Source organism: Poeciliopsis prolifica, unplaced genomic scaffold, assembly GCF_027474105.1.
Source record: "Poeciliopsis prolifica strain line A6 unplaced genomic scaffold, Auburn_PproV2 SCAFFOLD035, whole genome shotgun sequence".
In the NCBI taxonomy this organism is placed as follows: Eukaryota; Metazoa; Chordata; class Actinopteri; order Cyprinodontiformes; family Poeciliidae; genus Poeciliopsis; species Poeciliopsis prolifica.
Genome location: NW_026562410.1, coordinates 2,160,026 through 2,304,204, shown reverse-complemented (window position 1 = coordinate 2,304,204; position 144,179 = coordinate 2,160,026). Strand labels below are relative to the sequence as shown.

General features: G+C 37.7%; 1 protein-coding gene across 1 annotated transcript; it reads left to right on the top strand.

The window, feature by feature from the left end:
* Positions 1-23,997: 23,997 nt before the first annotated feature.
* lamc3 (laminin, gamma 3) lies at positions 23,998-139,515 on the top strand. The gene is made up of 28 exons (XM_055052666.1): positions 23,998-24,524; positions 32,041-32,345; positions 47,649-47,779; positions 52,790-52,956; positions 68,725-68,913; positions 70,278-70,395; positions 75,375-75,473; positions 76,245-76,381; positions 77,595-77,714; positions 90,835-91,033; positions 99,985-100,094; positions 103,783-104,010; positions 118,418-118,606; positions 118,906-119,151; positions 121,529-121,682; positions 121,773-121,915; positions 122,065-122,243; positions 124,369-124,549; positions 125,614-125,870; positions 128,687-128,763; positions 129,120-129,254; positions 132,102-132,321; positions 133,433-133,579; positions 134,549-134,651; positions 135,014-135,216; positions 135,555-135,695; positions 136,005-136,104; positions 137,624-139,515. Exons 1-28 carry the CDS (start codon positions 24,137-24,139, stop codon positions 137,884-137,886), a joined length of 4,929 nt encoding a protein of 1,642 aa, XP_054908641.1. The 5' UTR covers positions 23,998-24,136; the 3' UTR covers positions 137,887-139,515.
* The last annotated feature ends 4,664 nt before the right edge of the window (positions 139,516-144,179 follow it).

Here is a 144,179-nt window from a genome sequence, read left to right as displayed (position 1 = left end):
TTTGGTAGATGCAATAAATAACATAATGTTTAGTGTGTCTGCTGACAGTAATAGAACAAGTTGTTGTCTTGTGTGATAGTAATTGACACAACATGTGTGCCCAGTTAGACCTTTTCAACTCCAAATATGCAATGATATAAAAGATCCATAATTTTCATCAAACAATCTCAGCTTTCATTACATGTTCAGCTTGATGACGCATTTCTGTTGACTCCTCTTAACATGCAACAGCGTCTACTTACTAATTCCTGGTGCCGTGGATAATCTACTCATTATCAGCGTTGACAAAAACATGCCATGTTCAAAACATCGACGGCATCCTGTGACACAGCAGGACGCTCGAGACCAGCTAACTCTCCATGCGTGAAATCTTTCCAAACGTAATCATTCGTCAAAGTCATTTGAAGCAAAAAGACACAACCACCAAAAGGGCCTTTCTGTATGGATTTTGCACTGTTGTGGAAGGAAGCTGGCAAATGAATCTCAATGACATGCAATTACAGAGGCTGCATTCACATGCCAGAGACTGCCAGGCAGGAGCCTTGCTGCTACTGCAGTGAGGCTCCTTCCGCACCCTCTCTACTCTTCCGTCTGCCTTTGTGGCGGTTGTTAGAAATTTCTGTGGACACGTTTTTATTATTAAAACCATCAGCCATCTGGAAAAAAATAACCCCCCCCAAAAAATCCTAGCGGTATCCAAAACAAACGTCATAAAAATTTAAGTAGTGGGAAGCTGTCCATGGCGATGGCACTTTCCCTTTTTGAAAGCAACATGTATTATGTATTCACAATGCACAACTATCTTTTTGACCTTTCAATTACGGCTCCCATGATATCACTCAGGCACATATAAAAATCTCCCATTATACTGGTGACTTTAAAGTCAGCAGTTTTATTTGAAGAGAACGTTTTCAACAACAGTGCAATTAAAATTACTTCACATGGCTGAAACAATAAGCAAAAATAAATAAATGAAAAAATAAATAAACATTACATTGAACCAAAGTAAGATTGTACAACACTGTAAATATAAAAATTATTACCAAGGGCATTTACTTCCAGCAAAAATATAAATGCAGTGATGTAATTTTTCTGATTTTTCTCCATTTGCTATATGTTGTTGCATTGTACAAGACATTGTCACACTTTATACTGCTGTAGTTCTGATTTTCTTATGTTGAAAATGACAATTTCAAAATGGGTGCCGATTCATCAGTCGTTATACTGATGGATCTGTATCTGAAACAATCTTTTCATAAAGAAGGAGACTGAACATTAATAGATTCAGTACACACTACTTTAACTAGGCGAACATCCTTTGATCTAAACCATTGTAGCCCTGGAAGCTGAACTATTCCAGTCCCCAAAACTTTTTGAAGTTTCAGTCAGATTTTCTTCTGTTTCTAGCTCTCTCCACATTTCCATCGACAGAGCATCTCTATCTCTGGTGATATGTTGAGGATAATGTTCACTTTTAGTTTCTAGCACAAATAGAGTGAAAGTTGGATTTGTTCTCACTTTTCCACCACATCTTTGCTGTGTACCTCAAATGTCTTGGTGCAAACTTTAAAGCCAGGGTTGTCTGCAGGATATCATAAAATACATAGAAAGCACCACCTTTTTATCCAAGGCTTCATATTGGAGCCTGTTGGCTGTAGATCACTCCTCTGTTACTTTTCTGATTCTCTCCTTAGTCCAGCAGTTTACGTCAGTACCCCATTTGTATTTTTAGGTATTTGATTTTACAGTGTTTCAAAATGGTCAAAGCATGGGATGCTGTCCAGTGACCTCACCATACTCTTCCACAAATTTATCCCAGACCCTTCTGGTGTTTCTTTATCTTAATGCTTGTTGGCAAATGTTTTGGAACATGCCTCTGCATTGTAAAAAAAACACTGTCATGATTCTGGGGTGTTTGAGTTTTATTCTTTGTGTTTTGATCAATTTCTACTTTTATTTTACCGTTCATGAGGTTGTCGTTAGTGTTCGTGTTGCCATAGTTCATTTCTGTTGGATTTGGTTTTTTAGTTTGTTCTCCTGCTCCTATTTTCTCCATTTGAATAAAGCACCCTTAGAGATCTTCAGTGTTATCTCCTCTCTCTGATTTAGAGTTTCTTTGAGTTTCAGTGGAGCTCCCTCGTGTTAATTAGTGTCTCACCCTCAGTTTACCTGCTTGCATTCTGCTGCCTGTTCCTCATTGCCCCTGATTAGTGCATGTGGCTCTTGCCTCAGCACATAAGCTCACTGGTTTCCTTTGTTCTTTGCTGGATTTTTCATCCAATATCCACCAGTCTCCTAATAAAAAAATAGTTTCTTTGTATTTGTTTTATTGTTGTTGTTTTTTTCTGATAACATGGCACAACCATGCAAGACATATATTAAGAAGTGTAACATCAAATGATGTGAGTACAAAAGCTAAAACCATAGCTTTTGAAAATGTTTTATTTCAAAGTCAGAGAAAAAAGGAAATGACTTTAGATTTTTCCCTCTGACAATTTGATTGTCTTAATAGAAACCTTTCCAGACGCAAACTGTGGGGCGCTGCATCTTTATGTGAATGTGTACCATGAATTAAACGATAATGACATTTCTGTCAGAGCTACTTTGAGCTAGTCAAGCCTGGTAAAGAGAAAAGAGGACAACTAAGGCACACAGTGGCTTAGTGGATTGAAAATGCAGAGAAAGTGAGTGAAATGAATGGAATAAAATGCCAGAAGGGGAAGCAAAGGGAATTAAAACAAAAATGAAAGCAGAAGGAGTAAAACAGGAGCGAGAGTAAAAAGACTAGCCGGGATTTGCTGTGGCTCAGCAGTAGCTGTCACTAGACTTGCGCCACTCCCAACAGTAGCACAACTGAGCCCAATGAGGGATAATGAGCCTTAGAAATCCACAAAGGTCACTCACTGCAAAGATCTCCCCTCTCACTCCAACCCAAACAGAAATGCCACCATCGCAACTCAAAAAGAAAATTCTATAGTTAGAAGATGGGGTAGAGGGAAAAATAAATAAAAAACGGAAGGGGAAAGAAAAAAAAATCCCCCAAAAGGGAGAAAGGCAGAGCCAAGAACTCTAAAGAAGATCTTCACCTTTATCTGACAACCTGAGAGCACTGCAGCAGTGGGGGACCACAGTGGGAGATGAGAGTAAAGAAACGAAGGGGAAGGCAAAAAAAGGAATTAACTAAAAGACGGCAGAGGAAAGGAAAACTTTTGGGACAACGAGGGAGGCTCTGCAAAGGGGAAAGCAGAGATTGCTGAACCAAGACAGCGTAGACCTTGGTGGAGCAAGAGCTATGATGGGAATGAAATCATTAGAGAGTGTTGAAAGAATGGAAAAAAAATAATAATAAGTACAAAGCATTAGTGTGTGAAAGGGAGCAACATCAGCTTCGACACACGGAGCTTCTTTAATATGGGATATTTCCTCCCTTGAAGTGAAGGCAGACTTTGGAAAGGCAAAGAAGGAAAGGAAAGATGATCTTTACCTTCCGATTTATCACTTAGGAGCATATGGCACCTTATTGTCCCGGCTGAACTTCTGAACAGCTGAACTATGGCAACATAAAAACCCACTTCATTTTAAAGACCCAATTTGCAATTAATGTTCAGCAACATTTCCCCACATCTTTTAAAAGTCTGCGTGACTTGCATTCCAGTTACAGATAATGCGGCGCATAACAAGCTTTGCATCTAAACACGGAACACCTGGACCGGATTTCAGGCCACATTTACGTTCATCGTCATGATCTGAATATTAAGAGATTTCTAAGGCTTTTCGAGCAAGGTGCAATAAACTATTTGAAAACCCTGTCATAAAAGGGGGGCAATATACATTTCAAATAATGCGCCTGAGATTATCTACTTACTGCCAGTTTAGGTTGGGCAAAGAATTAAATCCACTCAGGCAGACAGGAACCTGAAGTCTACCAGAGTTTAAATAAGTCAAAACAAAACACAAGGCTGCAAAAATTTTTTGAAAACTTGGCAGGATAGCACAAAGTGGTGCTCCAAAAACCTTGGTCCTCAGAGCCTACAACACTGCATGTTTTAAATATATTACTGCTGCAGAAAAACAGATTAAAATTTCATAATCTCCTCAGCATGCCAATCAGACATTATGTTATTCTGCAAATTCTTCTAAAAAATAATAATAATTATAAAAACAAGTGAAAACATTTATTCATATGGGGATTATATTTGCATTGCAAGCTAAAGGTACATGTCTCTATTACTGAATAAAATAGATCCTTCGCCCATTAGTAATGTTTGAAGTATTCCCCTTGAAATTGAAAATGCATCTCCAACTTACACTTTTTGGAGATATAGTTTGGAATCGATTAAACTCTTCTTGATTAGGATATGTGCACATTGAAAAAGAATCTTTCACCAACAAGAACATTTTTAGCGACGCAGAAAGCTGACAGTGTTCATGAGGTGGTGATGGAAGCCAGATTGTGTAAAAAAAATATAAAAGGTGAGATGTCGCATCGCATTTCACTTTGCATCACACATATCCAGCAGACACACCATCATGAACGTGTAAAATCCACAGGGTTCTTTAAGCGTGCGTCGGTGAGTTTCAGATAGTTCAAAAATAGCCACTATCTCCAAGGTTTTGACCCGTGGGCCAAAATTTGTCAAGTTGAAAGTACACGTCAGTCCACAGTTGGTGTACGACAGGCCAACTTTAACCCAAACGAAAGAGTTGCAGTCATTGGTGAAAGTAAACCATGCTGCAGAAGGTTTATTATGTTGGCTTTTATTTCCTTCCCGTGCTAAACTTCTACTTTTAATACTGATTGACGCATGAATACATTAATTAATGGATCAGTATATAGAACAAAAATGTTAGAAATGATTGAACTCAGTGTGTGCAGTTAGTGAGTAAGATTCAGATAAAACGCTGCATAGTTATTTCACCTCCAGCTCATGATATTTTATAGAGTATGTGTTAAACCCCAACCCCGCTCAAATGCAGCCGACATAAAAACTAAAACAAGATCAAATCAGATGTAGTTGTCCTAAACAGAACAGCCTTTCTCCTGTAAACGCCTACCATAATTTTTTAGATATGTGATCATAACCTGCACCCACACGACACATTTTTCTGTTAAAATATTGCAAGCTGTTCCATAGACAACACCCAACTCGTTTTCTTGCGCTCTTAAACACGTGTTGAAACAAGTTAGGTTTGAATAGGCTTGTGTTAAGAGCTTTTGCTCCTCTGCCTCCCCCAGAAACAATTGTAACTGGATCTCTGAATCATCGTTCATCACTGTCACATTGTTCACCATGTATTTGTTCTTGTTTTTTTCATCACACACGCAGCTACTTTTTAAACTAACGTGGTCATCTTTTTCATGTAAAGAAGACAAAGGAAAACTCAGAATTTTGCATTATTGTTGAAAAATAGTGTAATGCTTATAGACTACTTAAAACAGGAAACTCATCTCAGCTACAGCTTGATGTACAGTATCTGCTGCACATTCTGCTGTGTGGTTGAGTAAATGTAAGAACAAAAAAAAAAAAAAAAAAGAAGACTGGAGGACATACCTGAACGTGATTTATTATTTTTGAGGGAATTAAGATTTCATGTTCCCGATACCAAGTTCCAATCTAATCTTATTTGAGAGATATAATAAAATCAGGGCCAAGTACTGTGAAGTGAAAGCTTTTTCCCCCTTACCAATTTCCTTTATTTCATTTATTTTTTTGTCACATTTAATGATTCAGATCATCAAACAAGGTTTAATATCAGAAGAAATTACTTGAATAAATTCAAAAAGGCAGTTTTCAAAGGATGATTTATTTCATTATGGGAAAAAGTTATCCAACCCCATCTGGCCATCTGCAAAAAACTCATTTCTCGTCTAAACCGAAAAACTGGTTGTGCCAACACTAGCAAAACCTGACGTCAGCGATTTGTGATAACTGAGGAATTTTGGCCAATTCTTTATTAAATGTTTTGAATAGAGAATGAACAATGTGTTCAAGGTTACATATCATCTGAAATGGATTCAAAGGTTTGTTTCTAGTTTTTTGGGAAGATTTAGAGGCAGGTTTAGATCTTGTCCTCCTGCACAGCTAAAGTGTGTTTAGGTTGAAGTCCCGTACCGGCGACTGGACATTCACCTGCAAGATTTTCTGGTCGAGGATAAAATGTATAGTTTCATCAGATATGGTCTTGAGGAAACAAAAGAGCCCCAAAACCTCACATTTTGAAAAGTTTGTTGTTCCTTTTTTGAAATGAGAACAGTAACAGATATTTTGCATTTTGTGTAGAACACTATGATGTGGCAGATCCCACACAATATTAAACATTTTCATTTAACAACAATAAGATATATTATTTATAGGACAATATATTTTAAAAGATACCTGGCGACACACATAGAGGCACAGTCTTATATTATATAAAATTATCTGCTGATGTTGTTTTCATGTGAAGAAGTTTGCTGAAGTGGCAGACTACTGATACATTTTTGTCTTGTGTTTCGGCTTGTCACAAGACAACTTTTATTCCACATGAACAAAAGTTCCTGGAAAAGTTTTACTATCCCACATGGACAGCTTTCAAGGGATATTCAAGCATAGCGTGCAGAGCAGATGACATAACAGATGACATGCTGCAGCCACTACAGTCTTTCACTGTGAATGCTGCAAACAAGAGCAGAAAACAGTTCACTTCCTAGGAAAAAACAATATTTATTTTCACTCTAAAATAATGCATTTGACATTTATTACTGCTTTCCAAGGTTTGCACACACAAAAAAGACCATGACCACCTAGCTAACACTATGGATGTAGCTAAAATAAAATCAAACATACAACTGGAAGTTGAACTTAATCAGATATTCAGATTATTTAAGTGACTATATTTGTCACCTTTGTCACCCTTTGCTGTGGTGACAAAAGGGCTAAGCAAAATCCAGATGGAGGCCTTAGACCTCAACATGGTTGTCATATGTTCGATTTCCGACCTGGTGACCATTGCCTCATGTATTCCCCCTTCTGTCATTATCCACCTTCCTGTCAATTCACTATTAAATGAAGGCCACTAGATCAAAAAAAAACCTTTTAAAAACAATTAAGTGAGAAATCTCTGAATTGCTTAGTGGATGAGTGACATTCACATTAGTTCAAGGTCAAATTGTGACATAGATGTGCTTTTTTAAATTATTTTGTTTGCCTATTGGTATTTTCTGATATTTCTGCCAGCAAGTCCAGAAGCATCTAATATTAAGAGAATATTGGGGTCATATAAATGTATAAAAAGTTTTAATAACATCTTTTAAAAGATTTTTGTGTCCATATTTGCACTATTTAGACAGGATGTTGGTAAAGAAAGAAGGGGAAAAGATATCCACCAAAGGTCTAAAGGACGGGACACTGTGGACCATTTGACCATGAGGTTTAAAATTGAACATTCTTAGTCAAGGTTACATAGATATTTAATTTATGATACTAAATGATATTTGGTAAACTATATTAAAATTAAGTCCAGACTTAATTAAAATCAGTCATTACGATGCCTATGTTGAGCACAACACAAGTGGGTCATTCCTCTCCCATTGACACACAAATAAGCAACAGAAAACTCACTGTGGTCTCTTCACAGTTGAGCTCTGGGTAAATAACTACATCACTTTTGTAAAAATAAATAAATCAATAAAATTATTGAACATGCACAGACAAAATATTTTAAATTGTAAATAAAAGACTCTTGAAGATATAAAATACTCCTAACATGGCTTGAACAGACACACTTAAAGTCTCCACTCACTGTAGGCTTGTCCCTAAGTCTTATTATTGCCCCTTGAACTTTTCATACACTGAAGCCTGGCACCAAAGTTTATCCTCTTATCTTCACTCAGCACAGCTGGCTTACTGGGGCTGTTTTGGTGTTTGTTGTTGGCGCAGGCACATGCTCACTGCAGAAGTGTTTACAAGGTTCAAAATATAAAACGTAACACCATTTTGGCATCACTTCAGCCCCAATAGGGAACCTATCATTTCAGTGTCAAAAATTCCCAAAAAATATCAAAACAAAACTGATAATCTTCTTACTACAACTCCGTTGCTCCATGTGGAGGCTGCCGTTGTCCTGGCATAACCCTTGTCACTGATCACATCCACAACACAGATTTTTCCCCATTCATACTTTCAAAGCATATGTTCAAGGATACAGCCACATATTCTTTGCTCTGCTTTGTGTTTGCAGAATGCGAACTATCTGTAAATGCTTTGCAACTCTATAATTTAGCCTCATATTGGTCTTACTTGGTCACTTAGATATGCCACCTTATCTCACCCCTGCATTTGAAGGTCACTATAACTGTCAAGCCTAATTCATCGACGCATTTTTTCTTTTTTTTTTTTCTTTTAATGCAATCTATCAATCGAATCAGCCATTTTATTGGCTGTCGGTATCAAGTATTCAAACCCAGTTGCTCGGCAACAGCAGTACTGGGACCCAAAGGCTGAAGCATAATTGCATCGTTTCCCATAGGGATGCAAATCCTAATTCTTCTGTTTTGTATCACATGGGCTCTCCTTGGTTGAAAAGATAATAAAGAGGCTTTGTTTTTGTTGTTTTGTTTTTTATAAAAGTGAACAAGTGAGATACAAGTAGTTTAATTTAAGACCTGTAAAAATTATGCCCTAAAGGTCCAATTTTCAATTGATGCAGTGTGAATGCCAAGTCTATAAATCTAAATAAATCAATTTAATTTTGTATATTACTTCATTGGAATTTTCTTATTTTATGTGTATATAAATTGCATGCATCGTGTGTGTGTTCCACATGGGGCTACTTCATCTGGGTGCAGAAGGCTGCCTGAGACTGGCTTTAGCATTGAAATAGTGTAATTCTGGTTAAATGCAGAGCTTGTTAATTTATCTGAAAAATCAATCATAACAAACAAGTACTTTCCTGCACTCAGCTGCACATCTCTATAAATATCCACATTGGGTCATCTGCAAAAAAAAAAAAAGTGCAGCCTTGTGATGTGCAATTACACTGAAAAACATGCAGAAAAAGCTACTCGTATTAACACATCAAAGCTATTCACAGCAAATACAGCACCTAATTTTTAACAGAATACTTACAAAACACTGTAAAGATGTACATTTATATTGTTTATACAAAATGAAATGAGAAAAGATAAGAGATTACACGTAAGAACAGAGCAAATCCTGACGGATCATGGCTCTTCGAGAGCAAAAATCAAAGAGGAAAGAAAAAGGAAAAATGAGGTTGATAACTGAGGAAAAGAAGTCAGTATCAGAGCTTTTAGCCTCAGTAGTGATCACAGCTACTACACTGAGATGTCAATAAAAAAGCTATTAGCTGATAAACAATTTCCACTAAAAAGTTCATATTACTATGCATTAAGGAACCAGAGAATGTATATTGGCACATAAAAGGAATGGGAGCGGCCAGAAGATCAAAACCCAAGTTACTATGAACATGTAATGATTACTTTTTTGTCTTTTATACCAGAGCCCATACTGACACATGAAATAAACAAGTGTACTCCTCATTCAGTTGTACTGTCAAATTTAAGACATGATGAGTTGTAGTGACGTCTATCCCACTTTGACATGTCATCTGCAAAAGGGATCCAAAGCATATCTGCTCTGTTTCCTTGTCAAATAGGAAATAGATTACACAATCCTCCATTGGTCTGATTTTAGTCATGTTTTCTTCAGCGCTTAAATAAAACAAAATAAAAAATCTTCTTAATTAAGAATGCACTCCATGTCAGATACTGAGAAATGTGAATCATTTTCACCTACATATCAAATGTGAACAATGAAGTAAATGTAGGATTCAGACTGTGAGCTGAATGAAAAGTTAAAACCAAAACCCAGCACAGCACAATACTGTCAGGAAAAATTCTTTGATACCCACCAACAACTTATGAGGGTTCATGTTGGAGGTCCAGCATACTTTACATCACCGAGTATTGGGCTATGCAACACAATAAAATGGCTTTTTGGCAACATCTCTACACACAATAACTGTGAAATAATAGACGGCTTAAATGGCATTTACATTTCAAACCCGATGTCGTGAAATATGTTAAATATATACACCTAATTTAGATAATGTGGGCCAAGACATTAAAACCCACAGTGATGAGAACATTGTGTTAACAGAAAAAAACATAAGAGTGAGAAAAATGAAAGTTTATTGCCATTAGTCATTATTGCAATGTTGATTTAGAATATGGTTATCATATCTTTGGATAAAAAAAAAATCAAGACGCTATAAATTTATGATTTATCTGATTGTACAGTTTCATTCATTCCTTCTCTTAAATAAAACTGTGGTTCCTAAGTCTAGCCTTTGTACATTTGAGATTGAAAGCTTTTGTTGTTAATCTTAACCCTGCAATGTTGAGATTGTAAGATAGTTAATATAGATAAAATGCCAAAAAAAAGAACCCCAAAAAAAAAGAACTGTGTCCTGGATAGTCTCAGAGAACTCTGTATTATTCAAGGCACCTGCTTGGCCTTGTTTGCACGTACACATCCCCCCCCCTCTGTGATAGCCCTGATGTAAGATTAATGTTGTTATTTGCACCTATTTGTCACACTCTCCCCACCTTTTCTGTTTCACCCATATGTCCTGTCCCTTTGTGGTGTTTTTCTTTTTTTTTTGGCTCTTGCCTTTCAGTATTCTCACGTCCTTCTCACGTCCTGCTTCCTGTCTGCTCCTCACTGACTTTCAAATGAGCAGAACGCCCAACGGATGTATCACCTACTCCATTAACCAGAACCTGTTCTGTCCTCAAGGTACCAGCCTGGCCTGTGATAGTGTACCTTTTGTTTGTATCCGGATGCATGTGTGCGAGCCTGTGTGGAGTGACGTGTAGTTGGAGTGAAAGGCAACGACAGAAGGAGGAAAAGAGGAAAGAATGGAAGGAAGTTGATCCACAGTTGCGTGTTTAAGGGATGTTTTTAAAGGATTTGGTCACGTCCCAGTGAGGTCAAATTTACGAAGACTGAACACAAGCACCCGCATTTCCCAGTTCATCTGAGGAGGATTAGCCGTTAAATTAATGACCAGGTCCTGCTGGCAGCGTGAGTTGCTGTAAGTGTTTGTGTCTAAACAATGCATACATGCAGTTTTAGATCAAACCATCCTGTGCAGTTTTGATGTAATCGAGGAAACACATAAAAGAGCTCCAGATCTGGCTAATAGAGAGATCGGTTCCCTCAGACTCACACTGACGACAAAACAGTCCTACAAATCAAGTAGTTTTTGTCTTACAGGAAGTCTCAATAAATAACTTTCATGGACATTTAAGCAGAGAGATGAATGCTCTTTAAAACAATATGACAGAAAATGTAGCTTTTTTATCTTTGTTATTTACACCTCACATCATTAGTCAGTTTAAAATGCATTGTTTGCTTGAAAAAAAAGTTTAACCATCACATACATCATGTTCTCCAATCATCCATGAAGAGGATAAGGAATAGACCTGTGTCATAGATAGATAGATAGATAGATAGATAGATAGATAGATAGATAGATAGATAGATAGATAGATAGATAGATAGATAGATAGATAGATAGATAGATAGATAGATAGATAGATAGATAGATAGATAGATAGATAGATAGATAGATAGATAGATAGATAGATAGATAGATAGATAGATAGATAGATAGATAGATGTTCACCAACCAATTGAACTAATTTTTAGTAAATACTTTCTGACTTATAAAGACCAACACACAAGCTCTTTGTTCTCTATTTTCCAAAAGTGCCTTAAGGAAATGGCACAGGATCAACGCCACTACATTTTTACATCTAATTTAAAATGAAATGTCCAAATCTGTGGCATTCTGGCATTTTGTTGTTTCCTTGTAGTTTTTGAACAGCTTGGTGTAATCAAAAACTTTTGTCATTTGTTTGCAGACAGTATTGGTTTGGTCTGAGGGTGACTTGTTGTTGTCTGTTTTTTTAATTGTTCATCTTAATTATTTCAAGAGCTGATATAATTTTATTTAATCTCGCCTTGGTTTTAAAATTCCCACCTTTGTCAACTCTCCACTCATTCTGTGTCTGCATTTTTGTCTTTTGTAGATGCTGCTCTTATTGTAATTCTGAAAGAGCTGCCATGTTTTCAAGATCCCTTCTAAAACAATTTAAAAATTTGACATTGATATTTGCCTAAGGAAAATTATTCTATGTATTTATGTATTTTATTAATGTATTCAAAAACCACAAAAGACCCTCAGGATCTTTCACACATCAATGGTTTATTTGAAAAATTTGTTTTAAAATGTGGTTGAAATTAATCTCACAAGTACAAAACATAGCCACAGAATAACCTTCGTGGAGGTTAAGGAGGCACTGAAGTTGTCACACCGATTTAAAGATCTATGTTGGATCCATGAAGAAGAATGCAGCACAAACAAGGAGACAGATGGCACCATCACAAGCCCAGACACCAGCATCACCCTAAGCTCTCACCTAATAAAGTGAACAACAGCTAATTAGTGGGGCACTGTCAAACCAAAACACCTCGAGGTGTCAGACCTATGACAGGAGATCAACTGCTATGAGCAAAAAGCCTCCCATCAGCAGAACAACACAAATGACAAATTACAAAATATTGATGGCAACTACAAAAAGTTGGATATTAAAAGAGTTGTCTCAATGTCCTCGCATCAGATAAACTCAGCAGAATGCCACAGGGCAATTAAACTTAAATAAGCACAAGAAGCAGTGATGGAGAAAAAGAACACAGAGCAAAACAGAGCAATTCTTGCAACTTGGACTGGAAAAGACTTTTGGTTGTTACACGTATTGTGCAATAATAGCTTTGGTGTGGCTCCAAATATCTGTAACTGAATGTCAAAGGCAATTTTAACAAAAATTAATCATTTATATCAGAATTATTTAACCAGGGCTCCACCTGATCATCAGGAAACAATATCCAAAAAGTTTTCAGTCTCCATTACTGCTTATGAATATTTAAGTTAAAACTTTATTTGACGGGTTGCGAATAAGACTGTCATGACACCGTCATAAACATGACATAACACTGTTGTTATAAAGTGTCATTCAGTAAATCATAACGCTTTTAATACAAAGTTGACAAAATGACTTTGTTATGACAACTTGACATTAACCAAGAAATCATGATCTGACATAAATTTATTAGACAAGTATTACTAATTAAACTTTTAAAATTATGTAGCTTTATGTTATTAAAGCTAAAGTTTAATTAGTGATACTTTCATAGCAAATTTATGTCAGATTATGATTTCATGATAACAAAAACATTTTGAATAATGTCAACTTTGTATTAAAAGCATCATGATTTACTGAATGACACTTTATGACAACAGTCATAAATATTTATGAAGACTTATGTTCATGAAAGACCGTCATGTTTGTGACGGTGTCATGACAGTTTTATTCACAACACACCAAATAAAGTGTTACCATACCTACTTATCAAAGCATCAGTATAAACTACAGCAAATGAAAGATTAAATACAGGACATACTTATTGGTAGTTTACTGAGAAGACAGAAAAGAAAAAATACCTTTAGAACTGAATGTTTGTTTATCTTCGCCCAGACTCACCTCTTACTTTAGTTGTTCTGAAAAACAAGACACCGTGGAGATAAACAGCTGTGAGAGCCACTTGGCTAAGGGATAACATCCTACACTTAAGCCAGGACAGTGGCAGCAGTGGTGATTGGAGGAATAGCAGCGGCAGCGAGGCAGTGTGTGTGAAGCCGGCCTCCCTCGCTCAGAACGGTGGAGCCGTGTTGGTTCAGTGACAGACTCGGAGACAGCGTGCCGTTTTGGGGAATCTATTATTCAAAGACTCTGTCTGCAGAATTTCACATAAGCCAGGTCAAAGCTTATTCTTTGGCCAGAATACAGTCAGCGATTACCCAGGTGGTAGACTGAATATTTACTTTGGATCCAGGGGTTCCTTTGAAGACATAGTACCTCACTTCTCTGCCAGTGCAGAAGGGGTCTCACACGCTTGTCTCCACTATGTAGCCCTTGCGGGACACGGGATGGAAAAGGAGTTTTTGTTCGAGTATGATGTAACATATTCACTCGGTGAAACTCACCCTGTTCTCCTAGAAACTGAAAGTGGGTTGACGAAGTGGATTCTGCAATTAATAGTTTTTATACAAGACTCTCTGCTCCTAGCATGTAGTGCAGTCTGTCATGGCTGGTTCCCAACAGGGTAAATGGCCAGTTACTCAGAAAAATGTTCAATTAACTATTATGCAATAGAGCAGACAGAATAACAACTATGCAGTTTCCAATGATTTATCGTCCCTTCTATGTGAGGGCACAGACAATGTGACAAAGGACTTCTTTAATCCACACAGAATCAAAATTATGCATGCTCAAACACTGTTAATTTAATTGACTTATTCTACTGACACTAACCTGACTTTGATAGAGTCGACATACAAAAGAATATTACACAAGCTAGCAAATATTTTATTGTTGGCATAATTCTTTGTTTTGTCACTGTCAGTGGTACAGCTGCATTGCAAGCACATGAAATAAGACATATGATGTCCTCCAGGTCGTTTAATTTCACTTCAAATTAACATGTCGATTGTTAAAATTTGGAAACAATTAGGTTTTCCAACAACATAATTGCCCTGAATTCAAATCAGATTTTCAAATAGATTAGGGAGGCTAACATTAAGATTCAATAATAACAGCGTCTATAAGGCTTCCAAAACTATAAAAAAGTTTAGTCTCTGCTTTAAAACCCAAAATTCTGAAAATCCACTTATTTCATTCTTCCATTATTTGAACATACTTATCCTTGCCGGGAAAAAAAAATGACTCCATATGACGTTTTAGCTCCATATGTCATATGGACTGGCCTGAAAACATCAAAGCACACTGAGTTCTGACAGTGTAGAGAATATCTGTTATGTCTGTCATTGTGTTTCCATATTGCACAATGTTTTCTAAAAGCTGTATCACAAAGTCATACAGCTACAATGAAAAGAAGTCTTTGATCCTTTCTTAAAACATCTAAAGATGCTCTGCACTTTTGCAAGGTGCTTCTGCAATATCCACACTTCAAAATATCAGAAGCAAGGTTACATAACATAACAACAACTATTATAAATAGACGTTCTTGCAACTTTTCAATATTTTGTCACATAAACAAACTTTAATAGTTGGTAAAACATGCATTATGCTGCCACCGCTGTTTTATGGTGGGATAATGTGTTATGGATTATTTATCCCTGAACAAGTAGTTCCCATGTAGGCAAAAAGATTTAGTTTTGTTTTTATTTGCAACCCTTTTTTCCACGTTTCCTATATACACCTCACTTGTGGTACTTGCGACAAATCTTAAACAGAACTTCTTTTGGGATTGATTCGTGGAGAGCAGGATTATCAGTTGTCCTGTCAAATCTCCAGCCTCGATTATCGATCTCTGTAGCACATCCAGCATCCATGGGTTTCTTATTTGTTTTTCTGATTGATGCTCTTTTCCCATGTCTGTCATTCATCTATTTCTATGTTCAAGTAAATGAACATTCTCCATGATATGATTTGTGGTGTTGCTTTGGAGAACTGATAAGTTACGAAACAATATAATGGACAGACAGGAGCGCAGTGTAGAGGCAAAAAGTTATGACAATTTTAAGGGCTCCTGACCAACAATTTAATTTTTTGTCAGTGCCCCAAGGTTCCTGGCACCACCCCAGTGGACAGGTGGACTATTATGCTCTTTTTTGTGTTGGTGCAAAACATGCAATGAAATATTATCAAGCTTGTGATTACATATTAAAAAGCTCAAGAAGTGTTTATAAATTTAGAACATATTGTGCCCATTTGTTCCTATTCTGTTTTTGGCTTCATTATTTTATGATATTTGTTCCTTAACATTTGTGGATTCCCATGTAAAAAAATGAATTAATAAGTAAAATATTTTTCTCTTGTATTGGACCCTTTCAAGCTCTCTACTCAGTGTCCTAAATGGGAGGGCAGAACATTGGCTCCACTTGCAAACCAGCTCAAACACAAAGCAGCTATGTCCAATTATGGGAGGAGCAATTTAAAAGTGCAAATTGGAGTGTAAAAATTTCAGAGTCAAATTTAAATGTAAAAATTGAAGGCAGCATGCTTGGAGCATTCTAATGAAGCTATTGAAGGGGATTAATATGTTGGGTAATTGCTGCCTCTCTTCTTTCCCTCTAAAGCCCTTTTTAATCAACAGTCAACTAATTACTAAACGTAGGGATGTTATGAATAAAAAGCTGTCGGATGGAAGAAGATGGGTGGAATGAGAGATATGAAAAAGTGGTCTTCCTTGCCGCACACACTTCAAGTGGATAATTTTTAATACACCAAAAATATAATTGATCTCTAAAATATTTAAAAGCAAGAAGGACGAAGCTGCATACTCATTTCTGACAGCTAAACAACAACTCAAACAGTGTTCCTCAGCGTAAAATCCCTGGTTTCCCACAAGTTCTCTGTCCACTTTTGGGTGTCCTGAATCAGTAAAAAGACTCAGAAAAAGTTAGAATTTATTTTTACTAACTGTGTCTTTTTCTTCAAAGGGCTGCCATGTGGACATTGACACAATTTGCATCAAAACTCTGTAAAGTAGTCATACATTAGAGCTTTCCTTCCTAATGACAATGTATAAAGTGGTGCAACTTCCATACATTTTCTAAACATTTTAATTTGGGTAATCACTTACAATATAAAAACATTAATCCCACAATAGTTTTTCTCATATCATAAAATTACTGCTACAAGCAATACACATGCTGCTTCCCTATATACTTTTTGGCTACGACTGATTTTTATCCAGTAAGAATAGTGTTACATGTTAAAATTTGTTGTTTCCCCAATGTTTTTTTTTTTTTTTTTTTTTTTTTTTTTTTATTTTGTTGTTTGTAATTTTTGGCAAAAATATGAAAAGGCCTCTCGAATTGGAACTTTCACCTCAGAACAAAATGTATTCTTTTATAGCTACCATCAGCATCAGAATTAGTGGAACCAGTAACAATAGTGATATCTTTTTCATAATGACATTATTCTAATATTTTTATTTTTTTGATTCTTGATTCTAGGACATCTTAAAAAGTAACAAAAAGGTTTATTAGTAATATTTACTTACTTATTGCTCTGATCCTCACAATGTCCCACCGCCACAAGCCGAGCTCAAAACCCAATACCTGCTTCAGCCTCCATTTGAACTGAAACCAATGAGTCAAGTATAAAACATGCAAACCCTAAAAAAGAAAAAAAAAATAATCCACTGAAAGTGTTGTTTCTTTTTCATTTAGACCGAATTTACACTAAAACGAAAAAGCAAATTGTGCTTGCCACATATTTTTGGTGTCCCGATTACTGCACAGTGAAATGCATCAAAATGGTGTAAACTCAAAAACTTCAGTGGAAAAAGAAAAAGAATAAATAAATAAAAATCCCACTGAGCACTGAGGGACATCCAGCAACCAAATTGGAAATTCTGCCTCATGCTCCGGTAATAGTAGATTTACAGTGAAAAGGTTTAGAGCTTGTTAAATACAGCCAGTCGCAGACAAGAACCGCTGGAGGAAAATAAAGATTTTGTTGTAGAGAAACAGAATAAAAAGCAGAGAACCAGAAAAAAATGAGACCGTTATCGTTATTTTAACATTTTAAGTTTGTGACAATATTTTCCAATGTTATCACTCTATCTTTTCACTTTTTTTTTTTGTTGTCAGTTTGACATCTTCCAATGCGACCGCTCCCGCTAATAGCACAACAAAACAAATCCCTTTGTGTGCTTGTACCGAGAAAATCCTGGTCGTCAAAGTTGAGGTCACTTTAAGTCTTTCCAACCGAACCTGTTGTGTCGAAGCATTTCTGCGTAGCGTTAGCTGGATTCTTTGGGCAGTAGTCTTGCTGCAGTTGCATTTGGAAATAAATTGTACTCCAGGATATCTCTATACTTTGTTGCATTCGTTTTATCTTCTACCTTTACCTTCCACATGTCAAGTGGTAATCTCTAGACTGGCCTTGTTTTCAGTTTTCTTCAGCTTTCTATTTGCCATTCCACCATGAATCTGAACCATGAATCTGAACCGGCTGGTGAAGAGCCAGGCAACCATAGTTGTATGCTCAGTCTTTCCCATCTCAGGTGCTGAATCTCATAAGTCCTTCATAGATGTACTTTCTCAATATTCTTTTTGTTTCAAAGTTAATCAATTTATCATGGCCAGATAGGGACATGTCAGGAGTACTGATAAAAAAATAAAACCAATTCCTCAGTATTATGAATAGATTTTCCCATAATGTATACATACTCAATGTGTGTGTGTATATATTACATATTGCATTTATTCCAATTCAACAATGGAAATGATATACTTACACTGCTACAAGCATTTGATCCGATGCAATTCTCTACACTCTTGTGCTGTGACCAAAACGCGTCCTTGAGCATACAGAGCTCATACACATAAATGCAAAAGAGTAACATCAAGCTCGAAAGGCCTTTTATAAAGGTGTGCAGCGCCCTGGAATTTTGGGGAAGATAGGGCCGTTGTGCATCGCTCATTAGTTTGTCAGATACCGCATTCCCTGCAGGGCTGTGGCAGCCGCCGCCTGCATTGCTAAGTGAAGCCCTGACAGCTGTGACATCAAATCACTATTTGAAAGCGTAGCTTATCGCTGCGACACTGTGTCATCATAAAAAGGGGACCGAACCTGCTAGTGTCTGTGCAACAAGCCTCATATCATGACAGCCAGTTGCACCAATCTGAAGCATAAAAGGAGTAGGTGGCAGGTGGGGGCTAAAGGATCAGTGGCAGTGTGAGAAGGGAAAGGAGAATGAGAAGGGTGATGCACTGGGGAGAAAGGACTAGAGTATGTGAGAAATGAAAGGGGAGTTTGAAATGCGTCATGTAAACGAAGAATAAAAATGCATGAGATGAAATCTAAATGAATGGACTGATAATGATCTTATTTTTAACAGGCTCCAGTTGAAATGAATAGGTGGCTGACATACAGTTTTGATTTTTGAGAAGAATGGGACCAACATGCTATGACAGTCAGACATTTTGTTTGATTAGCCGCATAGGCAGCCTTTCAAAAAAGAGCTGGCTGTGCTCTGGTAAACACAGAACAAACTGAGGTCTGAACTCGCCAGGAACAGCCAGATGGCTGCAAATGATAGCTGTTTTGTTAAATGCCCTAAACAGAGACGTATCACTTCACATCATGACACTGTGATGTGTATCATTTTTCTGCTAAAAGAAAAGTGACAAGAATGGGTATTTCCAAATGAAAAGGCGCAGACTCCACAGAGTAAAACTGTCATCCTTATCCAGACAGACAAAAGCAAAACACATGTAAACAATGTATATTTATGTCCTACTGTTTGTATTTGACATTTTAACTTTTAAACAGAGTCAGCTTGAACAAAACTGACAAACAGAGCTTCATGCATTAGATCTCTGGTCTTTCTTCTACTTATTCCTGTATCACAGCAAAGCACGAGGAGGACTTGTCTGACTGGTTACAAAAACAGTAGGCGGTCCCCGCAATGGTATACCCTAGAGCCTTTTGCAGACTTTACACTAAGTTCCAGCAGGCCACATGCTGACTTTATTCACCCAATCCAAACGCTCCCTACAGTTTTGAAAGAGAGGATAAGACTTCCTCAGTTGACAGGATTTTCTTTTTGTGTGTGTCAGACTTTGATTCTCCAGAAAATTGTATGTGTCAGGTAAAGTCAGAAACCTAGTTCTCGACAAATAAATTTGAAACCTCATCCTGATTCAAAAGACCGACATAGTCTAATTCATACATTTTTCCATTTTGTTCTGTATCATACTTCTATCTGATCTGTTTTGACAAAGTCTAAATGACATGTTATGTTAACTTGTTCTTTTGCCATTGCACGAGAAGTCTTTTTACCTTTTATAGCTTTTTTTCACATTTTGTCATTCTACACTCACAACCATTGTCCTATTTTAGTAGAATTACATATCGTAAACCAACACAAAGTGCATAACTCAGTGAAAATACTTTATTTTCAACATACAATACAACTATTTTATTTTGAGCCTAGCAGGGTCTACAATTTGCATAAATGTATATTTCTGCAAATTACATCTGCTGGCTTTTTGTGCTAAATGTGTTTGCAAACTAGCTCAATCTCAGACTGAACGAAGAATGTCTGTGAACATCAGTTTTCAAGTATTGCTGCAGAATTTCAGGTGGACTCAGGCTATGACTGGGATATTCTGAGATGTGAATGTGCTTTGATCTAAAGCACGGCTGTCCAGCTCTAGTTCTCAAGTGCTGGGGTCCCACCAGCTTTGGATGTGCATGTGCTTTTACTCACCTCATTCACATGGTCCAACTACCTCCTAAGCATCCCTATGTTCTGCAGAGGCCTGCAAATGAACAGTAATTTGCTTCATGTGTTGAAACATGAAATTAACAACAACATTCAGGTCAAAGACTAACTTTGGAAACTATGTATCTATATTATCTTATTGTGTTTCTCAAACTCTGTGGTAAACCTCAACACCACTCGATCCAGATTTTAAGATGAGCTCTTGGTAGAAATGCAAGGTTTTATTTATTTATTTATTTTATTAATTTTGCACAGCCTGAAATATCCAAGTTTCTGGAATGAGTGTGTAAAGCAATTTTTTCCAACAAGTACAACTTTGTGAGGACCAACAGCTCCTTATGTGGCCCAAAGCCTGGACCCCAAACAAACTTGTGCTATTTTTGGGTTTAGGACCACAGTGCAAATTGTGTTTAGTTTAGGTGTAGAATCAGGGTTAGGCTGTAGAGATTAATAATAAATTGAGAATCCTAGTGAAGATGGAAAGACATGCTGAGTGTTTTTATGACTTTCCACTGAGCAACAGGTTTCCACCAGTAGGTGTGGTCAGGGTGGTTACATGTCAAGAATGAGCTGCTGTGGATAGTTATACGTTTTTAAGCCTACCCCTGTTTTTAAACCTTATTCCTGTCATTTTTTTTGTTTTCATTGGTCTTCATGATGCTATTTGTTCATCAGTGTTCTCCAATAAACAGAGCTTACAGAGTTGGACTTTATTTACAAATTGGGAAGCTTGTATTGGAAATTAATTACACTGTGTTATATTTCCAGGTATCAGTCTACATGGGTGGATACAAATACTCTCTACACTTCATAATTTATCAGTGGCAACCATTTGAAAAATGTATTATATTGCATCTTTGCTATTATGTTTCACTGTTTACTGTATCAAATAAAACCCTAAAGAATATTCTGCTGTGGTTGTAACATGGGAAATTGGAGAATTTAAATGTAAAGGGGATGTTATGCAAAACTGACTTTTTTTAAGCTTTATAAAATGTTATAATGTCATTCTCTCATGAAGTATTGCTTTGAACCTTGAATCTCTTGTCAGCCATTACGGGGTGCCGTATTCTTGCTTATACAATTTATACTTACCCAGAGCTACTCCATGGAGCGCCAATTGCCAGCTGAGCTTTTATCTACGCTTGTGGAAACTGCTAGTGGAAATTAGCTGTACCAATTAGCAAAAACCTTGAAGAACTGTGTGTTTGCTGAGCTCCTGAGAATGGTTTCTGAAGAGGGTAAGTTGGAATTAGTAAGAGATTCTTAAAAAAATCAGAGGCCAATTTCAGGGCATTAGATGTGATGTTAAGTCATATTTATTTTATTTATAATGTATAAAGCATTTTTTTTACAACTGAAAGTAACGTAATCACTTGATTTTGCTATAACACTGTTCCTAGAAAATGCATAATACCTCCTTATAGCATTATGAATGCCATTGACTCAGTTGATGAAATGGTGAACCCACACTTCCAGAGGAAAGAAAAAATCGCTTAGATTGTTCATCATGATGGTTGATCCACTTACAGCTGAACAGATTTGAAGCCCAGCATGCTCTTACCGAAATCCAGAAGAGGATTTCATTGCAAATTGATGTCGTCCTCTTTACAATGTCCCTGTCTGAGCGCTGACAGAGCCGCAATAACTCAAAGCAATCACAGGGAGATATGGGAAAGACTTTGCAGTAAATCCCACTGGGATCATAAATGTACGGCATCTAAATGCATTTGCGCACTCTACCTGTCCTTCTTTCTTCCACCTGCGGTACTCAAGAGAGCTCTACTTACCGCAGCTTAAATACATGCAAACAGATGGAACATCTTAATCAATTTACCAGCAGAGCAGTGTCAATACACGCAGCATGTGCAAAGGGAGAAAAAATCCTCAACGTTTGAAGGTGTACAAATGTGCTGTAATCAAGCTTAATGTCACCTATTGTATCTGACACTGTTTTAAACCAAAATTTGCAAAGCAAAAAGCGAAATAGCCTACGACATGCAAATGGTTAAAGAACTACAATAATCTACAACAACAAAATAAATTAACCACAAGGGAAAAATTTGTTGGGTAGATTACCATTCAATACAAACTCAACTAAGTCATAAAAAAAATCTGCTCGGTATGCAAATGAAAGATTTCCATTTGTTTGTTTGTTTGTGACTCTTTTCGGCCTCTCCCCGTATATAACCATATCAAAACTCATCTATAACCATTTTGCTCATATAATTACTGTAGTGAAAATGTGTAATACTTTTGCTAAGGACAATCCCTCATCCATCTATTTTCTAACACCCTTGCCGCTCATAGGGTCAGGAGGTGCCGGTGCCTATCTCCAGCTAATGTTTTGGACGAGAGGCGGGGTACACCATGGACAGGTCGCGAGTTTGTCAGAGCAAACACAGAGACAGACATAACAAACAACCATGCACACACACGCTCTCACACCTTGGGAGAATTGAGAGAGACCAATTAACCTGACAGACATCCTGTGCCACTCTGCAGCCCCACCATCCTTCATTATTTATGATTTTTAAATAACATTGTAAATGTATTTCCAACAATGATGCCTCTAGCTTTCATTAAATGTGAAAAAAAAAAAAAAAAAAACTAGTGACTAAAAATTTTGTGCAATGCCAAGTTCTTACTGCCATGGTTAATTCTGCTAATTGTTTTAGCAAAATCTGCCCACAGCATCACCTTGAATTATCTCTCTGGCTGCCAAAATACATGCAATTTATACCATGGCTGCAACTGGTATAATCCAGTTGAATATAACATGAAGGCTTCGGACAGCAGCAGAGCAGATAATCTGAAGGCTAACCTTTCCATGCTCTGGAGATTTAGCTCTCTAATATCAAATGTGAGTATAGGCAACTCCCAGCCCATGTAAATGAACCTTATGCAATACTCTGAAAAAAACATGAAACACAAGCATCATGTTTTGGATTTGGGGTTCTTTTCTTCCAGGGGCAGGAAGTTCATCAGAGGTGATGGGGGGAAGCCAAACACAGGATTATTCTGAAATTGAATCAAAAAGTTAATGTGTTGGAAATTCAGAAGCATTCAAAACATTTTGTTAGTCTGTCAAATAACATCCATTAAAAAATGTGAGGTTTATGGTGAGTAAACATCTGTTTTTTGCAAGGCTATAGCTCTTTTCCTGGATCAGAGATGATTTGTGTCTGGTGAAATATTTCCAACAGTGTCAGAACTGTTAATTTTCCACTTCTGAATTGTTATAATTACATTTGCCAGTATGTCCTGCTGCTTGGCCAAGTGTCAAGTATTATTCTCCAATCACTAAGGTGTGTGTCTCTATAAGAGTCAAGCAGCAATGCTTTATTATGCAATACTTCAAAGCCCAGAGGTGACAAAGTCTCTTTTCAAGATGTAAATCCGCTTGGCTCAGTTGAATCTCGAGGTGGTGTAGTTTTCAAATTATCCAGCAGGGGGAGAAGTTTCAAAGGTCTTTTTGAATCAATCAGCCCCCACCCCTGTCCCTCCTCTCTCTCCAGCTTGCTCCTAAAGTAAGGAGGTCTTTGCATAAACTTCATTCCATTCAACAGAAGGAAAACACATGTTTCAGACCCGGCAGAGGAAAAACACAGAAAGCAGACAAAGAGGACTTTGGACTGGACTCGTTCTCTTGATGTTGGACTACTCTTTCCACATGAAGTTTGGATCTTTATGTTTTCAACTTCAAAACTGAAGTGTGAGTGCGAAAGTTCAAAGCAGTCATAGACATGTCTGCAACTTTTGCTTTGAGTTTTCCTATATTGGCTCTAGTCTTTTTTCATTTCCTGCACCATTACTGTCCGGTTTGGGCCGCAATGGACACTTGCTATGATGAGAAGGGGGCCTCAAGCCTTTGCATGCCCAAGTTTGAGAACGTTGCCTTCAATCGCACTGTGGTGGTGTCAAACGTGTGTGGTTCTCCACCTGAGGACTACTGCATGCAGACCGGCTCAACGCGCTCGTGTCACTACTGTGATGCATCAGACCCTGAGCTGAACCACAATGCCAGCCTCCTGACAGACTTTAACAGGAATGAGGAGCCCACATGGTGGCAAAGCCAGTCCATGTACTATGGCATCCAGTACCCCAATTCTGTCAACCTAACCCTTCACCTTGGTAAGAGCAATTACACAATCTGCTTTCAGCCTGACATCTAATTTTTATTGGTCATACTTTCCTCAGCTTATGGTGTTTGTGGTCAGATTCAGCAGAATGACTACCTACAGTATATAATGTCTTTTATTATCAAAAGTGCCTAACAGACTATTTTTAGATATTTTTTTTTCCAGTGAAGAGAATCTTGCCTGATTTTTTTTTTTTTTTTTTTTTTTTTTTTTTCATATATTCTCAACTTGACATGCCATTAACTTTTCACTTTTCCTTTCTTTGAAAGTAGTTTCAGGCATTGTTTTGTGTTCTGCAAGCCCAAAGGGGGAAGGGAGGAAGGCTGACAATTTAAAACAGATGTTCTGAACAACAGACAATTTGCATTATTTAGTCTAGACTCATCTCCATAAAACAATCTCGCGTCCAGACATTGGTTAGACTTGAAATTCTTCTTAACAAACCAGAATTCTGTTGGATTCATGGCAGATTATCAAAGACAGGACTGCTGCAATATAGATAATAAAACATGAGCAGTGACGTGCCCTTTGGGTCTGGCCCTTCATTTACACCACATTTCAAACTGAGCAGTGGTGCTGGTCCCAAAGAGATGATTAGAACTTTGGGGACAAATCTGATCAGATGTAAAGCCTTAAGCATGTCTGCTGTATGATTTGCTTGTCACCACAATACCACAATCTAACAGTTACAACTTTCTGCGCTTTTACAATATACATTATTATTACTTTTTTTTTTTTTTTTTTTACCCTTGAAGTCCTTCAAAAGTGGTTTAAACAGGTCTTGATAACTGGAAGGGAACAAATTAATACTAGCCATCCCATTTCATAAAATGCATGTGGAATTCATGAGCTACATGTTTGAGGGACAGAAATGTCATTACCTCCCGTCAGAAAGTCATTTTTTTCATAGCCTGGGACATCCAAGGCAAGTCCACTGTCATTTCAAATTATGCAAATTTTTTTCCATCACTTTCAGAAAAGTTTCCTTATACTCTATAAAAACTGCAAGATTAAAAACAACCTAATTTGGGTCAAGCACTGATCCACTTCATTGATTTCAGAGCGCTTTGCACAATTATTCCAATCTCTTGAGCTTTTTTATATAATAATTTTCTAACTTTTTAAGTCAAGATTTGACATTATTGATTAACACAAGTGAAAATTATTGAGCAGTGGGAGAAAAATTATGATTATTATCATTTTGTGTGAGGAATTATTCTGAATAATATAACATGCATTTGCAGTGAAGCACTTATTTTCTCACAACCCCAAATAAACACCAAAGCAACTAATTGCTGTTATAAATAACTTTAATATAGTAGTTAAGCCCACCTGTTTGCAATTCAGTCTCAGCGTTCTTGCTGTCAGAATGATTCATGCTAATAGTTAACTTCCACCTTATTTAAGAAACAATGACCAGTTTCCAGTGAACCAAGAGCTCATTGAACGTATTTCTTATCAGACGTTAAACTGAACAGTTTATGTAGCACATGCATAAGAAAACCCCAGACGTCTTTGCATCTGATGGTTTTCCCCAAAAATGGCACTCTTAGACCTGGTTTCAAAATGTTCTGGTGTGAGACACTCCGATGAACGTACAGCTGAATCTCATTAAAAACATTTCTGTTTTACTGAATAGCCACTGTGTGTAAACGGGGCTTAATTGTCTTAGGATTTTGTTCACAGATGTAGGAGAAATGGAGGGGTAGATCGATAGTCATTCACATTGCTTTGGCAAAATTGAAAGTATGAAACTACATACCACTTTACTGCTCAATTAATTCTGACAGTAATATTATAATCTTGTGCAATGTGTCCATTTGCATTGCAAGTCTCTTTGTCCTTTTTGATATTAATTATGTTCGATCCACTGACATTCCAGTCACAATACCATGCTGTGAAAAACTGCTTAAATTGTGACCTAACTGTAATGGTCTGTGATGCCCAAAAATTTTTTTTGCAAACCTTCTGTAAATCAATTTTATTTTCTCATTTCCATGGGTTTGTGTGATTACAGTAATCTCTTATCAGCAAGAGAAATCTGGCGCTCTAAGCTTACCTTCCCAAATGTAATTACCGTACTAGTCTTGTACAAATTGAATCAAACTGCTGATGTGCAGTGGAAAAAGAGTTGTGTTATTTTTGGTTGTTTTTCTTTTTTTTCTGGAATATCCCTCTAAATTAGTACCATAGTCCAAAACTAGGAGCACACCCAAAGTACAAGGTCAGTGTTTAGTCTTTTGTAATTTTGGTGTAAGCTCATTTCATAAAGTATTCTTTTGATATTCACCAACACCTATTCCTCAGTTCATGAAGCTGACTTCTCAGTGATGAGTGGATCCTGCCAATGAACAGTCAAGCAAATAAGCAGACTCAGAAAAACAAAGAGCTTGCAAGCACGCCTACACTTTGGCCTTCCATTTGCTGAGTAATCAATAGAGGTGAGCATTGGCATTTCTGCCATTGGCAGGCTGCTACCAGCAGGAGATGCTTGTGTCAAATTAACCTACAGAGTTCATCAGAGAAGTCACTAAGGAGTGATAGAAGAGTATTTATAGGTACTTGATGTCTAGTGTGCTTTAGTTTTTTTCTGCTGCTTTCTTTGGAGGATTGCTGCTGGACTAGATCATACATTTTTGGAACATTAACACTTTTTGGAGTGAATTAGTTTATATCTGACAGTCTGTTAGTGTAGCATTCATTGTAAGGTATTTTAGAAAACAACTTATTGTCATAAAAAAAACTATCTGAATAATAATAATAATAATCTATAAGTGTGAATAAATGTTAGGTTACTGACATGTTTTGTTATTGTTGTGATTATTAGATATAGATTTCCAAATCTGTTAGTACAACTCAAATGCACTACTAAAATGAATATTTCCTTTATCAAGATTAGCACAGTAAATATGATTTGACATGAATTTATTTTAGGTCATGACAAACTGATGCAAAAGTGAATAAGTTATTGAGGAAATAAAGTTTTCAGATATGTTTCCCAAAGTAGGACTGGCTGCTCATCCATATATTGTTTGTGCATGATGTTTTCTATCCTGAGGCAAAAGGAACAAGGTGTGGGTCACTGTCAAGTTGCATACTGGGTTTTCATTTTAGACTACAGGCTGTAAAGCTCAATAATACATGTAAAGCTTCATCAAGATAAAGTTAAATAATTTCGTTACTTATTTCAGAAAGTGAAACTCATACTATGTAAATCTAATATAAGAAGAGGAAAAATATTTCAAGCTTATATGAATTGTATTTTTTTTTATGATCATGGCTTACAGACAAATCCCAAAGATCAACTAAAATCTGTATTTTTAAAAAGTAGGGATTCTGACAAGTTCATTTTTATACAGTTAATACTTGGTTGGGCATCTTTGCTTTAATAGGCACATTAATATTGTTCTGTTGAGGTGTAGTCAAAGCCCAGGTTGCTCAGATGGCACCCTTCAGGTCATCTTCACCCCCTGCCAATAAGGGGTTCAGGTCGGGGACGTTTGCTGGCCAATCAAGCACAATAACATTGGGGTAATCAAACCATCCTTTGGAACCGTTGGCAGTTTGGGCAGCTTCAAAATCCTGCTGGAAAATGAAATTGGCATCTCCATAAAGCTTGACAGCAGAATAAATGTTCTAGAATTTATTGGTGGGTGTCCTGAGTGTGGACTCGAGAAAGCTGAGACCAAATAGAAGATCATAAAAACTTTGCAGGTGTGAACAGCTAATTATCTAATTCAGGTTTGACTCCATACTCTTCTAATGTTGGATTTTCATGGCATGATAAATTTTCAGTTCTGTCGCACTGTTTCCATTTTCCTAAAGACATCTTGAACTGGAAGAAAAACATGCAGTTGAAGCATGACAGGGAAGCACGAGGTCCAGTTCATCTGCCGGCTGTGTAGACGGTATTGTTAATGTCAAAATGCAATAAAGCTCTGCAGACTTGGGACACCTCTTTGCGATGTGGGGTGCCAAGTTCAATTTGAATCTTGTTTAACGTTGAAAATCATAATTACTTTTGAGCAAAGCCTTAATTGCACACTGCCCTATTCTATATGTTTGTCGCGGATGGTCACTTCTGTTCAAAATTATAAACTTTCTTAATAGGTCAAATGTCTTCCTGTATTCGCCGCGGGATGAACAATCGAAGCTGTCAAACAGCTGCACTTCAAAGCAACAACATGGTTGTAGACTGTGAAAATGTCAGCGCTCTGACCACAGAGGAATGCTCGCATCACGTGTCCCGAAAAGTAAGAAGTGCCTCCATCATGTGAAGACTATTGATTTTCAAAATCAACTTGATGTCTTACCATGTTTGGGACACTGTTTATAGCGTTATTTTGTTCCAAAGAGACTGGACATTGCTGCAGCTACAAAAAAATCCTTCTTGTCTTGAGAGTTTATTATTCAAACAATTCCAACACCCACATGTCTGTCTCCTATAGACTAAATTGACCTTTTGCTCCTACCAACCATGTGCTCCACTAAACTCGCCGCCTTTGATGTTTCCACCTTAAACGGATTCTGATTCGGTTTCCAGAACACATAACATCATGTAACCCAATATTTCTGAATTATGTGTGTGGCATCCTTTTGTAGTCCATCTGGACTGATGGTGGGGGGTGCCATCGCCTTACTGTTTTCCTTCGCCTGTCCAAACAAAATAAGATCTCTGTGAGGGGAATACAGGCAAATGTTGGGATGATAAACAGACCAGCAGGATGCAGAGGCACATGCAGCAGACAGGTCAGTGTGGGTCTGTGAAGAAATGGAGAGAGAGAGATGGAAAAAAGAGGTGAGGGGGTGCAGGATTAGGGCAGCTTCAGGGGGAGTAAGCAAAACATAATGAGGAAGGAGAAAAAGGGATGCGGGGGGTGGGAGAAAATTCTGCTTTGCTGGTAAGGAATTGGGGTCAGGTCTTTCCCACAAAGACTTGTTGAGAGAGAGAGAGACCCACACAAACACACATTCTATCAGAGCACATTGATGTCTACAGCTGGTTCTCATTTTGGAAAGTCAAAGAAAAGCAACATCCTGTCTCTGATTTAAAGCATTGATAAAAGAAGTCTGCCTCATTGGGGCATGGTGCTTTCACAGTTAGATCACGATCTTACATCTGTGAAAAGCATTAGTAAAAGCAAGTTGTTTGATTGGACTTTGCATTTGGCATGAGTTGATAAATCCACTCAGCCACTTGTTTGGTAACACAAGACTTTTAGCTCAAATAATAAACAGTTTGCAGATAGTTTCCCATACTTAAGAGAGTTTAGTCTGAGTCTGGGTAGACAAGTGCAGCTGTGTTTGACTCAGAACAGGTCAACCAGAGGGCTAATTACATGACTTTTAGACATAATTTTCTCTTTGTGGTCATTGTCAAAATACTAAAGTCCCAATTTAACTTGGATGTATCTCTGTATCAATGTCAAGGTTTCATCTTTTTTCCTGTTTTTGGCTCTTTGATCGTTTTCTTTCATACTTCTGTGCAGGGATGGGATTTCAGAATTTTGCATCTTCCATTGGTCATACAACAAGCTGCCTTCCGGTGTGTCTTGTTTTGTCAATGTTGAACCTGCACAATATGTCAAACTGCAGTCATCACTGCAATGTCAACATGCATAGTATCGCATTTGCAAAGGATGGCTTGGATGCAGTATTTGGTAGGATATTGTATATCAAATGTGATGCATTCACTGTCGGTGTGCCAATACTATTTTTGGCCTTTCACCACCACTGATCCCCACACTTGTTAATTTTTTAGTGGCTGAAATAAACTAATGTTGGAGGGGATTGTGATAAGGGAAACAAATGGTTAGGAAACTTGTGGTAAGTTACAATAAATATCATTATAACATTATCAGCAAAATTATGGCAAAATTTTTTTTGATATCACACTACTTTTATTAGTACTTTTCTGGAAATGTAATGGTAATTATCTAAACCACTTTAGCCTGAAAAGTCTTACTATCACAGTGGGTGTTTATAAGCTCTTCCCCTGAGAAGCAGACGTTGTGTAAACGTCATGAAACAAGACTAATTTCCTACTCGATCATTTTGCAAACAGACACCTGCAAACCTTTCCAACTTTTTATTCAAATTTGTCCACAATGTTTGTCTTGGAATGCTGCATCTATCTGCTGGTGTGGCTTAAGAGTAAATAAGTGTTCAGGAAGTACTTGATTTAATATCCAGCATTTTAATTACAATCATCCATTTATTTTGCTAACCACTTATCTCTGTAGGGCCACCGGAGAGTTGGCTCATATCTCCAGCTATCACAGACCCACTTATGGCAGGATAAAAGTAGTGTATGATGAAGTTAAATGCACAATTTCTTTTCATTTTATGATCTTAGTGAGATATTCTTTTTAATTTGTGGAGAAAGTGTTAACAGCCTGTTTGGCCTCTTTTTGAGGAGGCGGGGTATGCCTCCAGGGTCGTCAAAAACTGATTTTAAATAGCTTTCAGTTACTACAACCTTTCACTGCTATGCCTGCATACACCAACAAATGCACACTCTTTTTCATATCAGCAAATGGCTACATTAGATCACAAACTTTAACCAAGAAGGGCTCAGCGATAACCACAGTAACATGCAAATATCCATGTTTGCAATTTCTCTGCTTGTCATCACAGATACCCAGAATATATTTCATCCGATGTGTTTTTTTTTTTCCTTTTTTTTTGCCACAGCAGGCTTGAGCTCACCTCATGTGGGGAAATAAATGAAAGCTAAATGATCTCAGAGCTCCAAGTCAAAAGATACCATTAAAGGTTTCTGGAAAGACAAGACACGAGTGTGCCAAGTTCTGACTTGGCAGAATACAGCAACAGATGTCATTACGGCTGCAGCAGTGGACGGCGGCCCTCTATCTGTGTGCAGAGCTTAGTATCTAATGATGTAGATGAAAACACCCAGGCGTGCTCCAAAGAAGCCTGTTAAGAGAGTTTCTGCAAGTTACTCCTCTGCCAATGTGATTTCAGTTTGTGTCTACCCAGTCAATCCTCTTTTTTCTGAGTGTTTTCATATTCCGGAGATTCCCCTAATGTGATTTTTCTAAGGTTGTCTGTCAATTTTTCTACAGCAATAGAGTATTAGGATTTAATCAGTGTTGGAGGTGACGATGTTGTCGTTTATTCCACATAATTGAAGGAAAAGAAAAATGAACTAATCTGAAAAAAAAAAACATTAATCAAACAGGTTTGATTAACTTGAGAGATTATGTAAACAATTGCTCCAATATAGTAAAAATGCAAATGTAGTAAAATTTTGTGAATTCATTTTTTTTTTATTCAATTTGTCAATTACTGTAATATTTAAAAAGCAATTATTTACTCAAAATATATATATTTTTTCCTTTGCTCTTTGACCCTAAACTGTAACTCTTAAATGTTGACTAATCGAACACCTAACTATAGAAAACATGAATCTGCCAAATAAGCAGGAAATTACTGATTGTTCTGATTTTATTAAAAAGTGATTATGTTGTTGTTGTTGTTTTCCACAGGCAAAGCCTTTGAGATAACATACATCCGTTTGAAATTCCACACCAGCCGGCCGGAGAGCTTTGCCATATACAAGCGTACAGAACAGGACGGACCTTGGTTACCATACCAGTATTACAGTGCTTCATGTGGGAAGACCTATAGGAGAAATACCAAAGGTTACATTCGCCCTGGAGAAGATGAAAGGACCGCAGTATGTACAGACGAGTTCAGCGATATCTCCCCTCTCACTGGAGGAAATGTTGCTTTTTCTACCCTGGAAGGTCGACCCAGTGCCTACAACTTTGACCAAAGCCTGGCATTGCAGGTGAGCAGACACTTCATATTTTCATGAGCACATATTTTCCTTTAAATATAACATGTTAAAGAAAGATGTTTAATCACTGTATAAAATACACTCTTTTGTCTTGGCTTTACATATGACTAGAGAGTAAGATGTATGATGACTTGATCTAATTAACAAAGCAAATTTATGGCTCCTGCAAGGTTCACCCAAGGACGAACCAGATTTATGGAGGTTATTTATTTATTTCATTTGTCATTTTTCAATAATGTCACAGAAGAATGCGGTCTTTCTGGTTTTGCCTTCACATCTACCCAGATGGGGTCAGTTTTCCTTTTAGCAGATAACAATATTCTGCCATCAAAATGTGGGCTTCCCAGATTGTTTTAATTTGTGTTGAAGCTCTCACATTTAAAAAATATCAATCCTTTCAATGATTGCTACTTTCTTCCCTTGTTTGGATTAAAGTTTAAACTTTGATCAAATGACTGAATTGCCTCCCCAGCATGCAACTAGCTCTAATCATTGCATGTGATATTCTAATGTTCTGCTTCAAATGTCATTCAGAACATTCAAAATTGTTGCCTCTAAATCTGCACATTTATACACAGACAAACATCCTACAGCCATGCTTATGTATGCATGGCTTCTAGTCTTTTCAAAGGAGTTGGAGTAAAGCTAATGTTATGTTTAGTTCTGATTAACATTGATGAAGCCTTGAGAGTGTTGAGCTGAATTAATGGCCGCCTCTTGAGGTTGAATCTGAAAGGGGTGGGCAATGTAAAGCATGGCAAAAAGTGACTAAATAAAGCACTTACACCAGTCTCCCCACCTTTTTAAAAAAAAAAAAAAAGCCTGTGAGCATTCATGCATGCACCTATTCATACTGAAGTACTTTGCGACTTAAACTGAGGAAGTCTGATGAGCTTTGATGTTTGCTGCTTATATTTGTGACTATTTTTACTTCATAGTTGAAATACTGATGCACAGCAGCATGAGCAGGTCTCAGGTCTGCTTGAATGCAAAAAAAAAAAAAAACACCAAATCAGAAATTTGACCAGAATCATTCAAACAAAACAAAGCAAATTATGCAACGTAAGTATGTTCTCATTAACAGCACACAGAAAAAAAATGAACTAGTCATATTCTGCAGCTAACAGATTTTTGGTCAGAAGCAAAATTTCAAGACACATTGGCTGAGGCAGCTTTTGAAGTTTCTTTCACATCTGTGTGAGTTGAAAAGGTTCCAGTTCAGCAAAGAAAATGATGTAAAACCTGGGAGTTCATTAATTTGCTTTAAAGGCATACGTTCAACAGTGGAAAAAAAAAGTACTGATAGAAAAAAAAAAGAGTTTTTGAAGCCGTGAGCTCAGCCAAGGTGAGCAGAAACAAATGTGAATCTTAAATGTGTCTGGAAAGTGCCTGTCAAGTTTGCTCAAATCTACTAAATAGATAATTGAAGCTGCTTTCTGACTCCATCCTTGTAAAGTCTCGAAAAAGCGGGTTGTGATATTATATTGGATCTTGGGATTTTCTGTTTACAGCTACCAGATTCCTCAGAAAACCACGAGAAATGCTGAAGCATAACACAGGACATATCACAATGTCACTTGATGGTTTGAAATACTTTGATGATTGTCAGACATTTTACATCAAGTATCACGTACAGTTCAGACTGGCTTATGGTAGATGTAATGATTAATCAATACCCAATTGTATGACTTTTGAATGGCTTGTCCTGCTGGTCTGTGTTTGGTGAAAAGGTTCCAACAAAAATAAGCAGATCTGAACAAGAAACCAATATGTTTATTGTTTTATACATACCATTGGAGAGTATGAGAGAACTGAATTGTGTTTCTTTTGTCTGGAGGAAAACGCCAGTGATGTTCTTCAGATGAAAGAGATTAAACAGTTGAGAGAGGCTCAGTATCTCAATGTTTCAGGTCCTGGTGATTCATTAGGAAATTAGCTCTTAGCATAGAAATGGAACATGTTACAGATTTAGCTGATCAGATTGGGCTGCACCAGATCATGTCAGCAACTGCTGCCCAGCCAACAATTACAAGTGAAACACTCCTGGATGGAAAATGGTATAAAAGTTGACTGCAGAAAGACACAATCTTGTCTGTAGATGTTATTGATGTTTTCTTCTTCCAAATTCCTAACCATCAATAATTAATGTTGTCTCCAGAAGGTTATTTTCTCTCAAAAAAAGATGTTTGGTAAACAAACATTCTTAAAATCCATCAAGTAGCAGAGTACTTTTTAAGAAAGGACACCTCTGCAAAATGTTATATTTGCTGACATGTCGAAAAATGTTAAATAAATGCATTAAGCTGGACTGGTGCGATTTCAATGTCATTCAAACTTGGTGAATTCACAGATAACACAAAACGCTGCCCACGATGGAAAAATAACAACAACATGAAGCAAATATAACGATGTGACAGAAGAGCCTTTTTTTAGTTCCCCTAACTCTGTCAAAACCTCAGTCAGGTGATGTGGGCAACCTCAGGCTCCCCCTGCCCATTTTGCTGCTTTTCACAGTTCCTTTTTCCTATTTTTGTTCCCCATCTTCAAAATAGCAACAAAACCCAGGGAAAGAATATTTTCAACCGAGTTAGCTTAATTTCAGAAGAAGCATTTCACTGCATTGATCAGCCGCTAGCCGTGACCTCTTGCATGTGCAGAGCTTCCATCAGAGCATTGATTATAACGGCCTGTTCTTCTGACTGACCTTTCTCCGATGTCTTGGTGTGAAAAAATGTCTGACTCTGCTTCCACCTCTGAAAAGAAAGCTGTCCTCCTCCACATCATTAAATAGGAAGAGGAAGTGAAGATATGTGGGGGATATGAAGTGCAACCTTGCATAGCATAACCTGCACCAAACCTTCCCGAAGGACAAAAAGCTAAAAAGGGGAGGAAAAGCAAGAACTAAGCTAAGAACAGTTTGTAAAAACTGTTCTTAGTAACCATATATATGGTTACTTTCTCTCTTTAGTCATTGCTTTTTCTATTTTCCATTCCAGTTTGCAAAATAGCTGTCACACAACAGTCGCTCCCAATCCTAGATTATCCAGATGATGTTTATGGTAACAGCAGAGAAGCTGCGTCCCTTTAAGACTCTACTTAATTGTCTTTGTGTTTTTATTCTGAGGTCCTATATATGAGTCCTTAAACTGGCTGGCTCCCAAGGCCAGAATAAAAAAATGTCATTGGATGTTATGTATGTTTAAATATATCCATTTTAATTTTCTTCCATATTTAAAACGATGTTTAATCCCCTTTAGTTCACAATATAGCTTGAGAAATACTGATCAGTTTTTTGTGTTTTGTTTTTTTCACACCAAGTATTGGGGAAAAAAATGGGCATTATGCATTTCAGTTCAAAGCTCAGAGTGAAATAATTTCCCTCCCTCAGTTTGCTGTATCACCTTTTTCCGTACGTTTAAATTATCTTTACTTACTCATTGTCAAACATCTTGCTCAAGCTTTCAAAAACGATAAACACTCATTTGTTCTTGACTTACTCCTGATGTACTTTGTATTTGTACATAATGTTTTATTATAATTTTTTTTTGTCCCGCTGTAGAGTGTTTGTATCACACATATACTATATTTTGTTCATTTATTTCTGATATACTAGCCAATTATGTGCGAGGGAAGGATGGATGTTGTGTGTGTGTGGGTGGGTGTTTCTCTGTTTTAACGTTTTGTGTTGTGTTTTGGATTTACTTGTCCTAATTTGTTTTATTGCTTATAATGTTTTGGGGTTGTCATCAAAATAAATAAATAAATAAATAAATTTGCTGAAAAGATTTTTCTTAGAGTGGTTTTAGACTGTCCTAGTTAAAGTTTGGACTTTATTTGAGTTTTTCTGACATGCCCTTAATCTAAAGTGGCAGAGTTAAAACAATCGTAAGTCAATAGTCTCAAAAATGAGAGTTAAAATATGAAAAAAAAAAGAATCCCTGAGAAAGTCTGATCTGTAAGGAAGAGATGATTCTTACTTTACGTGCGATTTAGTGTTGAATCATAGGCTCTTACTGTATTAATAGTTTTTTTTGCCAATTTTTTTGCTCATTCTGAATTACCTGTAATCATCGGTGCTTCAAAACATCACCGATTTAAAAAGGAAATCTATTTAAAAAAAAGACAAGGATTAAGCCGACATGTCTCAACTCACCTTAACTCTACCTCCTGTTCTATCAAAACACTTTTTTTTTTTTTTCCTGTCAGCTGCTGTTTCTTCACAATACCTCCCCTCTCATCAAGCTTGGCACTTTGAATAGGCTGTGCCTCCTGCAACCTCCCACTGAGTAGAAAGAAATATATATATATATATATATTTTTAGCAGTGATCCCAATTTAAACTTGAAAAAGATGAAGGGTAGACAGCAGGGATGAAGCCACTTCTGCTCTCAAGTGTACACTAAACTGCGCAGAGCAGCAGGATTAACAGTGCATTTTCTGCTCAGCTCTCTGACGTGAAGCTCCCTCGCATCTCTAGCAAGTGAAAATTGGAATTAAAAGCACTATTGGATTATATTTAGTACCATTACGGGCTTGGCACATTGTGTGGCAGGCTGCAGCCAGTAGGATGACAAACAGCAGCATGAAAGGGGAAGGACTGGGTTTGGCTCCGGAGATTTTGCTCATTTGCCTCCGCTGGGACAGTAATAAAAATGAGAATGAATGAAGAAAATAAATGTATCTGAGGTTTAGCAAGAGCTTCTTAACTCAACAGTACATGAATCTCCTCTCTCTGCCACATTATTCCATGCCTCATCTTTTTTTTTTTCTCCTGCTCTGTGTGTATGACTTTCCCTCAGCTCTTCTGCCGATGCTGCTTCAGTTTTGTTTTTCTTTGCTTGAAAGCTCTTCTGAACGTCTAACCCACAAAACATATGCTCTCAGTTCTCAAGACAAATATATTTTAGATTGATCGCTTCAAATTAGTGACTGTGCAACCTGCACTTATCTATTTGCTATATTTCCATGCACTCTGGTAAAGCTGGAGTAGCACAAAAGAATTTAGGGGTTTGGGAGGATTGGACTCGCTCTCCTGTTGTGCAACTTGGGTTCATTTTGAAAAATATTCATCAAGGACTGACAAAGAGAAATGCTTCTTCTTCCCCTGAAAGGGTTGTTTTGATTATTTATAAAACATGCAAGGAAGAGAGTAGGGTGAACATTTGAACAGGTAGAGAAAACATGTTCAAATGGAAAAAGTGCAAGCAATGTTTCGTAAAATGAGCTCAGATCCAAGATTTTTTGACAGTTTTCTTAAACTTTAACTTGTCTGGTTTGATTTAACTCTTAATTCTGAGATATGCAAGAGAAACTAGTCATACAAGACAGAACAGCAAATTGGATGAGAAATGTTAGAAAAACTTGCAACCAAATGTTTCCCTTTACCCAACCGTACTTTGCATTGTGTAATGTGGTTTGGTAAACAAAAACAGAAAAAAAGGACAAATACAAAATTAACAAAAGCTAAACATTTTTTCACAAAAGTCCCTTGCACATTTTATGACTTCTTAAAATAACTTCAGTTTGGTTTATATTTGTGTTTATTGATTATTTTTTTGAGATGTTTGCAGGTAAAGTTCCCCCTATATCATGGAGTCAGCCTTTGGCTGACGCAGCCAAAGGCTAGAGCTAAAGTTTCTCTGATACCCAGCCAGGCCCACATGCTCCTCACTTCCATGCCTCATTGCAAGCAAAAATGTTCCAGGGAAAATGTGGAGTTGAACAGCATTGACATTTTAATTGGTGTTACAAAACACCTACATTCTCTAAGAAACTACCTTCTTTCTTTTCTTTTTTTTTTCTGTTTTTTTGTGTATTTGCATTAAATTACTGAATTTGTGGAATTTTATATATGCATAAATATTCCAAGTGATTGAGTTGGTACATTAGAAGTTTGAATGGGGAGTGGAGCAAAATAGTTTCTAAGTTTTTTTTGTTTGTTTTTGTTTTGTTTTATCAAAAAGCAGGGCCTTTATTTTAAAGGTAACCAGTATAGCAGCTTTAATCACATTCAAACTGATACTAATGCTACTTTTGGCAGTATTTCAAAATTCTTTGGACGATGTATACCTTCTGATTATAAAGCTGTTGGCAATCAATATGAGCTAAGAATGCATGGATTGGTTGGCAAATCTCTGGACAAACCTGGCAAACAACCACCCTCCTTCATTCCAGCTCTCACCCCGTGTCTTTCTTTTAAAGGAACGGGGTGGAGCCACTAATTTAAGTGTGATCTCTTTCCCCATTAGAACATAACAGAGATCAATTGCACTATTTCTTTCATTAAATGTCTCATTCCTCCTCTACTTTAAGGGTGCTGAGCCATATGGGCGTAGAGACAAAAAAGAAAAAAAAAAAACAAACATACCCTCTTTGAAGCACAATCAAAGCTCTTGGGATGCAAAGGAGTTCTCCTTTTTTTACACAGGAAATCTTCAAAATAAAGACAGTGGGGCATAGCCTTCTCTAATTGTGTGATACAGGTTCTCGCTTGAGGTGCTAATACAGGCAGCTCAGTCGAGTGGGGTTGGGAGGAACACTATATAACATCCTTTGCACAACAACACTTTCTACAGAACATCGAGTGAAGTGCAAAGAAAGGAGGAATTGAACAAGCAGCAGGTGGAAAATTACATACTACAGGTGCTTTGATTCAAACTTTTTTCCTTTATGCTGGAGAAACAATACAAATCCACACTATTTAGAGCCTGCAATACTCTTAGTATTGTTTTTGAATAATGACAGTTAAAGACTTGGTTCTGCTGCCTTAAACAATTAATGTAACAGAGAGACATATTATAGGTTTGGCAGGCGCCCCATGATGAATGCATTTCAATATAATATTTCATCATTCTGATTTAGTGAAAGAATGTCCAGCCAGTGTGTTGGGTGGGATATGAGGAAGAGAATTGTGAACGTTCATATTTTTTGCGTGGGAAAATTCATCACTTTAAGAAAAAGATTTAAAACTCAAGTTAAAATTTGCTTTAAAATGCACATTTTTGCAGATAAAACTTTTTGTCATATCAAATTAAGCAGATCTAAAACAATTCCACATTTGAAGGAAAAGGGTGCAAACTTTTAAGCATGTGATCAGATGTTTAGATTTGCTCTATGCCTATTGTATCATTAATTTCAGTCTAAATTTATTTCTTTTAATAACACAATTGATTGTCAAAAGCAAGCCATCTTATATCTTCCATATGCACTACAAAGAACATTTATGTCCTTTCATTATTCAATTTTCTGAAAATATTTTCCAAATAGACCCACCTTCTTTTTAAAAAATGGGACTTTGGGAGTACTCTGGTCATAGACAAGCATTCATGTGTGGTGAGAGGTGACAAAAGGGAGTCCTGGCTATGGTTAAGTATCGATTGGAGGACATCCAACCAGTCATTATGAAGGATAAAACGATGTAATTTTAAGCTCTGTGTGGCACTGTAAAGAGCTGACTTTTTGAAGAACAAAAAATAAAAAGCCAGAATGTAAAACATCTTGTACCTTATGGAGTTTTATTACTAATACTGGGACTTTAAACTTCCCTGACACTCCTGTGCTCTTTTGCAAGCAGAACTTTAGTTGGGGGGGGGGGAAAAAATGTCTCGTGATTGTAATCAGTGTTTCGTCAAAAGTTTGCATTAAAAAAAATCTAGGCTTGTTTTCGATATAAAGTTTGCTGTTTCTCAGAGCATGTTGTTTTATAATGAATGTAATCAAAGCAAACATGGTCTGTTTATCACTGTTTGTCATATTTTTGGACTTGTGTTGACATTCCCAGCCAAACTGATGAATGATTTGTAAAACTTCCCGAATTTGTAACATTTTGTTTCTGTGATTATTGATGTTTCCTAGCAACAGGAAAATTAAACGATTTAATCAAGGGCATTTACGACAGCAGGATCCTTTTTACTTCTAATACAAAGAACAACAGAAAAAAATTGTGCACTCAAGGAGCGTCAAATTAGATATATCTCACTGACATAAAAAAATGACTTGATGACCTGTTTTTCTCTAACTAAATTATTCAGTGGAGTAACATATTTGCTCCCTTACAGATTCCACTGGTTTGTGTTATTTTCTCACATTCACATGTGATACAAAATAAAAGTTCATATCAAAGAAATGTAGCTTGAATAAATATGAAAAGCAAGTTTTAAATGATTTAATTATTTGAGGGAAGGATAAGATATTCAAACAAAGCTGCCAGGATGTACAAATGAACCTTTTTCTTACACTAGTCAAGTGGTTCATCATCATAGGAGACAATAATGGCAATGATTAATTTTTGCATCACTTCTGAGGATTTTTGGCCCTCTATTCTTGCAGAATTGTTTTAATTCTTGCAGAATTGTTTTAATTCTTGCAGAATTGTTTTAATTCCAGCCACACAGGACAATTTTTGAGCTTTTTAAGGTCACACCAAAGCATCTCAATCAAAACTGAAGTAAAGATTGTGACTCAGTAACAATCTTTATTTCCATTTCCACGATGTGTCATCCTTTTACGGTGTTCTTTTTTTCGGAAATGTGTTCGTTTTCTGAGATGTAAGAAGCGCACGCACCTTCGTAAGCGTTCTACTTTTGTCTGGTCGGTGTGTGCAACATTTTCCTCAAATTCTTGGGCATCATCATAATGATTTGGGGGGCAGTAGTAGTTTTCCTCTTCTTATTTTCTCTGGAAGCTATTTTGGTCCAGGCTCTTTCCTTTGTGACATCTGGAGTTGGTTGGTCACTCCTCGTGATTCTTTTTTATTTGTTGTTGTTTTATGGGGTTTTTTGTTGGTTTTTGTTGTTGTTGTTTTGTTGTTTTTGTTTTTTTGTGAGAAATGGATCTCACTGTGGTTCAGTGAAGTTGATTTAATAAGTGGGACTGAGAACCTTTGTGTACATGCATGATCAGGTTGGCTTGAATAGCCCTCCCCTGGGCCTTAGTACAATAAAATATCATTAGAAATAATATTTTTACATTAGTTTGATAAAATAAAAGTTTGCGTTCCTTGTCTGATATTAAAATTTATTAGATGGCAGCAAAGGAATTCTGTAGTAGGATTAACTGTATAGCTTTGTCCAAGTAATAAAAGCAACATGTTACATAATGATTGTCAACCGAGCAGGAAAAGTTTCCTGTTTTTCTATCCACCACATTAGTGTGCCATTTCCGCTGCATATATCCTCATAGAGAGCCATACATATTTCATCAGGCTTAAAACTGAAATTGCATCCAGCCTGTTTTATTAGCATTTTAATCCCACTGCAGATTTGTCCGCTGTGCCACAGTTTGGATAGTGCATATCTGACTTTACATCTCGTGCTTTATAAAAACAACTTTATTTTCTTTATTTTAGACAGGCAAAGCAAGAATAAAGAATAATATATATATATATAAAAAAATAATCATTAAAATGTGACCATGTACAAAAAAAAAGGGTTCAGACTGGTGCTTTGTTATACTTATAATTCAACATGCAGAATTTTATTGCCAAATAAGATTTTATTTGAAAGAAACAACATTCACCTTGTCATTTAAATACAAATTATTTTTCTTCTTCTAAAGAAATGGCTTACTTCAAAGTGAGCTCTGTTGTCAAGTTTGTAAAGCATGCTTTTTTTTCAATAATCAGAAAAAAAAGATGAAAGCCGCTGTATGAATTCAAATTTAATTTGTTCAGTCATCCATTAAAATGGTTTGTCTCTCGCTACTGCCACAACACCGTCCCCCTGCTCTCGCCACATACACCCCCTCGTTCTCACTCAAGAAAGCTGTGTGGCAAGACCCAAGCTCTGACTCTGAATGACAATGAGATGAGCCGGAGAGAGGGAAAAAAAAAAAAGTACATATTGAGGGCACAGTGAGCTTAAGCAATTAAATTAAAAAGTTATTAACTTTGGAATGAGGGACACTGCTCTCCTTCCTGTCACCGCCTGCAGACGTAGAAATAAGGGAAACAGGAAGAGTGGTGAAGGGAAGGAGAAAGACAGAGAAGCGCAAGAGAAAAGAGAGAATTTGTAGGTGATGGCGAAGGTTATATGCTTAGGGACATCCTCTGCAGCAGTGATACTGCCAACTCTTTTACTCTGATCCATGTCTCTGTATGTGAACCTGCTCACTTGACCATTTGGAAGCAACTGCCTTGAGCAAAGGACTGGCTCCTTGCCTCTCTCCATACTTATTCCTATGTCAGCATCATCGTAGCATTGTGAGCCCAAATTCCAAGGGACTTGGAATCAAAGTTAATTAAGCTTTTGCTGTGGTTTGCACTAATAATAACTTATGAGCTGACTCCTAATTAACCCTAAGAAACTGCTTCCTTTTACTGGAGTAAGTGATATTTGGAATTATTACACAATTAGCACTGTTATGCCAAGCATAAACTTTTTCAGTAATGATTGTTCTATACTCTTTGATAAATGAAGCATTGCATTTACTCTGTGCGTTAGTGTTGAGAATATATTTAAAACACTTTTTACTGCGCATGCAGAAGTGGAGGTCTGAAATAAAGTGAGTCAAATACCATGGTCCAGAATTGCCCCTCATTAGTGGAGTTATAAATCTGGTCCATAATATCATTAGTGGGCAATGGATTTTGTGCTAATAATTCATTCAATAGGGATACATAATATCAGGTCATGGCCTCGAGCCATTTTTGTTTCCATTAAAATGTGTATTAACCGCAAAAGGATTAAGAAGCAAAGTATATTTCACAGAGTTTACGTCTTTGCAGCTTTTGCTTTAAATGAACGAGCCTTCGTATTTTGAAGATAGTGTCACAACAAAGAAATATGTCACTAAGCGGTTTAGGCATCATTTTTTTGTCGAGGTTTCTTTGTTTCATGATAACAGAAGTTTCTTGAAAATTTGCTTAGAGTAAGAAGCAACCCAAATAATTTAGATGCAGATAGAAACAATGTTTTCACACTGACTACACATGAACAATTTTTATTGTTTTTAATTTCAGAAAGCTCTACTCAGTTTATCTCAACTATACATATTAAGTCAGGGATACTTCTCAGTGCCTCTTCAAGATTATACTTCTTAAATTCTATTAATTTTATTCCATTATTTTTACACAACACTTCTATGCATATCCAACAAGTGTGGTAAGAGAATCAGGTTAATTTTTTTTCGCTGATCATTCCAAGGTTTCAGTGCATAAAACTGCTTTTTCATAAGTAACATTGCAATTAAAACTGAAACAAACTACTACTTTTCACAAGAAAACCCCATTTTTAATTTGCTCACTTTAGAATTGAAGGCGCTACATGTTACATTTACTTAAGAAGCCCTCCTACATGTGTGTTTCTTATAAAATAAACATTTTTCCACCAAATCTCAACTGCTGTTGATGCGAGGAACAATCATCTTGAAACGCAAAGTCAACTTTGCAAGTCGTAACTGTGGGTAGTCTGAGTTCCTAGTGGGAAATCAGACTGCAGAGAGCGTTTCAGTTGTTCGTTTGTTTTTTGTTTTTCTTTTCATTTGGGAAGTTGGAATTTCCCAGTTCCTAGTACATCAAGAATGCAACAATATTATTCACCTTCAGTCAGCCTGCCAGTTCTCTTCTTTCCACAGCTGTTTTCCATCACCTGTTTTTCCTCTGCCTGTTTTTCTCCGTCAAATGTTTGTATTTCCGTCTGATTATGTGCCTGTTTTCTGTTGCCAGCTTTATGTCTTGTTACTAATTTTTGCTTAGTTTTCTGTTAAATCATTAAATCTTTCATCATGACCATTCTGAATGCCGGTCTGCAGTTTGGGAAAGCTATAAACCTACATTACCTGAAACCTGGTTGCATGGTTACTTGCTCTTGGCTACTTACATATCAGTGTGAAGATGTCACAGAATAGATCGTAGACCAGCTGTTAGCACTGTTTCTTTTAAGTAAGAAAGTCCTGGGTTGGAATGGGAACTTTAGTCCCTGGCTGGGAACTAAAGCGAAGTTTTGATATTCTCCCTGTGTGCGTATGGATGCGATTTTCTCCTTTGTGAAAAAAAAGACATGCAGGTTAAGTGAATTGGTTGCTTTGCACTCTCTTTACAAAGCAACCAATTTACAAAGCAACAGACAATAAACTGTGACTCAGTACATTGTCTGTTGCTTTGTTTCCCTGTGATGGACTTAAAACTTGCCTGTTAGTATATCTAAGCTCTCGCCCCTTTGCCACTGGAGACCAAAAATAAGCCCCTTTGGAACGTAGGAAAATAAATGAATGACCAAATGAAATTTATTTGGTCATTTCAGCCAAGAAAAGTTATGTCATCTAATACTTGACAAGTACTAAAGCAAAACCTGAGCATAGGAAAATCATGCTTGACATCACAGGCCTGCTGTTGCGAGACATAAATGCAAATTTGCCGTTTTAAGTTGGTAAAACCCAAGACAAAGACTGATCTGCTTTTCGACTGCCTCAAGACTGTAGGTGGCATCCAAATCCTGTTAGCCTGCAGAGCCGTGTGAACAATATATAATGTGCTGGACTTAAGTTAACAACAGCATGCCAGGTGACCACACTCAATCATCTGATGCTGTTCTTACATTATGCAATCATGCAACTGCTTGACAGGCTTTGACTGACTGCCAAAAGGGAGGACTGTCGGAGAAGTGCCCTCCAACTGGAGTTGGATCCTTTAGTGGAGGAAATTGGCTGGAAATAAAGATGAAAATCAAATAATGCTTTTTGTACAAGAGCATTTTTTTCCTGCATAATCAGATTTCTGCTGAAAGTAACTGCTACTTTCTCTCTCTCTCTCTCTCTCTCTCTCTCTCTCTCTCTCTCTCTCTCTCTCTCTCTCTCTTTCTCTCTCCAGAAAGATCTAAACAGAGAGCTTTATTAAGTCTGATCAGAGGTGCTTAACACTAACAGATCATTAACTAGTTTCTTCTCAAACTGCGAACAGCATATCCAAACTCTGTTCTTTCTCTGGTCATGCTAAGCGGAAAAAGTCTCCCAAGAATCAACTTTCCTTTTAAACATTTTCTTTCTGCTGTTCAGGCTATTTTAAGCTGAGAAAATTCACACTATGTTCATGACTTTACTCCCAGAAGGCCCAAAGTGTCGTCTTTGTTTCATTTCTTAGCTTTCTACAAATTGCTTTGCTTGCTGAACAAAGACTAATGCTTCAATGTTTTACAAGGAAGCTATTAGGAGGATGTGAAAATGAAAATTTTCTTAATACTTATTCCATAGGCAGCTTGGTACCCTTCAAAACATTCATGTTGGCTTTAATGTGCAGGATTGAAGAAGTGTATTGTTAACCAAGATCCAGATTATTTATTTTTTCTTTTTTTTTGGGAGCATCTATGTATCATAGAGGGCGTGGTAAATTTCTAAATTCCGATAAACTTTAATCAGATTATTTGGTTAGGAACACATGTTCAAAATGAATTAATCTGCCAATCAGATGTCAGCTGGGTATTTAGGTGTCTAGGTCTAGGCCTGGTGAGGACAACCAGCTGAAGTTCAAACTGAGCTTCAAAATGGATAAAGTTTACAGAAGATGGTCCTAAAAGCCTCTGCTGCAAAACACCTGAATAGAATAATTAGGTCATTAAGGCTCTGGAGAACTTATCGACCAAAGATGGAGGAAATTAAGCCATTTCACTCCAGTGTTCTGTACCTGTGGCACATCTAAAAACTGCAGGACCGTGGCCCTTGAGGACTGGAGTTTGACACCCCGTCCTAAAACAATAGTTATTTAAACAAAAATGCTTTGCTTGAATTGTGATTAATTGCAATTAAGGTATGTAGAAAAGCATGTCTGAATGCATGGCATGTCAAACTCCTTCAAGGTTTGACATGCCATGCATTCAGACATGCTTTTCTACATACCTAACACACATAACACCTCAGGACTCCTGGTAACAGTCAGCTGAATTAGATAACATATTGATAAAAGAACAGACTGGTTCAACTGGTCTTAATTTCAGCTACAATAATTGTACAATAGGATTAGGCCTTGTGATGTACCACAGATAGACCCTGCCTTGTGTCTATGATTCAGTGTGGTGGTGTTATAATGGGACAATTTGGCTCTCTTGGTTCTTTTCGAGCATCCCTTACTTTGAAGGTTACGTCTGACCACATGCTTGCTACACAGTGAAAAAGTTTGGGGTTGTCAAACCAAGTCGACTTATTTCGCACAAATAGTTGAAGGGATGTTTCTCATTTTCGTACATTTTCTTCCCCCCAGTATGGTTAAGAACATAGCTTACTTCAAAATAAAAAAAAAAACAAGCATGGAAAACATCACTTACAAAGCATGCTCGGTTTATGCCTCGTATTCTATAATAAGCAAAGCCCCATCTTATCAAAAAGGTGTTATTTGATGGGCTTCGCCGCTACAAAGATGTGCTGTATTGTCTGGAAAAAAAAAAAAAGAAGAAAAGACAAGAATGAAGGAAATCATCAGGCGATTGTAGTCTGAGGCCCGTTCACTCCAATCTCCTTGTCTACCACTGCCACACTTCAAAGACGTCTCTGGAGAGCAGCTTCAAAACACACAGCTTTACAGGCTTTTTGAGGACCGCCACAAAGTCCCAAACCACCCAAAAAATAAAAAATGAAATGAAAAAAAAAATCTCTTCAGTTATTTGTTTAAAAGTGGGTTTATGGTACTGTCATCATTCTCTTTGCTTGACGTCACTTTTATCTTCCACCCCAGTATTGCAGTACTGTTTTTCTTTTTTTCTATTTGCTTTCCTTCTGTTTGCATTATCCTCCTTCACTCTCTCCTGCTGTTGCTTCATCCTGCTCTATCAGTGCATTGGACTCAAAATGCAGTAGCTTAAATCTTATCGGAGAGGAGGTTCTGCCAAGTGCAATCCATTACAGGAGAGTAGAGCGGCAATGTTGTGGGTTTTCTTTTTTTTTTTTCATAATTCAACTTTTATCTCCATTGATCCCCTCCGTCTTTCACCCCTTTCACTCTAACATCAGCTCAATTTTCTTTGCCATACTCATTATCTTCCCATTACATTTGCTCTCCCCCCCGTCGTTATACCATCACCCATGTCTTTTGATCCACCAACTTTTCATCCCGACTAATCTCTCTTTTCTGCCAACTTTACATATCTTTGTTTCCCCTTTTTTTTAACTGTAGGATATTTGCGGCTTTCAGGATTTATCATAAAAAAAGAAAAAAAAAACATATTGACAACACGCTGCTATTATATCTTGTCTTTTTTCCTCCTTAGTTGTTTGTTTTTCTTCTTTTTTTTTTTCTCCTCAGCTTGTCAGATTTTGTTTATTTATTGTCTCATGGCATGTTCGTCTTCTCTTCCTTTGTGTGTTTTCCAGGAATGGGTGACAGCCACTGACCTGCTCATCTCTTTGGACAGGCTGAATACCTTTGGGGACGAGTTTTTTAGGGATCCCAAAGTGCTGCGCTCATATTTTTATGCCATCTCTGATTTTTCTGTGGGTGGAAGGTAAGAGAACCAAAATTAAAAAGCAAAACAAAACATAATTTTCAAAATGCTTTTAGTCTTACTAAATTCCCTATGGTCATTGCTGGAATGTAAAGTTTTTTCAGTGCTGAATTTAGAATGTGTAAAAAAAATTTAATAAAATTTTTGAATGGTAATTTATTTAAATTAGCACAAGCAATACAGATTTCTTTGATATTTTTCAGTTTTACAAATGCACTTATGTTTGTCTCGAGTTACCCAAACAAATATGTCCTGTATAGAGAAAAACATTGCAATATTTGTTATTGGTTTCCACAGTTGCCACTGTATCTAAATTTAGGAGGACTTTGCTACAAGTTGTTCAGAAAGTTAAAGTTTGGGGAAGTTTCTCCAGCAAGACACCAAAAAATGTTTCTTAAATAACATCCAGTAGTTTCACATTTGGAGCTATACATTTGTTGCTATTGCTTTGGAGGCTTATTTATTGTAATATGGAAAACTTCTTAACTCTCCTAAAATTGCAGCTCTGTTAGATGTTTTAACTATTTGGACAGATGAATGTGAGTGGCTGTTTTAATACAGACTGCTCTCGATTTATGTAGATGAACTTACATCTTACATTACTTCAAAAGTCTGAGTTCTTGTCTGTCCCTTTTTGAAGAGTGAAGAGAAATGGAAAATATTATATCTCATTTATATATCAATTGATAATTTTATAATAATATCCCAATGATATCTCAACAAGAGAATCGAAAAATCTCAGCTCACTAAAGTGTCTAAGCACTCAACTAAACTTAAATAAGCAAAGTTTGCCTTAAGCTGTTTCTTACTTTTGTTAGATATTTTAGTTCCTTTTTTTCTAAGCATTTTTTAAAAATCTTACTGTCCCTCATAAATGGCCTTGAGGGTAGTTCAATGCACAGGCCAAATGGTTCAACTATCACCTTCATATTCCCTCTTTCTGCCAGTCAATTTTCCTTGTGATGAAGTTCAACCAGCAAAATACTCCACACTTCTTCCACTTTGGATTTGTTGCTCACATTAATGAGAACGGACATGTCACCACAAACCACACTTCACCTTGGTTGCTACATAAATAAAAAAAAGAAAAAAAAAAGACGTGGACAATTAAGTAGTTGAGATGAAATCTTCTGAGAGAATATAAAGTTGATGTGACACCTGTCATAAATGTTTAGGATCACTGCATCAGCGTGACAAATTACCCAGCAATGTCGCACCACCTGGGGGACAAACCCACAGAGCAACATGTTAGCTTTATATCTGGACAGTCTGTTGAAGAACATATGCCTTTACACTCTGCTGCCTCATGTCAACTCTGTGAGTTAGATGCTGTGAAAGATTTGTTGTGTTTTTTTTTTGTTTTTTTTTTTGGGAGTTGAGCATCAATGCAGCCGCCGCTGAATATAGATCGGTGCGTGAGCTGATGTGGTGGCCTCTAGGATGGAGAAAATAGTTTCTGACTGAAAGCTTGGCTGCACAGCAGCACTTTCTGTGCCCTCGTGTCCAAAACCTCAGCTGCTTCATGTGTCAGCAGATCAAACTCTTAAGCGGCTAATCCATAATGGGAGGGTAATTCAGTCCTATTGCCCTCACTAAGTAAACCCCAAAAATAAGCAGAAATTGTGTAAATCTTCTACCCACATCTTTTCTCTTGTTTAACTATATAAGTTTTGTGACATAACTACATCTAGGTCTGTCACAATAACAAATTTTTATGAGCGATTCATAGTCTTGAAAATGATTGTGATAAACAATAATATTGTTTGAAGAACATTTTAAACTGATATAATGATAATGACATATTGCAAGCACATCCTGCCAAAAATAAATACACTTTATTTTCAAAAGAACACATTACATTGGAACTGGTAAGCAAACCAGAGTTTTGCCTTTTTTTCATCCAGTGTTATCAACAGAATCAGAAAAAGGCAGGAAGAAACAATAAAGCCAATAAATTAAAATGAGGTTGATAATTTTCATTTATCATTCGATTAACTGATTCATTGTTTTTTGTGACAGGCCTAACTAAATCTAACATGTAGAAAACCTGTACAGACATGTCTGTTGGACTTTATGTTCTGATTCTGTGTTTTTAAAGCTTCCTCCATGACATTCTTTTCAGTTTATTTGTATTATTTTATTGGTTATTCCTTTGGGTCTTCCAGCACAGCTTTCAGTGGTCTGTGTCACTTATGATGTTCCTCTCGGCCTCCGAGTATATCACGCCCCTTTCTGCTACCCTTTCATCCCATTGATTATGATCACCTGGTCCTTGTTTGCACTAAGCACCCATCCCCACTGCACTTTTAGCCTGCTCTATTTCCCTTATTGTCTCACTGAATTTTCTATAGAAATTTATCATTCAGTTTAAATCTGCCCTACTCTTAGATGCATTTGGGTCAAACTCAAAGCTCCACATTTGTAGCCTCAAAATGTAGGGACATTTTTTCACATTATGTGACAGAACAACACATTTTCTCTCGTGATTGGAAATTGCGGAGGAGTTGCATGCAACCACTGCTGTGTTGGAGGACTCTGTTGAAAGAACAGGAGTTGCACATTGCATAATGGAAAAGTAGCAAGAAGAAAATAATTGCAAAAACATCTATCTCTTTTCTTCCACTTTACAATTGTGTACTACTGTGTGTTGGTCTATCAAATAAAATCCCAAAGAAACACATTAGAATGTGGGAGCTGTGACATGACAAAATCTGGATAACTTCAACACTTTTGCAAGACATGACATAAATTTTAACAGAGTTCCTGGGTATAAATTGGAGGCAGTTTATAGTCACTTGGTTGTCTTTTCAGTGATGGTGGAATAACTGGATCTGAGTCTCAGGCAAGCAGACATGTGATTATAGGACAGCTGAGTAAATTTGACAGAGGTTGCCACTCAGTGACAGATGTCTGCCCCTTATTGCAGCAACTTGACAAAAACCTGCAACACTGCCAGAAAATGATTCATACAGAAAAAGTAAGTCATAGCTGGTAAGAAATTAGCCTGTCAATTTGCAAAGGTGGAGAAAATAAATTAGAAAAAAATGAGCCGTTTGTCAGAAATTCAGAAGATATTTACTTTATTAAAAATGTTTAAGTACTTTAAGAAAGCAAGGAGTTTATGACTGTTGCTAAGAGAGCAATTTTATTAAGTTACTTGAACTTCCGCAAAATAATTCAATGATGAAAACCTTTTCCAAGATCTCATCTGGAAACTCTCTGCATCGTACGTCTGCCTTGATGCATATTGGAGACAGGTCCTGTGGGTCGATGAGTCAAGGCACGGATTTTTGCTCCAATTAGCAGAGCTGTGTTTTGTAGAAAAGAAGGTGAGAAATGTTACTCAAGAAACACATTTAAACTGCTGGCAGGGGGTGCATTCTGATCTCGCCTTGGCCTTCTGTTGCATTATGTGACAAGGGTAACATGTCGCTGCTAGAATGAGAAATGGGGGGAAAAAAACTTACATTTTTTAGAAACCTCTTACTTTTTCTGTTTAAAATTTTAAAAAGCTGGTAAAGTTGGGAAGACAATGCATTTTACAACTGCATAATCAACACGTTTTGTTACTATGTTTCATCATTTTCATATGACTCTCAGTTCCCCAAACTATAATTTGATGAAGAATCTATAAGTAAACATTACAACAGTATCCTCTATTCATGAATTAAATGAAAAGGTCAGCTCAAATAATGACATTCGGGGGGAAGTGGGGAATTTGTAAAAGTATTTTGCGGGTGCTAAATGAAGGCAAAATTTAGTTTTTGCATGTTTCTAATTCTATAGCTGGAGACAAAATATGACACTATATGCAGGTATGCACTGGAAAATCGGTGCTGGTTTTGGTGAAGCAATCTAAACCTGTTAACCAATAAAAAGAAGAAAAGTTTGTGACAGACTTTACAAAAAAGTCTGTCATAACACTGAAGAATTGATTCTTTCTTCCAGTGAATGTTCTCTGATACTTTTTGCAAAAAAATTTGGAATAGTAGTAATAAAAATATACATAGGTTGACTTTATGCTCAAAAACCTTGTCGTTTTCTTAAATACAAGATTGAAGTCTTATGTTTATGGGACGTTCCATCAGATGCATCAAATGGAAATGCATCTGATTAAGCAAAGGTCTAAAAAAGTACATCTGTATTATGCAACTGATGCACAGTGATTCGTTTCTGCCCCCATTGGATGTTGTGGTTATGGTAACATGAGGGATTGTTGTTGAATCTGAAAGGATGGTTTAAATGCAGGTTGATTTGGGGTGGGGAGTGGGGTGGCTGAGATTGGAGGATGGTGAAATGGACATATCACTGCCAACAATGTGTAATCATTTAACTCTGAATTTTCAGACAAGTACAAGCATGCAATAATTTTATTCTGTGATTAAAATCTTAACCTTAATCAATGCATTGAATCTCCATCTATTTGCAGCAGGTGTTAGTGCCTCTCTACCTATCATTGGGCTCCAAAGTTGAGATGTGGCCACAACACTGTCATTACAGTATACCTCCTAAAGAAATTGGGATTGCATTAGAATTAACCTGACTTTGATTTTTCTCTATAAAAATATTTCTAGGTCTTTCAGATATATTGTGCTTTAAGCTCTGGGTGTTTCAAGCATTAAAGGCGAGGTTCCGAAATGTTTGCAAGTTACTTTAAAGTAAATATTGAGCTAACAGTCGCTGTTCCATGCAGCACAAGCCTGTTGCTTTTTGTCATTGTCCTTTGGATCGGATGAGTATATTAGCAATGGCACATTAACACAGTTGAAAAGTGCAGCCGCTGAGGGGGAATGAAAACTCCACCTCGTCTCAGACCACATTTATGCCTGTGAGGGATAACGCGAAGTGACAACTCCGTATGGTGGAAATACCCTCTCTCTTTCCTCTGCCTTCGGCTCCGTCCGTTGTGTGCACGTTCGTTCAGTGTCAGAAATAAGCATGGAGAGAGGAAAGCACAAGGAAAGACTGGACTTGCAGGTGTAAAAAAATGTGTCTTATGTTTCCCTTTAGATGTAAGTGCAACGGCCATGCCAGCGAGTGTGTTGAGGGGGAACAGGGTGGCCTGGTGTGTGCCTGCCAACATCACACAGTGGGAACCGACTGCCAGAGATGTCACCCCTTTTACCAGGACAGACCTTGGGCCAGGGCCACTGGGGATTCTGCCAACGAGTGTTTGAGTGAGTAGCTTGATTCTGGGGGTGCTGTCATGAACCCACTGGGTGCAGCCATCTGGAAAATCCACAGGGCAGTGTTAAATTCTAGTGACAAGCTCAGGTTGTCAGGGGGTTGTGTAAAAACTATGAGTGTGATTCGCCCTTCATCATTGAAAGAAAGTAAGGAAAAAAACAGACAGCAGTCCTAACAAAAGCAGTTTTTACGCTGCACTTTGTATTCACTAAGCTGCTATTTCAAACACACATCTATATACTAATAGGCAACTTGGAATAGTCCAAGGACTCAACTACTAAAATGGTACTGTACTAATTCACATCACATTTTTATTTGTAAAACTTATTGAAAAGAATATTCACTTTTCCTTTCACTTCTTATGGTGTGCCACAAACATTTCTAAAAGACATTTAGGTTTGTGACAGTAATGCAAAAAAGGTCAAGAAGAATGAATACTTCTGCAAGGCCCTGCAAATTGCCAATCGATTCTTCCACCATTTCTGTGTTTTATATGTTTGCTGGAACAGTCATTTGTGTTTCCATATACATAAATTAGAGAATTATCCAGATTGGCTCACCCAACCATGAGCTTTTACTGAGCGCTGCCAAGGATGAAATGTAATTGGCTGAGGAATGAAAGAAGAGTGTCTACCAAATTGTTTTTTGCTTTACTTTTTTTTTCTATTAAACAGCAAGCATGTTTTAATTACTCTTACTCTGAGTAAGCGTCCTAAATATACTGCTGCTCCCAACTTAATCAATGCCATATATTAAGAACAAGTCAAATACGAGAGAGAATATGAAAGCATAAAGCAGATTCCTTTGTGTAATTGCGCAGCTGAGAGCTCATTCTCACTAATTTTGCCTCACAAGAACAGTCGCCATAATTCATTCTTTATTGTTTGGGCAAACTAATTTGACAAAACACTTTCTTTTCATCTCATGGATTTTGATCAGCAAGTTTGCATCGAACAAAGCAACAAATGCACAAAAATGTACATTTCAACCCAAGTAAAAATTTTAGTTATGTACCAAATCAGTTGAAAGATGTTAAACAATAAGTAATATAGAATATGATATTCTGTATATTTTAATTTCTGAGGAAAGGAATTATTTGCAACATTTTTTTTTCCTCAGAAAAGAGCATAGAAAAAGTTAAATGCATCCAAAGACCTCTTCATTTAAACTGTTTAGTTTCTTGAGTTGAACTCAGCCTAATTCACACAGAGTTTCAGCAGTATTCAGGTGGAAGCTTTGAAAAGAGGAGTGGAGTGACCCGTTTTGTCCGCTCTATGAAGAGTTTTGAAAGGTTTTGGGGATCAATGATCTGTTGGAACATCCGATTTTATCCAGGTTTTAGCAATTTGTCATAATTTGCCAGCCTAAGGCGATGGTAAATCTGTTTGAATTTCAGGAAAAAAAGACTCAGGATGTTTCAATTTGTCAAGAATTGGAGAGCGTATAAATCTCCTCCAAAATGGAAAAACACTAAATCAACAATTTGCTTTTTGAGGAGATGCATTGAGCTATCTGACACCAATGATCAGAAGCAATTTTTTATAAGTCTTTCTTCTTCATCTTTGTTTAGTCGTGAAATTGTCTTTTAGCGCTCAGCTGGGTTTGGAATGACAAAGACGTGTAATAATTTTGCAACATTGTACAAGATATTAGGAATGAATCTGTATTAATTTATTATTCAGAAGTTTTATGGAAGTATAGGAACTCAAAAGTGGTGTGTTTTATGCATGTTTTAATGTCATAAAAGGCTTTAAGAACAAAAATATGCCATAGTAAGCAAAGGTAAATATATGAGAAAAAATGTTGAGGATTGTAATTTCAAAGATGAATTAAAGGATATTAAAGATGTATTTATTTCTTGTACAGACAACAAAACCGCTTTGAGAAGCCTGAGGTGTAAAGTGCATTTGAGTAGCTTCCTGATGATTCCACAAGGCTTAATTGTTTTTTTTGTTGTTTTTTTTCTTTTCCTTTGAGTCATTGGGCCTTGAAAGAATCTAAAGACCGCCAACAAATGTGTCACCCAGATTATTGAAATGATCAGCTTTGTAAACCAGCAACAGGAACAAGTCTTTATTTCTGGTCCTAAATGCTGTGACACTCTTTGCCTCTGTTTCCATGTCAGAGCATCATGCTACAAGACAGACGTCACCATTCCACTGAATACCTTTCCAGTCGTGCCGCCGTTCAAACTGGAATTTTTCACACATCCATCACTTGCTGGCTTTTCCTCAGCCATCTTACAGCCCTGCAAGTGGTTGAAGATTATTCCAGCTGAAAGTGGGCACACTGTATTCTGACAGCCAGTCAAAAACTGACTCCCAGAGACAGACAACTGCTCTCTCGCCTGTTCACATCAGTTACCATAACCTGCATATATTTGGGTATTTTGAAGGAGACCAAAGAAAAGGAGCTGAGCCAGGTGACAGGTTCAAACCTACACCCATATTAAAGTAAAGTGACAGCCCTGGCTCACTGTGTTTTCCCTTGGAACAAATATTATACATAACACTTAGAGTTGTCTTTTAAATGCTGTGCAAGATGTCAGATATGCTCACCTAAAGGTAGTCTTTGGAACCTTTTTCTTTTTTTTTTTCAGTGCAACCTGAAAAAACTGAGAAGTGACTTAATGAGAATGTGTAAAAATACAACATAATTTAAGCCCATGGGTTTCTTAACGGTCGTTATCAGCTACCAAAGGATGGAGAAACTTTTCAGCTTCGTAGTTAGGAAATTCCAGCACGTCAGTAGCAGTGACTGTAACTCAAAAAATCAAAAAAAAGCACAATTTTGAGCTCTGATTGTGTTGCAACTCAGTACTGAGATACTCTGTTGAAAACTGCAATGTACATTTTCTGGGAGCCTACTCCAGTTTGCTGCCAGAAAAGAAAAAAGCCCCCCTTTTTTTCCAATCGTCACACCAACTCTTGTCACAGATTAAAAAAAAAAAAAACTTTCTGCTTCAAATCTGCCCTGTGCACTCATAGGACATTAAATGAAATGTATTTTGTTTTTGGTTTTATCATTTGTGCTAAGCCTCACTGACTGAGCGAATGCATGTGATTAATACTTATGTTAAAGCTGTCCTAATTCTTGCACTTTTACACTTTCTCTTTGCACCAACAAACTTCAAAGTGTTGTGTGCTTTTTTTTTTATTTGTGAGACCAGAAAGTTGTGCATAATTATGATGTGTAAAGTAAATAACTGCAAATGATTGGTATTCTTCTGCATGTTCTTTTTATATCTCTAAGTAAATTTCAGTGCAACCAGTTGCTTAGAGATCAGTAAAGAGAGTTCATCTGGGTGCATTTCAATTTCTCTGAAAATATATCTGGAAAACATCAGTGAGCAAGCAGAATCATGAAAACAAACAAAAACAAGAAAGTAATACTTAGCAGACAGGTCAGGGAGAAAGTTGTGGAGATGTTTAAAGCAGGCTTGGATTATTAAACAATGTTTTGAGCTCCAAACATGTAAAGCTCAAGATTTAATCTAGAAACAGATTATAGCTGCACTGCAGCCCTACTCATTCTTAACAATCAGAAGCCCATTGCATATTTCTTATTTACAAGAAGAAGTTATTAGTTTGTACGAAGTGTAATTATAGTTTGTCACAAGCCATGTCAGAAACCCAGCAAACACGTGAAAGAGTGTACTCTACTCTTATGAGATTAAAATTAAACTTTACTTTGTCCTACCTACAAAGCACTGTGACTGGAAGCTAAAAAGTCACCCAGTAATGAAAGAAAATGAAAGTTGCTTGGGTCAGATGAAACCAAAATTTACCTTTTTGCCCGACATACAAAATGTTGTGTGGTGGAATCCAACGCTGCCCATGACCTTCATCCCCACTGTGAGACAATCCCGTCTGGAGGCTTTTCTTCAGCTTTGGTCAGGAGAGTTAGTCACCTTCCACCAGGTGATAATCAATTGAATCAAAGCTTATTTGTGTTCAAATGACCCAGTCAAAGTCCAGACCTAAATCTGTAACAAGATTTGAAACTCTGTATTTCCAGATGCTCTAATCCAATCAGACGATAACAGAAGATTTGGGCAATGAAATTTGAAACATTTCAGTGTCTGAACAATTTCAGTGTTCAGAAGTGCAAAACCAGGAGAGAAATTGCTCAAAAGACCTGATGACCTTTAATTGCAGTGGTAGATATTTTTAAAAAGGCTTGTTACAAATGGAAGCAAGATTTTACTGAATCATGTTTAAATTCCTTCTATTTCACAATAATCAACTGTTCTCTGTTGGTCTATTAAACGAAATTAGAAAAAAGATATAATGTTTGGAGTTGTAAGTGTTAGAGAATTTAAAGGGCATTGTACTATATCTTGATATCACAGCCTCAAATGTTTTTTCTAATTGTCTGATTGATTGCTTTATTCAACAGACTCCACATGCTCCACATAGATGCACAGCAATTCATAAAAAAATCTTCTAAAAGATCCCATACCAATGTTTCCACAAAAATGACTGGTAACATGGCGCACTGAGTATTATTTTTAAACATTTTGTTTTGAGTAGATCCTCCTTAACCTTGGCCCACTCTTTTTTTTTTCATTAAAAGACAGTGTTCATTAAAAGATTTTGTTCAACACAAAATAATTATACACAAACAACTAACTGCTGATCATTTTAAGGCAGCAACCAATTACTGTTGCTTAAAACAAGTCTAACAATATAAAGAGAAGCCAAGTATGTTTTTTTCAGACAATATTGCTTTTACAGTCGCTTAGCAGAAGGGACAATTCATAACAGGCTTTTGACCTTTTCAGTGCTAGAAAACCATATAGACATTCAATAGAATCATAATCAATATAATGCAGAACTCCTTAGGATATTCAGAAAATAAAACTTGACTGATCAACCACTTTAATATTTCTCACAAATCTAATAAACTTCGAAAAATTTTAAATCTTCTGGAACACCTCAAAGCCAGGACTTTACAAGTGAAGTGGAGTCTTCGCTGAAAAATTAATTTGGAATAAATTAATTTGAAGTGTTTGATCTCCGTCTTTGCAACTTGCGTTTGCTTATTAGTTGATGCTTTTTCAGTGTGTGGAACTTGTTTGAATTCATCTTCATAAACATGGTTATTAGGGCTGGGTTGACAAAAAGAAATGTCTGTCTTTCAGATTTAAAGAAGCATCAAATATATTTTCACTCTTTTTTTAAAATCCTTTAAAGGACTATAAAAACATGTCCTTTTGAAGTAGTTTAAGTTGTTACAAAAAAAACTGTAATTAATAAAAAATTAAAAAATGGGGATATAACCAATTAACTTCCTGTATTGTCGTGACTCTATGAGAAGCAGGTTGTTGAAATAGGCATGTCGTAATGCATCTTTTAAAAATTAAATTAGTGCATGAATGTTCATGAAACTGTACAGCTTCATAGTTTGTAATGTTAAAAATATGTTGGCAAATATGTGAGAACTAAGAGTTGAATCTGTGTACAGATGTGTTGGGATGTAATGGAATACCATTCTCATCAAGATTCTCCCCTCTGAGAATTAAATCCTTTATAGCCTGTCAGTTTGCAGTGGGTCCCTGGAAAATTCATTGTTTGCCTGATGTTATAATAGGTTCAGCCTGAGGCTCTTTCCATGGGGACACACTTTAAATTCCATCATCACATCTTTAAAGCTGACATATGCATTTGTTTAGAGAAAAGGGAGTCATTTTCTTGAACGTCACCATAAAAAGTCATTATTTTAAAACTTATTTTAGCCTCATCGGAATACTGCTTTAACGTTGATGAGTAAAAGTCGATTTAATTTTTCTTGTTTTTGTCAGGTGGACTTCTTGTCATTCTGTTTTTTTGTTTTGTTTTTTGAAAAAAAAAAGCTAATTTGTTTTTACTGCAGCTGCAGTTTTTCATCTTTTGTTGCAGTATAACTCTAAACATGAGATCTTCACTGTTTGACTCTTTAATATAAGTTAGTTGTGATTTGTCTCATTGCCGTTTTACCTAGCCTGCATTCCTTTGCAATTCTATTCATTCTTAACTCTCTATTTAAAAACAAAGAGTGAGAACCTCAGTTTGTGAATCTATTCCCAAATACAAATATATTTTCTTAATTTCAAAAGTACAGCATCCACCCAGGAAACCACCCGACGTGTCGAATGATTCATTCTGAAGATTTTCTTTTTTTTATTTTATTTTTTCTAAGAATAAGCCAATTGTGCAATATTTTTGTTATACCTAAAGTATGTTTCCACACAGACTAAACGGTCTGGACTAGCATACCTAAAGTCTTATGAAAACAATCGCGGCAAACCTAATGACTCGATACAATATGCTTCCAGTGTCTTCACATCCTTGTCAAGCAGGATAGAAACTGTCTTCTACCAATTTAAATATTAATTATAGCTTGACTGAATAGTTCAATAAATAGGATCAAGCGGAAATGTAATTGACTTTTAAATCAGTCTTTATAATTAGACTCAATTTACTATATACTTAAATTTTTATTTTTACAAGTTGGTGGTTATTTTTCAGAAAGGTGCTGCTGTGTGATTAATAAAATCTTACACAACACTCAGAAGTATATTAGATAACCAAAAACTGATGATATATCAGTTTCTTGAAGCTGTTTCTGAATTTAGTGTTAACTAGATGCAATATTTAACAAATATATTTTTTATACTAATGAGAATTTTAAGGGAAGGAAATGTGTATTGTTTTTTTTTGTTGTTGTTGTTGTTTTAGGGGAGGAAGGTTTTTTAAAGAAATTACTTTTTTTTTTTTTTACAATGCATAACTGTATGAATTTTTTGTTATAATTAATATCCCTTTCATTTGTTGAGTATTTTATTTTATTTTTTTGTAATCTCTTGCTTTATGTATATATTATCTTTAATGTCAAACAGGCTTCTCACACTTATTTTCCAAAGATATTTTTTTTGGCGTTGGAGCGATAAGTCTTGATTTTCTCCTTCACCCCTCAACAGTTTGTGCTCCAAAACTCCTAGATTAAATCACTTTAGAATTGATCACAGAGTGATAAAGGTTTGCAATATCTGTTACACAATTTAATGGGAGAGAAAAAGAGGCCAATTCCCACACAAACCCCTCACCCCTAATTTGATTTACAAAAAATGATGATGTTTTCAGACCTGAGAAGCTTTCTCTTCAGGACCAAAAAACGCTGTCTGTTTTAATAAATCAGCCAATGCAATGGTGAGAAGCATTTGCTGGAATTGACTTTTTTTTCCCTTTCAATTGGACGTGTGAGGCCAATCTCTAGCACCATAAATGAGATTAAGCAAGTGAGGTGCAACGTGCCAACCACTTGTCAATATTTATTACACAGCCATAATAAATCTAACAATATAAACCATCTTAGTTAGTTACTGAAAGACGACTTTACCACTTTAGTGTTACCTCACTTTTTCCACATTTTTTGTTACAGCCTCATTTCAAATTGAATGAATTTAATTTCTTTCCTCAAAATTCTAGACACAAATATCCCGTGATGACAATGTGGAAAAAGGGAAATGTTTTGCAGATTTGTTAAAAATAGAAAATCACATTAAGTATTTTCTGTCTTTGGCATGAATATAAACAGTTTTCGGTTTTCACTGTTCCTATTAAAACGGAGAGAAGACATTCCTATTTATCAGTGCAATATTTGTCAAGAAAGCTAAAACATCTTCTCCAAACAACAACTTTAATGCTGTAAGTTAATCTTGCTGCAGTTAATGAATTATCAATCCCAGTGTTAGAAGATGTTAACCAACCATTGAAGAGAAACATTATAGATAAAAATATTAATGTGGAAATAATGGAAAGACTTCAGTTTGTAAACGGCAAAAAAAATAAAACATAAAAAATCTCATTGTAAATGCCAACAGATTGTGGGTCACAAAGGGGTCTTATTTATGTAGAACAATCTCATGTGCAACATGATGCCTCAAATGCTCGTTCATCACCTTAGATTTCTTGACCAATCCGACATCTCATTCATCCGGCAAATTAAATGTAAAGGAGAGAAATTATTGTGCCTGCAGGGATTCTGCACCATTACTGTTCTTCTATTATACCATGGAAATATTAATATATTGGACAGACAAAATAACATTTTTGTTTGTATTAGTTCTCTAGCAAATCGAGATGGCAGCTTATATATATATATATATATATATATATATATATATATATATATATATATATATATATATATATATATATATATATATTCTTATATCATGCCCTGCTCCTGATTGATGATGCAGAATAGAGGCTTTAATGAGTTGATAATTGATATTAGTCATTAGCTTACAACTAATGAGAAATGAAACCTGCTTCCAGTGACTGCATTTGGCATGATTGCATATTTAGGAATATGCAATCATGTGTAGAGTTGTGTTTTTTTTTGTTTGTTTGTTTGTTTTTTTTAAATTAAGGTTTGCCAAAGCCTGCCATTTAATTTTAATTTTTTTTTTTGTTACTTTATTATATTCTATCAAACAGCATGTAGAAAAAAAACACCTTTCTGTCTCACTCTTAGCCATATTTTTTGTGAGCGTACAGTGGCTGCCCTACAGGTAGGAGAGTTTAAAGTGACACACTGGAGTGTAAATAATTTGCTTGGAAAATAGAATACCATCATCACACACAGACCTACCAGTAAAATTGAAAATAATAATAATGATAAAAATATATGCATACATGTCTATTAAATATTATATATTTATATATAGTTTCTATAGACTGTGTTTGGATCTTCCCTTTTTAGCTTTACTCCACCTTATATCTATGATGGCAAAACTTTTATATTTTTTTTGTTTTAGCAAAGTGTAGAACCAACCTGCTTCATATTTACAGTATATTTGACTTTGAATGTGATGACATTGCATTTTTACAGCCACATTATACAGTGTTTTCACAGGTTATTATGAACTGCAAGAAGATATTGATGGCTAAAACCACAGAAGTAGATTGTTTCTCTTGCCGTGTGTCCACACTAATCTGTTTGAAATAGATCCCCAGGCAGCATTATCGAGGTAATGTAGACAGCTACATATGGATGATATGCAAAAAACTTGCTGAAGATATTCAGATGGAGTATGAACTGCTGATGTACTAGTCTCCAAAGCAACGTTAGTGCCACTGGCTCACATTTTTTGTGAGGAGTAGTTTTCCCCCTCACTGAGGAAATAGGGGTTTCCTAGAGAAAAGACATTTAATTAGATTACAACCACTCTCAGCAGGCTCATTTAGACACATGATAATGTGGATACAGATTGCCATTTGGCCTGCCAAATTGCTGACTTTATGTATCACCATGTGTTCTGCTTTATGCTTTGTGTCACTTGTGTTTTATTTCTATATTTAATCAAGGTTATTATTTAGCTTTATTCATTTCAGGACTACAATTTTTCACAAACTAAACTGGTACTTTAGCAGAAACGAAGGATTTCCCTAGTCCACTTAATCAATGACTGTTTACTCACAACACTGACTACTAATTTCTGTCAACCCAAATTTTAGTCAGGCCTCTAAAACAGAGATATTAATAAATTAAGATATGGTTAATAGCTTATTTTCTGCATGATCTACAATGTATATACATTATATTTTCTTAAAATACTTGCATTAATTTTACAGAACTTAAAGATAAATATTGGGCAACCATTCTGTTTTTCAAATAATCTTTATATGTATTCTTACATGCAAAATCTGCTGTAACTTTAACAGCAGTTTCTATATTTGCAGAGTTTTAATATACTCATTTAATTCCTCCCACTCTTTGTTTATAGTTTTAAAATAAAACCCTTGCCAATTTACACATCTTCAAATGTGCGGAAGCCTTTACTTTTGTAGCATTTGCAACACAGCATTTTGAGTTATGCAAATACTCTACCCGCATCCCACTTCAGTTCTGCTATTGAGAAACACTGAATTTATGCCAATGCTGTTTCAAGTTAAAGTTTTCCTGAGTTCATTTCTCCAAGTTCCCACTCTGATGTTCAGCCAGAATTGTATTGTTGGAGAAGGTGGCTTCATCATGAGAAAAAAAATGTTGAAAATAACTGAATGAGCCTTCAAATGTCTGTGCAACCTTCTTAGTGCTGGCGATGCACAGGTTCTGTGGTCTGCAGAAAAAAACGGGATGCTGAAGAGGCGGATGTGCAGAGCTGTAAATGTGGTCAAGATGGCCGAGCAAGCTAAAGAAAACTCTGTGGGGGGTCTTGGGTTAAGAATATTGGAGGAAATGCCATGAAGTGGTTTGTTTCAACTCTGTGTACAGCTTGTAACCATCTTCATCCCACAGACAGGAAGGAGATTAGTGGTAAAGCCAACACAAAATGCCACCATGTCCCTTTAGAGGAACCCGATATTGATTTTTTCAAGTCTCCTGAATCCTGCAGTAGTTCCCCAAAACCATGTCACCCATGTAATGTTTTGATAGTGTTTGTGGCGAAGCACTGTAAACCACGTCCATCTAAATTCTCCAGCAAAAAAAGGTGCTCAGCTCAAAAGCCGCACCACACAATTAAATAATAATAATAATTTAAGGAAAAAGAGAAAAATCTCCATCATTGTTCATGTTTAGTCTGGTTGAAATTCTCCCAGAGAAATTCACTTCAATGGGAGAAAGAGCAGGGAAGGGAGATTAGAATCGAATTAGGAAGGCAACGACTCTGTAACTCCACTTTATTACAAAGAATTTGAACACATGTTGGTTAAATCTGCCATTAACTAACATTTTTTTCTCAATAGTAACTTGGTGTGACAACGCTAAAATAAAACACGATACAGATAGTAATTAAGGCAGTGTAAACTCGGCAAGAGAAAAAGTAGCAAAAACGAAGGCCAGACCACTTGAGCTGAGAAAATCCAGCATGAGTTTGAAAAAACACTATGTTTTCTAAGAAAACTTCCCATGACGAGTAAGAAAGGAGTAATACAAAAATTAATCTGAAACAAATGCTTTATTTATCTTTTAGGAACAGCAGGGACACTCTTAATGCCATATGTTATTTTGAGCTTTAGGAACAGCCTTCCTGAACAGACTTTTTCCCCCCGTTGCATGTTTAAGGATACTTTTATAGGTCACAGCTGTCAACTTAATTACACATCATCCAGTGGACCAATAAAAAAGATTATTGACTTATTAAGAATACATTCATCTCTCTTTTAGGAGGTTTTCCTAAATTAAAAAGACTCATTATATCACATGTCTTCCTGTGAGTCATTAGTGCCTCTGACTCAGTAAGTCTGCTGATCCCATCCAGGTTAAATCTGCTGGGGAGCTGAATGTCCTTTTGCTCAAAGTGAATGGATAAGATTGTTTAGATGGCAAATTTAAAAACAACTGCAATTCACCAACGAGATTAAAAAAACTCATACAAAGCTATATTCAAAAATATAGCAAAAAGAAGCACAGGTTTTCTGCTTCATTACTTGAAAGTGATTGAAAATGGGTTTTTTAGCAGCGATTTAAATTCATCAGCTGTTTAGGTGACTGATTTTCAAAGCCAGGTCATTCCAGAGTAGATCACCTCTGAAAATACGCCATCACCTGTTGGTTTCAGTCTGCGTCTGGATGCGTCAAAAAATGACTCGCCAGCGCAGCTAAGAGTCCCTGTCAGATCTTAAGAGGGAAACTGTGGTGTCAAGCTATTAAGACTTTTAGGAGTTAGCAGTATGTTGTTGTTGTTTTTTTAAAGAATTATGAAGAAGCAGAATTATGGGTTCATGCTGCTTTCATCTAATAGCATGTGAATAAATTTCACTGCTGTTTTTTATTTGATTTAATACAATACATAATACACACATTATTACACAAATGTGTGTTTACAAAGCCTGTGTTCTGTAGAGACCAATGCACCGAATCTCACTGAAAACCTCTTGGTTATTCCACCAAATACTGATTTCTGAACTGTAAGTTAAAACATGTTAAAACATTAGTATTATTGCGTCTATATAAATATAAACTTGTTTTCTTTGCATTATTTGAGGTCTGAAATCACTGCATCTTTTTTGTTATTTTGAGCGTTTCTCATTTTCTGCAAATATATTTTTTTGCTTGGAATTTCAGCAACATGTTATTAGTAGTTCACAGAATAAAAGAACAATGTTCATCTCACTCAAACATGTACCTAGAAAGAGTAAAATCAGATATACTGATCAGTTTAAGTGGTCTCAATTTTATTCCATTACAGATAGCTAATGCACCAAATATTAGCACCTAAAACTACACAACATTGAAAACTATTTAAGCATTTTGTTAAATACCACTTTCAGCATATTGATGGAAACAAATTTACTACATAAACCAAAACTAGACATTAATTAAGCAGTACAACTTAGAACTTTCTCTATGAAGTAGTACTTATTCTGTCCATTTTCTATAGAAATGAGTAACATTTTCAAATGATCTCAGCCTACAAAAACCTAAATTAGTGCAAATAACTAGCAAGCTGCTGTTATTACTCAATAACCCCTGAGTATGATTAGTTCACACAAGTCTGTCTTTAGCAGATGTCTTTAAATTTCTAAAAATGTCACTAAATGCCACGTTCTGCAGTCTACACTAGCAGAAATGCGACAGTGGCTCAGGCTGCTGTTGAAGGTGCCACCGCCTGGCTGTCAGTCTGTCTGACCTGCAGCGGCAGCAGCACCACTGGCTGGAATGATAAAGATAGAGTGGATGGGAGGTGACAAGTGGAGACAGCTGAATTTGTGCACTGGCGGCCCACCAGTGCCAATCAGAGCCTGACTCATGCAGCAACTTTCTGCGTTGGAGGAGGACAGTGTTTGTCAGATTTGGCTCCGCTATAACCAGTGGGACTGCAAACGTGATAGCAAGGGGAATCAATATTTGTCAGAGAAATGCATTTAGTGTTTGAAAATATACTTTTAGCTCAGGAAATCCGAAGGGATTTTGGGCTGTTATGAAGAAGCAGCATTATGGGAAGAAGAAAAGTTTTAGGTCCATGCTGCTCTCATCTAATGGCGTGTGAAAAAGTTTCTCTGCCGTTTCACTTTTGAGTTAATGGATTTCATACAAAACGTGGGTTTACAAAGCCTGTAATGTCTGCAGAAACCAATGCATCTGCTGGAAGTCCTTTTTTTTTTCTTGAGGAGAGATGCTTATTTCTTTTCTCCACCTTTTGAATTGATGGCACTTAAAATAAAATAGTGAGGGAAAAACTGAAGTGAATCTCTCACTTTGATATTTACTTTCAGGAGGTTTACTGTTAGTCTTTAACATCGTCCTTAATACTCTTATTGTGTGCCATTATCATTTTAGCCTAATTGTATTTCATTTTCAGGTGGATGATAATTGGGATGGACACAGTTTATCTATGCCTATGTTTTTCATAAAAACAGTTTGTGCCAGATTTATGCCCTTTAAATCTTGGACTATTTAACAGATTTAAGTTCTGTTCTCTGTGTTTGTGTGAACTATTAAATGAATGACATGTCAAATGTTTAGTAGTTACTAAAGCATGCACCTGCAAGGCTTATGGCACAAATTATTTGACAAAAGTTATTTTTTCATAACACAGTAGGAACAGTGTTGTGGGCTCCCTTTTTTGCCGGTTTGTCGAAGGCTCAAGTTGGTTTTCGTGCAGCAGTTTTCAGGATAGATCTGAGGAGTTGGTTCGTTAACTTGGATTTTTCATGGGCTTTGTTGATGTTTATGACACAAAACGTCTGCTCACACACGCAGGTCAAGCAAAACAACACCGGCATCTTCTGAGCCCCCCGCCGCTGGTTAGAAAAGTGACTTCGTTATGGAAAACGTAAAAGTCACTCGGTGTAAGTGAGCTGAACTTCTTTGAAATGGAGTCAGACTGAATATCGACCAGTTCCAGCAGCTCCTCCTGTGATGCTGTTTCAGGATCTTGTGACAGGGGACAGGACTTTCACAAGTTAAATATGGTGATCCGTGTTTGGTGACACTGGCGAGTTTACTCCAGGGTAGCTTCATTCTCTCAGTGACATCAGCCAACAAGCCTCTTAAGTCCTCTCCTCATGTTTGTCCTCTGAAGGACTCTGTGGTTGAAAACTCCTCTGCTGTAAAAATCCGTTGGTAATCCCTTGGATAAAAATAAGGAGCTGAATATCGCCTATGTATATTGTTTCATTCAGTACATTTTACAATGAAGAGTTTTTCCTATTTTTATTTATTTATTTTTTCAGAACAAGTAATGAAGAGAAGGACTCTACCTCTATGTATTTATTAGAGTGATTTGGGTTAGAATGACACCATTTTAACTCTGCATTATGGGCATGAATCTGTACGGTTAGCCAGTCTGCCGGAGTTTGATAGTTTTGATCCAAAACACTCACGGGCTGCGGTTGTTGTGCTTTTCGTGCACCATGAGCAGACATAATAGACCTGATTTATCATCATCTGCAGACCGCAGACATTATTTTTAACAAGTGTGATACGGAAAAGAACTTCAGTGAACCGTTGTGTAAAATGTAAATTAAGCAGAGAAGCTCTTTTCATAAATGTTGCCCTTTGTTCAGTATTGTACTATCTTTAGAGAGATGCCACTGCCATTTCCAATCAAAAACAAATTTATTTGACAGAAAATGCATTTATATTTAAATCTGGCAGGTCAAAGTAGAATTATGACCTTGACTGCATCTGTCAAGGCGTATGTATAGACTTAAACACAAGCAGTTTAGCGTTTAAAAGATTTTAAACACAAACAAATCTTTCCACATGTTTCCAGATCAACAAAATTCCAAATGTATTTTCTAAATATTTGATGTAGCAGAACAAGAAAGAGAATGTACTTCTAAAGTGTGAATGAATCACAAAGCATGATTCAAGAAAAAAGAGAGAGAGATATTAATATGTACTCATAATGGAGGTGTCGGTGATATGTCTGGTCTTTGTCTTGAAGGGTTTCGATGACAAAAAATTATGTTTTGCTCTTTTTTTTAGTGACGCTAATAACCAAATGAGGAAAAAAACATTTAGTTCCATCACATTTGCTTCTCAAACTAGCTGGTAGGTTGAAGCGGTAGGCCCATTCCCACCTACCAGTTGAGGTGGTCAATCTTTGGTTATCAGTTGTGCCATGCTCTCTAAGTTTCCTGATTAAGCAGAGCTCTGTAAGTTATTTAAAGCCTGGGATACTTGTAAGGGGACTGTTTAAGTGCGGGTACCCTTAAACACACAACTTATTTTTTATTTACTAAATATTTTTAAACATTTCCAGCTACTTAAAATAAAATTTATTAAGCCCAGCGCTGCGATGCTAGATTTTATATAAACCGATTATGTAAGGTGAATACTGCTGAGATGTCTCATTAAAAGGAAACAGTTATCATATGGTTATTTTGAGCACAACAGAGAGCTGGATTCATAATAAAATGGGCAATTTCACCTAAGTCCCCCCTCAGGGTAACTGGTAAACGAAGGAGGGATTTGATACAAGGGCTATGAGGGCTTTGATGGTGCGTTATCAGCTGAGTAATTTGCTCTTGTATAAACATGAATTACTGTTATCTAAGTGCCCCCTGACAGCCGATTGGCTTCTCATTAGGCCCGTGTGAAATGAGATTAGCAACGAGCCTCTAAATTATGATCCAATCCCAGAACACATAATCCCTCACACATACTGTATTCCCTGTATGTGTGCCTCTCCTTTTGCATCCATTTCTGACGGGTTTCTTTATAACCTCCTTTTCTTCCTTGGCTCTCTTGTCCTGATTCTCCTCACTTGACCTTCTGCCTTCTCTCTTTTCCTGTCTTCTTTTTTTTGCATCACTCAGAGTGTAACTGCAGTGGGAGATCAGACGAGTGCGTGTTCGACATGGAGCAGTACAGAAGCACTGGCAGTGGGGGGCGCTGTGTGAGCTGCAGAGACAACACTAATGGTCCCCACTGCGAGCGATGCAAGGAAAATCACTACAGGAAGGATCCCGAGGAGGCGTGCCTGCCCTGCAACTGCAATATCAATGGTAAGCTGCACATATGACACCTTAAATCTCAGTTGCAACCCATCACTGCCTGCTGATTTTGCCGCTCTCGTGAGTATCCCCATGAAAAATAAAGACAAGCTACTGGACAAGCTACAGTGCTATAATATGAGTAATATTTTTTTATGTAGCCTGAAAAGTGACCTTATGATACTTTCTGGCTTGGAGTCTTGTTCAGTATGGAAGTCTAAACATAATCCTAAGCAGTTTTTTCCAAGACTCCTGTCAGAAATGCTAAAAAAAATTGGGGACAGCTCAAAGAAGGAAATAGAGTGGCGAATGCCAAACAAACGACTTGCAAATTGTTGAATATTTATAAGCATGTTGAGTAAAATTCAACACAATTAATTGTGCAGTTAGTTTCGGTCCCAACTCTTTTCTAAAACTGGAGAATAATATTATAGAGGAAACATAGATTACTTGGGGAGGATACCTTGGTTAGTTGTTGTAACGGGTGATAAAGCATTGTTTACTGCAGTGAGTATTTTATGAACCAATTCAGTCATTTTACTAAATCATGTAGAAAGCACTCATCTTGATAAAAGTTCATAATCTGCAGTATCAAATGATTTACTGAAGTCAACAAACAAAATTGCACAGTGGTATTACTGTTTACAAGAGTTATGGCCAGAAGTTTTGAAAATATTAATTGTGTCGCATTCCCTTAATCCCACTGATTGCACAGTTGTCAAACTTTACTAGAGAGCCCAAGTTCTTTGTCCTTATAGTTTAAGAAATATTGGTCATCTAATACCTTGAACATCTCATCAAATTTACTTGATCATTAAAAGAATGACTTCAATCAGATGTGCTGGTGTGATTTGATCCAGCCGAGTCACTGAACATTATCAGGGAAGTGCTTCATTGCTCATTAAGCCATGGGGAACTTTTGGTTCAGCCACCATCATTAGGTCACAGACAAAAAAGAATGAGGATGTCCACCATTTTTGCCCTGCATAAAAATAGTGTAAGGTGATTGCACTGAGCTGTTGGAGTCCATTATATTGATCAAAGGTTATAACAGACTCCATCAGGCTCCCTTTTATTCTCCTCTTTCTGCCCCAGCTGGTCTTTTTTGTCCATTAGCTGAAGTCGCACAATTTGCAGATAGATTACATCCTGCTCTTCTATGATTATGTTTGAAGTTTGTCAAAGGAAAGTCAATAACAAGATTTCCTGTTAACCCCGTTGTGAAAAGGTATTATTGACGTATTGATTGGTCTAATGTGATTTTCAATAATCTTTATTGGGGTGATTTTTCTTTTCAAAGTGTCTTCCGCTCTTTCCTGTTTCCGAGGTGTTTCCTTCTTTTATGCTCCTGTATGATCTGTCTGTTTTCCTTGCAGGCTCATTAAGTCTGCAGTGTGATGGAGAAGGAAGGTGTCGGTGTCGAGTCGGTGTGACAGGAGAAAAGTGCGACACGTGTCAGGCTGGCTTCCACTCACTGAGTCCAAGCGGCTGCAGGTGAACAAAGCGCACCATCACAAATGCAGACGAACACCAATGTTCAAGAAAGCTAGTTTGATCCCATAGATTTAGTTATGAAAAGAGGATTAAGGCATTCTGATGAGCCAAGTATTTTACAAGACAAGGTGCTAACAATAAATATAAATATGAAATGCACAGACGGTGCTGTGCACCTTTCTGACTGTAGGAAGTGTGGCTCAAGTTGAAATTAGAGTCGGATAAGTTTTGTTTACTTGGACCAGAAACAGGTGGTCCAAGTAAACAAAACTTCCAGACTGTCAAGTGGTTTCCTGCTGTGTGTAAAAAAAAAGGAAAAAAATATCCATGAGTCAGCAGTCTATGCACACGGCTTTTAGAGTGTAAAAATATGTAAAGAGTTAAAATGTCACATATTTACACTCATTTACAATGTAGATAAGCATTAAGTACTTAATCAAAGACTTACAGTTCCGTTATGATCATTGTTTGATACAGATGTGTTTCATGTGGTAATTGACTGTAAACCTTCTCTTTTGCAGTCATAAATGTTCAAAGATGTTCTTAGTGGATAGAAAAACTGCATACAATTTCTCAATGTAGACCAATGGGAAGTCTATTTAAAAAACATGTGGGGACACTGACTATAACAAACCTTTCATTACCTTTTGCATACACTTAAGATATTAGTATTTAACACATTTCTTCAGGTGACAGTTATTTTCATTTTAGGGATTTTGTCTTTTGTTTTCTTTTAAGTTCATCATCTAAAAAAACACTGCTCATAATCTCCAAGTCATGTGTAACTACAAAGCTGATGGTTTGCGGTCCAAAGTATTTTTAACCGAATCAAGTTAGTGAGATCACCAACAATTACCATGTTGTGTCAAGTGTGTTGTTTGTTTGTGAGGCAATAAAACTATTTTAATAAATACAATGCAGGTAAGAATGCCTCTTGACTTAATTCTTCTATGTAGTGTTTCCCTTTACATTTCCTGAATGCTAACCTATCCACTAAATGTTGTTTATTTTAACTTGGCCTGATTATATGTACAGTTGTGTAGATTTCAATTAGATAGCCTTTTATGAATTTGTTACCTTTTCAATCTGAAAGTACAGGACTTAAACATTGGTATAAAATTGCCTGGTTATAGAAACAACCTTTCCATTCAATTATAAATATATATTTTTTTCCTCTTTTGCTTTAAAAAATGCCAATGTCTACACAGTCTGAGTGATAATACCGATGCTGAAATAGCAGCTCCTGTGAACATTGACATTCTCGACATTCATCACCCTGAGTTGGGTGATGATGTGAGGCATGGCAAGCGGTGCAAGGCTGAAGACCCACCCAAAAGAAATGTTGCTCTTGTTTTCTTTTATTCTCAGCAAACTTTTAATTTGCTGAAAGTTTAATTACAGCAGCCTGTTGACTTGCTTCTTGTTTTTGTGTTTCACAAAAATTCACAATTTCTCCAGAACGTGTTAAAGCGATAGAGTTTTCATTTTTGTAAACTATCCATTGATATGACCTAAGACTGACAGATATCTCCTGGTATTTTCAGTGTCGCTTCATAAAACTCTATACAAGCACTGCATTCTTTGACATATTGCGTATTGTTTCTCTACGTTTGAACTCGCCTCTGTTATTGATAATTCCAGCATGCCACAAGAATGAGCTCAGAGGGTTTCAATTGATTTCAAGACGGCCAGAGTTGCTTTCATTCCTGAGGTATGAGCCACATTTAGACCTCAGACTCTGAACACTAAAAGCCAATTTTAGAGTTTCTCTGCACACCTTTCTTGCATCTTGAAGATGCATTGACCCACTACATGTGTTTTTCATGATAAAAGGGGCATTTCAACTTTGTCTGACCTTGAAGTGCTCATACTAAATAACTCTGTGTCCGACCCAGCATGTTAATGTACAGGATGGTGCACATGTGTGCCAGAGGAGCATTTTGCCGTATTTAAATTCCTGAGAAGTCTATCCTTGCACACACTGTAGCTGTCTGATGAATACTAAGTTATTATAGTGTTGAATTGCATATCAATGATTGCTTAAATCAACTATTATTTCTACCACCTTACTCTGGATATTGTGATAACAGACAGTAGACTACGGGTTCAAAAGCTGGTTTCCCAAAGTTGCTATAATAATACTACATAAGATAAAATAAAGCATTTGTTTCACAATATTGAATTCATTGCATTTCAATATAAACATTGAAATACATTACTTCTTGCCAATAATGCCCTTATTGGCAGTAAATGCATTATAAACTCAAGTAAAGTGAGCAGATTATTTTGGTTTTAACAAAATAGCAAAATACTGGATCACAACTTTGTATTTATGACCTTCTTTGAAACATGGTAGTGTGTTGGCTTTGTTCCTTCTTGTCCTTCTTGTTTTGTTTGTTTTAAATGTGATAAAGAAACTTCCAGAACCAAACAAGAATTGATATTAAAAAAAAAATAAAAATAAAAATTAACCATAGTTCTTAGATTTTAAAAATATATTCTTTAAATTATGTTAAATACTTTCTGTTAAATTTTATTCTGACTTTGATTTGTTTCCATAAATTTGTCATAGATAAGAGAGATTCTTCTTTGAAGCAGATACGGTCCATCAGAATGGTGTCCATAAGCTTATGGCAGCATGCATTCACTCACACACACTGCGTACTGTCATTCATGCAGCAAACTCTGGCTGTTTAGCTGAGGTGTGAATTACCCGGACCACTAGAGCAGAACCAAGTATAGGCAGCTTGCCTTTGGGTAATTGAATTATTTATAATGGGACCTCATTGAAATAGATTCTATGTTAGAGTCTCAAACACATGGAATCAATCAATAAACACAATCAAACACATTTGGACAAATTTCAAGTGACTGTCGACTCGCATGCGTTCTCACTTGAGTTTTATCAGTTACTCGAGAGAGTCTTTGTTTCATTCAGCAGCTTGTCTTTTACATCTTGTTTGTTGTGTAAATAAATCACATACGTGATTCGTCAGAATACGTCTTTGTAACTGTGAGGTATCTGGATAAAATTTCCAACGTAAATATCTGCATCAATGTTGTTGGACCTTCTGAAGGAGAAATCTCTTTAAATGAGCATAGATAATAATAATTATTTTTGCATATTAATATTTTATTCCAACTAAAATATCCTCAAATATACAGTATATACACACGACACATGATTACTACTCCGGTATATTTTTTGAGCTTTACAGCTTGCTATAATATTCATTCATCAAACACATACTTGGGGTATTACTTTGATTCTTTCATCCATGTTTGAAAATTTTTTTAAATCTCCCATGGCAATCATTCAGCTGTGGAAAACGCCTGGGTGGACCTAGCGGTGCCTTCAAGTTTCCATGCATCTGAGCTTCCATGTCACAGCAGCACTCTCCTGCAACTCCATCACTTAGCTCCTTCAGACTAGCCAACAGCAATTAGCAAACACCTGATGGATCTGTGCATCTGCTAAGCTCATTATAGGAGCTACTTCTCGGTGTAACACTGGTTAAATTTTGTTAAAGGGTTAATGCCAGAGTTTCAGAAAGAGAGCGTTTTTAAAAAGACAGAAGCCCATTTTCAAGGCTTTGAATTGGGAAGGAAACTTTTAAGTCATATTTGATGTGTATATAGCATTTTGTAACAGCTGAAATTAACATAGTTTATTATGCTATAAAATAGCAATATGTGCTATATCTCTTTAAATGTAATTTCTTTAAGTTTATTTTTGTAGCACGAATTCACAGAAGGCATTTACATGGCAAACTCATCCATCTTCTATTCGATTACAGTGCTGAGAAAAAGTACTTCCTCTCTTACATTCTGTTCTTTCTTTTTTGATCAATTACCGTCCAATTAAGTTTAGGCCACAGCCTACCTGCAGTCAGATTTTAGTCAGTGCTGCTTTCAGATAGCCTTGTAGATCTGCTTTGGCTCACTATTCTGCCAAATAATCCAAGTGTGTTTGCACTTAAGGTCACAAATAGATGGTCAGATGTTCTCCTTCCAGGGGACATCACTCCATCAATCAGGGCAAGCTATCCAGGTCATGAAGCAACAAATCAAACCCAGACCATCACACCACCGCTGTGCTTGACCATTGGTGTGACGTTGTCTTTCCAAAATGCTGTATTAAGGGGTCATTGGTGACTGTACATCATAGACAGGTTGCCAGTTCATCACAGAATAACACAGAGGGACACAGGATAAACAACCATGTAGAGGTACACTCAATCCCAAGGGCAATTTAGAAGACATGGATGTTTTTGGACTGCAGGCAAAATCAGGATTGAGTGCCTAGAGAGGTACATGAGGAGAGCCTGTAAACAACACGCATGGGCTTCAACAAGATGTTTCTTGGGGGGGAGTAAAAATCTCTACATTCCTTTTGGTCTGCAGGTGTTTTGTGCCATGAACTCCACGGATGCAGTTTTTACCTGTTTGTTTGTTGGTCTGTTTCTTCTTTTAGAAATATAAACACTGATCTCTTGAACCGATGCAGGAAAGACTCTGCTAAAACAAATATAAAACACTGAACCAGAACGTATAATATATAGTTAATGGCTGCAAGATAGCCATCATTAGTTTTATTTCTTAACAAGACACAAATACAGGGAGCCCTTTTCATTAGAAACGGAGTACCCTACATTAACGACAGGAATAGCTCTGTGAATGACTTCATGTGTCAAACAGACACATCTAAACACAGAGGCTTTAATCCAGGGGTTTCTATCTATATAAAAGACAAACAAAGAAGCGTCAATGGCAGCAATAACCCCGACATTAACTCCCTCTTGAAATGAGATGCTGGTAAATCTTCTCCATATAACAGTGAAGATTAATCACTAAATTGTGAAGCTGTTTATTTTTTCTTTCAGATGTGGCGCTTTATCCTTTGAAATATTTGTTCTCCTATGTAAATATGTATTCATAAGAAGATTAAAAATATTCCGTTTTACATCACTTGTCTGTAGGCCGTGTGAGTGCGAGCCCAGCGGGAGTTTGGATCAGTGCTCCCCCCTGGATGGGCATTGCTACTGTAAGCCAAACGTGGAGGGGCAGAGCTGTAATAGGTGGGTGAGAAGTTTGGTTATGTCACCTATGTGTGTATGTACCTTGTAGTTGCTAGGGTAACTATTTAAGTCCCTCATAATAACTCATGTTTTTTTTTTTTCATTTCGACTGTAAAATAACATCTTTTGTTATAATGGGGAAATAATGTTCCCCAACATGAATTGCAGCGATTATCCTCAGAAGGTAGGTCATGACTTTAAACAGATGCAGCAAAATGGGGGGAAAAAAAGTAAAGGAAGAAAAGATAAAACTTTAACCCATTTTGTTTGCTGTTTATTTTTCCAACTACTAGTGTACTCAAACATTTCCCTCTTTTATATTTTCGTCCAGGACACATGATCAAACTGATACACTCATTGTTTCACTGGAAACACACACGGCTCCAAGTCTCCCACTCCTGGACCACTGAATCATACCGTGGTCCCTGTTTGACTTTTTTTTTTTTTTTCTTCCCACTGAATTTCACAGCTCATTGAACAAGTTCCTCTCCTGTGTAATGTGACTAGTGCAAGGGGTGATTTTTAGCAGTGTTCCTGTCCCACCCATATGCCAGTAGCTGTGTATAGGTCAGAGCTCGTGGACCTCACGGCTGAACTCACTTATTCCTTTTCCTCCTCAGCCCCGCAGTACGCATCAGCCAGGGTCTCTGTGGCTAAGCCTTAAGAGACAGTGAGAATGTGGGATGCATTAAACTGCTCGAAAGCAGACGTGGGCTATCTTGGGTTTCATTTTGACTATGGTTGTGTGTGCATTTGTGTATGAACCTACAGATGCAAGCCAGGATTTTTCAACTTGCAAAGAGAGCACCCAGCAGGGTGCCAGCCATGTTTCTGCTTTGGTCACTCATTCGCCTGCTACTCATCCAATCACTACAGAGCCATTCACATCACCTCAGACTTCACTGAAGGTATGTCAAAGCTAATCAACCTACATTCATAGATAAATTATTTCTATTTACATTCAGCTTGATACATACATTTCTATTGTGGTATACTCTTTGCTATGAATGAATGTTTAATTCAGCTGGCTATTTGAGGACCATATCAGCAAATTTCAGATGCCAAAATGAATTATCGGATCTGAAAGTTTACCAAAAAATACAAAACAATAATGAAACCATGTCTATAAGTTACAAAATGGGAAATATGCAGGATTTTAAAATATATGTATATTTTTCTTTGTATAGCGTCTCAACTTACATTCCCGCATGTGAAACATTTATGAAGCAAAATCACCTAAGACATCAAATGTATTAATTTCTGTGTAGGTACTGTTCTAAGATGTTCTGCAAATCATGTTTGATGAATGATATTCAATATTTTAATTAGAGGAGAAGTCAAGTAAATTACCCAAACTGCTAAGCTGAAAATTATACATGCAGAATATTAAGTATTGAAATAAAAATGAATTTGCCTTGTATTATTATTATTTAGGTGGCAAATCTCTGGAATCAAATTATGTAAATGGTTAAAAAACTGAGACCATTTGCTTAGTTAAAATAATCTTGTCTCTCTGTGATTAAACAGTTTTGAATGTTAGTAAAAAGCTCTATGATATCCTAACACTATCTCATTCACAGGAGGGAAGCAATAAACGTGGTTTTCTTTGTTAGTTCTGGAAACTTAAAAGCTCAACCCACAGCATGAAATAAAAACCTCTTTTTTTTTTTTTTTTTTTTTGCCAGCAGTGTAATCACCTATCATGCAACTGGAGCATTCACACCTGCAGTGCACTCAGTAATAGAATCATACATAATGAAAGCTGGAATTGTTTGTTTGTAAAGGAAATTTAGTCAAACAAATGAGCACACAGCTAATATCCATTTTATTTTTTTATGTATAAACAGTAAAAAAAACGCAAGAATTGAATACAAAAACATGCTAAACGCCTCCTAAAATAATAGAAATCCTCCAAACAAACAGACTCTAAAGGATATGTGGACTGCCTTGATGCTTTGGTGTCTAGTGGCGCTTATAAAAAAGATGAACCAATTTTATGTTCAAAACTTTAATTTCAAGTTATCTGTACAGCAATGTTACGTTTCCAGCGATAGTTGTTAATGATGATATCACTGAAACAGAGGATAATATTTAGAATTTCAAAACTCCCTTCGATCGCAGATCAGGATGGTTGGTGGGGAGAGTTCTCCGGAGGCCTGCAGTACCCCCTGCTGTGGAAGGAAGGTGAAGTCTACCTGCTGCCTCTTAATGAGAAAGACACTGGTTTCTACAGAGCCCCCGGTGAGTCAGAAAGCAAAACACCCAACATATCAACAAATCCATAAAATTGGATTGATATTTTTAAACTCAGTGGAGGAATATAATTCAGTATAATGGAAAAAAGAAATGCTTGTGTTGAAATGTGGAACTTAAATTGATTTTGCTGCGGCAGGAGTTTGGTGAATCTGGCTTTTTGTATGTGTCTTCGATTCCTGAAGTTGCAAGAAATGTGGAGTCCTTAAAAACGATTTTATGTGGATTTTTGTAATTTGAACACTTTGCCAACTCAACATGTTGTCATTATAGCATTGAGACTGAGCACAGGCTAGCTTCTAGAACAAAACATAGAGTTTTAATGTTGGTTTCATTTTTTGACTTGCACTTTCTAAAATGTTGACTTCTTTTCATGAAGTGCAAGGCAGTACTGGAGAGATTGGAGTTTCCTCTAGTATGTATGGAGAATATAGAGCTACCAGTCCTCCACTAGTTGCTGCAAACTGCCTTTCACCAGGCAACTTAGACTCTTTTCTTCTCCTTAAATGAAAGACAAATTAAGCTACTCAGAAAAATTTTCATTACTGAAAAGCAGTCATCTTGTAAAAACTAAATCACTTCTGTGTTGTGAATATGATTTAAAACCACAGGTTATGCTTTTAAAGAGATGTTCTGTGAAGGCACTATCAATAATAGCTTATACTTATAATATGTTATTTTAACTAAGGTTGCTGGATGTATCAATATACCTTATCAGATTGATCACCTCCAAAAACTGCAGACTTAAAAAGAAAAAAAAAGCGTGATCTGCACAAATGACAGTTTTTCGAAAAATTCAAAAGTTTCCTCCTGATGAGACAGAGACACAGAGACTTTTTTAGGCCAGACTCCAGACTCTGGAATAGTCTGCCTCTAAATATTATATTTGCACAAACACTGGAACATTTTAAATCTCCACTGAAGACGTATTTCAATGGCTTGTTCTCTATTATTTATGATGCACTAAATATGTTTAAAATAATTTTAGTTAAGGTTGTTCAAAGATATGATATATATGTTTAAAAACCCTTCTAGCTGGTAGATGTAACAGTTTGTAATGTCATTTTCTCATCCTTGTTGTTCCTCTCTGTACTCCTGCATTTTGGTTGCAGTTCTTATGATGGTTATTCAGATATCATTACTTTCCCCAAAAAAATTCCTCTCAGAGCCATTAGAAGATAAGAAAATAATCTGTCCAAGCTACTAGACTTTGAGCCCCTTTTCATCAGCTGCCCCAGCAGCAAACGCCTGATGGAATTGGATGCCTTGGCAAAGCTGGAGAACCAACAAAGTGAAAATTGGCTTGACTTCCTCTTGTCTCCGCTAAGCCGGTTTTGGCCATCTTCTTAGATTCCCTCCGGCCATCACTCAGACCTCAGCCAGAAGCAAAACAGGAGCAATCCCATTAACCCTCAAGTCTTGGGGTTTTTAATGCCCAGAATGCATGATCACAGAGAACAACTTCATCTTGGGGCGTCTTTTTTATTTATTTTTTGACGGATGAGAAGAGCTGTGCTGAAAGAGGCTGCGACAAAGCATGGTGGTCTGGCATAATTTGTCAAACGTTATTAGAAATGAACTGCTAAGTCACTGATGTGCCAGTTTGAATTTGTCAGTCTGTGCAAATCACTCTAAAATGAATAATTATTTGCCGTGACAGATAGTAAACATTAATAAACACGGAAATGTACAGTTAATGATGATTTTTTTTTTATTGCCGCCATTATTTTCTCAGTCATCTTTGGTGTCTCTGAAGACTATGTTGCACAGATTCGTATCCCAACTGCCTATGAATAGCTTATGACAGCATGGTTATCTACTTTGTGCAGCGCCTGTTTGTTTTTTGTTTTTTTCTCTACATAATGTATACATACATCTGTTACACTGGCATTTTTAATAATGATCTCATTTTCTCTTGCCTTTTTCATAGTTGTGCATGTGCAAAGTCACTTTAAAGATTACACCAAAGTGGCAGCTGCTTTGGAAACAGCCTCTCTCTGCTAAGGCTGTTTTTTATTTTTAATTTGCATTTTTGCACTGAAATCCCTCCACTGTGCGACTTCACAAGCGTTGGAGATAATTCTGAGTGACAACACGGCGTCTATCATCACACAGAATGCCATTCTGTGATTGAATGACTGTTTTTTTTTTAATATTATTTTTTCTTCAGTTTCTCTTGGGCTTGCTCATATTTAGTAATCAGTATTTTTACTGACTTCCCTGGGAAATGAGGAACTATTTAGCTTGGTCATTTCCAAAACTAACAGCCCTGGCCAAACAGTGGACAGTACTTTGCAGCTGTTTTTCTCAACAGTTATTGACAAAGAGGGGCGGCCGGAATTGGAAGTGTTTCACACAGTGCAAAAAAAATTGGAAGGTGGAATTGTACTCACCTTTTATTTATTTATTTATTTGTATTCCTTTCGACAGTTAAGCCAACATGTTGTGTACACCATTTGGGATGCCAAAATTGCTCCTTCTTTTCCCCCCCGACATGAAGAGGTTTCATTTTTGTAAACATATTGAATTGCCTCCTCTCGCTCTTTTCTTTTTCTTTATGTTTTTGCTTCAGTTTAAATCCGTCACATCATAAATGAGTGCAGGTAGACAGTCGTTTGTGGTTTTACACTTAGAGAAACTTGTACTCTTAAGCCTTGCCACATTTTTTTTTTATCCTGAATGTCTGCCTAACATTTGGAGGATGGATTTCCACTCCCTTCAGCAACTTTAAGCGTGGCTGCCAGAAAGTGTTACTGACAAACAAAAAAGTCAGTCCCAACAAAAACCAAAAGCAAAACACTTGCTTTGGTCCTGCATTCAATATTTGGACAGCGACTGCGGCTGTCTTGACGAAGCAGCGCTTCATACCGACGGGGACATGGAGCATCTCAAGACCTCGAAGCCATCTGCTGAAAAGCCTGTAATGTTGATCTTTCTTTCTATCGGTAGAGCAACCCAACCTGCCAAGCCTGAAGTGGGAACAGGGCTCAAAGAAAACAGGGCAAATGTAAAGAAAAGGACAGAATTTTAATAAACTTTGCCTGTAGCAGAAAGGAGCGGAGCAGAATACGGTTATCCTTATGCTAAACTCATCAGAGAAAGAAGACCCTTTATAAACATCCCTTGGCTTCCTGACACTTGTATTAAAGCACAGCTGCTACAAAGGATATTTGCAGCCCGGCACGCTTAAAAGTTGTTCTTTTTCTGGCATTGGCTTCTGGACACATGCAAAATCAAAAATCATAAGGAAATGAGAAAATCAAGAGAAAAGATACTGTAATAAATGGGTGAGAGATAGATAAATATTCTGCCTGTTTTCATTTGAATTAGCTTACTCGCAAGTGAATTTGACTTCATTTAAATATTTAAGAAAGCAGTCACCCCCATAAGAAATAATTAATTGGCTGTGTTCTGATGTTTTTTGTCAAAGCTTTGCTCATCTGATACTGATCTTCACTAATTCTGATTTAATTTCCAAACATCTGCCAAATTTTTCAAATCACTTAAGTCTTATTTAATTGATTTGGAAGTGGAGGTTGGGTGTTGGGGTTATAATTTTACGTCAACTTTTTGAGCTTCATATTGTTCTTTATTGTCATGTCTTCATCAGAAACATATCTGGATTTGGCTGGACAATAAGGCTTGAAAACGTATTACAAGATAAGAATTTATCACGATAAGTTTGTCATATCTACAATTATTAATTAGATTTTTTTGTTTTAAATATTTAAACTACTGCCAAACTGCTGGAGTGACTATTCCTGTTTTATCCAGTTTTCACTCCACATATATTTTTTTAAGCAGTTTTGAAGCACAGTGGGAAAACTTGAAACTGCTGTTTAAAACACCCCTGACAAATGTATATAAATATTGATGGCCTGATAGATGGGCTTCCTGTCATCTAAAGTACACACACAGGTATCTAGTGCAATATTTAAAAGTTAACAGTTTGTCTATGCAGCCTTCGCTCTCAAACTGTTGCCATGGCAGCCAGTGATAAAGCCTCAGCGGCACTCGTGTTTATGCAAGGCAGCAATGATTTAATCAGACTGAGCTGATTTAATTGAGGTGAAGAGAAGCCTAAATCCTCTGATTGATTGGGAGCTCATCCACTATTCACCAAAAGTTATGCAGGCATCTATCACTTGTGAGTGCGGCTTGGTGTGCTCCTGGCAGACTGTCGACAGTGGCAAAGTCAGCAGGCTTCTAATCTTTTTGAGAGGAGAAAGAAAACTAGCTGAAAATCAGAAGAGAAAAGGCGGAAAACTTTTTTGGGTAACCGAGGGATCATTTTGAAGAAATCACTCAGTCACACAGCTGGTATTTTTGATCAGCAGTTCGTTTACATATAAGCAAAATGAAAGCATCAGCAGGCTGCTTGAATGTAGTGAGGCAAAACCCAAAGCGTTTAGGGTTACTACCTTGTATTAGTTGTACATTCATTGTTGTGAAAATAGTATTTGCCCACTCAGATTTTGTACAAGTAATGTTCTGAGTTCCAACCTTTGTCCTGTTTCTTTAAGTGAGGAAGTAAGCAAGTGTCATATTCTTACTTTATCTAAAATTCACGGTCTCTCTGTCTGTATCTGTAAATTTAGATCCTGTTTGACAACATGGTGCTAGAATAAACCACAAATTCTGCTCAGCACCAGAAAACGCTAGAGCAATATGACTGGACATCAAGTCAAGTGTAGCAGGAAATGATCTGAAACACACCAGCAACTCCACCTCTGAATAACTCCAAAAATAAAAAAAAAAGTTGGATTTTAGGTTGCTTATTTAAACTCTAGATTAAAAGCAGCTGAGATGCTCTGATATGACCTTAAACAGTTTGTTCATGCTCTAAAGCCCTGCATTCAAATCTAATTTAAAACTGTTTAGCAAACAGGAATAGACTAAAAATTCCTCAATAATTGCACAGGATCGTTGCCAGTTGTTGGCACTGCATAATGGCAGTTGTTGCTGCCAGTGGTGGTGCAAGCACTTATTAGGATTTGGGGACAATTACTTTATCTATAGTGGGTCAGCTTGTTTTGCTTTAATAAGCAAAAACATCATTTGAACCCTCAATGTCATTTGAACTGCATACGATTGTCTATTACAATTTTATTGATCCTCTGAAACTTATTAATGTGACAAGCAAGCAAAAACATAAAATACTGATTTATTTATGTAAACGAATCTTGTTATCAATTTGGCATGAATGAAGCTTCTTTAATTTTCTTGTTTTTGTGGCTCCACTGGACTTTATTCATTAGTAACCAGACAGGAAGAAGGACAGACTGATGGTGAGGACATGCAGTAAATGGCTGGAAATAGAACCGGAGACAATTACGTTGAGGACTGTAACCTCTGCACCTGCTCCATTAGCCATGTAGTGCCATTTTCCTTCAATTTATGCTATTTAGCATTTATATAAATTCATAGCCATGCAAAGGCACCAGATCACAATTTTAAACAAATAATCCACAGGTTGCATATGTTTTATTTTCTGTGTAATGACTTATCACTGCGAGTTGTGCTGCTGTTTTTGCTGTTCTATTGCACTTGTGCATTGGTAGTCCTGTCTTTGCTAACACATACAATAAAACCCCTACCTAATTTTAAATGAATGGCACCCAGGCACTGTAACAACCTACAAGCTACATCTGAACACAAGTGTTTGAAATCATAAGGGAGCATTAGGTGCAAATTCCTGCTTAATTACACGGTTATATTACTGGGCTCATTAACCACAGTTATGCAAGGTATATGCCATATATATTTCCAATTAATCACTTTAGATGTAATAACCATTGACTTTTATTTTCTATGAACATGAAAGTCTCCCATTACTCTGTATTACAGCGCATCACTCCCCAAATGTGGGTAATTTCCTCTTGTCTGTTCCTCAAAATCTGTGGCTCTACTGGGGCTGTTCTCTAAAACAACAGTAATCTTCTGCTGGCAATGGCTATGCTTTTGAGTGTCGCTTGAGTGGTGTTTGTCTGAGTGACTCACTGGAGAGAGCATATTTTAAAACAAGGTGGTTTTACAGAGTTTCAGACATGCGAGTGAACAGAAGAGTTGAATATATGCATATAAATGTATAAAACTTGGGGGTGTAATGCTACCGAGAATCATAATTTGCCACATGCCTGTTTTGGCCTCAGTTCGATGTGAACTGAGTGCAACAAAAGAAAGAAAAGAAAATGATACCACAAGCTTGACTTTTTATTTTGAAAAAGTAACATGTGCACTTACAGAGCATCGGTGTACCTGCAACTTCACTTCAAAATTAATGTTAATGTTAAGACCAAAAAAGGTTATATATTTTGAATTAAATAGTGCCTTATTGAACAATTATAAATATACAAGGAAGGAATTCCCCTAGATGTTTAAAATATTACAAAAAACTGAAGAAGTGTGGCAGTTTTAATTAATTCCTGCTTTAACATCCTAAACTGTAAAAAGGAATAGGGAACCAAATAAATCCTGTCGATATGCATAGAGCAAAAGTATTCACCACTTACCGCTTTTAATTGTTTAAAAAGCAGGTGGCGCTACTAATGCACCTGATGAAACTTAATTAGAATCCAGAGGTTATTAAAAGCCTTGTAGCAATTTCAGCACTCTGTATTAGAGTTCTAAAACAAGTGAATTGCGAGAATTAAATCTATGCACTGACTCCACTGCCTCTATAGATCACAAGGAATAATGAAACCGTTTTAGCACTATTAAAATCGAGGTGGTGTGTTTTCAGACTCCTGTGTTCATCTTTATTCATTTTTAGAAGTTACTAATTGTAAGTGATATATTTGTACAGCAACTGTTCTATCTAAATTTCAAAAATGAGAATATACAGAGGTTCAAGTCACAGTAGTTAATAGTTCTATGAACTCTCAACACAGTAGGTTGCAGTGGATTTTATTTAGTGTTCTCAGAATAAAAGAAGCTGGATGAAAATGCAAACCACACGTTTCAGGGGCTTTCTTATTCTGGAACTGGAAATCCTTTGTCCTAAACTTGAAAATGGTGCATTATTTTGGATTAATATTAGTAAGTAAGCATCAAATATTCTGCATATAAGTAACAATCAAAGATTTTTTTTAAAAGCATTTTTACTTTATTAAACCAATGGTAAAAAATAGTGGTTAGAGCAAATAACTTACCTGCAGTAAAAGAACTGAAGGTTTCATTTGTAATGTGATTTTTTTGACAAAAAAAAGTCCCAAATATGCTGTAAGATATCAGGAATGAAAAGTTATTTTCAAACTTCTCTGGATGTTCTAGGGGCTAAACCAGGTCAGATTTTTATACAGAGCACATTTCATCCTACTGGCCATCAGAGATGCTGATGGCCTTTATCCATGGTAATCATTCATGACAAAGACAGCAATAAAAGGAGGGAAGATATACAGCAAAGATTCTCACGACCACAGATGTCATTTTCACATAAATGCTCTGCCTAAACAATTGTATAAAACTCTTTCCCTTTCACCTCTTTTTGTAAAACATTTTTTTCTCTACTCATCTTAGACATGTCCACAGCAAAAATGGAATTTATCAACAAAATGTCGCTCTATATATATTTTTTATGTTTTAAACTTGCAAAAATGGGACTAAAAAAACAATTTGGAAATGTGTTTCGATCTGCTACTTCTTTTGTAATTTCCCCTCGCTTAACTAGTTCAGATGTAAATTTGTGACTCAGCCCATCTGAGGAACGTCTCACTAATTGAAAATGCATATAATAAGAAAGCCTTTTTTCTCTTTCACTACAGATTTTCTGTTTTAATTTGTTTAGCCTTTTCAGCTGGTATTGATCTGAAACTCCTCAGAGACGTGTTTGTTCGAAGCAAGAATGCTGTCTGTGTCCTCCATGCTGATGGCTGGACTGCAGGTGTTTATCATGCCACGCCCTTTGTGTCTGATTAGCAATAATTATCTATTTCCTTTGCATCTGAAGTCTGTCTGACATGAGCGATGGCTTACGGGATTGAACAGAAAGTACTATCGATTACCCATGGAACAAAAGCCCTCGTCATTGAATCACTGCCTGGTTCTCATTTCCTCCAAATCCCGCTCCTAAAGTTGGATGATGAATATAAATAATTGTGTCCTCTGCTCCACTCATTAATGTATCCTCACAGTAAACCTGTCACTGCTACATGCATAAGGGAAAGCTCAGCTTTATTTTTTTTTCCTCCTACGTGTGAAGGAAGATATTAGAAAAAAAAGGATAAATGGATGGATAGAATCACTTTGCAGAAAGTTATCAGTCAGGAGAGGAATAAAAAGATGTACAGTGTCAAGTCTATTTTTATGCTGCAGCACAGTAAAGAAACTCATTGGTATTTGAAGAAAACATGGAACCAGAAGGACATTACTAAAATGTGATATGTCTGTGAGACTGTTAAAAAAAAAAGATAAAACTGAAACTGGTCATTGAAGCTGCCAGACGTCTGAAGATGTTGCTGGCAATTCTGGATAAATACTGGTTGTGTTGTCTATGTGACATCAATCCCCTTTGTTGTGGACTTACAGCTGGACTTATAGGATACATTTATTTTCTTCTTCGAAGAAAGCATCAGGCCTGCCTATGATCTCACTAGATTGTTTAAGAATTTGTTACTCTGGAACAAAACTAGCGCATTTGATCTCTGTTACGACTGGCTCAAAGTCATGGCAAAATGGGAGGCACAAAGATGGACAACAAGACACCTGCAAGACAGCCCATAAGGCCCAGGGCTGTAACAATCTCAAATTCAAAAGGCATGTTTGGCATAAGAACAACACAGCACATTACCAGATGAACATCACACCCAGAGCAGTAAAAGTGTGGCAACAGCATCATGCTGTATGTGTTGCCTTTTCACAAATGGAAGGACACTTTTTTTTTTACAAGTTGGATGAAATTATGAAGAACTCTAAATAGGAATCAGATTTTATTGCAGACACTTAGTTTAGTTTCACGCTAGAAGATTGAAGATGAAGAGTAGCTTTTCTTGTGTTTGGAGCCTCTTATTGAGCTAAATGCTAGTTTTGTATCAATAAAAGAAGCAGTTTTGGCATGACCGACCCAGAGTTCACAACTACATTGGACAGAAAAATCTTTGGATTCAGCTGAATGAAGTTATGGAAAGGAGCCGTCCTAACAATCTGATAGAGCTGGAGAGACTGTTGCAGCTCCCACAAGGCTTTGTGTAAGAATGCTGTCAGATCAAAATAAGGCGGAATACAAAAAGGAAATGAGAAGTTTGCACATAGTTTCAATTGAAGCATGTACAATTATGCAACAAGGTTATTGGACCACTCTTGTTGAAGTAATAACATTCACTGTGCTGACATAGTATTATGATTTATTGTAAAGCACCACAACTGCAATGTGTGAAGGACTTAATGTTTCATTTAAAATGAAATTCACTATATGAGGCTGAGAGAGGAAAGGACAAATCTGACATAATAATGCATTCCACTAAAATGAGACTGTACGTGTTGTTTATGCAGTCGGTAATATTTTACCAATGCCACAAAATGCCTCATTTCAGAGTATCAGAAAGTCAATTTAAATAGCAGTTGAGATAAAAACATTCATCAGTGTGGCTGCCAATGAGAGGGGGCCCACGCAAGGGCACCGCACGAAAAATATAAGCTGACTCCTGGTTGAACAGATATTGGCTGATCAGACAGCTGAATTGCTCTGAATGATGCGACAGACCCCTCACAAGCAAAATCACCCACTCAATTCCAAAGCCCTCTTAAGCCCCCGAGGAGCTCAGGATGTACTTCACACACGATTACGCACAAAAACAAGATGGCATCCAAGCGTGCAACCTGTCATTTTTCCCTCTCGCTTAACCACATCTGGTAGAGAATGGTAGCCTTGTGTTATTGTATGAACATTTTTATAAATTTTTAAAGAGCAAATAAAGGATGCGGAGAAATGAGTTGAATATGAAGTTGTCTTTTGCAAAAGAAAAAATGTTTATTAAAAATTGCTTTCTTGATATAAGCAAGAAATACTAATAAAAAACATATTTTATCAGATCTACTACATATTAACAAACTTTAAAAAACTGCAGGTTATGATGGCAACATTTTCAAAAATTAGGTCAGAAATACGTTTGTTACATCTTAAAATTTGAGGACACAGGATTTGAAGACGCCTGGGTTTTATAGTATGTTTAATTATCCTAATAGTACATTGGGGTTAGTAATTTTGGTTCTTATAACCCTCATTGAGCAACTTATTTATTTATTTTTGTTGCAGTTAATTCGCTCTAATTGTTTCAAAGGCATTTTAATAAGCAGCCAAATCCTTACAAACGCCTTTCCACGGATTCCCCATTTGACTAAGGCTTCATCGGAAGCCTAACACTCGACGCACAATTTGCGGTCTCAATTTGTTTGTATTTGTACACACCTTTTATATACTGCACAAACCAACTGGGAGACAATCCTTCCAACAACTCACACAACACCTCACACAGAGCTCTATTGAAATATTTTGATCTGGGCCTGGTGTTGAGAAATTTTTGTCACGTTTTCCAATCAACAAGAGCAGATTTTGGCACTTTTGATGAAGTATGTTGGAGCATTGAGACATCAGAATGCTTTTGTCTAAACCAGTTTGCTGTGTTTCTGGCTGTATGCTCATGCATTGCAGGAGGTGAATCTTGTTCAAGTGAATTTTGTTCAAGGATTGCACTGTATACTCACTTCTTGAAAAAAGATCCACCACATCATGCTTTTACAAAGCTATGAAGTCATAATCGTTGGTCATCAGTCTTTATTCAATGGACTTTTGGGGTTTATAGTTTTTAAGCATAAATGTATTTTTATTACTGAAAATTGCTAATGGTGTCAGTAACTTATTAATGGGATGCATACTTTTTGAGACTTTTGATTTTCTCATAAGAATCATTCTAAGCTTATTGAAGGTAGATGTTCAAAGTCTATTTGATCTTGAAACAAATTAGAAATATATTCATTTTACATTGATGTCACTTATATAATGACAAAAGCATCGAATCACTTTGATTTAAAGGCGATGTTTAACACATTTCTTTTCACCTTAAAGCAAAATGAAAACGTATAAAAATGTCACTGAGTTTGGATTCAGAACATTTTTAAAAAGCTGTTATTTTTATTACATTAGAATGTGAAACATTTTGATGTACCAATTATGGAAATTGACATCATTTTTGGGGACCCTGGAGGATTGCAGACTACGATTAATATTTACAGTGCTGATGAGCATTGCTATGTTTAGATAAACGCTTACATTAAAGTATATGTCACCAGCTGTTAAGCACGGAGGTGGATTATTCATGCTTTAGACGTGCACGACATGTGAGAGATGGAAGAATGGAATAAAGGTGAAGATGAATATGTCAAATTTCTTAGAATCTGTCAGCACTAAAAGCCTTTTGGATGAAAAAGAAAAGAATGAAATCCTTCAAACAAGAACAGAATAACTATGAGCGCCCAACGAATAGCATTCACATGCTGTCATACTTGCCAGCAGGGGTGTTGACGAGTCTGACGGCTGACTTACAACTCAATGTGACAACAACACATGTCTTGGAAGCTTTTGCATTTTATTTTGAATTTGTAAAATAATAAAAGGAAGAAGAAAAAAAAAGAATCCAGGAAGTAATCTTGCATTTCTTTTTTTTTTACTTTATGTTCTTTGAAAACCAGATCAGTTGTGTTGTGACTGATGTAAGACTTTCAGTAAACTGTTTACATGTCGCATATTCCTTTAACGGAGGGGGATTTGGACTGCATTCCTCAGACTCAGACAGAAAAACACTGCTTCTCTGTGTTTAGGCTGCTTTAAGTGTGGGAAATTGGTGTCTTGTGGTAGAAATGTCTGAGGGTGTCTTTAATTTATTGTGACCAAGCAAAAATGCGCTAATATATAATTGCACAAATTCTTCTTGTGAGCTTTATAAGCAGCACCCTGTTTCTCATCTTATGAGCAAAAAAGCCAAAACATCTGGCTGAGCCTTCCAAATGCATTCTGTCCTCCATCTACATTAACATAGTTTATAATTGTAAAGCTGAACGGAAAGTATTCTAAAACACTTCCAAAAAAGTGTGGCATTGGGCTTCTCTTAAACACTTACCCCATGTGTCAATATAATTAGAGATACAAAACATTATGGTTTGACTCTGGTTATATGTTTTGGATTACTGTCTCACGAAAAGGTCTCTTATGGACTTCCTGTCAGAAATCCTCTGTATTCAACATCCTTTATCGTCCATCAACTGTGATCAGCGTCTCTGTCTGGCCCATACCTTGATGCTGCCACCACCTTGCTTCACAGAATGTTAGATGGTTTGTTCTGAGTGACGTCTAGTGAAATATTCTCACCTTGCAAAGGATTTTGTTCAAGCTGTTCAATTTTAGTTTCATCTGACCAGACCACTAAATGGCAACAATTATATCATAGCAGCTGTTTACTCAGTATCTGCTAAGTTGTAATAATATGGGACGTTTTGCATAAAATGAAACCAGCTATAATACCAGATTTTGGCATCACCAAAATTCTCTGGAAATATAATAATGGAAGCTTGTGATGCATTAACACAAAAATTAGGAAATGCTTTTGTGGAAGTAAACTATTTGAAAGGATTTTCAATAATGGCCTCCTTTTTTTTTTTTTTTCTCATGAGTTCCAAATTTGGGATGAGACTGATAGTCGTCCTGTCGATAGATCTCTGCAGCTTCTCTAGAGCCGTAAGACTGCATTATTGCTTTTATATCCTGATCCGTCAGTGTAGGTGGATGGCAACGTCTTGGTAATTTTTAGATTATGACTAGTTCTCCATGAGACGCTCAAAAACTCATATTGTTTTGTAACATAGCCCTTCTTTAAGCTTTTCCACAGCTGCGTGTCCCTTTGCCTCCATGATGCTTTGTTTACGGAACAGCCAGATTAATACTGTGATAAAATGACTTGCAGGTGGACTTTGTGTGTTATATACTGTGTCGGCTCTCACCACAACAAGCTTGTACACAAATCTGTGTTTATACTTGAGCAGACCGGCTCAGACTTTAATTATGAAACTCACTTGACTCTACTTCCTAACATCCGTCCTTCATTTTCCTTCCAACCAGAGAAATTCCTGGGTCACCAAGTCAACAGCTACGGCCAGCTCCTCTCCATCACCTTCACCTCTGAAACCTCTGAGCTGCTCCCTGACCGCGTCACACTGCTGCTCCAAGGATCTGGAACAGCCCTGTCAGCAGACCTTTCCTACCAGCCACTGCCAGATGTCGACCCCAGCCTCACCCCACGGCGCTCCTTCAGTGTCAGGTAGGAGCAGGCAGGCGTCAGGCTGTCAGTTTGCAGCTGTGTGCACACGTTGTTTATAGCTACTGCTGTTTTCAATGTATTTATTTATTTTTTTTTTTCTCAGGGAAACACACAATGCATAGCCCGGATGTAAGGATGTTTGTTTGTCCTCCGTGTCTGTGTAGCTCCCCCTCTGTCTGAGTTGTTCTCTGCAACATTATATTTAGCGCCCGCAGAACACTGGCCTTTTAGGACAAACATGTTAGGATTAGTATTCACCCACATTGACATTGCTGTCACAATCCCAGCTGAATGCCAGGGTGAAAATGTGGTAATGAGTCGGCTCCTTCATCTGCTGGCTGTCATGTAGACCTGCCAGGTAAAGAGCTGCAGCACATATCCATTTATACATGTTATGCCTTTAGCGGAGGCATTGAAAGTCCAAGGACAATACAGAAAGAGAGCTACAGTCACACCAGACTAATAATTGGAAAGGAGATACGGTTCATGATAAATAAAAGTTGTACATTTCAACTGAAAGGTGTTAATTAAAGAGTCTTCAGAGTATATGAGGTTGGGTCATGCAGCGAGACAATGTTCTAAAGCAAACCACCGAGGCCACCTTTGAATGAGTCAAAATGTTTTTGTTTTTGTTTTTTTATATTCAAAATTAGAACTTAAAACTAATCGAGAAATTGAAAGAAAAATCAACAATTATAAAGATAAGATATTTACATAGCACATCAATGTTACTGTTTTTTTTTTTTTTGCATATTTTATTATATACATAAAACTATTCCACGTTGCTTTTACTCATGTTACCTTACACTAGCGACCTTCCTCCTTGTTGGTAAACATATTATAAATGTGTCATGAGAGGGGATTCATTAAAAAGGGTGTGATTAGCTAGTTGTTGCAGCTCTTTCCGGTATCTCTGTAGGATTTGACTTGGTTTATTTATCTTTTGGTTTTTAATTCAGTAGTTTGGATTTTGAATTAAACATTTTATCTGTATTTTTATGTGTCTAAGTTAAAACGTCTCTGACCCAGAGCAACAGTTTGCTTTTAACAGTTGCAGCTTCACATAACTGAGTGGTTTCACTCACTCTCTTACTGCATAATGCATAAAGTATCCTCCTACGTTTAGACAGGCACTTGGTTCTGCAGGCATCAGATCGTATTTTGCAAAATAAAAAAAATGAAAAAAGTACATGTCTATATATAAATTCAGAGGGAATTTATAAACATGTTGTGTTCAGTCAGTCTGAGGCAAACATTTGGGATCTTAATGAATTCCGACCTGCCAAATATGAAGGCACAGGACTTGTGTGAATGCTCCAATAATCACAGGGTGGATGTTGTGATTAAGACAATCCAACAATCAAAATCAAGCACATTTGTCATGATGCAGAAAAAGAGAGTATTTTCTTTTTTCACGTCTTCCTGTTGCAGTACTACATTTGTGATTGGGAACAACATATGTGGTCTCTTTTTCTGACTAATATTCCCTGCCCTAATTACATGGAGCATTTTATAGAATATTAAAATGAAGAAGTTATAAAACTACCTGCCTTCCTATATGTATATTTTTTTCTTATATCACTATCCATGTCATTTTCAGTTTTCTAGTTGTAATAAAGAGTGTCTCCATATTTACAAATAACAATAATGGTTAATACAATATTGTATTTGGAAGTTATTAAAAAAAAAAGTTTTTAAAATTCTTTGGAACAGATGTCTGGTTCCAGGTTATTAAATTTAGGCTGAGTCTCCAGGATGCTAAAGTGCCTAATTCCTGCCTCTGAGTCTGCTGTACTGCCCGTTCACTGCGAAGCCTGTGTGACATAAAATTCATCATCTGTGCCAGCATACTAAGCTCCTCTAGGACTCTCTGAGGATGTTCATGTGCTGCTAAGATTTTTGTGTCCGAACCGTGCACTCTGACTGCAGTAATGCTCCCAGAAAAATGGCCAAGAACATTTAAGGAGTGAAATGTGGATGTGTCTGTATTACGATCTGCTGCTTCTATTCTTCAGATGAATCTGGAGTTCCCTACTTAGGTGGAGACTGATTGAAATACGACAGATTTAATCCAAAGCCATTGGGTGCCTGGTAAAAAACTGAAGCTGAAACAGTTGAGAAAGGACGAGTTAAACCCTTGGTTTGTGATGACTTAACTCGTCTCTTAACTCTTAACTCGTGACAAAAGTTTGTAGACTTTTGAAATCCTTGTCGTTTATCATGATACAAATAAAAACACAATAAAGCAAAATCCAAATCCTGAAGAGAATTAGAAACTTCACCCAGTCTCCAAAGTTTTTCCACTCTTATATGATAGAGGAATGAAAATTGTATTATCTGGGTACATACCTTGCTAAAAATAGTTATATCAGATTTTTAAAATATTGTAAAAAACCTTTCTTATGGAAAAGTTAGTTATGCTTTTACATAACTAATTAGTCAACATTTGTAAGGAACTGGCCTCAGATGTTTATTTTTCTCTCAAATAAGTTCAGTCCTCCATTGACCTTCGTGCGTGAGTGTGGACTTGTGAATTGGTTACTTTCTTTGCTGAACATTTTTATTTTATTGGCTCCTTCATCTCACATCAGACTTCCTGCCGCTCTCCTCGCGCTGTCTTTCTATCTAACAAGACTCCCTGTTGGCCCCTCTCGGGATAAAGTGGTCAGCGCGGAGGCAGAAGCGGCTGGCACACCAAGGCGTAGCGGTGCTGAAGAGGTGAGCCCGGTGTGACAGCCTGTGGGGGATAGGCAGGCTAATCAGTCGCAGAGAGATCTCGTTAGGCTTGTCGACCTCGACGAGTGGCTGCAGGTGGTCGGGTCCCCCACAATGAGCCTCTTCCAAAAACAGGCTCAAGTTATTCGCTCTATTTTTGTTTCTTTTTCCTCCACTCGGCTGGGAGATCCGCCGCCCAATAATCCTTCTCATCCCACTCTGCTCCCCCTTTACTCTGTTTGTTGCAACTTGTCTCCTATTCTCCCTATGTTTTGTCTTAATTGTCGTCCTCAGCAGCCTTGGACCAACTTAACCTTCCATGCATCATTTTACTCCCTAAGCGAGGTTTTCATTTTCTTTGTTTGTTTAGGTTTTATTTGAAACAAAGCAAATTGTCTAATAGAACTGAAGAGTCCACATGGATAGTGCCCTTGTTATGCAGCGGTGTAATATTTTCTTTGTGCCTGACAGACGACGTTTCAGTCTCCTGGATAGAAACAGTCCTTTATAGCCCCCTAATACCTCTGGGATCCCTCTTCTGAAGTCTCTGTAATAATGGACAGCTACCTGTTGGCTGCTGGAAAACACACTAGAAAACAAACATGTTAAAGTGTGTGAAATTTGAGGAAAAGTTACCAAACCTCCCAGCGTGATGAGTATGTAGTTTTTGTTTCGTGAGGAAAAGCTGCGCTGTGTTCAGTGGGCAATGGTTACAGCAGGTAGAAGGAAGCCGGACAGAATCTTGAACAAGGAAACGACTGATTGATGAATGTTGCAACGCGGAAACCTGCTGTTTCAGCTCGAGGGTCGTAATGAAGGCTGCACGGTGTAGAGAATCCCACGGTGATTGTTGGCAGTTCAGACAGGAGCCTTGCACCGACGAAGGTGTTTGTAGTTGTTAAAAACAGAACTTGACAGGAGAATTGTCAGCCTGGTTGAAATAGTTTTTTTTTTCTTTTGGTAAAGGTAAAAATGTCCAGTTCAGCTGCCATTATGTGGTGGAGAAGAGATGCAGAGAGACTTGTACCAGTACCAGCATGGAGAAAAGGACCATAAGCCAGACCTGTGTTAGATATTTCAGGAGGTATTTGCAATTTATAAACTGTATATTTTTTATGCTTTTTACCTTTTTGTTTCACATTTTAACAACAATTGTTGACATAACGTATTTGGAAGTGCATAATTAGGAGAAAAATAATGCATTTCTTCATATTTGTTTTACAAAAACATATTGCAGATAACTTCTGGCTTGTCTTCTGGTAAAAGCTGTTCGTGCCCAGCTTGTCAGTGTAAGTGAATGATCATCTCTTGATAAGTTTTAAGAAGAGGTAAGAAGAGGTAATCTCTTCTTGCTCAAAGCCTTTCAATGAACCTCAGCTTTAATCAGCTAAAGTTCATTGGATATTTAAAAGTGGCTTGTTGCCCAGATGCATCTGACGCATTTCTGTTTTTTGTCAACACATTTGAAAACCATTAACATTTTTCCAACTACTTTCTTACGATGCACAACTTTGTGTTGGTTAAGTTCCAAAAGAATACATGAAAGTCTTTAGTTGTATCAAAATGTGTCACAACTTTTGCATGGCACAATTGATAGTTCATAATCATTTATTCATAACCAGTTCAGATAAATTAGTCATATGAAATCACTCATTCCATTGATGAGAAATACTGTTTTGTGAATCCCAAATGCTGTGAAACAGTGAATGTACACAGTGGAAAGCAGAATTGACATACAGTTAATGTTACTAATTCTTCTTCATATTGCACATTTGTCACCATGTTTTAATTTTTTAGCAATATTCTGCTACTAACAGGTTTGCGGTTCTAATATTAATTATCCTTGATCATTTTTTAACACAACGTTCTTTACACTGATAGATTTGCACCTATGTGGCATTACAATTCACCAGAGTATGTCTCTTGATTTATCTGCTGTTTGGTTGGTGTGTGTAATTATATGGTATTCAGAAGCAGTGGGAAAACAGTGAAAGACCTCAAACCTAAAAAGACATACAGTTTCTTCGGCCATCAGAGGACCCAGTTTCTCAAGGGGATCCCGGTTAGACTTTGTCACTTCCAATATTTCCTAGCCTCACTGTGGTGTCTTTGCACCAGTAATGACTGCTCCCTTTCTTCCCAGAGCCCTGGCGAAAAGAACATACTGCCTCTCCCTCTGAAATGCACCCAATGCGTCAAGACAGCATCCATTAAACTTTTCCCAAGAAAGTTGCTGCTCATCTTCACATGCAGCTTTTCGTTTACCACCACGATGATGCATAGTTTTGTTGTATTTTGCTAATTTCTCTTTTTTTTTGCCCCGTGTCATGCACAGGTTTGTTTATTTATTTGAGTTTTTTTTTTTTTTTTTTTTTTTTTTACATTTTTGATTCCCTGAAATCAGATGGAGAACAGGCATTAAAATTAATCATGTTTTGAAAATGGAAATATGTGTTTCTGAGTGTTTTGATAAAAAGCATGAGGAGGGAGGCATAAATAAACATGAGTTTGAGCACACACACACCCATACACGCGCACACACTCCTCATCTCTCTCCTGACTGGCAGCATCTGCATTCATGGATGGTAAATGTGATAACCTGTAAAGTGGCTTTGTGTTCCCACCTGATGCAGAGATCATTTTAGAATCGGATGGCTGAGGAATATATGAATGCTCAGAGATTCATGTGAGGGGAATTGATGAGAGGTGGAGGTGAATGTTGTTTTTTAAAACGTAGTATCCACTCATCTCTCTCATGTTCTCTGTTCATTTTTTTCTTCACTTGAATTGAGTGGGTGTGGGAGTTTTATTGCCTTTCTGGTAGCAATGTACGAGTGTACATTCGCAGCATGTAAATATACGTCGGTGCCTGAAGCAGCTGGAAAAAATAAACCTATTCTTTACAAACTGCTTTATTAAGTCGGTACTAATCAGCTCTTTGCTGGTGTAGATGCCAAAGGGCTTCCAGGAAATTACATTTATAGATGTCTATGAGAACTGCAAGGCTCTTTGCAGCAGGAATCAGAGTTCATGAAGCAGAGACGGAACTTGGTTCATTGTGGCTCGTTTATTTTTGGAAAATCTACAAATTTGATTAAGGATTATGTTTAGCAATATTAACAAAACATCAACTTCTTGCTTAACAAAGGGGGTTGGGGGAGTAATTTTGTCCAAGGTGAGTGGACATAGTAAAAGTTATGGGAAGACTACAAGCCAGCATTAAAAAGCACATTTGTTTTTGATGTAGTAACTATGAACTATGAAAATGTTGCTTTTGGCGTCGGGAGCACTGCTTTTACAAGAGAATATTAAACATTGTGTTTACTGTATCATAATGTCATAGAAAGTATCAAAAATATTCATGTTACTGGGCTGATCATAAAAATTTCTTAGATAAGATGCATTTCAGTCAAATCTAGGAAATCCTAAATGTGTATTTCTTAGGAAAAGGATAACATGCTGGCAATAAAAGTTAGTGCTTTTTTGCTTTCTATATCACTGATGGATCACATTATCTATCACATATTAATAGATTATAAAATGCAAATGTATACACATAACCTTTTGGTAAATGAATCAGTACAGAGTAAATCACTTTTATTTTCGTGCTACATTAAATTATTGTGGTACACTTTCTCAGTAAGTTGCAACAGTAACATACCGTACCTCAATACCTGTAAATGGACGCCTCTGAATTATTTCTACATGTGATAATCTGCAACTTTAAAGCCAAAGATAATCTTAAATATGCCCATTATGGATAATGTTCTTATTTGACACCTAAGGCTGTGGTACAGTTACAGCTGCAATTCACGTTTCAGTGTGAGGATAGAATACAAAGCAAAAAAAAATGCAACCGATCGACTTTATGAAGACAAATGATGTTAATTAAACAGCCAAAAGGATGAAAATTATGCAGTTCATTACTTCAGATTTAACCATGTATTCAGTTTTATCCTAGTGATCATTATTTATGTGGCATGTTGCAGCAAATGCGTGGTGCATAACTATGAATTACAACTGGCTGTTGGCGGGTGTTACTGGAAATACAAAAACACGCAACACAAATTTAGATATAGCAAATGAGAGAGTGAAGATTTTTATTTTTTTTTTACATTTTGCCTCATGTTTCAATTGTTATTTTAAAAGCAATCTTCAATGCAAATGAAATGGAGTCCTTTCTTTGCTAACAATGTCTTCACACCAGTGGCATATTTATGCAAATATGAAGGTGTTTTTACTCTACACCAGCGACATGTTTATGTTTTGGATGTTATAGTTTCTCACTTGCATCTCAGTCTGACACATCATCCTCCGGATGCTACTAAGGGGGTTTCAGTGTCTGCTTCCATCTTTGCTTTTATTTATTTTTGCTTATGATCCTCTGTAGAACTGCCTCAATTACTGTTTGGCTCTCTGCGCTCGCCTCGCCACTGATTAAAAGGGACAGTGACACTCCATAGGGGAAAGCATCATCGGGAGTTTGTTCACTTTCATGCACACTCTGCTTATCACTGCCTGACCAGCTCCATTACCGTGGCTTTGAGGCCCAGTTTGTAATTGCCTCTTTTTATTAATGTCCTTCCACGTCAGGGCAGGGAACGACGACTGGCCGCATCAAGAGACTGTGGACAGCCGAACACACACACACACACACACACACAGGCACGCCCACTGTAAATACAAGTGATGAGAACGAGTCCATGCACAAAATAAGTCATTTTGAAAATGAAGTGGTGTTTGGCTGAGAACAATTGACCTAATGAAACAGAGGCCATTTAAAACCAACATAAAATTCTTGGCTGATACAGAGTTAAGTTTTAACTCTTGACTTCACTTGCACGGTCCGTGTTTTTGATTTAAGTCTGCTTTTATTTCATGAAGTTTGTGTTTTGCAGCAAATACAGTGTTATAGCATTATACATCCACAGGACTCATAGTTGTAAAAGTTACAATGACAGTGGTTTTAAAAAAGCATGTAAAACAAGCTATTTTGCATAAGTCTTTTGATTACACATGAATTCTTTCTGTTACCACTTAAATATTTAACATGGAAATCTGTTTTTCATTTTATGTCGCTCAAATGTCTGTGATTTAATCGCAAGAGCTTTCAAGTGTATAAATTTACACCATATGTATGTCTAAATCACACATTCTGCTTTATTTAAATATGCTACATTAAAAAAATGATATCTGCAGTGCACACTTACAGTTCTGTTTCTGCTTGTTGCTTACTCTGAAAGGTGGATAACAAGTTACATTTACATGAGTAACTTTATAGAAAAATTTTAGGAGTAGTTTTATTGCTGTTGAGTAATATTTTTACAAACTATTGTGGCTCTTAGTTTAGTAAACTTTCTCCATATGCTACCCACTGTAAGTAGTTTTGCTGAATGAATCCAGAAATGCCGATGACATTTTTCCAAGCAACTGTACTCTTTCCCACACTCAGTGTTATCTATTGTTGATCTAGTTACCACTGTTCAACATCTGGCTGCCATATGACGTTCACAACATAAGACAAAAAATCAAACTATTTCATAATGCAATCTCCTTGTGGGAAAGCAACAATAGTCTAATTACTTTTTTCTTACAATTGTATTCCCTTACTTTACTCAACACTTGAAACTAATAAAGGGTTTACAGAAACTAGTAACACAATACTAACAATCTCTGGTTATGCTGTTTTTAAGGTATCCTCAGATTTTATAATGAATAGCTTAAAATATACAGGCTTGCTTTCTTAGAACTATGGAAAATAAATGAGAGTTGTTTTTTTTTTTTTTTACGTTCTGAGATCAGCTCTGAGGAGCTGACACAGCACCTGTCATCGAGATGGAACTGATGCAAGACTCGGAGTAAAACAGGCAGATGTCAGCTGTGCTGAAGGGCTTTGCAAAAAATCTTTCAGCATATGGCAAAGCTCAGTGATCAAGACCCTGAATATATGTTGAAGTCAGCACATTTACATTTTTTTTCTGGTGCTCCCTGTACATCTGCTAGTTGTGCTTTATATAGTACATAGCAGAAACAATGAAAATCGCATAGATAGCTGAGAGTTTTCTGTCTGTGTCGTTGTGGAAAGCAATAAATGACACTTCAAATGACAATGCAAATTACCTCTGTGTGCTACGATTGCACTGCTACTGTGCATCCATTCAGGTGTTTAATCACAGCTTGTGCATGTGTTGTACAAATTTACAGTAACTGATGTCACCTGTCTGCTCATTTCACAGGCTCCATGAATATGAGGCGAGTTTCAGGCCTCATCTGTCTGCCTTTGAGTTCCAGCGCCTCCTTCACAACCTGACGGCTCTTAAAATCAGCAATGCTGGGGGACACAACTGTAAGTGGGCATTTCTGTTTGTGAGTGCCATAAGATCACTGTATTAGACACAATACCTTAATCAGTTATAGCTGAAACCAGATATGTTACATTTACTAAATAAAAAAATACACTTTTTTTGGGTTGTTGTCACCATCCAAAGTTAAATAAGACCAAATGTATTTTAGGTCAATTAGAATGACCCAAATTATTATTTCCTAACTGCTAGAATACATGTCACTAATTTTGTTTTTATTTTTGTTGTATTTTTTTTTTTACTTTCTTTGAATTCAGCAGTTCAACACACATTTATTTAGTATCAGGAATAATTACCTTTGGGTCCAAAGCCTGAAATAAAAACATAACACAAATGGGAAAAACTGGAACTCATTCATGAAGTAAAATGTATTCTAAATGTTTGATTCACCAAATTAATCACTGTCAGTTGAACAGACTTGTCGTGTTTTTTCTGCAATGAATATCAAATATTCTATAAATTATGTTGCAAAAGTTTCTATTAATGTGTCACTTCTACATCGCTTTGCTTTCACTCTCCTGTCCAGTTCACCACTAACCAACTCACCAGGTTTTAAGTCTGGTTGAGTTTTCTGATTAGTCCATGATTTCAAAGTCACAAACAATTCTCAGTTTTTTTCCCAAGGTGCATCTGGTATAACTTGAACTTATATTTGGTGACAAACAACAGAGGGAACCAAATGCAAAAGCCGATATGGTTCAGGGTGCCTGTTCTCGTCACCAATACTGGATCCAGCAAACCATCATAAACTATTATGCTTCCTCCTCCATGTTTGTCACTGTGTCAATTATTTAGCCATCTTTACAGAGAACAAAAATTTGGCTAGCTGAATCAAAATTTGTAATTTTGAGATGAGTCCATCACAACAATCAATGTTAATCTTTTTTTTTTTTTTTGCCCCTGATATCTTAGCTATGAATTTCTTGCTGCAGCTTGAAGCAGTTGCCACAACTGAAGTGTGCCTGAAGCTGTATTTCTTTAATTCTCCTCAGTTGTTGATGCACAGACGTTTTTCTTCGTAGACTATTGTGGCTTTCTGTCTGATACCGGATATCCTGTCAAAACTTTCTCCCAGTTTCTACTTGCCTTTTGATTCTGAAGGTAGACTGCACTCACAGACACCTTCACCTTCTTCTAAATTTCTCTACAGAAAAGACCTACATGTTTAGTTTTTGTGGTGCTTTATCTTTCTTCCACTTCTCTCTCGCGGCACACTACACCACTTTATGCCGACGATTCTTCTCGCAAGTAAAGTGTGTTTCAAAACTTTTTCAATGCAGGCACAAGTAATTAAGAAAACCTGTTGGAATTGGTGTGGCATCAGGAAGGGCTACTTTGAATAGAGCAAAAACGACACATGCAAACACCAGTAAAAGTTTCTACATTTGTCTCTTGTCATCTATAAAAAAAAAAGACATGGTAGAGGAAGGTGAATACTCGCTGAATATGTCAACAAACTGACTGTGATTGTGTCACTTCTGCATAGAAAAGTTCTGTTTGGAAAAAGAAATGTACCACAAATAAAATAGGCAACACCGAAGGGAGCTTCCTTGACATTGTCACAGTGCTCAGAGAGCAGCTTGGCTTTGAAATGCCTGCCTTTCCAGAAAAGCTAGAAATGTATTACCCGCTCCTTTATCACATGTTCTTGACATCCACCTTTTTTTTTTTTTTTTTTTCCTCGACGTGACGCAACTTTCTGATAGTGTGCTGTAATGAACAAGCAGGATCTGAGAGGCACTATGACGGATTAGAGCAGCAAGAAGAAAAGAACAGCTGGCCCAAACTACCAGCTCGCTAACATTTTCTTGCACCATTTTAATTAGTTGTTCCAAGCAGGCAGCACAACACCCACTCCTACACGCAAACAAACAGTGCTACAGACGTTTGTGCGCAAACAAACAGAGGCACAAGTTACACATATTCCATGAAACTGTTCGCTGTATCCACCATGTCCCTGTGCCATCTCCCTTGTACTGTACAGTGGGGAAAAACTTAGATATTGATTTGTCTTAGTCATTCTTAAGCAGTCCCAAATATGTCTCATTGCCACAGGCTTTGAGGAGAGACTTCAAATCTCCAGTCAGATTTGGCTTTTTGAAATTCTCTCTGCCAAAAAAAAAAAAAACCCAACTCGTCCAAAAGCAAAAATCTCGTAGTCACTTTATATTCTCTACCACTAAAGTAAGTCCCTGTCAGTGTGTGGCTATATTGAATGTTTAAGAGAAATCAGCGGTTTAATGGCTTAATGTTCAGGTACCTTAACAGTCCGCCAGCCTTTTAATGTGAAGTAAAAATCTCGACAGCTTTGACAAGGCTTCTTTGAAATAACAGATTGATGGAGACAACCAGCGCAGTGTGACTACAAATGAAAAGCTTTCAATTAACATAAATATAGACTTTGGTGCCTGAAAAATGTTTTAATTGCAGATATCCCCTGTGCTGAATGAGCTAAGAGACATGGGGAGCAAGTGGAGAGCAGAGGGTGAAGGCTAAGGCACATCGGGGGATTGGGAGGAGGACAGGCTCACGTACTTGTTATCCCTCTGAGGTGCAAATGAAGTAGGTTTCATCACTGTTGAAAGAGCGGCGGGATTGTGGCTTGTTAAAATCCCGGGTCCGTCCTCCTACTCCAGTACTCGCACATTTCTCACCTCTCACTGATCATTATGCGGCATCTCATTCATGCTTGATATCTGTCTGTGTAGCCATCCAGTTATGTGTTTAATCACAGAGATGGGGAGAGGAAACGCAGAAATAGACACGAGAGGACCAAAAGTAATTTTGTGGCTTCTGCTCTGAAACCAAAGCGGAGTCCGCTGGTTTCAGTTCAGGATGGCCTGCCCCCATCACTATTCATTAGAGGAGAGAGGGATGTCGAAACCCCCAGAGGGACCTGCATGTTTGACATTCCTTCACATGGTCTCCCGTCTCCATTTTCTCATGTCACTCTCTGCCGAAACACCTTTTTTCTTTTTTTTTTTCCATTTTTTCCCCATTTGCAATATCAAAGATCAACTAAATGACTTTTTGCGTGTGGGCTCACACAGGCATATGTGTACTTGCGCTGGAGAGAAAATTAGGTGTGGCGTCCAGTTACATGTGGGAGGATGAATGTGTTTTTTTTTTTTTCCTTTTCTTTCTGCATATTCTTGTCTGAACAACATAGACAAAAAACTGGCTGAGGAAATGGAAGGACTGTTCTAAGAAGGAACCAACAAAAAACAAAGCAGTGCATAATTATGAAGTGGGAGAAAAATTACATATGTTTACAAATTAGCAATTAGGCAACAATTGGTAGCATTTTTTTTTTTTTTTGTATTTTAATCTGGATGCTCAGAGTAAACAGCAGACCATTAGTTTTCTTGTTTAAGCACATTTTTGAAAAGCATGTACAATTTTTCTTACAGTTCTAAATAATTTTTGGATTAGCTTGTCAGATAAAATCCTAATGAACACAACATGACACAATGCGGAAATATGGGTTTAACAGTGTTTCAAACAGAATCCGTTTAACAGTGTTTCAAACAGAATCCCACATAGAGGCACGTACTTTGCAAACTTGATTGTCCTTCTAAAAAAAAATAATTTACGTACCAGTTACAACTACCAATGCAACGTTTTTTTGTTTATGACTAATCCCATCCCACTTTCCTATTCCTCTCTCTCCAGACACATCACAGCTTGCGGGGGTAACTCTGACCTCCGCTTCCAGCTTCTCCAGTCCAGCTGGTGCTCCCGCTCCGTGGGTAGAAGCTTGCTCATGCCCTCGAGGCTTTGAGGGCGAGTTTTGTGAGCGGTGCGCCCCGGGATTCACCAGAGAAGACCCCGGCAGAGGGCCTTTCTCGACATGTGTGCCGTGCAGCTGCCACCAGCATGGAACATGTCATCCAGAAACAGGTGAAAAGTTAGAGTGCTCACTGAACCTTTAAAGCATTATAGCTCACATATCGTACATGAACATAGCTAATTTATTGTAATTCTGGTCCCAAATTTGTTTTTATTTTATGTCAAACTTAAAACGTCAAAAGTCCAAAAAGAAATGAAACGCTATTTAATTATATGCATAGTTAACATGACAAAGAAGTAATGTTGCCAAAATAAGATCCTCTTAGATGAAAACTGTGGTGACATTTCATACAATATCTTCTGGATTTTTACCTTTTGCTACCATGTCTAGGTATGTTAATGTTTTGTGTATGTTTCTAAAAAAACATACACCAACCATTAAATGAGCATTGCATGACCTTTGAATAAAAATTGCTTCTCTTCACAAACTGAATAAACAAAGCAGGCATAAATGGGAAAAATACAAAGAAACAATTGTTTCCTCTCAATTAGTTAGAGGTGTCAATGAATAGAGCTTTTAGGCAACGGCTACAGTATCTGTAGCAGGCTATTTCTTTTTTTATTTATGTACTTTTTGCAGTGGCTGCATTATGTAGAAATCAGGAGGATTTTAACCATAATGTGCAAATAATGCCTGTTTTCAATGCAGCGAAACCCATGTTGAAAATGGCATATTCGAGGACCAAATCTTCATTTGCAATCACTTTACGGACTTTGTTTTTGTTGAATCTGTACTGGTGTATTACAATTTCTCTGGTTTGCACTTATTTTGTGAAAAATCAACAGTGATCCCACCCACCAATGTTTTCTTGGAAAACCTTGTGTTCTACTACTGATGTAGGTGTTTGATTGATTTTTTGGGGGGCCCACACTATGCATGACTGACAACTAACACTGCACATAAACCCAGAGCACATCATGAGAGTTCAGATCTAAATGTCAGAAATCTGTCAAGCTCCAGTCCTAGAGGGCCACTGCCTGCAACTTTTAGATGTGCCTCTGCTGCACCGCACCTGAATAGGATAATTAGGTCAATAGCAAGGCTCTGGAGAACTTGCCTATACAAGAAGGAAGTAATTAAGCCATTTCATCCCAGTGTTTTGTACCTGTGGCACGTCTAAAAACTGCAGGACAGCAGCCTTTGAGGACTGGAGTTTGACGCCTCTGCTTTAAATCCAATGTAACAGAGCCAGATGTGCAAATCTGGGTGAAGCATATCACAAAAGACTTGTAACTGGAAATTGCAGTAAAAGGAAGTTCTACAGAGTAATGTCTTGGATATATAGAAAACAAGTCACTTTTCAAACAATTAAGCAAATGTTAATGGTGGTAATAAGACAGATCTTTCCCTCCATCAAGCTGGAGCAAGCCTTTTAAATGTTTATGTCTGAGTAAGTGCTGGACAACTTCAGCTCTAAATAACATTGAAGCTGATAACTTAATCGATATAGACTCTTAACATCAGAGGTCTGTCTCTCAGTGTAATAAAATGAAAATATGAAGTACACGTTGTTGCATTTTCATTGTATCACCGGTACCTGTGGTGTGCTTTGCAACATCACACACAAGATGGATTATTTAAGATACACAATTCAGCATATTTTGGAGCCAGGGTCTCGTGAGGACGTAAAAGTCAGAATATATGAGCTTTCCCAGCATTGTCTTCTGCCTTTTTGTTTGTGATCTGCCGCTTCAATTCTCTATACCACCCCTGAAGTGGTCTTTTGAGAGGAAAAGTAAATCAGAACCAGCACTTCTGTGTGTTTTCAGAAACCTTTATATTCCATGGGAGCCGTAGCATCAACTTTTCTCTTTAACTTTAGATTGCTTTGCAACTTACTGGAGCCTGGACATAAACAAGCTCTTTTACAGGCTGAATCCAAAGCCCAGACGTTCAAAAGTCTGTGCTCAGTATGGCTTTGTGGCTTCATGAAAAACAGGAGGAGAGTGGTGCATGTTTTTAATTTTGTTTTTGTGGAATTAAAATGCTGATCTAAGTTAGGTACAAGATGAATCCTTTTTAAGTAAACTGTTACATGAGATGTTGGATCGTCACGCTAATGCAAGATTTTATTTCTCTGCTGCTTAGAGTGAGTGGGAAGAAAGAAAGCAAACTGTTTTACTAATGCATTTCTCTGTCTGACAGTCGGGCATCATCGCTTTAAGGAAATCTAACTCAGTCATCCCCCAGGAGCTTGTGCAAGCTATTACTCAAGTGGGAGCTGAAAAGCTACACCAGTACAGCAATAATCTGATTTCACACATACTAATCTCCACCAGGACAACAGAAGCACTAGGAATTTGGGTTTAATGTACCTGGCATGTTTAAAGGCGATAATATCAGCATCAGTGGTATCTCTCTTTTTCACCTCTAAATGCAACGTCCCGTAAATGACAGAAGTAAAACAACAGCTGTTGGCTTTGTAAACAAGCCAACCGCCATGCGGTTATTTATACATCTGCGCATCTTTCCATTCCCTCGCTTTATCACTCTCACTGCCTCAAACAGCTCTCTCCATCTCACTTGAGCAGACAACCATCCTTTCCGAGGTCCCACCCTCCAGCTTTTATCTTTCCTCAATCTTTCACTTCTCCTTATAGCCATCTTCCCCCCCTTCTGCCCTCCTGCTTAAAGTCTCAGTGATCTGACCCAGTTAAGAGATGTTGCACGGCTTTGGCAGAGGGACTGTGTCTTGTGTGTGTGGCCCTGTGTGCAGGTTTAATATGACCGAGGTCTGGAAGCGAGTCTGGTGTCACTGGCTGCCTGACTCTTCCCTAATTAGACTTGTTAGCCACCTCTTGGCTAATGACGTCTAAATTGCTTGCAGATTTCTTGTGTATCTTTTCTCTCTTCTCAATCTCAATGTCCCCTGCTCTTTCTCTCTCTGTCTTTCACACATAGACACTTTTATTTTCTGTGCATTTTCTTCTTCATCAGACTCTTTATGTGTGTCTTGTTGTATTCTACATCCTTTCGACTGCACCTGTTCTCCCTTGTCACCTTGACTTTGTTTTGTGCGTCCTTGGCTTCCTTCTGTGCAGCGCTCTCTCAAGCTTCCAAAGCCTTTATGTCTTCCCGTCTTTGAAAAGCATATTTCCTTTGTATTGCAGTTTTTTCGCTGTCAGTTTTTGTCTGAACTCTCTAGATGCAGTTGCCAGAACTGTTTCATGGGACAGTCCAGGTGCAGTTTACACATAAAATCTGAGGACATTTCATTAAGTATTGTGTGTTTAAGTAGACTAAAATTAAAGCTTTTATCGTTCTTGTAACAGAACTTACCAGGTTTAAAAATGAGCTGAAAGCAACACAGAACTATGGTGGTCTACCATAGACTTCAATCTACTGTCCAGGAGGTTTCAGATACAACCCTGATCCAATATGCCTGAATCAAATAAATAGCTTGTTAGCACGCCACCACATTGCCAAATGTGGTGGCGTGCTGAAGAGGTTATTCAGTAGTGGGATTCAGCTGTATTGGAGCTGGAATGCATCTAAACCTGCAGGACAGTAGATATCCAGGACTCAGGTTGAATACCCCAAATGGAAAGCATTCTTATGGAAATCAAAATACAGAAAAAGGAAATATGGATTATAATTAGCTTTAGTACAGTTGCCAATTGCAAAAAGAAAAATCAGGAATGAAAACAAATTAGATGAACTGCTAAAAGGTCAAAAGAAAATGTACCTATAATTTCAAAACATAAACATTGTTCTGACTTTTATGTTATTACAGTCAGTTATTCAGATGCTTATAACTGATGGAAAATTCAAAAGGTCCTGTGTTTGAACATGGCAGGATTGTTGGGCTGCACAAGCAAGATAAAAATGAAAGGCTTCCCTAAAACTATTCCTACAAACTAATGATAAAGCAGCCATAGCTCAAAGAAAAAGGTTGAGAGAGCTGAAGGAGTATTGGAGTCTGGCTATTTCATTCAACCTCCATTTAAATGAGGCCTGAAGAGTTTCATCTTGTGTAAACAAAAACTTCTGTATGTAGTGAACAACACACACAGTGGACATCTTCATAGGAAGAATTTGTGTAGTTTTCATCTTATTGGTGAGGATAATGTCTCCCCTGCTGGCCAGGCCATACGTACATTTTTTCGTCAAAGTTTCTGGCATTCATGGTAGCAACTTCTGATCTTTCTTTTTAGCCACTTATACCTATATCTTGAACAGAATTGTGATTCACAAATGAAAGGTAGATGGTATGGTGTGTTTTCATACGTTTCAATGTAATAATGGCTCACAATCTGATATTACAGTCATGCTGGTCTGGTTCAGGCATGTTATGCAGAGGCACTGAAAGCTTTGTCAGACACATTTGGTAAGAAAAGACTGTGTAATTTTTCACCTCTTAAGTAATTTCCAAACTCACCAGTGTCCCTATTTTAAAGATTCGCATGCACACTATATTTCACAATGTGGAAAATCTGAATGGTTAATTTTTTCTTCTGGTAGCAGAGTGAATAAACAATAATTTAGATCAGTTTCTCAACCTGTTTTGGGCCAGCGGCCCCTATCCATTATCCAGAATTTTCCTCTGCCCCCAACAAAGAAATTATAGGCTACTTTGCACTGAATATTATTTTATTCCTAATATAACTATCACTATTGTTGATGTTTTTATTTTTCTGCTTGTTTTTGTATTTATCATCAAAAGCAATTTTCCAGAGAACAAAAAAGCAATGTGAATAGAAATTATTTTTACAGGCGTCTATTGGGCAGCGATAACTCTGTGTTCTCATGGTTCAAGTGGCCTTGCTTTTAAAATGTATGGATTTTTTTTCTTTGTGTATATTCTGTACTAGTGGCCTTGTAGCAGTTATAAAACTGGAAAGTGGGTTATAAGAAAGGAGTATGAAGTGTAGCAACAGTTATCTGGCCAGGACTCGAACATGTCGAGGGCTAGGGCCGCCTCACATGTCATGCTTTATCCTTGCGAGTCCACAGCACTCAAATTTATGGATTTGAGTGAGTTTTATTGGGATGTGGAGATGATTGGATGAGATCATCTCTAAAGCCGCAGCTCCTCTGGGGAATTCCTGATCTGGGATTAATATCTTTTAAAATGGGCCAAGGAGGTAAATGGGGAGAACTGGCAGGAGAGCTGGATGCATGTGTGTAACAAAGGCTGACCCACGTAAAAGACAAGCTATTGTAGTGGAACTTACTAAAGACATTAATTGTAGTTCGGATAGACAGGTGTCAAAACGCGTCGTCCTTTGCATTCCTCAGCACATACAGGTGCAGAGCTGTAGACTACTTGTGTGCATACTGACCCCTGAAAGCGCAGACAGCAACAATATATAGACCTGTTGTAGAGGAGTTTTTTTTTCCTTTCCACAGCTGCTGCGGTAGGCAATTTTACCACAATAGAGTCAAAGACGTTAAGACAAAACACTACAGGAGAATCCTCCTGCCAGCACTGATTATAAACTACAGTGACTCTAAAGAAAGTCTGACTTGAGTTTCAACAACATTCAATTCCACTTCAAGATTCATAAAGTAAGTTTGAGTAGAACTGAAGTGAATGTTCCCTGCTAATAAGCAACAGTGATTAAGAAGTAGCTTAAGGAGTTGAACTAGTGTATCTCAGTCCCATTAGCCAATTTTTGAGAATCGCTGGACAAATAGGTCTGATCCATGTAGAACATAAAATATTTGCTGCAAATATGTTGCCAGATGCCACGACAGATTTTCAGAAGTCTAGTGGTGCCCACATAATTTACTTTACTCTGTTTGATTGGCAGCAAAGGGGGACCTAATACATCACTGAACTCCCGTGTAGCTAAAAAATGCTATATAAATAAAAACTCTTCTTCTTCTAATAAGTGTATTTAAGATTTTTTTCTTTTCTTAGCTTTGATGTTCCCTGGATACACATTGTTGCTGTTTTTAACAGGAGAAATCATCACAGAGTGTAAGGAATATGTGTACATATACATATTGTTTTTTGGGATGTTTGAATATTTGCCTGCCCTCAGTGCTGTGTGAATGACGAATGAGAGTTGAATGTGGAACATGGTGTTCTCTGAGTCAGGCGTTAAATATGCCTTATGTCCTTTGGTATCTTGTGTTGAACGGCATAAGCTGCCTGTCAGAGGAAAGGAAGCGGGTTAAAATTAGCCTTTCTTTTTCAAATAGACGATTAGAGTTGCATGTCATGTTCTGACAGCCCACTGGCTTTCTTATAAGAAATTAAGCAGGAAGTAAACAAAGTGCGCAAGCTCTCAGCGAATCTATAAGTTCAGGTCAAGGGGAGAGCTATCAAAGAAAGTTGATTAGATACCCCTGTTCATCATTTGTCACCAGGCGGGAGGACCAACCTGCTGTTTCTTCTATCAGAATCCTAATTGCTGTATAATTACCTAACGGCTCGTATCATCCTGCAGGGCGGGCCCACAGACAAAAGCTGGGATGGAGTTTATTCACCGGCTGCCGGGGAAAACTGCCGCCAATGGTGCTTCATAATCATGATTTATTAACACTCTCTGGGTTGTGTCGGTTCTATTTGCTGTAGTGTAACACAACAGATTGGAAATGTTAATATTTGTTGTGGAACAAGCAGATTGCGATCTCGGCCAAGCTCCGGCGCTGTGGGGTGGATGAAGTCAAACATATGTCCTTTAGATTCAAAAGAGCGGTACACGTTCAAATGCACATGTACTATGCTGATTTTAGGATGGGCTTGACATGCCTCTGCACAGCATGTGTACTGTAGTAATTGCATATAACCCATCCATTAAATTGGGCATAGGCCATAATTCACAAATCCAAAAGTGGGAGAGATGATTGTATAGATAGAACAGAGACATTCAATTTTCTCTGCAGCGTATCCTGCATGCGAGTGCTCATTAATCACTTAAACAAATGAAACACGTGACGTTCCCAGCACACTGCTGGATATTGAGTGCCTGCATGCTATATTACAGCTTTTCTGTTTAAGCCAATAACATGGTTCTTTCGTGGAGTATCTATGATGCACGACACTGTTTTTGTTCTCCTTGATCCTGCTGCATTGAATTTAAGATAACATTTAAGGAGCTATTTTCAGAACACAATTTCCATTCGCAAGGAGCTTGACTTTACGTCTTTTAAAGTTGGAAAGCGCGATCGGCTTTGTGCGGTGGACTAAGTATCGCTTTTCAAGTTTGAAGACGTCCAAATTATCCTTCATTTTGACAACTTCTTGGGGTCGTTGTGTGAAGTTTTCCTTGTCTAAACTAATTATGTCAAGAGAAAGGTCAGAACCTTTTCAGATCAGCAATCTTTGACAGTGTGACTGCGAGCCACGACAGGCAGACAGAGTGCGTGCATTGTTTATCTGGCTGTTTATTTTTGTGCAAAATAAGTGCGCTGGTTGAGAGGAGATAAGTAAAGCGTGGCCAATGGGATCAGCAATAGAAATTACATGGGGAGATTCAATGCAGACTGACTACATCTGTCTGTTTTTCTGCTCTTTCTCGCTTCATTTTACCCTCACTGTCGCTCCTCATATCCCACATTGATGCAGCCTTGGCATCTTAAGGGCTAAGCCTTGAACAAACATGGCCCACCAGAGAGATTAAAGGCTGAATAAACTGGTGCCAGAGCCAGCTTCACTGTGCATGAACTCTTCTGACTCAAGTTTGTCCCCAAGACTTTTTAGACTAATGAGCTTTGAGGACTTGAGATGGCATTTCAGCAGCGTTTCGAGAATTGCTTGTACTCCTTTTTCCTGTGTTATTTCAAAGAGTTCCTTTTGTTGGAAAGCTCTGACTCTGAATGTTTTATATTTCAACTTAGCATTCAAATATATATTCTGATGAACACGTTGGCTATCGTTTACAAGCGTCACTGTGTAAGTCTTGTCGTGTGATGGCCTTTACAATCGAGACTTGAATATATTTTGCAGAAGGGGCCTCCAGTGATCCGTTTTCTTTTGCAAAGCCAGGATAAACTAAGGAGGACTTCGGTGTTCTGACTTCTGCTGACATATTGCAGTGGGTGTGACATTTAGCTATGCAAAATAAGTCAACATTATTCAAAAATTTGGCCTTGCGCAAATGTCAGAGACAAAAACAACCATGTGCTGTTATGCAATGGAAGAAACGACAACAATACCTTTTTTACTTGTTTTAGAAGTATCAGAGCAGATATTTAGGTACCAAAGTCAACACAAATATCTGAATCCAAATGTTAAGGATAAGGATGTTTAAGAATGGCATCTAATCATTGAATTTATTTTAGTGCAATACATTTCTATAAGGATTAACCCCAAAGGGAAATTAGATGTTATCATAACAGTAGTCTAAGTTTCTTTGGTAGGATAAGTGGCAAGAAAGAACTTAACCACGAGAAACCAATGGAGATTAGCTTTCCGGCTAAGAGCTATGAAGAACAAAGTTTAGACCAAAGTGGATTTCTAAAAAGTAATGGCAACTTCCATAGCAAAAGGGTCAAAGCAGTTCATACAAAACATATTTTTTAATCCTGGTATGGATAAGAAGCTCTTTGTTTTTTAAATGGATTGGGTTTTGCTATGCACCCCAATCTAATGTGAGCTTCAGTGTAAATAATCCACAAACGCAAATGTAACAGTAGTTAAAATATATATAAAAAAGCTATCATATTTTTGATATTCAAGCTGCTTTAACAGAGCAAAGTTCTGCTTTATTTTTGGCATAGCTCTGATTGCTTAGTTGAAAACTAAACTCCACACTGAAGCCAAGGAAAGATTCATGACTAGCAAGTAAGATACTAATAAGTTATAACCTTTTAACAGATCCTCCATTTAGAGAGCTTAGCCTTGAAGTGATACTGATTAAGTTGATTCTCTGCAATTAATTATTAGTTATGTGAGGGCTGATAATTTCTCTTCGTGCCTCGGAGCTCAATACTAGTGCCCACATGAAAATGTGGCATCAGAGAAAACAAACGTGTGATGTTCTGAAGATTCCAGTGTCAATCTGGAGAAATTTGTTGCTAAACCCAGAAAGATCATTAAGAATAAAATTGCATTATGTAGCTCCTAAGTGACGCGTTAAATGTTTTAGACTCCCATGCTTGTAGTTAAGTTGAAGAATGCATCAGAATTATTAAATACAGTCTGCGTATCTGTTTGAACAGCTTCATGAGGGAGTTACCATTTAATTAGACCAAAATGCATCATTTACAACGCTCTCCTTTAAGAACGAGCTGACCCAGAGATTTAGTGAGACAACATGAGCTACATGAGCTACAGCCACCGCTGCCAGCACTCCCCTCCCTGATACCCGGGGGCCTTGACTATAATAATTTGGCCGACTGCCTCTATACACAAAACAGGAATTGATGCATTTATTTTCCACAGTCACACTATGACAAAACAGATTTCCCCTGTCATCTGTATTTCACACATGATGTATCGGCTTGGACAAAACATACTGCCCTATGTGTTTTTATTGTTTGTTTTTTTTTTGGCTAAGTTATTTTTCTCAGCAGCCTTCTCCCCTGTTCTCCGCAGCAGTCTGTTTAGAACTCAATGAGAAGCCGCATGTGCAGTCGGAGAATATTTGTGTTAAAGTAGACGGCGGCAGTGCCATGAAACAGTTGTGCAGCAGATTAAACCCAGCCTTTTACCCTTGAGCCTTCAGGGAGGCATGCAAAATTTCCTTTTTCTGCATCTCTTTTTCTGATTTATTCCCTCCTTTCCTTCATTAAAACAGCCTGTTCCCATGCATCGGTAAATAGATTTTATTGGCCGTCAGCTTTTTTACTGTTTATGGAGGGATACAGAAGACGGGAGCTGGAATAGCTTATAGTTTACAGCTTGTAGTCTATGCTGCCATTTCCTTACATGATACTGCAAAGAAAATGGAGGGAAAAACTCTTTTTTCTTCTTCATTTTATTTCTTCGAAGCATTTGTGTCATTGGGGCAAAACGAGAAAAAAAAATTGCAGAAACATCCTCATAACTCACGTCATCACGAGTTGCTTTGAACCCATACGACGTGTTCATCAAAAGCCCCACATGATGCCCATTTTTCCCTGAACAACCTCCCAAGACGGTACAGAGTGACGTGCGCTGATTTGTTCAGAAAATACATCTGACGATTTCAGAGGAAAACCAAAAGAGGAGAGCTGTGATCCTCTCAAACAAAAGCACATTTCTCCTTCCTCTCCCCTCACGCTACTTCCTCTGTCTGGTGTTAAAGCCACTACAAGCCATCGCAAACACTGATAACTGCTATCTTTTGAGAAGTCACTTATGGCTCTTTGAGTGAGAGAAAAACTGAATGATCGTCCAGCATGAACCAATCCAGGCAGATGAGAGATATGCTGAGTCTGTGTGTCTTTGCCAGTGCCTGTTTGTATCTCTGGAGGCATAGCCGAAATCATTTTTACAGGGTACACAGCAGCCCCAGGATGTATACTCTCTGCCCCAGTTACAATTTCTTCTCAAATGTCAAATAAAACTGTTAAACAACAAATTATCCAAAGCTCCACTTTGAAAGACAAGAAGAATGTCCTACTGCTTGAAATCAAAAAACAGTAATCACGTACATTTGTAAGAGAGTTGGTATTGTGAAGCTAATTTTGTTTAAAAATGCACTCTAAAAGTCCAAAAGGTTGAAAATGTATTGTACTCACGGCTGAAACCAGAAGTATACACATACATGCACATTTCTCACAGTAGGTTGTTGTAAATTTGACCCATTTCTCCTGGTAGAAATGGTTTAACTGGTCTGCAGGTCATCTTGTTTGTACAAACTTTACCAGCTCTGCCCCAATTTTTTTTTATTCATCTGACGTTTTGTGATAGAAACTCCAAAAATATTGACTTTGTTGACCGTAAGCCACATAGCAACTCAATGGCCTGTTTGCTGAGCTTCATTGTCCATTTGAAAGTCCCATTTAGCCATAAGCTTTAACTTCCTGGATGCCGTCGTAAGATGTTGCTTCAATATTTCCTGACAGTTACTTTCCCCATGATGTGATCTATCCTACAGCAAAACAGCCCCATAACATGATCTTACCACTTCTGTACTTCACAATTGGAAGGGTATTTACTCAAGTTTTCTAGGAGGTCCTGTTGCAAGTCAACCCCCCTGCTTCGTCTGTTTCGGTGTGTCCTTAGGCAAAGTTCTCAAGCCACCTTGCCTGCCGGTGGTGATCAGAGGGCCCGAGGCACAGACCCCCCCAGGGCACCTGTGGCTACAATGTAGTGACTTACCACCGTCAGTGGGAATGACTGAATGTAGAGTTACTCCCTCTGAAGTCCTCTAGACTTGATAAAGTGCTATGCAAGTACAGGGCTTCATTGTCTTTTTTATCAGACAATGATGATAAAAAAAGTTACATCTCTTCCTATAAAGCGTATGCAAACTTTCAGTTTTGCTTTTATATATGACTGACCCTCTATGTACTCTACTATAGCTTTATTTCTTGTCTAAAGCCATCACTCAGTCGTGCATCTTACTGTATCCTCCTGCAAGACACTTAATTAACAAAATGGGTGTGGATTTATGTAGCCAGAGAACAATAGGGGGAAGGTGTGCAGGGAAGAAAGAGGTTATGTAGGAAGAAAAGGAAGCTCTTTGGAAGTGTGATCTGTATGTGGCGATGGCTCCTGAGGAAAACTCCAGCCCGCTTGTTTCCTACGCCGAAATATTGGTTTCCCATCACAGAACGGACGAGCAGAGTTCAGGCAGAGGAGCAGAGCGTGCTCAAGTGCGGCTGAAACGGGAAGAGTACAAGAGCGGAGAGGGGTGCAAGGAGAATACCGGGATTGTGAGGATTCATAATGTGGTGCTCCAAAGGGAGATTCAAAGAAATCCCGATTCATTAACACTAAATCAATGCTCATTGATTCATTAATAAAAATGATTCCTCTGAGACATTATGAACAGAAGGTGATTTGCATGGCGATAGGAAATGCAGCGCGAGGAGGTATCCAGCAATTCAGCGACATTTTGTGATGCATGGCGTTAGCTTTTCCGAGGAGTCCGTGGAATGATAATAGCATCGAGGAGGCCCTCGGTGGCTCTGCTGCCTCATATCACACTCAGTCATCTTCACACACAGTAAAGTCAGCACATTTCTGCTGCCATTAAATTTACTATGGCTCATTGGGGATTGACAGTGTATGCCACCACTGTCATTGTATGCCTTATGAAATTCAAGAAAGACTCACTTCTTTGTGCTGGGAACAATCGTTATTGCTAAATACAGGCTTTAAAGTGTTGGCATTTTACGCTTGAATGTTATTTATTATGCAGCTCACCTCATCAAAAGACTAATAATTTCTAGCCGGAAGCCGGGCACTTGAAGAGGCGAATGGATAATTGATGCCCCCCATCCCCTCCGTCGTAGATGTGGGATCATTTTAGCTTTTCGGGCATTATTCTGTCTTAAACGTTTGACTTTTAATTTAGTTCCTTGTAGCGACAGCAGTGACCTCAAACAAGAGAAGAGAGTTTCAACGGTGCCGTGAGCCGACTTGAAAATCCACAGCAGAGAGCTTCTCACCTATGCACACAGTGGGCTACCGGGGAATGATGAGAAACTTTAATGAGACCCCAGTTAAGTCACACAGCTGCAGATTATTTGCAATGCATCGCAATCTTATTGGCATGTTCTTTAGAGAATCAAAACTCAATTACCGCTATCAATGTGTGGCAAAGTCATTTGACAGGTTATTAAATTTTAGAGCTCATTCCAGCAATTTTATGTCCTCTGCTTTCAAACATTTTGTGTATGCAAACAGAGTGAAATGATACTTTCTCTACTGCAGCTCACTGTCCCGTCCAAGCAAATGGACGGGCCTGACCAACACAAAGCAGTTCACACAGACGTTTTTGTAAACGGAAGAAAATCGCTAAAAGTTTCCAAACATTTTTACAAACAAAAAACTGGACAGATGCATTTGGCATTAATCTGCTCTGAAACCACTAAATCCTCTGGGAGATTACCAGCTTTACACAACTGAACACTGAAATTTCTTTCAATTTTTTGGTGCAAAATAGCTTAACGTCAATCACATTGAATGGAAGATTAATAATGGTGTCACAGATTTTCTATTATGTTTACTGCAGGTATGAATGTGCCATTCTGATACACAAAGTCATAGTAAATTAGGTAAAATACAGAAGAACACATTGCAAAGCGTTGTAGCCGCTTGAACCTAGCAATCTACAGCAGCCACATACAGGCAACATGCAGTCTGCTGCAATAAATCGCCATTTGTAGAAATGTCATACCTGTGATTTGCTTTTTTGTTAAACCAAATTTCCAGGTTTAATAGTCAGCTGTAGCATGAAGTATACTTTTTGCACAATGGTTACATCCTCTGTACTATTCAATTAATATGCAAAACATGCAAATGGATATTTTTCATATTTCTCAGATGAAATGAACTGTTCTTTTTTCTTTTTTTTGTAGTGATTCAGAACAGGTTGACAAAAGTTGATGACTGTGCTGTCCTGGGCGATGAGCCACCTTGCCCACATTAAAATCTGCCTCTGGTTGTTATGTAACATATGGTTAAAAAGTTAAAGGGCTGTAAATATCTTGTAAAACATTATATTAATATTATGAAACTATGAAAATATAAATGGTAACCTCAGAAATAAGTTTCACAGCATGCAGGAAAACTCATCAACTCTCTGATGTGAAAAGTAGTCTCTTTCTTCCTATTTCTTCAAAGTTTCTCTTTGTCATAACAAATTTTCACTGCTTCAACTCAACTAGGTCATTACCCACAGTTGGCTTTAAGCACGTTTGTGGGCCTAATTGTGGGCTAGGATGCTGGGCCACTGTGGTTCACTGAACAGCCACGGAAGTTTGTACAGCCCAACCATTCTGCACATCTTTCTCCTCTGCACTCACATCGAATCGCTGCTCTGGATATTCTGGCAAGTCTGCTGCATCATGTTGTGTCGTTTACTGGCCGGTGTAGCTTAATAGATTTAAAATGTAGCAGGTGGACAGAAAAAAAATCACTGTGTAAATTGAATAGAATGCATCTGGGGCTTTGAAGTGTATGCGAGTGTAAATCAACACATGTGCATTTAAAGTCGTTTATAGCTGAAAGCTGTTTTTTTTTTTTTTTTCCTTTTTCTTCTTTTTTTTTTCTACTGAATTTTAAAACAACAGTTTGTTCTTTGGACATCATAGAATTGGTAATCTCCCCCCTCATGGTGGGGGAATTGCTTTGCTTCTTGAAGGTCTTTCGGACTGCATTTGGCTCCCATATTTCCCAAAGCAATTATAGTCGGGGTGAATTTAGTTGTCTTCTGCTCTCCATGGTGTGCTGTAGGGAATGTTTTATTTATTTATTTATTTACTTTTCTTTCTAAAGCAGAATATGGACTGTACTATTTGCTTTTTGGCCAGAGACACAGCGCCCTCTGCTGGCAGGGACAGAACAAACATTGTCTGGTAATTTATGAGCAGGTGTTCCTGTGTGATGTGTGACTCCTCTTTGTGCTGCAGGGGTGTGCGAGTGCTCGGATTTCACCGGCGGGACGACCTGTGAGCGCTGCCTGGATGGTTACTATGGCAACGCGTTGATTGGCACTCGTGGTGATTGTCAGGCCTGCCCCTGCCCAGGCCGCAGCAGCTGCGCCCAGATCGCAGAGACCGGACAGGTGGTCTGCACCAACTGCCCTGCAGGACAGACAGGTGACAGGAGATTCCTGCAATTTAAGATGACGTGCGCGGAGAGTCAACAAAGTAAATGAGGAGCTTTATGACAAGATTCAAACCAGGTCTCCGTAAATCAGCTTGTTACTGAGAAGACTGTCATTTGAAGTCGGCTCATTTGCTTTTCCTGTCACTGCGAAGGCCCACCTGTGATTCAGGCACATTTAATCAGCGGATTTAATTTAATTAGAACATAGTCTAATGTTAAACGAAAATGACCTCCGGCACTGCCATTAAAGTCCCTCTCATCTCCTTCGCCTTTCATTGTGCACACGCAGGCGTGCGCTGTCAGATTTGTGAAGACGGCTACTACGGCGACCCCCTGGGAACGTCGGGGACGTCTCGGCCCTGCGCAAGATGCACCTGCAACGGAAATGTGGATTTCAACGCTGTGGGAGTCTGTGACCACTTTACCGGGCGATGCCTGAAGTGCCTCGGGCACACAGAGGGCGACCAGTGCCAGCGCTGTAAGCCGGGTTTTTATGGCGACGCCCTGAACCAAGCGGCCAGACAGAAGTGCAGACGTGAGTCACTGAGAAAGCATTCGCAAGTAATGCCTTTTAATTATTTAGAATGTATGGAGTTGTTTTTTTTTTTTTTTTTTTTTTTTTTACAGAAGAGTGCCAATTATAAGTTTCCGCACACTTAACATAGAGAAAATTATTAATTTGCCTTTTGAAACCCTTCTTTTCTTAGAATTGACTTTTAGTTTTAAGATCATTTAGAAAACAAATGTGGAATAGAATAGATTTGAAAATAGCAGGTGTACTCCTATGCACACAGGATCAAAATCATATGTGCACTCTCAAAAATTTACATTCCCCTCCAGTAATTTATGAAAAACGACCCCTTAGAAAATTGCTGAAGCTCGGTCATTCCAGAAATCTGGCATTAGTTATTCCAAAACTTGCTTGGTTGAGATCATTACCTTGATGAAACATCCAATCACAGTCAACATTCATTGAATTTAGAGATGTTCGTCTGCCTTTATCATTTCCACCTCTTTGTTCAGTTCCTAATCTGCCATTGAAACAGACCCTCAGCCAGATCCAGACAGGACAGTATTCTTGGCTTTGAAAGCTTCATCTCTACAGCCTCAAACATATTTTTTTGACTTTATAGGCACATACTTTAATCCTTGTCCTGATTTTGCCAGAGAAAAATAAACTTTCCATGTGGAAACATTTAAAAATTTTAATCATGCTTGAAGCAGTTTGGAGCAGGGAGTTCTTTCTCAACACCGACTCAGTATGTTGTGATGTTAAACTTGCTTCACCATGGACAATCTCGCTGATGTTCCAGGATCTTAGGCTTAAGCTTTAGTCCTTCCTGAGTTGTTTTGCAACAGCATATTTTGTAGGAATGTGTGAGATGAATCGGCACAAACATCCAAATCGGCCAATATTAGTAGTTTTTAATATAGCAGTGTCAGTTTAATCAACTGAACTGGGCCAATATTATCAACTAATATTTCTTTCCATCTTTCTGCCATTTTTTTTTTCTGGGGAATGAGGTTGGTCATGAGGTTTATGTTTGATCATGTAACAGTGATGGTGATGTTGCATAGGACTGTGGGGAACTGAAGCGGAGAACCAGTGGTGAAGTCAGCAGGGCAATTGTTTTTTCAAAGTGTTGAAAGGATAGCAAAATGTATATAAAATATCAGCCTTAACAGAAATATTAATAGTGGATGTTGCCTCAAATTTCTAAAGGTTGACTCTGTGCCTTAAAACCAATCAGTTTGAACAAGCTAAGTGATTTTTAATTGCACAATTGGTCAAATATTCTGTCATAATTATATCAGGACCTTGTTTGTGGCTACAAAGTACAAGAAGTTTCCCTGCAAATTGGCAAAATACATTTATACAGATATTTTTGTGTTATGTGTGTATAATTTTGACCATCAGTGGTTCAGAGAAAAATCCGCATTTGTTGTTTTCACAACTCGCCAAAGGTTCATATAATCACTCTACCTTGGAAAAAGAACAGGTTAAATGCAGTAAAAGCCCCCAAATTATAAGGAGTGCATACAGACTTCTGACTGCACTATATGTTTCATGCTCCCTTGCAAAAATATCTAAAATTCTGTCCATGTTGCACATTTATGGTAAATGAACTTACAGCTGTCCACAGGGATCGACGAAGTTAAAACTGTGAGTATAGCTGGTGTAGAACTGTGAAAGATATCAAAGTCCTTACAAACTCGGTTTTAAATGTTTCAAAGAAAACTGTGAGAAGAATTTTGTCATAAATTAAGACTTTTGAACATGTCAGTTAGCTGTTTTTACACTGCAACTCAAGAAAAAGCAGTTCCCATTAGACCGCAGTAGAAGGTTTATAAAGTTTTACTTCTTATATAGTCAGTGGTGCTGGGATTCAGGTATTTCTCTCGACAGGAATGCAGGAATATCTATTTGAAGCGTTCACTTCTGGTGTATAGGTGCACACTTTTTTTTTCAGGTTACAAAAAGGCGAAAGTTTCAAATGAGATGAGCAAATGGCTCAGAGTCGGATCATTTAAAAAAGAAGTCCTTGAATTGTTAAAAGGTAAAAAAAGAAAAAGAAATCAGCGACTGAACTTTAAATAAAGTTACAAAGGTAGGAAACGACCCAAAGTACCAGAGCAGAGGTGTTCATTCTTCCACTTTCATATTCCTTTTCCTATTTTTCTCCTACTTGTAATCCCCAGTTGAATTTATCCGGCAGAACAATGTTGCAGAGGGATGCTTGAATTTCCATTCTCCTGTCTGTCATTTTATCCAATACTCCCTCCAGCACTCAAATGAGATAAAACTAATAACATATTCCATATGAAAAGGAGATGCATGCAAATTTAAGCTGTCAACAATATAACATTATCTTTACGTTAACTATTAAAATGCCTTATTTGTTCTTCTCCAGCATGTCACTGCAACGCTGCGGGAACCTCCGGGCCTGTTGACGAATGCCACCCCATGACAGGAAATTGCCGTTGCCTCGCTCATGTGACCAGGCGAGATTGCAGCCACTGTGAAGTCGGCTTCTTCAACCTTCAGCCTGGCATTGGATGCGAAAGGTAAATGGTTTCCCACCGCATCTGAAAGAAGGTTTGTATGAGAGATTATTCATTGAATCTGCCATTAAGACGTTGTCCTGCCTTCACCAGGTGTAAATGTAACCCAGTCGGCTCGCTGTCGATGGCTTGCCATCCAATCACGGGGGAATGTGTGTGTCGCGCAGGAGTGGAGGGGACCCTGTGTGGCTCGTGCCGTGTTGGCTTTTTTGGATTCTCCTCACAAGGCTGCAGAGGTACACTACCTTACATCAGGCATTGCAGCTGCCCCCTATGCCCTTGTCTGATCATTCAGTACAGATCACACTTGAAAGCTTTCTCTAACTCGTAAATTGTTTACTCTCGCTTCCCAACTCCCCTTATCATCTAAACCTGCTTCATCCAGCCTGTAACTGTGACCCGATGGGCTCCGCCTCCATGCAGTGTGACGGCAATGGCACCTGTCAGTGCCGCCGGGGCTTCGTGGGTCACAAGTGCGACAAATGCGAGATTAATTATTTCTATGACCGAGCCACTCACCAGTGTGAGGAGTGTCCAGTTTGCTACGGCCTCGTCAAAAAACATGTAAGTATCTGTAGTTGAAGATCATTTCTGTGCTGATACAGGCACCCTGGTGAAGGAATTTAGTGAATTTTAAATGTGGTTTTAATGCAAAGGTTCAGATCTGTTTTAATTTTATTTATGCATTTTGTTAATGTGTAGTTGTTTTATCTTTCCAGATATTTTTATATTCATTGGGGCATATTTAGCTGCTGTACTGCTGTAACAAGTGAATTTCCCCACTTTGGGATGAAAAAATGACCTGGCATTACCAAATTCTACTGTAAATTACCTGATTTGTGTAAATAGCTCTGTCCCTGCCATGCATTTTTGTTTGCTTCATCTATCTCCATTTTTCCTAATGTCTCATTTTGGGTTTTCGATTTTGTCTTAAACACTTGGTTGCTGCACTAATGTATATAAATAGGTTTCGCACCTACACTGTTTCTTGCCTTCCTGCTTTCATGAGGTGCAATTCTTCCCTTGAAATATCACATTCCCCTGGAGCATGCCGCCTTTGCAGACCTTCCTGACAGCCGTATGGCTCCTTTGTATTTTGGAGATTGCAGTTATACAGTGGATGTGCATTGAAATAGAAAGGGACATTTGCCCTAATGATCTCATGCGCTCCTTTCTGTCCCTTTGGATCTGTTGCATCCCACGTTCGGTGTGCCAAGACCCTGTGTGTCCCTGGATTTCCCTTCTGAGGAGAATCCAATACCTCTTGACGTGTTCTGCCTTTATTTCCTGCACTTATTCTTTTCCCCCTTGCAGAAGTGGCTGGACGTCCTCGCCGGACCAGCACCGTTCCTGTGCGAATGCATGCAGTGATTTCCACGGTGTTAGCAATTCAGTGAACATCCCAACCCTTGTCTTCTCTGAACTCTTGCAATTACTCTTCCTGTCCTCTGACATCCCATCCCCCTCCCACCGGTCACCCTCTTTGCCTCCCTATCTTGGTGCTGATTTTTTTTATTTATTTTTTTTCCCTTTGGATAAAACATAAAACGGAGAAATGGAGCAACATCATGGCCTTGCAAAATCCTTCATACCCTGTGAACTTTTTCATTTCTTGTCAAAAACCAACAAATTGTCGTATTTTAAGGGTTTGATATTAGGTAATCACAAACTATTATAAAGCTTTTAGTGATTAGAATCTTTGAATTATCAATGTTTTGAGGAGCAATGTTTCGCTGTAATATGCTAAATCAATATGCTTTGATCTACCATGTGCTGTAGTTCAGGCTGTATGTTCGAGATCGATGTCCAGCAAATATCAACCTCTGAAAGGGTTTCTTCCAAAGTTTCAGGTTTATCAATCTACTCACCAACCCAAACTCTCACTGCCCCAGGTTCAGTAAACCAGCCACACTGCCACCACCATGCTTCACCATAGTGATGGTGTACTCCATTAGACGGGCTGTCAGTTTTCAGCAAAACGTTGCTGTGGGTCAAATAGTTCGATTTTGGTCTCATCTGAGCAGAGCACCATTTTCTATGTATTTGCCCTGCATGACTTTTCACAAACATCAACCGGGACTACTTCTGAGCTTTCTTTCAACAATTTATTTTGTATTTATTGAAAATATGATCAAACCCAGAAAGTAAGAGTTATCCAGAGCCAAGAGTAAAATCTGAAGACTTTTTTTTTTTTTTAATCACCTGGCAGACACTTTGGTTACTAACTAGCAGAAAGCACAGCTGGTCTTGTGGACAACTTATGGCACATCTTCCCCCTTAAAAAGATGTGTGATCACACCAACATTTAATAAATCAGTGACTGTTTAACTGCCAGGACCAATCACGTCTCTTTCATTTCACTTTTAGACCTGATTTTTATTCTCTCAAAGTCTAATCTACTTATCTCTCGCAATGCTTTCCTCCTCTGCCTATGGCACACGAAACAGCGAGAGGATCCAGATAGGAAGACGCTTTTCCATCCCTTATCGCGTTGTTGATATTCATTTATTCATTGCTTTTGTTGAAATACTACATTTTTATGTGTTGGTGTACTAAGAATTGAAGTCACATCTCAATCTTTGCATCTGAATAAATGAATACAGCCACATTATTTTATTTATGTCTTTTTTTTTTTAACAAAAAAGCCTGCTCTCCCTCTGATTCTTTTAAAATCATAATGTTGTTACAGGCCGAACAGCTTCAGACTCGTCTTCAGGATTTGGACAAGCTCCTGGCTCACTTTGATTGCCGAGGTAGATTTGGGAAGCGCCACCACCCACTGAAGTACACCACGACGGGGCTTTATGAAGGGGAGCACCAGAGGGAAGATACTTTTCCCAACGCACTGGAGGATTTTCTGGCCTTCCAAGGTACAACACCAAGAAAACAAGAGCTAATTCCTCGCTCCTTTTGATTCCCCCACCCCTCCCTCTTCGCCCTCTTTTGTCCGTCACTTCTCGAGACACATGACAGCGTTCGGCTTGTGAAACACGACTCTAGTCTTTTCCCCTCTGTGTCTGTTGCGGCGCATCCTGCCAGGGAGATGATAACCATATGAGCACACAGGCGATTGGGGAGCGTGGCCGAGACGTTTGACGTAACGCCACCCCCGGTTTTCTGCCGCGCATCTCTTCCCCCACCGCGACGGCGTTGCACGCGAGGCACAACAAAGCGATTAAATCAGGAAGCAGGCAACAATACCCGACCTCTCCCAATTACTTTGACACAATGCTGATATATCCTCATTATCTTTCGAGGGGAACAAGGCTTACAGGCTCAGCTGCACAGGCCAAATGGAGACAAATCATAACAATATAAAACAAGGCACCATGTGACTAACTTAATCCCTATTGATATGACAGAAAGTGCATCTCTAATCCCTAGTTTATAATGATTATAGTTGCAATCCTGATAACAGTTGTTGAACAAATCCTAACACCCACACCACTTGCGCTCACATTCCAGCCATGCTCTTTAAGACACTGGGTGGCCTGATAATAATATAATGAGCATGTGGGAGCCACAGCCTCTATGTGTGAGCACAAAAACAACCCATGCTGGGACACACACGTATTTAGTTTCAATTCATAAGACAAAGATAGAATGAAGCAACAACCGACACATATTGTACTGATTGGACTCACCCCCTAATTACTTGCTTTAACAGCCAGTCAGATTATCCTCATAAACTACAAAGCGAGTGTGACAGAAGTGTTGAAATTTGGACAGACTCCCACACGCTTGTTTTTTTTTTTTTGTCTCCTCTCTGGCAGATAGGCAGAAAGGATGAGAGTCCTTGCACGAATTACCCTGGTAAATGAGAGTTTAGAGAGTAAGATAGTTGCGAGCTACAAAGAGTATGGGAAGAATAACATTCTCTGTGAAATAATCCATGAAAGGCTTAATGCGGTTTTTATTTGCTTTGTTCTTCCAGAGGCACGGGAGGCCTTCATAAAACAATTTTCCTTCCTGGAAGCTTCAGCGGGCGCACTTTCAGCTCAGCTCCACGGCATTACATTTGCTTTGAACTGCAGCATCAGCATGACGAAGGAGGAAGACGAGGACGAGGGGAAGGATAGGAGGAAGGATGAGGAAAGTACGGGAGCGTGTCGAACCTTCACCAAAATCCTGCTGATGATCAGGGCATCCAGGGATCAGCTGAAGCAGGCAACGCTGGATCTGGACAATGTGGTGGGTGACACACATGCCCAGTATCCGCAATTTGTACTGGTGACGAGACAACTGCGTCACCAGGGGTGGAGTAAATAGACATAACTATTAACCTGCTGCCTCACTCAGTGATTAATGGAAATTATCTGGGTCACTTCACCCATTTGTTGAGTCATACCCCCGCTTCCTGCTCACATGTTTTGCTAACCTACATCCATGTTGTGTTAACCATTTTACACCCATCTATTGGAAGTTATTTTTTATATACATAAACTATGGCAATAACCTGAAAAATACTCATTTTCATTTAATTAAATGTATCCGTATGCCTCATTGACATTAAGTTTTACGTCTTCTTGGCACATTTCCTTAAAACAGATCATTAGTAGATATTAGATAATTACTAATAATTTAATGTGCTGCCAAAGCAGCTGCTAAAGAAGAAATTAGATCTCCTTCGGCAGATTGCAGGTCAAAAAACATGAGCAACAAAAAGACTAAAACTGCAAAAGTATAAATTGGTGAAAAAGCAAAACGAAGAGCGGGCAAAGAGAAAACAAACTAAGAAGAAAAAAAAGAGAGGCTACCTTTTAACATTGCCAAAGATTGGAGTACCTTACTCAGGTAAAGTTGTCCTTTTTTTAGCAAAAGCTGAAAGGATGCATTGGTTTCTAAACATAAAAAAATATATACGTACAAAGTGCCAGATTTAAGTGAAAATGTCTGAAGTTCTATCGTTATTCCAAACAAAGCAGGGGCTCTTCTGTCCTATTACAGGTGTATTGGCAGTTTCTAAAGGCTGCATTGCACTCCAAAACACTTTGGATACAACTGGATCAGTTGGATCCAAAGCACGAAATTGAGCGTGGCATTGGAAAATCAATACATCAAGCTTTGTTTACTTAGAGGAAAGCAACTTCATCAATTTTTAAAACATAAAAAAAATAGAAAATGCTGGAATACAAACAGCAAAATAAAAAAAATGTCCTGTCAACAAAAGCCCGTCTGGCAGAGGTCTCAGAGGACAAGTAATAGTTTCTAAACCTCTTCTCAAAAGGGTGAAGATGGGTCTGGAATCCAAGACATGCCAGCAATTCACAGCAGGTGATTGGATAAGAGTCCTCTTAGAGAAAGACTCTTTCTTTGAGATTTATGGCAGTAAGTGAAGAGTGTGTACATATGAGGAGGCAAACAGGAAACGGAGAGCTGCAGAAAACGGAGCCCTCAGTGTAGCAAGGTGTGTAAATACTCAGCGGGGGGTTTAGGATCTTGAATGGATGCAACAGATTAACTACAGCCTGACCAAGGAGAAGTAGCTCTAAATTGTTGAAAGAAAAAAAGTTTAAATCATTGAAAGCCTCAATATATTCCAAGTCAAACTGATTAGTGGAGTTTAACGTCAGACTGGAGCTGAGCAAACACGCTGAGATTACATGTGACAAAATCTCCATCCTTTTGTGATTATGAAACCCTTCAAGTTAACAAATAATAGACCTCTGTCCCACACATCTAAATGGCAAACTACTTTCTCCAAAAGCAAAGATTTAACCGGTCTTTAATGGATTCCTAAATTAACAACTTGTTCTTTTCACATTTGGTGGCCTTTCATTGTAAGCCTGAGGCTTGCAGGAAACTTTTATGGATCCGCCTGTCCTCTTGTTTAGACTTCAGAGTGATCAGTGAGCTTTTTCTAGCCAAAGTGTAATTTCCTCCTTTCTGATCGTCTTTGTGCATGCACAGACAAACTGGACCTCTGTAGCTCTCATCACTTGCAGCAGCTGTTTCGTTGATAATCAATCGACAGGCAGTCTTCCAAAAGGAGCACAGAATTGAGCAGCGTTAATTGCAGTTCGCTCGGTTTGTGTGCATTTCTCCAAATTGGATGTCACTCGGTAAAGGACTCTGCATTCAGCTGTGTGGACATAATTTTTATCAAGACAACACTTCTGTGGATACGTACATCGTTTTTAATAACATGCGCTTACAGGCTATTTAATTAGGTACACCCTACTTGCACCGGCTTGTGTTTTATTCCCTGCATAGATCTGCCTTAGCTCTCTGTGGCACAAATTCTGCAGTGTTTTTCATCTCATCTGATTCTATACTGAAATGATAACATGTCTATGTTCCTGCAAACTTCTTGGCTGCACATCCGTGATGCAACGCTGTCATTCTACCATATCCAAATGGGGCTCTGCTTTGCGATCTCAAAATGTGTGAGATCATAAAATTTGGATAGACTTTAAAAATTGATTATTTAGTGATGAGCCCAAAGTGAGACAAGAAAATATCGTTTTACATTATTTACATCAAATTCTGGCCCACCCATTTGAATGTGAGGACTAAAACGAACATTCATTAGACCAGGCAACATTTTCCAGCCTGTTATTGTCCAATTTTGGTGAGCCTCCTGTTCTAAGTTGACAGGCGTGGCCCCTGTTATTACGTTTCTGCTGTAACTCATCTTCTTCAAGGTTCAATGTGTTGGGCTACCGAGAAGCTACACACCAAGGATGTAATAAAATATTATTTGAGGTACACTTGCCAGTCATGTCAAATCAGTTTGCAGATTCTCCTCTGACTTCTTACTAGATCTGATGTTTTTTTTTACTCCATTCTCAGTTAACCTGAAATACAATTGTATGGAAGCTGCAGTACTTCCAGAACAGGAACATTTAGTTTATGTACTTGAGGAATTAGAACAAACTTAGAATCTAGAGAAACTACTCATTACCTTAGATCAACATTATCAGAACAAGAATCCAGAGAAACCACTACTAGTTTAAAGCCGGGCCTCCCACTCACTGTGTCGCTTTCCTCACCTGTCGTTTTCACAGGTCATTTCTTTTGAAGCCATATCAGCGCCCAACAAATGGAGCATAATGGTCAATGACTCCCAGGTCCTAATGAAAAGGTGAGTCTGTTCAATGAGTTTTCAGTGGTCAATTAAAAGTGGACTGTGTTCCAATAATCTGTGGATCGCTGCTCCACTGTTTTTCCGTGCTTGTCACTCACAATCCGGTCACACCGCAGCGAGTCGATGCTCTCGGCCACTCGGAGCTCGCAGCTCTATTATATGCTTGTTCCAGAAACCTGGCCAGGAGATCCAGTGTGTGGGGTGGGAAGCATCAATGCTCAAATCTATTTCACCTCACCTCAGGCAGTCGTAATGGTCTATTATTCTATGCTGCATGCTTTTTTTTCCCCCCTTCTCTTTTCACTTTGTCCACCTTTCTTTCTTTTTTTTCTTTTTTCTTTTTTTCTTTGCAGTCACAGAGAAACGGCGGACCACATTGAGGCCATAGCCAGCAGGGCGGTGCGTGAGTCAAAGCAGGCTTTCAGCTTCCTGATGGATCTACTGCAGGACAACGCCACAGAGGAGTACACCAGGAATCTGAAAGAGCAGTGAGCAAAAACAAATTAACTCACACACACACAAGCACAAAAAGAAACACAAGCAGAAAGAATGCTAAAGTGGTCACATAACACAGTCGTTACTTATTAACCCAACAAGCCGCTCTGATGTCTGGATTTTTCGGCTTTTCCGCTGTATTTCCAATGAAGTGTACCTATCCTTGCATTATCACCCAAAGCCCTCTCTTTCACTGCAATTGTTTATTTATTTATTTATTTTTTTAAGCACGCTGGAGTTTAGGAGTAAGACATTTAGTCACAGGGGGGACAGCTTCTCTTCGCTGTAAGCCTATTGCTTTCTTGGATTTGCAGCACGCTCACTGCATCTCCTAGCATGTGATTGCTCTGAGGATTATCCCGAACACCAGACAGAATGATGCAAAAAGCCCTCCGGTGGCCATGATGAGAGCAAAGAAGCGAGGAGCTCAAAATTGATTACCCCCTCCTAACGGGAGTCAGCTTGATTCGGGAGAGTTCTGTTCATCACTGGAGCAGTGCTGCACATCACCGTGTGCGTGTGTGTGTGTGTGTGTGTGTGTGTGCGTGTGAGAGAGGCACTTTATAGCATGCAAAGTGAGCAGTTTTAGCACAGATGGGCACCATTAAATTGCTTTTCCCACACATATTTCCCCATGTGTTGATACTTTAGCAGAGGCGTTTTATTGTTTGGAAACTATCGAACCAGAAAAGAACTAAAGTGTTCAATCTGTTTCTAAAAATAGACCTTCAGATCTCTGCCTCACCGAGCCTGAATTGTGAATCATGACAGTATTAAAAATTTTTAAACCAATGAAAAACTATGTTCTTATTCATTTGCTATGAGTGAATCTAGCACTTTGCATATTGGAACGTGTTCATAATGATTCACTGTGGAGGAAGATTTATATATTTTATATTTCTTTTAAAAGTTTTAATTTTGCCTACTCACTATTCACTGAGGTTAGGATATTAAATAAGAAGATTGTCAAATAATAATAATAATAGATAAATGTTAGAGATATAAGACATACCTACTTCTTTCACTGCTTTTTGCTGCAAGGCATTTGCATCTTTCACTGTGCTTTTCAGAATCACTGAGCAAAAATCACTAAGTTAACTGGAGATGAGCAAAACACGCAACTTTTCCATTCTTATATTTTCACTTTCGATTAAAACATGAATGCAATGGTTTGAATGTGCTTTGTTTATTTTTGGAGAAACCAGTTATGAGTAGAATTACTTTATTTGTTTCAGATTGTTGTTGGTTGTGTTGCCTGAAACTGAATGATCTCTTTAACAACACCTGCTGTTTTATGAAATGCGTCTTGGAAGTAAATAGAAGAATAAAAGTTGCGGAGATAGCTTGAGATATGATAAAAGTGTAGATTTTTGGGCAGGTCGGGAAGCAACAATGAATTTGCAAAACACAGGAACAGGAACGTTTTTCTTCTGTGTTTTAAAGTTCCACAATAAAGAGTTGCACAGTGCATTTCTCACACGCTGGTTCAGCGTGCAATCAAAGTAGCATGTACAGAAATAATGTTATTATAGTATAAAATAAGATGCTCTGTTTGGCTGTTGGGAATATTTTTTCATGAGGAAATCACAAAAAACAAACCTCATTAAATAGTAAACATGAATATCAAAAGCTTGATTTTAATCCGATTGTATTTGTTACGTTTTTGCAGAAAATCACTCTGTGCATGTCCGACAAAGAAAAACAATTTTCTATGGTTGAAAAGTGTGTATGTATTTTCTCTGACAAAGCTGAGACTGCTGCAGTTTCCAGTTCCTCTTGCTAAAGCTTTACGATTTAAATTAAAGACATGTGCCACTAGGGTTAGCATGCATGTAATTACTGGATGTAATGTAGTCTATTTAAATGCTTTCTAAATGATGTTTGACCTTACTATCTTTGTTTAAAGGCTTAACACACTGCATTTGTTTTGTTTTTTTTCCTCACTAAATTCAAAGCATCCAAATAATAAGTTCATGGTGTTTCAATATAATTGCAGAGTCTGAGTTCCCTTTAAAAGGTTATGATTCATTCAGTCCACCGGTAGCTTTGCCTTATCAGGTCTGAGTAGGTGACAAAGGATGCTGCAAACTTTCGAGCTAATGATTTTATCAAACAATTACTTACTAATTGGCCTTACTAGTGTGGCTCTGTTGTATTTTTATTTAACTTGCATTATCCACTGCAAGTTGACTTTTTGCATAAAGTTTTGAATGTTGTCATGCAGCCTTTTGTTAAAAGTGGAAGTCTTTTAACTTTTCCATATTTTTTTATGGTTTGATGAAATTGAGCTGCATTGTTTTTGCTCAGATAAGTCTATAAAACTATGCAGCCATATAAAAAGCCCCAACCTATTCAGAATGTTATGAGATTCCTGCACTCTGCCAAGCATTTTCATTCATTTCTGGGGCAATGACTGCTTAGCAGCCCTGCTCTATTTGTGTACCTGCTCTTTTGAGGCAAAACAGATCAGGTATAATTACAGCTTTGAACATGATAAAAAATGACAATTTCAGCATCCCATGCACTGCGTCCAACACCTTTCATTATTTATCATGCTTTCTTTCCGCAGTGTCAAACTCACTTTTCTCCTCTTTACGAATGAATCACAAGCAGAGTTTCTTCATCATCAATATCAATAAAGGCACAGGATTTCCATGTCAAAATATTGCAATGAAAGCTCCTGAATTCTCGCAGTGAATATGAGGCACCAACAATCTTGCAGCACATCACTTAGTATTTTCCCACATCCAATAAATGCAGCACATTCTGATTCTAGCTGATTTTTAGCTTTACTGCCTTATTTGTGACTAATCTGTCCTTCCCTCCTGCTTTCATGCCAGAATTACCCGAATGCAGCAGCAGAAGGAAAACCTCACTGTGCTGCTAAATGTTACTGTAGCTGAACATCTGGCCCTGTTGGAAGAAGATGCCTCTTTAAAGCTTGCCCTGGGTAACATCACATCATCCTTACATCAGCTAACTCTGATGGATGCCAGAGCAGCTTCAGACACAAACCAAACAGAGTTCAACCAAACACATCCGGACAACTCCACTGCACAGGTCAGTCAAGACACCCTAGAATTTGTGTGTGTGATTACATGGCCACATGGGTGGAATATATAAAAGACACACAAGTCAGGCTAACTGCACTGACCTACTATTGAAATGGAAGAGCTTTCCTCTTTTTTTGTTGTTGTTGTTTTTTTGTCTTTTCAAAGTTCTCCACAGAGGCAATAGTTGGACAATTTGAATCAGCTGTGTTTGAGCAGAAATTCTTCTAAATCATTTAGATCACTGGCCAACATGCAGGACTCTGGTCATTGAGGACTAGAGCTGGACATCTGAAATCTATAACACCATCACCCCAAAATGGTGGTGGCAGTACTGTATTGTGCTTTGGTAAAAATATATAAAACTCAGAAGCCTGGCAGTTACTGATGTATTCACTTTGTAATTGAACTTTGTATGTAAATGTCTGGAAAAACAAGCAACATTTTTCCAGAAGTCAAAATATTAATGGGAAAATTCATAAAAAACATTGTGTGAAAGGTGCCATCTTTTTATATAACAACTGGGTGAATTGGTATTGGCTCATAGAGAGAATTGTAATTATGTGTAATTTTTTTGGTTAGTAAAGAATGAGCTGACGATGGCAAAAAAAAAAAAGAAATGGCAGTAAACAATAAAAATCAAATTAAGCTAGATACAAAAAGAAAATATAGCAAATATGTTTAGCATCTTGATTTATACAATGGTCAATTTTACAAAGGCTGAAACTCATTATAGTTCAGCTGCAGTAGGAGAGATGGGTGTGAACTGACACTTGACTGGTTGGAGGAGGCAGGCGACCACGAGGCAGTAATTTAAGTTTTCCACTTGATTTAACATTTGGCATGCAAAGAACACCAAGTCGGCAAAGAAGAAAAGATTTTTGGCAGAGGCTGCAGCTCAAAGGGTGCACAGCATCACAGAGGGAGGTGGCAAACCTCTTCAGCATCTCCAAGCAAACAAAATACTGTAAACTGAAACGGTCCGTTTCAGATTTTCTGTGTTATAGATTTCAAATGTAGCAATATTTGAATGGGCTAATGTAACCTCTTGAGAAAAGCGGGTTGGTTATTTTATCTCAAAATCAGCTTACACTTATCTACATTGTTTTCTTTCTATCTAGTTGAGTGAGAACATTTTAAAACAGACAGAAGAGCTGGACCAAGAAATTCAAACCAAAGAGAATCTCATCAGTAACATCAGCAAGGAGATGGAGTCAGTAAAACAGACAGTCTTGAAAAACCTTGAAGAAGTAGATGCAATAAAAATGGTAAGTTCTTTGTTCTTTTTTTCTTTTGAATTTGAAAGTTATTGACTAACCTCATAAAATATGTTGGATTCCAATATTTTGCTTGTAAGGGTGAACAAATGGACTTAGCTAGCTTGCTTGCCTGTGACTCTTAAACACACAGCACTGTTTCTCTTGCAAGAAAAACAGACACTCTATATTTTTAATTTATGAAGGGAAGTGATCTCTGAAGTATAGCAAATATATTTGCTAAATATATAGCATGCATACTTAAAACTAGTCTTAAATAAACTTACATTGTTTTATCTGGTACTGTTCAGTTTCTGAATCGTTCACTCAGAAAGTACACCAGTGCACACTCTGGAGTAAGTTTGAGAAGACTTGTGTGGGCTTCACCTTCTTCCACAGCTGCTTAGTACTTGTCCTCTAGGTTAGGTTGTCTTTCACTTTCCATTCCCAAACAGCGGGGCTCTGTGGGATGTCTATTTTTTGCTACTTAAACTCGATATCCACCTCTTTTTGCTGGTCCTTGACTCTGCACCTATCAGAAAGCAGCTCCACTTTGTCCTTGTACTGCCTGTCACTCCTCCTTTTAGTCTGACCACATGTCATCTGAAAACTTCATAATACTGCAGAGGTATAGGAGTGCTATAATATGCGCATGCCAATTAATACTACAGGCAAAAATTAGCATGTTTTTTTCTTTGTATTTTATTGCTCATTCAGCTTAGGACGTATCTCACTGCAATTCCTGCTAATTATGTGAGGATAAAAGATTTTGCTACTTTATAAACTTTTCTTTGAACAATTTTTACAATTAGCGTTTCAGCAAAGATGAAAACCTCAGCTGTCTTGCAAACAAGAGCTTAATTTGAATAGTTTTTATCAGCATGACTGGTGGGGAGATTTTGTATTTAGTTTAAGTTTTGTTTCACAATTTAATTGTTTTTTTTTTTGTTTGTTTGTTTTTTTTTTGCTCACTTTGTGCAGCTCCAAGGGAATGTTCAGGAGGCAAAAGCTTCTGCTTTGACATCAGTGGTGTTGGGCAAAGAAGTGGAGTCAGACGTCATCACCATCCATAGAGAAGTAGAAAGTAAGACTGTTCTTGAAATGTTCAAGAATTATTCATCTTAAATTAAAAAGTCAAATATCAAGCTAACAAGATGTAAAGCCTGTCCACGGCTGAGTGTATTTGCATATCACTTGGAAAGTATAATGAGGTGGAAAGCTTTTTTCTAAGTTTTACAAAGTCAATTCTCTGGCTGAAATATTAAACATGAATCAAGTGAACATTAGAGGACAGTTCTCTGATCAGACAACCTGGATGAGGTCTTGACGAAAAACAGAGTGCGCAGAAATGATCGGTCCTGAACTGGGAGACTATGACCACCTTGAATCTACACCTCATTGAGTTAAGAGCAATTTGTCTGTCCGTGTCGATTCTCACATCTCCAGACATGGTGAAAGAGTGGCCCAGCCGGCAGGCTCAGACCAAGACTGCATTAAAGAAGCAAAGACCCCAGGAAGAAAAGGTCCTTTCAGAGGTCAGGAAGAAGGTCAAGCAAATTGAGAAGATGCTAGATCCGGCAAGGGAAAACGCCAGCCTCACAAGGAACACCACAAAGGAGGCAGAGCAAATGGCACATGATGTGGCTAAGGTAGGTGCTTGTTTTGTTTTTACTGCTGACTATTTTAGACTGACATAATTTATCTGATTTAAACACTTGAACACATTTAACTTCTAAATTTGGACCTATTTGTTGTGATTTGTTTGGAGTGGAGGCTTGCCTTGTTTTGTTGGGTGGTTATTGACATTTATTTTGTTTTCAAAGTTTCCCTCAACCTGCCTGGGACTACAGATTTTATCATTTCGAATTATGAAATCTGTATAAATATAAAATTCCACCTAAGTGCCTTTTAATCAGCAGCGGTGTAGAAACATTAGGCTTTAAACTCTGAACTTGTCCTTTCAGACATGTAATGTATCTTGTTGCAGGGATCCAAAGCCATTCTGACCCAAGCCAAGCATTCCAGGACCGCAGCTTCTCACCTTAACTCACAAATAGACTCTGCTTTAAATAAGTTATCAGAACAAGAATTACGAGCAGAGAAAGCAAAATCCATGATCCCAACAGAGGTAAGTTTAAGTAAACATACAGAAAAATACAGTAAATGTCTTTTCATATCTGCCCATTTCTGTGTCATGTTAAAACTCAAGTTGAACTTTAGAAAGCATTGAGGAAGAGATGTCATATGAGATATAATTAAACTGGGTTTTAAAGCTGTCTGGACTTTTTTGTCCATTAACTCTAAATAGCTGAGCTTTTTGGCAGGAAAATGTCTTCCTCCAAATTATAGTTTAGTACCTACCTAGATATATGCATATTGATCTCCTCCTTTGTTTAAGATAAATAAAAATGTAATCATTTTGTGTTCTTCTGTCTAGCCTGAAGTGTCTCTTTCCAGCATAAAGAATGACATGGAAGCAGCTAAACTCCAGTTGGAGGCATATTCTGTTACGCTAAGTGAACTAATCAGCAAAATAGGTAAGTCGGTCACATCAACAGTGTCACAAGAAAAAACTAATATATGATTATCTTTTTCTAATACACTATATTAGTTTTACATTAGATAAAAAAGGAGATTTTCCAAAAGGTTCTTCATATTCACCCAAGTGCCTTAGGCACTAATACAGTGATTTTTAAGTTTAGGAGGAAATGTTAAGAAGTCTCCCATGTTCAATGTTGTGTACCAAGTATCTTTGTTATTTTCACTCACAAATGCTGGCCTTAACTGAGGCCTTCAATCCTTTAAATGTCTAGGACTTTTATGCCAAAAAAAAAAGACCTAAAGTGTATCAACACTACAAGTTGTTGATGTACTTTTGGTGTAATGATAGTTTCTGGCCAAGCATGGGAAGCCTCACCACTGTTCCATATTTTATCCATTTGTGGATATCAGGCCCTCGCCGAGGTTTGCTGGAGTCCCAAAGCCTAAAAGCCAATGCATACTGAACAAGAGCTGAGAAGTTGGTTCTTTTCCTCGAAGCTGCAAGAAAAACAGATACATTCTTGCTGGCAACGACATTACATACTTAAAAATAACAAGATGTCTTGATATGTCTATCCCATCGCAGCACAGCTACTTTATATTTAAGGATTCAGCAGTGAATATTGTCAAGAACAACCTGCAGCATCCACCAAACCAGAGATGCAAGAAGAGAATGGCATCATTGAGTTCTTTCAGTCCCTGGAAAGAGGAATCATTTATCTGTTCTTGCAGAAAAGGCATTTCTCTTTAAAAGTATCTCAGTTTCCAGACTGAACGGTGCCACTGACTTCGCCTCTTGTGTATTCTTGAATTATTGAGCTGATGCTGTTTTGGGGCCCTTTAGCCTACTTCATGTTGTCAGACAGGTTCTATTGAGGTGATTTCTTGATTCTGCAGTTCTGGCTGTAATCAAGCCTTTTACTACAAAAGTGAAATTAACCCAAAGATCTGGGGTTAACCGAGTGAACTTATGATTTGAGTGTGGTGCTTTTATGTACACTTCCAGTTTGGTTTTGATCAATTTATTTTAAAATAAAGCATCAATAACAACATATCATTCCTTTACATTACTTTGTTTCCTTTAATGTTTTTATATTTCTACTTTATCTGCTGTGAGTGCGTCGTATTCCTTGTTTAGGTATTTTATATCGGTCAAAAAAGCTGCTTCTGACTCTAAGTTGTTGTTTTTTTTAAGATTTGTTTTATAATCTGAAACATATAGTTGTATTAAAAAGGCTAACACAGAAGAAATCTGTAAATTGCCAATACTTTTTCCACAGCAGTGCATGTGCCAAGTTGTAGAATTAGCTGAAAAGCCCAGGATTTGGCACTTTCTCGTCAGCATGTTGACATGCCTAGGAGGATAATGACCAAAATCACTGTAATTAGGTCATCATGCAGACTCGCACACTGTTTGAATCTTTAATGAGTCCATCAGTGAACAAAGTAAAAAGAAAAATCCTCCTCTGATTTCTACGTTTTCCGTCTCCTCATCTCCTGTGTGTTTTTCGTCAGACGGGAGTGTGCCTCTGGAGCGCTTTCATCGAATCCTAAACGAAACAGAGCGCCGTCTGAGCATGCTGCGTGGGAGTGTGGAGAGCCCGGCGCTGGGCTCCAAGATCCAGAAGCTACACTCTGCTGCTAAAGAACAGCAGAGCCGCCTGTCCCTCATCGAGCAGGACATCCAGGAGATAAGGGAGGAGAGAGAGAGTCTCAGGGACATTGCCTCCAACCTGCCTGAGTCCTGCCCCCAGGGCCTGGGAGAAGGTAAAGCCTAGAAATGGGAGATGATTAGGACTGCAGCGTCAAAACAGCAACCAAACATCAGAAAAGTCTGGAACAATGTTTTAATAAAAGGAGCTGGAGTCTTTATTTCTTTTTTTCTTCTTCTTCTTTTTTTTTTCATTCAGCTTCAAAACAAACCGATATCTTCACAGATTTCCCTTTTTTTTTTTTTGCCCTAAGCTACAATTCATTTTCCCATCATTGAGCGAAGACATACACAGTTTAGCCAAATGCCTCTCCTCTGTCTCCAGTGATTCATACCTGATCCCCCTCCTTCATCTTGATGTTTTTTCTTTCTCACTCTCTCCCTTCAATTTTCCAATCTCTTCTTTTTTTTTCTTCTTTTTTTTTTCCGCCAACATTATCAGAATCTCAATTTCCCTGCAAACAGCATTAACCAGCTGGCCCCGAGAACACCCACAAGTTTTGGAATACTGCTGACTTTCCTTTGCGGGGGTAAAAAGGTGTGTCTGAGAGCTCCTTCAGACTGACACATTCATTTACACTTCAGCTCTCCTTTCATCTCCGCGCCTTAATTAACAATTAGTCATCTTGGCCTCGGGGTATTCAGGTCAGGCTTCATCAACACGCAGCCTGGCTTTTTGGGATTCTCATGGTGCCTGCCTGCCTGTTTTTGTTTTCCTCTTTTACTGAGTCACTACCAAGTTGTCAAGTTGCGTTGGGTCCTGGGGGGTCAAGGATGGTGAGTATGGACAGCTCCCTGTGACCAAGCTGTTGGAGCATCTCTTCAAAACTTTCCTGAAGTGACACGGCTAATGAACAGACATGGGCCAGTCTCACGATACTTATAGAAAAAAAAAAGATAAAATTGCACACCATGATCTAATGATAATCTTGGAAGATGTGCCCTGCTGACAAGACGAGACAATGCCCAAAATTGAGTTCACAAGTAATAGATGCACATAAACTCTGAGCATAATTACATCCATATTTGTCTTTTTCACCTATGAAAGATTGAGAGTTATTGGTCTAAATGCAAAGGGAAATCATTTAAAGAGCTCAATTTTGGGTTTTAGCTACTGTAAGAATCATATTTTTAATTGAAAAGTTACTTTAAATAATTACCACAGAGTAAATGTGGATCATTGGTAGCTAAACTACTTCCTTGCTTATTTCAAAATAAGAATATTGAACATAATCCATCAAGATGTCACACTGACCACACGCATCTCTAAGTCTGGGGCTCATGTAAAAGGATTAAACTTTACATGCCAGATATAGGCATATGCTTACAATTTTTCAACTGGATAATACATTCATATAATTTTGATACTGGTAACAAGCCCATGCCTGTTCATCAATTGATTATCTCCAAGACTCACATTTATTTATGAAGGGTTGGTGTGATATGCTCTCAATAGGATATGTATGAAGTTTTTAAATAATCAGAAGTATATTTTCAGCATTTTAGGCCTACCAATAGAAAGAAAATCCACTATAAAACATACTTGAAATGCTACTTCAGCACAATGTATCTATTGTTAATGGACTAAAGAGTACACTGTGTGATATCATGAGACGGGATGATTTTAGCAGAAGGAATGTGTAAAATGGCACATCCCACATAGCAAAAAAACTTAATAAATTTTGTCTGAAAACAATTTCATGCAGAGTTTTTTGTTTGTTGGTATATTAGCTTAATTACATCTTCAGATGAAAAACAAACTGTGGAGTCTAACCTATGAAATGTTGTGCTTGTTGGACTGTGAAGGCTCCCCAGCTCTGCTGCAGACGGACAATGAGACAATGCTAACTCCCGGTTACTGCTCCCGGATCCTTTTAATAAATGTGCTCTGCAGTGAACGGGAACAGCTCGGTCATGGTTGGGGGTTCACATCGCTGGAATCAGAGCTGTCTGAAGGTCAAAGCTCTGTAATAATACATCCAGCAGCCTTCAAATTATTTTGCAGTTCCGGTTAAGTTGTGTGAAAACCCTTCAGATAAGCGACTCTTTTATTCCTGTAGCATTATTTTAAAATAAAATGTAAAGAATTGCTGCTGTTTAAAAACAGTAAGATGACATTTCCCACCCTTTTCTTGCCCTTTATTTTTATTTTTTTATGTTATCAATATAAACTTTAATCCTCTTCTGTCCCAGTTCCAATTGTTTTTGAACTTTTCAATTATTGTTCTGACTGCAGTTATGGACAAGTTTACATCAATAGCTATTTTCTCTCAAATATGAGCACATGAAATCTAACACAAAGGCATCTTTAAGAGGAAAGCTAATAAGTGTGTACACCTCTGTAATCCACCTCTTTGGGTCTGGGTCTAGAATCTGAGCCACTGGCTTTACAAAGTTTCACAATAATTGTAGAGAAGACTAAAAAAGAGAAGACATGAAAGAGCATGTTATTTCCACCAGAACTAATGAGACTCGAAGTAGTATTCCCGGTCATCTGATGTGAAGTTTCTGTTTGATAAGAGGTGCATGTGAACATATGAGCCTTCTGATAGTTTTCCTTTGAAGTGGAAAGTCAGAATAAAGGTCATGCCATTTTTAACAGCTGAACAAATAACTATTGTGTTTAATATTTAGACACATTTATCCACTCTGGGGGTTTTTTCTGTATGCGTCATCTACGCACTGGTATTTCATTCATTCTTCTGGAAGGCTTGTATTTATTCGGTTAAATCCCAAATTACACATAAGCATTCCAGATTTGGGTTTGAAATGATCTTTTAATTTGACTAAAACTGGAAGAAGTGGGACTGGCCCCACAAGAGACCTGACTCGAAATTGAGAGAAAATCTTGGGAAGGAGCAGAAGACCAGGATGAGAGTTTCTAAGATTTTGAAGCCAACCACCAAAACTAAATTACCAAAAACACCTGTGAAAGCATGCTCCAACCTAACCAGCAATTGTAAGAAAGCCTTGATTGCTGTAAAGCAATTCCATGTTTTTCCCCACTATTTACTGAAAAGTCAATTATTTTTAACATGTCAAAAGAGTAACAGTGACAGGGAAACATGCATTTATTTTAGCTCAGGGAAACAGTGAGACAGTCGGGTCCTGTTGTTGTTAAATTGTAGACCTGCTCACATTTTTAGTCAATATAGCTCAATATTTATTGCAATTTTCATACAATTACAGAATTGTTTAGTACATTTTCTGATCATTTATTCCCATTTGCCAACCCATCGGGCTGATATCCCCTTCTTTAAATAATACTAAAAAATGGTTGATTTGCATGAACTTGCATTATTTTTTACTATTTACACCAACGTGCATTTATCGAAGCCTTTAAAAGTCGCCATGTGTGTCACAGAGAATCAGAGATTTCAGAGTTTGCTATTGTTCCACGAAGATTCAAGAAGTGAGACGGGAGCATCAGAAGAAGTTTCTCTTCACTCTGATCCCACTTTTTTTTTTTTTCTTTTTCCTCAGCTACTGAGTTTTCCAAAGCTTCTTCACATGTAATGCATCTTCAAATGTTCCTCCTCAGGCAAAAGACGGTTAAAGCTTTACCCGCAGTTTGTGTCAGCTTTGGAGTTCAGTATATAGCTATAGCTGTTGGTGGTAAACCCTGCACAAGCTGTCTTGTACATTTTTTTGGCTTATGTCTATACAATGAAAGCTGTATATTCAGTCATCTGGCGGGGAAAAAAATGCATTAATGTTTTCAAGCGAGCAAACCTATAGGGCAAAAATGAATCTCCTTTGGAAATTTTGATCAGAGTCAGAGTGCTGCCTAATGTGGTAACTGGGTCCCTGTGCTCGTGAAGTCAGGAGCCAAACAGAAACTGGTTCTTTTCAGAGGAGGATTTAATAATTCCTGACATAAACTTCATCTACATTTATATTGGTCTTTACGTTATGGTCTGTGGTGCCAGGCACAATCTTAACTCTGTCATGCATGAATTATAATAAACTTAGAATCTTTTCAGGGTGAAGTGTTTTCAATTATCTTTAGGTATAAAATATAAAATAGTTTCCTTTTCATCCTTTTTTTTGTTTGTTTTTTGTTTTAAACTTGCAATTCAGGTAAATAGCCTGTAACTAGACTGAAAAATAAGGATGGATGAGACTAATACTACCACACCAAGTGAAACCTACATAAAAATGGGTTATATAATATGGCCACATAATAGACCATTTTATAATTTCATAAATTTTCCACTGCTTCAGATCCCTCCTCTCGAACTGAGAATTTAAATAACAATCAGGCCTGCAATTTCAGTGACCAACAGCAAATATATCGTTCACACGGATCTGATGGCAAAGTGTGGCCCACATACTTTTTTCCTCTCTCACTAAATAAAATCATTATTTGACTTGTATTCTGTATTTACTTTGAAACATAGCTATACTCTATACTACACTCCCTCACATAGACAAGAAAGACATAGACTCCAAATATCTGCAAATGCTGAGGCTTGTTGTTACGCATCCAAGCCTGAGCTTAAATCCTGAGCATCAGAGATACTTTCTGACACGCCCCCTAGTTTGCCACTCATCCCACTTCAGGGACCTTTTGCATGTTGCACCACCACCGTCTGCTGCATCATTACTTTTACACCTTCTGCCCTGCAGTGCCTCATGGACCGTCTGACAAAACAGAATTCAAGAACTGCCCTCTGCATTCCTTTTATTTGCGTTAATGTGTCACAATCACAAAGCAGTCCTCAATGTGAGCCTTAAATGGTAAATGGACTGAACTTATATAGCAGTTTTCCAGTCATTTTGACTGCTCAAAACACTTTACACGAGAGTCACATTCACCCATTCACACATTCATACACCGATACACAGACCGGTAGGCAATTTGGGTTTAAGTGCCTTGTCCAGAGGCACATCGACAGTGGAAGGAGGAAGCTGGAATTAAACCTACAACCTTCCAATTGCACGACGACAACTCTGCAACACAGCCACAGTCACACAGCCACAATCTGTGCGCCCTTAAGTAGAGCGCACAGATTAACCAAGCTCATAACAAGACAAACATGTCAGGTCATGGACCTTTTTTTTTTATTCTTTTTTTTTTTTTTTAAAGGTTCTTACTGGTTACCTAATCCTGAAAAAAAGGATTGCTGTCATGTCTGTACCATCATATTAGCATTAACATATGAAGATTAGTATTTTAGCACCAGAAGAAGATTATTCTGGTGCTACCTTATCTTCCACAGGACAGTGCATTAAAAAAAAAAAAAAATCATGTAATATTTTTTAAAACACCAGAATCACATCCCATGGAGCACACACTGTGCCGTTCCAAACATTTAATTATCATCTGCGACGCTAAATCTGTGCCAGATGTTTCTGTACGTGAGAAGCCTGAACCTGTGAAAGACATAAACACCATCATCCTCAGAATGATACAAATATAATCACTCTTTCTTCCGCAAGTTACCCACTCAATAGCCTTTTGTAATGAAGTCAGATTGTGGCGTGACGAGACTGTCAACAGATCCGTTCCCACATCGCAACAAGTGGAAGCATTCAAGCTACTTGTTTGAAGAAAGGCTTGTTTTGTTTTGGGTTTTATTTTTTATTCTTTTTTCTTTTTGGGCGCGGGTGGAGGGGGCGGGGGGCTTGTATGATGAAATAATTGCAACCTCATTTACAATCCCCCCATGTGCAACATTGCCTATATGTTTCCTGCATTGCAGAGTGAAACAGAAGAAGCTTTAAATTCTGCTGAAAATTGTTGAGCTCTAACAGAAGCCACAAGAGCTGTGCTGATAAGAACGAGCGAGAGAGTGTGTGCCACGGAGAATGTTTTAAAAACCGTGTGTCAGTCAGCGTATCAAAAACAAGTACACAACATAGCTTGTGGTAAACAATGCATACTGTGCAGAAATGAGTCTCCTGGGGAATCCAGATTTAAAATGTCTGCCTAAAGCATACGTGAACGATGAAGGGAATTTTTTATTTATTTATATATATATATTTTTTTTTTTTTTTCGGTTTGGATTCAGTTTGTGCACCTGGAGCAGTGATGTTTTCAGAAACCAGATTTCAGTACAATTTGAAATAATCTTTTAAGTTATTATGACAACAGCCAAATGATCAGTAAAATTCAAGAGCAGCTTTTGAGTTCATAGAGAATAAAATAATATTCAGTTCCATAACGTGGACATGTGAAGTTGGATCATTGATCGTTCCTGTAATCTAATGAGCCAAACAGGTGAGGTACACTCAGTCTGAAACATCGTTCCCACTGCGGATAAAACATCTGTTTGTAACAAGAAAAGCAAAATATTGTTAGGGGAGAAAATCAGGGTTTGGTAAGTGAATGATTTGAAATTTTCTTCAACTAATTTT

Bases quoted from the DNA above. Each gene is read 5' to 3' on its own strand.
- lamc3 (XM_055052666.1), top strand. From the start codon at position 24,137: ATGTCTGCAACTTTTGCTTTGAGTTTTCCTATATTGGCTCTAGTCTTT. The intron at 119,152-121,528 runs GTGAGTCACTGA...GTTCTTCTCCAG, and splicing joins GGCCAGACAGAAGTGCAGAC to CATGTCACTGCAACGCTGCG. The intron at 122,244-124,368 runs GTAAGTATCTGT...ATGTTGTTACAG, and splicing joins ACGGCCTCGTCAAAAAACAT to GCCGAACAGCTTCAGACTCG.